We start from the raw sequence: 127045 nt of genomic DNA, 5'->3' as shown, positions 1-127045 counted from the left end.
TAACTACATAGTAATTTAGACATATGAGTAGTGAGCAAGTGACATAAATAACTATACTTATATGTATTGAAGGCAAAGCAGACATTTTGGGGGTCAGTTGGGGATAAAGTAAATGTGAACTTAGTCTGAGCAGAAATTTCAGTTGCTATTTGATTGCTAACTGAGAGTAATCCAGACAGTTAGGACTCTAAACTTTCTGGTTGGGGCATACCCCCAGGATGGACTTCAGAATTTGGCATTTAGGGCAAGACAGTTCTCTTCTCTCAGGGAAAATTGCCCCTCTCAAAGTGGAACAAAACTGAAAAGGATGGTCCAGACATAACACTGAATGCAGTAAAGGGAAATAGAGAGGTTTGAGCTTGGGAGGACCAATCATTCTTGCAGTAGAAAAGGAGGAAGGGAGGCAGAGAAAGGGAATCTTGAGGAAAGGCAAACATTTCCTTTTGTAGCTCAACCCTTCCCCTTTTCTCCCCGACTTCTGGGGCTGATCTCAAAAGGGACATAGACTGAGCAATGTAACACTAAATATGTTCTCCAAGTAGCCTGAAATTTTACTAATGAGACATTCTTAAACATTTATATTCACCTAACATTTTTTCTTCCAGCTTTATTGACCTATAATTGACATACGGCACTGTATAAGTTTATGGTGTATAGCATAATTATTTGACTTATATACCTCATGAAGTGATTATCACAGAAAGTTTACTGAATATCCATCATCTTATATAGGTACAAAATAAAAGAAAAAAATTTTTTTCCTGGTGGTGAGAACTCTTAGGACTGACTCTCTTAACAACTTTCATATATAACATACAGCAGTGTTATTATATTCATCATGTTGTACATTACATCCCTAATACTTATTTGTCTTATAACTGGAAGTTTGTATATTTTGATGATTTTCATCCAAGGTGGTCACCTAACCTTCACGTTGAGCCCACCATATACTGGGTTTGCATAATCTATCTCATTTAATCCTAAACTTCTCTACAAGATAAGCACTATTATATCAAATTTAAAGATGAGGAAAAAGACCTGGAAAGGTATGAAATGCACCCAGAGTCACACAGTTAACTTAGTACTCTCCTGTTTCCTCCTTGCCCAGTCTCCTTTTGCCACTTCCTGGGAGGGTCAGAGGACAAGAAAGGGAGGCTGTATCAGCAGGGCTGCTGGGGGTGAGGGGTTGGGGTGGAGGGCATGAGTCACACTGCAAACATCACAAATCTGTATGTTTATTGTGATGTCTTTCAGACATATGGCAGAAAAGTGTGCTGCCTCAACAAAATTGATATAGTAAGACAATTTTCTGACGGAAGCAAAACATCATGAGAAGTGCCTTTTCTAATTCCAACAAAGGCTTTATTTGCGCTATTGGCTGGTTTGACTATTTTGAAACATAAAAATTTAAAGGATGGTTTAAATAGCATGCTTTCCTTAAGATTAAACTTGAATTTACTTGGAGGAATAGATATTTTGGTCAAAGAAAGAGGAAGCGAAGCAGCAATCCCACTCCTTGACATATACCCAGAGAAAACCATAATTCAAAAAGATACAGGACCCCAGCGTTCATTGCAGCACTATTAACAACAGCCAGGACATAGAAGCAGCGTAAACGTCCATCAACAGAGGAATGGATAAAGAAGATGTGGTACACACACACACACACACACACACACACACACACACACACACACACACGGAATATTACTCAGCCATAAAAAAGAACAAAAGAGGGACTTCCCTGGTGGTGCAGTGGTTAAGAATCCACCTGCCAATGCAGGGGACATGGGTTTGATCCTTGTTCCAGGGAGATCCCACATGCTGCAGAGCAACTAAGCCCGTGCGCCACAACTACTGAAGTCTGTGCGCCTAGAGCCCGTGCTCCACAACAAAAGAAGCCACTGCAAGAGACGCTCACGCACCGCATTGAAGAGTAGACCCTGCGCGCAGCAACGAAGACCCAAAGCAGCCAAAAATAAATAAATAAATAAAATAAATTAAAGGAAAAAAAAGAACGCATTTAGTAAGAAATCTGTGATTTGGGGTAGATGCTTAAGGCCAGACAGCTTAATTACAAATCCAGCTCCATTATTTACTGTGCAAACTTGGACAAGATTCTTCATCTCTCTGTGATTCAATTCCCTCGTCTATAAAATGAGGATAGTAATAGTTATCCTTGAGTAATTAAAAGCATTCAAAACAGCATCTGGCAAATGGTAGGACTTAAAAATATTTGTGAGGTGAACTTATATCACTTACGAATAATATGTTCAATCAAAGCTTTTTGGAGGAGTGAACATTTAACTTTGACTTTGAAGGGTGGTTGGGATTTCAATGATGGGAGGGCAACACTGATGATCAATGATGGTAGGGGAACACTGATGACAAATCCAACTGCAATGTCCCTCAACAGCCAAATTAAGAAATACACACATTTTTAATAGGTGAAGCAGTCTGAAGGTTTATGAGCAGGGAAATGTCAAGATGAGAACAAGATGGATGGTTTATTTTATTTGTCTGTTTTGCATTTCCTTAGTTTAAACATTTTTTTCCCAATATAAAAACTATGCTACTCCATTAAATTGTATCATTAGTACATTTAACTTCTGAGAATTAAACTCCAGAAGCTCTGGAGAGGATGGAAAATGTGAACAGTGTGGGTGCTGGCAGGCCTTTCTTCTCCAGAAGCTGATGCAATGGATTCAATCAAACTTGAAGGAGAATGCAACTAGAGATTATCATACTAAGTGAAGTCAGTCAGAAAGAGAAAGACAAATACCATATGATATCACTTATATGTGGAAGCTAAAATATGACACAAGTGAACCTATCTATAGAAATAATGTGCCAAGGATTTTAAGGATTCTTCAACAAAGGAGACATCATTTGGGTGTCAGGTGAGTGGGTGCGTTAGTGTCTTCACCATCCTGGAGGAAGAAATTAAAGATTTAACAGAAAAACTGTAACAAAGAGAGTGATTGCTAGACTCCATCTTAAGAAGATGATGAAACTGGAAAAGCTGAAAATGTATTATCTTCATAAATTTTCTTAAGCGCTCTAAGAGGTGAAGCACATGAAACATTTACCCTATGACTACCTACAAATAGCAGATCATTAATATGTACATATTATTGTGTAGGGTTATATGCACAAAACGATGGTTACTATACCTTGGAAATTCACAAATCAAGGTTGAATTTTGCTATTTGAGATTTTTGTGCTGACTATAGTACCGAACTCCCAAATTAAGATGAGATTTGTGAATTTCCAGATTAAGATGAGGTTATTTTTATCTGTATTTAGTGGGAACCTTTTTTTTTTTTTTTTAAGAAAGGAAACATCTACAGGTTACAAAGAGTTACTTGAGTGGGCCTTTCTGTCATGCAAATGTAGGCACCAGTGAGACAATCCAGAAGGAACGTTTCTTCTGATCCCACCTGCCCATCCCTGAGGCCCAGGTACACAAAGCTGATATCTAGGGAGAAAGTTGATTATTTGCATAAAGTGGTCAGGAGCTCTGAGGAGGGAGGAGACAGAGGCTCCCTGCTGAACCTCTCCCCTCAGAGATTTGTAGTTGGGAGCTCTTTCTCGTTGACTAAGTCCTCCTCTCCCCACTCCCCACCAAGGCAGGAAAGGACACCTAGGGTCTGGAGGGAGACAGCAACTACAGCAACAAATCCCCAGTTTATCTGAGGAACAACAGGAATGTGGGTTGATGACTCAGCCTCTGTGACAAAATTCCAAGGTTCTTTTGGAGAAGTATCAGCCTCATCCCCTAAGGCTGGGGAGGGCCATTTCTGCATATTGGAACCTATCGGTGCTAAATGAGGAACAAGGGCAGTGATGAACACAAGGTAAGTCGGAGGAGTACTGTCCTTCTTTGGACTAATTTTGGGGTGTGGGGGTTAGGAAAGACCTGAGAGAGAGAGAGAGAGAGAGGGAGGGGGAGGGAGAGAGGTCTTGGATTTCACATTTGGGTGATCTCAAACAACTGTGACTGTTTGCATTCTGAGTTTATGGAGTGTTTCAAACTGTTTACAGAGAAAATTCATTTGTTCATTTTACAAATATTATATTAAGTTACTTTTGTAAGCTTACTGTCTGGATCAGGGTGAGGAGTAGGTAGAAGAGAAAGAAAACCTATAAAATAGTATCTTAGATCGTGCTAAAACTTAAGGATAAAGATAAGGATAAAAAATGGGGAGTTTATGTGTATAGATAGGTGGTTATTGCTGAGGAAGGCTGCATGGAGAAGGGAAATTTGACTAAGGACCTGGAAAGGAGGTGCGTGGATACTTAGGGAATGTTTCAGGCACCTGAGGTACCTGAATGATCCAGGTACCTGAGAAGGGAGAGTGACTGGCGTCTTTGAGGAATTGTGGGTGGAGTGAGGAGACAGAAAGTGGGAGGTGAGCTCCTTGTGGGCCTTATAGACCATTTTAGGTCCGTTGTACGTTTTTTTTAGCTTTTACTCTGAGATTGAAAGGAAAATTTGAAAAATACAGAAAAGTGGAAAGCAGTAAAAGAGATGGTGTTGACACCAAAGCCTATAGCTTCTTTGACCATGCTGTGTCTCTCCTTAAATCCTTCAATAGCTTCCTTTGCCAGTAGAATGAAGTCCTAGATCCCAATCTGGACCTTGCTTCTCCCTCTACCCTCATCTGCTTCTGATTTATCCTCTCACTCTGACTAAAAACTATCAGTTTCTCAAATTTGTACTCTTTATCACATTTTTTTTCTACATGACTTTTGCATAAATCTTATCTTCTGCCCTCAAGTGTTCTCTCTTTCTTTGGGCTAATTCCTATATCCTTTAGATCTCAACTTTAATTCAACCTGTGTACTTGCACAGAGTCCTGTGCTTAGAAAGTCCCCATGATTGGTTTCACTCCTCTGTCACCAACTTGAAATCCTTAATAATTTTGAACAAGGGGACCCACTTTTTCACTTTGTACTGGGCCCTGTACCTGTATGTATGTAACTGGTCCTGTTGATCATTTACTATGCACCACTGCCTCAGTGCTGAGGATACAATGGAGTACAAAAAAGATGTGCTCTCTACTTTTCATATTGGTGGAAGAGGTAGACATTAATCAAACAACCAGAAGATAAACATAAAATGGCAACTGAGAAAAATGCTACAGAGGAAAGATATATGGAAATTTGGCTTAGTCAGAGAAGTCAGGAGATTCTTCCCTGAGGAAGTGAGCGTTGAGTGAGTCCTGCAGGATGAGAAATGAACCAGTCTTTCCATGGCTCCCCCCGCCCACGTCTCCCCCCGCATCCCCATTTTATTAGATTCTCCTGTTCTGTCCCCTCTTTCCACCCTGTACTTTTCTTTTATAATGCCTGTTATTATTACTAATTATTTGTATGATAGCCAACTTTCTAGAGAGAATATAAGCTCACAGCGTGTCTCACTTTTCACCACTGTATTCTCAGATCATAGCACAGCACATAGTATTTAAGCAATATTTTTGAATGAAAAGATTATGAAATTTTTTGGCTATCATCTTTTTATTCATAAACTTTTTTTCATGTACAATTTAGTAATCTGCATTTTATTTTATTATTTTTTTAAACTATCATCACAACATTGTTGTTGTTTTTTAAAAAATTTTATTTTGGCTGCTTTGGGTCTTCGTTGCTGTACATGAGCTTTCTCTAGTTGCGGTGTCGTCGTGGAACACAGGCTCTAGGTGCGCGGGCTTCCGTAGTTGTGGCACACGGGCTTAGTAGTTGTGGCTCGCAGGCTCTAGAGCACAGGCTCCGTAGTTGTGGTGCACAGGCTTAATTGCTCCTCGGCATGTGGGATCTTCCTGGACCGGGGCTCGAACCTATGTCTGCTGCATTGACAGGCGGATTCTTAACCACTGCGCCACCAGGGAAGCAGTAATCTGCATTTTAAAAAAAACTTAACACTGAGAAATTTTCAATTTTTTAAAACAAATTTCATAAACTGGCTAAATCAGGGGCTTTGAAGAGTTATCTGGAGGTTGGTATTCTGAATGGATTGGAGAGGGAGAGATTGGAGGTAAAGAGATTAAGTTAGGAGACAATAGGTATAAAATGGAGGAAGACCTGAACTAATAGTGTTTATTTACTTATTCAGCTATATTTACTAAGGACTTATTATAAATCAGCTAGTGTATTAGGTATTCACAATACAATCTTTAAAAAAAAAGATGACAGGATCCCTTCCTGGAACTTACTGTGTCCTGGAACTTACTGTGTATCAATGACAAGGCTAGAAAGGAAAAAAAAAATCCTTACCCTTTTCAGCTTCCTTCATAGATGTAGCAATGCTGTAATAAGGAGAATGGAAGCCTTCCATTAGGGGTGACACAGAGAAATGTTTTGCAAAAATTCTGAAAGTTTGAAGTTCTAGTGGAATATCTTCCTTGTTTCACTGATAGATTTTTCTATTATTGTAACTTTCTCCTTTGAGTCATGTTTTTATCCTTTTTTGGTTCTTTTAACTATTACTTTTTTAAAAAAATCAAAAGTAACTAAATACTAAGTAAAAAGGAATGGCTAATATGCTGCTATCTGAGAGACAGTCAGTGTTTTGTTTTTCTATTTTGGAAAACTTTGCAACTGGTTATCCTCCCTAACTTGAAGAAAAGTGTTATTCGAAAATGTTATTTCCTACTGCCTCAGGGCATACTATCCTTTTCTCTTTTAAAGGTATTCTTCAGAATACTCTTCTCCCAGTTTGAAAAGCAGCAGGGAGTCAAAGTGTGGAATTAAATATGCAGCAATTTGCCACTCGCTTTAGGCCCTGCCTCAGTTAACGCAATAGAAAATGTCTGGGGATAAATACTTGTGCGGTAGATTCAATCCTCCTAGTGAAGATTATGAAGGGAACAAAGAGAGGGCACTTCCACTCCTCAGAGAAAGGTGTTCCCAAAAGGTTAAACACTAATTCAGGACAAAAGGAAACTAATATTTAAAAAGATTAACTCTGAATGATACTTAGGTCAGTTGTTTGATAGGGAAGAGAAGGAGGGAGGGAGTGCAGACCAGGGCTTGGCTGTATAACCTTGGGTAGGTAACCTAAACTTCTTTGAACCCCTGCCCTACTTAAAGAGTTTGGACCAAGGATCTCTAAGGTTCTTTCATCTCTAAAATTCTATGGTTCTGTGATTCCGTTGAGATGGGCCATTCTGTTGATTTCCTAGTCTCCATGAGGGAGGTAACTAGTCTCTGGGAGTGGAACTGAGTACCTTGATGGAGAATTATCAACGCAGAGGTGGGTGAACTTCATATTTACGGGGGTTTGGACCATAGAGATGCTCTTGGAAAATTTCCACGCGGGCCTTTTCCTCGTTCTTTAACCTGATTTTACAATTCCCTTGACACTTTGGGATGGGGGAGCGGGAAGGACCTATTTTAGACTGGGATTGTTCACTTTCAGCATTTCCCCTTATTATTAGACCTTAAAAAAAGAAAGAAGAAAAAAAAAGCCAAGAAACAGATCCCAAAGGGGTGGCAGGGGAAACTATGATTACGGGATCTCGAAAGGCCTGTAAAATCCGCTTCCCCATTTTCAGCCTTTCTTTGGTGTTAGGATCTTTTTACAATATATATTTTTGGCGGAGTGGGCCGAAGACTGAGGTTCGGAACAGTAAAGGGGGCGCTGGCGTGAGGGAGCTCCGGGTCAGACTCCCGCCGGCCGCAAGGCGGGCTCGAAGCTATCAACACAAGGGCGCGGCCGCGGGCGGGCGGGCCCCGGGGAGGGGCTTCACTGAGGCGCCGCGGGCCGAGCCGAGCGGGGCCGCCCGGGCTCGGCGCGCAGAGCGGCCGGGCGAGCGGTGGCGCTGCGGAGGCGGCGACCGAGGCCGGCGGGCGCGGAGGAGGGGCCCGAGAGTGGGGCGGCCGGCGGCAGCCGCCTCCGTGACGACTGCCGGCAGCGCGGCGACCTGAGGAGACCGAGCCGCGGGCCCCGCCGCCGCCGTCGCCGGTCCCTGTTGTCTTCCTTCTCCTCTCTCGGCGGGGGCGTCAGGAATGGGCCCCAACCGCCGCGGGCCCCGCACCGCGCGCCGCCCGTAGGCCCCAGCAGTGGGAGGCCGGCCGCCCGACCTCTCACCACCCCTTCGCCCTAGCCAAGCCGTCCCCACCCCAAATCCCCGGGAAGGAAGATGAGGGACACAGGTCCGGCGCTCAGCAGCCAGAGCAGCAGCAGCAGCGGTCGGGGGAGGGTGTTTCGCCGTTTCCTCTCAGCCGCCAGGACAAGATGGCAGCGGCCGCGGAGAGGGGCTGAGCCCGGGCTGGGTGGTGCCGCCTGCTGAAGCGCCTGGCTCCCTGTTCCCGACACGGCCCCGCACCCACCCCGGACATGCTCAGGGCTGCGGCCGCCCGAAGAGGGGAGAGCGCAGGCCTCTAGGAAGGTAAGTGAATAGGGCGAGGGGCGTACCCACCCCGGGGCGGGGGACCGGCCCCACCGGCCGCGCCTGCGTTCGGGGGGACCAGCGGGCCCCTCCCCTGGACCCTCGCGGGCCCGACGTCCCCCGGAGCGGTCCGCACCCGTTGCGCGTCCTGCACCCCCATCCGCATCCCCTGCGCTCATGCCCCGCGTTTCCGTCCCGGACCCGACGGGGTGGCGGGGCCAGGCGTCTCCCTTGAGGCCGGGGCGCCCCGGGCCCGAGGCCCCCGGACGCGGGGGCCGCGCGTGGTTCCTGCGCGCTGCGGCGCAGCCTCGGGGAAGCCGCGCTTGGGCTGGGCCAGGCCGGGCGGCCCCCGCCGCCTCCTGCCAGGGTTGCGCAACGGCTCTTCCCAGCAACCGAAGTTTTGTTTAGTCCCACATGGGGCCTCTTCCCTCACCGCAGCCTGGCCCGTCACTACGGAGACCTCTTGTCTTTCATTAAAGGGGAACAAACACAAACACACGCACGCACGCAATTTGAGCGCCGCGGCCGATGGCTGCGTCCCTGGCTTTGTGGCCCAGTCCCCAGCGTCGCCGAGCGGCGGGTTTGGAGGGTGTCAACTCTGGGGACGTGAGTGCGTGTGATTGTTGGGGAGGAGAAATGTGATCCGCCGCTCCGCGTCCCCCGCCGCGGCCGGAGGAAGGCGTGGCGGCCGCGCGGCGGGTCTGCTGCCGGCGTCTCTCGTTAGGGTGGCGGCCGCCCTCTCCCCTTCGCGGCGCTGGGAGAACTCGCGGAAAGACTTCGGATGAGCGAGAATGTCTGTTTTCCTGTCGGGAGGGAGACGGCTGTTTTAAAATGGTATGTGGCTCTTGGCCGAAGCCTGTTGTTTCCCAATCTTATCTCTGCTTGAGGAATTGCGCTTGAAGGGTGTGTGCGTGAATTACCTTGGACCTGTTACAGAGCAGTCATAACACGTTCAGTCCTTGAACCGTGTTTTCACAACCTCTTGCTGCCCTGTTAGAATTTATTTTTTCACCTGCCGTTCGCTGCTTCTCATTAAAGGAGCTTCTTTTAGCAACAGTGAAGTTTTTCAGATTATCGTCCCGTTTACAGGGAAAGCTCATGGTTGGTTCTGTTGTCAGCTTTGATGTCTCTCTGGTCTAGGGCCAGAAAAGTTAGCTGGTAAACCAGCCTGTGCCTGTGTTATGCATACCTTCTAGTAGTTTGGAGATGGGGGTGAATTTTTTTTTTTTTCTATTTTAGGTATTTGCTTGTTAGGTGTAGCTTCTGAAGTGGAAGGAGTTATATTTAAACCATTTCAGTTTATTTCTAAGATTTAATTGCTGGGCGCTTTAAAATTTTGAGAGGTTCTCTTGATCAAATTTTTGATGCAAACTTTTAAACAGGATCGTGTTTTGTTTGTAACCCAACCAAAGACATTTTAATCCTGCATTCTCGTTTGATTTTTCAGAAGCTAGGCATGCCTCACCATATGTTTGATAAGTCTAGATTCTGCTTATGCTTGCAAGTGCGGTGCTAATTTTATACAGTGAGCCATGATAAGATTTTGATAGGTCATGATTAAACTTAGTATTTAAGTAAACAAAATAAGACTGACCTTTTTATGAAAGATAGTTTTTATAGTTTTGTTAGTTACCTTATGTCTTTATATGCCACTTAAGAGTAATAGAAATGTAACCAACCAAATAAAGTTCCTTACTTTTAAATCAACAAGGTATTTCTTGGTATATTTATGGGTGCATTCCTAAAGTACAGGGAACTATTATTTATGAAATATAATGCTCAACCTGATTGAAGTTTATTTTTCTTTTATTTTTGAAACTTGTTTTTAATTTGTGTTAAGGTAAAGGTGGGCTGATATATTTGATACTTTGGACATTTCACTGTGCAGTTTTTTTCTTGCATTTATGGGAAAATTGAATAATTTGTCCCTTAATTTTTTATACTTTAGGGACTGTTTTTAAAATTTTTTTGTGGAGAGCCTTAGATTAAAACTATGTTTTAGAAAGATAAAATGAGCTTGAAATCTAGAACAGAACCAGCCATTAAATATTTCAGATTTATATTTGGACATTGCTGACTACAGTAGCTAAACATGCATATTAGGCAAGCAGATCATAACATGGTGAGCCAGCCTTAGTCTATTGTCATAATATCTTTTCCATTGAATTTGTCATTATATTGCTTATAAACCAGTCATTGGCTTCTGGGCATGGAGTTTTAGAGTCACATAAAAGTGGATGGTTTTTATGAGGTAATTCTTCTTGTAAACATGCTTGAAAAGAAGTTTCAGATCATACTATTTTATTTTTTTGGATCTTCTGTCATGGGGTATCATAAAATGGTGCAAATTACAGAGGTAGATTGCTGTAGCTAGTATGGCAGGGCACATAAGTATTTGTTGAATGCAGGTTATTGAAAGCCCCGCCCTCCCCTTTTTTTCTTGCAACTTAAAATAGCAACAGCTGTCAAGTGAACTTTTTGATTGAGCTTCGTTTTAAATATTTGATACATCAGCATTGAGGGCATCTATATGTAAGGGTGGAAGAGGAAAGTGTAAATTTCAGAGTGCTAAAATGCTGTTTCCCAAGCCTGTTTCACATCCATTGAATGGAATACTTGTTTGCATGTTATTTTCCATTTGAATATTAGAATGACTTATTCTGGTAACTTTTGAAGTTAACTTTCTTAATATGCTTTTCTGATTGTAGCAGTTCACCACTGAGGGTGATGATATGGTACATTAGAATTGCATTATTGGTGGTTAATTCAGAGGTTTTAAAAATAGTTTCCATTGTAACTTTACATATGTTTGAATTTGGAGATGAAAATGTCATGGCAGTATTTAGATTTAAAGGTATTCCAAGGAACTGTGAAATTTTCCACATTTAAAAATATTCCTCCAGAATTATTCTTGCCTCTAAACTATTAAAGGACATAAAGTAACTTGCTACATGATTATATTGTTGCTGCCAAAAGAAATCTTCATGTATAATTTCTGGTTTTGCAGCTGTCCTAATTTCCTAATATCTGAAGTTGAAACTCCCAGTGTGGTATGTTTAAATTGGAAGTTACTTTTGATGACGAATTCCTAGAACTTTGTTAAAATCAAGGAACCTGTCAGTGTATTTTATTACTTTTGAAAGGGTGTTCCCTCCCACCCCCCACCCCCACTTGCTGAAAGGGAAACCCTTTCTGTATGATACATATGTAAGTCTAAATAAATTATTTGAAATGTCCTTACTGGTTTGAAATGTCCTTACTGTCCTTACTGGTTCTGGATTCAACTGCTTAAAATACATTTTGTTTAGTACCTTTAAGCATTTAACATAAGTTGAATATAGGGATATAGATTTGGAGTAGAAGTTTTGAATCAGTGGAGGATTTTAGGATAGCCAAAGCACTTATGTGACCGACTTGAGGAAACACAGTGCACTTCTTTTGGTTGGATTGGTATAATTAAGAGTGATTTGGGGGCTTCCCTGGTGGTGCAGTGGTTAAGAATCCGCCTGCCAATGCAGGAGACACGGGTTCGAGCCCTAGTCCGGGAAGATCCCACATGCTGCGGAGCAACTAAGCCCATAAGCCACAACTACTGAGCCTGCGCTCTAGAGCCCACGAGCCACAACTACTGAGCCCACGTGCGGCATCTACTGAAGCCTGTGTGCTCTAGAGCCCGTGCTCCGCAACAAGGGAAGCCACCACAATGAGAAGCCCACACACCGCAACGAAGACCTAACACAGCCAATCAATCAATCAATCAATAAAATTGTTTTAAAAAAAGAGTGGTTTGGGGAAGAACAACTTAATGTTAGTGTGCTGCTTCTGTAGCTTTGTCACAGCTGTTGTTTTGGACTTAATCAGTTAGGACCAAGCTAGAACAGATATTTAGAGGATGTTTGTTATACATTTTACCTAAATGTTTGTTGAATTAGACCTTGACTGATTTAGCAGATCATGCTGTTCTCCTCAGTTGATACTTGGGCCATGTGTCACTACACAAAGGCAACGTATTGCCTAGATTCTGAAGCATACCACTGTATGCTAGGGTGTTAGAGCCTCTGCTCTTACTACTTGTGTGGAAATTAAAAGAACTGGATGAGTATTGGAAATACTATATATTTAGGGTGGCATTTGTAGTTTGGGGACAGCTAAGTCATTAAACTGATTTACTTTGTGTTTTATATTTAGTAGTTAATGCCAAGTCAATACTTTAAAAAGCTGTCTTATTCTAACAGATAAGTCTTTGAAATGAAACAAACCAAGAATAATATTTTTTACCTTAAATGTATTTTTTTTTGACCCAAATAATTTCTCTAATTTTCTGAGAAATTTTCACTGCTAAGGGAGACTGAATGGGAGGGAAGGTAGGGGGACAGATGAGGTAGAAGAAGCTGGGCTGTAGTGGGGGTGACTTAATTGGATTTGGGAGACTTAGAAATCTATTTTGATTTAAATGTTCAAGTTGCTAGAAACCAGGGTTCTCTTAGTTATAAGGTCAGTGAAATATTGTGGTAGCTATTAGCGGGGGCTAATCTTCGTTGCACTGTGTGGGCTTCTCATTGCGGTGGCTTCTCTTGTGTGGAGCATGGGCTCTGGGCGCAAGGGCTTCAGTAGTTGTGGCACGTGGGCTCAGTAGTTGTGGCTTGTGGGTTCTAGAGTGCAGGCTCCGTAGTTGTGGCACACGGGCTTAGTTGCTCTGCAGCATGTGGGATCTTCCCAGACCAGGGCTCGAACCCGTGTCCCCTGCATTGGCAGGCAGATTCTTAACCACTGTGTCACCAAGGAAGCGCCATCTCTTCTTTTGAAGATTAGATTTCCAGATACTTTTTCATGTTGCATTTTCTTTGCTGCTTTGTCTTTTTTTTGTCTCCTTAACCAAAAAGGTTACACCTAAAAGAAGTGGAGATTTAGAGAAGCATAAAGAGAAGTATAATACTTTGCTCCTTTGAGCTCTGCTTTTTTTTCCTTTAGGTAAGGATCTAAATTGTGAAAGACTGATTATTTAGTATAACTCTTGGTCACATTGAAAATAAAGGATTGCCAGAGGTGGTCAGATAAATTCTTTACTTTATATAATTATTAATGCTGGAGCACCTTTTCTAATTGGAAAAAAATTGTTTAGGCTTGATTGATATTGAAATAAATCAACAAAATATGAGTCACTGTCTCCCCACCTTTAAAATTTTGTAGTCCTTTATTATAAACTATATATATATATTTTTGTTTGTTTGTTTGCGGTACGTGGGCCTCTCACTGTTGTGGCCTCCCACTGCGGAGCACAGGCTGTGGATGCGCAGGCTCAGCGGCCATGGCTCACGGGCCCAGCTGCTCCGCGGCATGTGGGATCTTCCTGGACCGGGGCACGAACCCGTGTCCCCTGCATCTGCAGGCGGACTCTCAACCACTGTGGGAAGCCCTATTATAAACTATATTTGATTATATATGGCTTTGAAAATTGTCTTTAGAATTTGATAGAAAATATAAAACTTGGCTGCATTTGACTAGCCAGTTATTCCCTTTTAGAAATTAAAAAGTATTTGATTTACCAAAAACATTAGTTTTAAATTCAACTTCTTCCTACTTTGTTGTATATTATTCATAAATTAAACAAAATCTGTTGCAGTTTTTTAAAAACAGAATAGTAAACTTTGCAGAAAATAACTTGCTTAGAAAATGTTTTCTCCCCTATAAAGCAATTATCTTAAAGGCGTAAAAATTTCATTTGTGTCTATTTTGACTGTGTGTTATCTGTTTAATAATACAGTAAGAGTCTTGTAGGTTTGGTAAACTATACTACTTTAGATAAATAATGCTACAGTCTTAAATAGTTAATAAGTCAGATGGACTGATAACATATTGAAAATTGAACCTGAGTTTCTACAGACATTTTTTTAGAGTATAATTTAATACTTCTGAGGGCTTTAAATCTGTAATTTATTACAACTTCTATTGAGATTAAATAGGGTACAGTGACTTAAACTCACAATGAAAACTACTGGTTATATGCTAGATAGCCTATTGCTATGATGCTACGCTTCACTACATTCTCAAAACAAAAGAAAACAAACACGTTTTGAGCCAACTTGTAATCAGTTTCATCGGAGACAGTACAAGTATCTCTATAGTATATTAGTTGTAGTTTTGTATTTTAAGTTAGATAAGAATAGTATTGTGTTCAAAAGTATTAGCTTTTTTTTTTTTTTTTGCGGTATGCGGGCCTCTCACTGTTGTGGCCTCTCCCGTTGCGGAGCACAGGCTCCGGATGCACAGACTCCGGACGCGCAGGCTCAGCGGCCATGGCTCACGGGCCCAGCCGCTCCGCGGCATGTAGGATCTTCCCGGACCGGGGCACGAACCCGTGCCCCCTGCATCAGCAGGCGGACTCTCAAACACTGTGCCACCAGGGAAGCCCAAAAGTATTAGCTTTTTAATCTGGTTAGTATGCTTTAAATATTTTTTTGTAGCTGGATCACAGACTCTGACTGCAAATAAATTAATTTTATTATGGCAGGTAAAACAATGATAAAATAAGTGTTTGAAAACTATTTTATCTAGTTTGAGTGCCCATTAAGTGCAAGGTGTACTGTGCTGTGAATGAAGAGAGTAAGACATGATGATCCCTGCTTTGAGGAAGTAAATTTTATTTTTACCAGTTATTTTTACCAGTTTAGTAGTATAATTGCCTTATAGAGACGTGCTGTATGTTAATTTAAATGAAGGAGTTGGTCATTTCTCAAATATGGTTAATCTAGTTCTCTTGTTCTCTCAGGGTTTTTCCTTCTGGACATGCTTAATTCTTGCATTGCCTGAGAAAGTTGTTAAGGTTTGCCTTTTCTAACTATATTATTACCTTCTCAGTTTGGAGTACAGAGATCTCCAAACCTCTCTTATGCCACCTGTGGAAAGAAAATAGGTGAAAACAGCATATAGATAGAATTCCATTTTACTGTACTTTAAAAGCTATTGAAATTGCTAGCTTTAACTTATTTTGAAACCACTATTCAGAAGGGATATTATTTGTGTAGTTAATTTGTGTAAATCAAAAGTCTGTTTAACTTGGGCTCCTTAAAAACAGTCGTGCAAAGGGCAAGTATTGTCTTGTGTTGCTCCAATTATAGTTGTATATGATATATTCTTTTTCTTAAAATTGTTGTGGTGCGCGGGCTTCTCATTGTGGTGGCTTCTCTTGTTGCGGAGAACCGGCTCTAGGCACGTGGACTTCAGTAGTTGTGGCACTCAGGCTCAGTAGTTGTGGCTCCTGGGGTCTAGAGCTCAGGCTCAGTAGTTGTGGCTCGTGGGCTTAGTTGCTCTGTGGCATGTGGGATCTTCCTGGAGCAGGGCTTGAACCCATATCCCCTGCATTGGCAGGCGGATTCTTAACCGCTGTGCCACCAGGGAAGTCTTGTATGATGTATTCTTTACGAGCTTTGACAATTTGGTAACATTTTGATATTTTATATTTGTGTATTTAAAATTGAATTCTTTTTTGTTTGTTTGTTTGTTTGTTTTGTTTTGTTTTTGGCTGCACACCCCGCGGCTTGCGGGATCTTAGTTCCCCAACCAGGGATTGAACTGAGTCCCCAGCAGTGAAAACGCCATGCCAGGGAATTCCCGAAAATTGAATTCTGCTTGGAAACCTACTTAGGTTGTTAGGGACTATAGCATAATTGGTTCGCCAATAGCTTTTTTTTTTTTTTTTTAATTAGAGTATAGTTGCTGCCAGTAGCTTTTGCGTAGAAAATAGTTGGAATGCTTGCTTTGTGAGTTGCCCTAAGCCTAGTGTGGCTTTGCTGAAAGTATTTCTAGTGCCTACTTTGTAACTTGTAAAATCTCTTTAAAGTATCTCATATCTGAAGGTATATCTAGCTTGAAATTGTTTCATATTAATCTGACTGGAAGAAAATGAAATACCTCAATTTATAACCTATTAAAAGGTAACCTAATACCTTACCTTTTGGGGAAGGGTTACACTAAAAAGTATAAAATAGTATCTGAACTGTTCCTTGAGGTCAGAGACCATGTCTTAAAGGGTTTTTTTTATATCTCCTAAAGTGCCTAGTTGACATTGGGGAATCAAATATAATTATTATAAAAGTAATCAAATACAGGCATTCTATACTCATATCCTTTAATCAAAGGATAGCGTCTTTATTGAGTAGCTTGACAGGTACCTCACCAAGCAGTTGTGAATGTGTCATAGACACATTTAACTTCTCAGAACTCTCCTCTTCCCCTCACTCCTTAATTCTAACAGATGAGTCTGTTTCTTATGTAGAGGTTAACAGGCATGAATTACTCCAAATTTCCAGCCCTCTACCTCTGAGCATAACTTCTACCGCTACACACTTTGTGTTTTCACTACACTCAAGAAAAGAAACATCTCCTTCCCTCCAAGATTACTCCCTATTCTCTCTTATGGGTTTCATTCTGAATTGTGTTTTTCAGCATCTTGAACCTGTCTGATAACTTCCATTTCCCCCTTTTTCTTGGCCCTTTTTCTTCAGCCTTTTGAAATGGTCAGGTATCTGGCATCCTTAAGCAGCCATCTTTTAATTGTGCCTCCCCAGGTCTGTGGACCTATCTTCCCTACTCTGTTTCTTCCACACTTCGTAATGTGTACTCTAGCCTCTACTTGAATTTCTATTCACTTCTTAGCTCTTGGCAGTGTAGCTCTCTGTCCATGCCACTCTAGTGAAGTCTGATTTCAGGTAATGATAATGGCTTAGTGATAATTTTTACTGTTTGAATTTGCAAGGTTTCTATGAATAAATAATATTTTAAGTGATAACATTGTTATAAAATAACCATTTTGGCAGATTCATCATGTATAATTAATATGTAATCATTACTTTTATAGCTGAGATTTTATCTAGCCTCTTATGCGGTTGCCTGAAAAATGGCATGAGGTCAGTTTTGGCCAATAAGAAATTTTTAGTTATGAATTTCTCATCAGTAAACTAACTACTTTTTGGCCATTTTCAAGTGATTTAGCATGTTTTTGTTTATTTTATGCCATGGGATCAATAGTTAGCCTTAATTTTGAACTTCAAATGTGTTAGATATTACTTAGGCAACTTCAATCTGAACTAAGCTTTCTTTTTTAAAAAAATTATTTTATTGAAATATAGTTGATTTACAATGGGTTTATTTCTACTGTACAGCAAAGTGATTCCACTATACATATATATATAGTGTTTTTCATATTCCTTTCCATTATGGTTTATTATAGGATACTGAATATAGTTCCCTGTGCTATATAATAGGACCTTGTTGTTTATTGATTCTATATACAATAGTTTGCATCTGCTGATACCAACTCCCCAATCCATCCCCCTTCCCCCTTGGCAACCACAAGTCTGTTATATCTGTGAGTCTGTTTCTGTGAATTAAACTTTCTTTTTTTTTTTGAATTAAACTTTCTTAATCATCTTTTTATCTTTTTATATGTTTATGGCATTAAAAAACCTCTTTAGCCAGATAAATCTGAATAAGTTTTTATCATTATAATTCTGATACATAAAATTGTATAGTATCCTATATGACAGTGTGGCTTTTTACACCTGTATAAAAATTTGTTTTCAGTGTGTTTCTGTGGAGCTTGTTGTAGAAGAAATATTTATGTGACCCTTGCTAAATGCATATAAATCTGCAGTTTTAGTTCACAGCTTATTATATCCAACCCAACAATGTGTCACTTTAAGAAGTTAATGATTAGAGGTAGTCAGAGCCAAACAGAAGCAGTTCTGATAATTTCTAAGAATTCAGGGTCCTTTCTTTGAGAGTACTTTGTTTTTTTAAAGTGTATTTTTAAAATATTTATTTATTTATTTATGTTTGGATGCATCGGGTCTTTGTTGCTATGCAAGGGCTTTCTCTAGTTGCATCGAGCGGGGGGTGGGGTGGGGGGGCTACTCTTCTTTGTGGTGCGCGGGCTTCTCATTGCGGTGGCTTCTTTTGTTGTGGAGAGCAGGCTCAATAGTTGTGGCGCATTTGCTCCACAGCATTTGGGATCCTCCCGGACCAGCGCTCGAACCTGTGTCCCCTGCTTTGGCATGCGGATTCTTAACCACTGCGCCAACAGGGAAGTCCCATCTTTGGGAGTACTGTTGAGAAGCCAATGGTTTTCTTTACTCTTTAAGGCTCTATGAATTACATTGTTCTAGTTTTTTCTGGCTTTCTTAAGGATACCTTTTGTGAATCTCTGCCCTGTCCTCTTCCTCAAATTTTTGTCATGAGAATAAGAATGAGATCTTTATTTTTCTTAACATAGTCTCATTTCTGTTCCTTCTGTTGTTTCTCACTTGATACCATAGAGTTTCCTGAAGCACAGGATTTCCTGATGCCATTGTGAAAGATCATCCTCAGTTCATAAGGTATATATGACATTTAAAATTTGAAACTCGAAGGTTTCTGCATTTAGAAAGGTTTTTGAAGGTACTTCACTGAGTTCCTGAAAAAGGGCATTTATATAAAGCGGCATATCTGGCAACCAAATATGAATAGAGAAAACATAATTGAAGGGAAGAAAAAAACAGCTTTGGATTTATCAGTGTAGGTCACATCATGACCATGTAGGGTCTTAACATAATTTGGGAAGAACAAGTAGTTGAATTTTTTGTTCCAGTTTATTTTTTCAAGCCCTAAAATGTCTTTCATAAAGATTTTTTAAAACTAAAAGTACTAAAATCAAGCTTATACAGCTGTAACTTTTTGTCTTTTCAGCTCTTAGAAATGTAAAACTGTTGTTAGTGTGTGCCTGTGGGGCAGCTACTGTTACCACTTCACACTGGTTTTTAGACTTCTAATTCTTGTAGCATACATTACTCTGGAGTGATAGTACTCCTTCAGTAGTACTGAATGTAGAATGCTGTACAAAAGGAGAATGTAAAAGTTGTTTATTTAGCATAGCCCATAATTTAGAAAAGTTTTATAGAACTTGACCTTTAATTCTGTAAATGTTCATTTAGAACTTTGAACTATTATCTCTTACAAAAATCTTATTTGTCAGCGTAATCTTTTCCTTTATATTGCTTTATCAACAGTGGACATTTGATCAAATTATTAATCTACGATTCAGCTTCCTCTGAATTGTTTCAGAGGTGTTTTAGGTTAGGAGATATTCTTCTGGTAAGGATCATTTGATCTTTGCCTTCTTAGTCTTTAATAATTCAGGCTTTAAAGGATTTTTATAAGAAATAAAAGTTTTGTGGTGGTTCTTTTGGGACAGATTTCCTACAAAGTAGAAAATAATTCATTTGGCTTTCTAGTAAGGGAGTTGTTGATAACCTAAAGATGTAAAGCTGTTTAATTTTTCTAGCAATCCATTGATAGGTATTGGTATTGATATTGTGTGACAAATTTAAATAAAGTTTACTTTTGTACGTGTTTTATAAACCAGATGTGAATTATTAATCTTAAAGTTTACTACAATAAAGAGTGCTTCAGGTGAACTTTTCATTTTTATTCAACTTTTCAGTCGATATTTCCATTTCTGAGTTTTGATTTTTATATAGCTTTAAAAAAAATGTAGAGAATTATATGCTTTAGTAAGCGTAGTTCTTAAGTACTGTTTTTAATTAACTCTTTTCTAGCCTTTCTAAAGTAAAAACTTGTATTAACAGGGTGAATTCTAGCAGCTTTGAAATGTCCAACAGATCACTTTCTGTTCCAAAAGTTAGAATGTTTTGCTAAGTCAGATGAAGCTTGTTATTTAACATGCTGATTTGTGTTATAGTCAACACATTCCCTAGATGCTTTGCTCACAATACTGCTGGAAAATACCCAAGACTTTAGTGTTTTCAAATAAATGTTTTGTGAGTACCTGAGACAGCAGGTTTATTTTTTGAAGCTTTACAATTTGTGGTGGTTCATTTATATGAAAAGGTTTCTTACATGAGATGTTTTAGTGTCAGTAATTTCCTGGATATAATACTGGTAAAATGACCTGCTTAATGATATAGGTATTAAAATGTCCAATGAAGATTTAAACTTACTATTCACACTAAAAACTTATTTTCTAGTGCACCCTGTCTTTTATTTCTAAGAAGACATGCTGTTTTGTCTTTTATAAATATGCACTTTAAACAAAGTAAGTGAAAAATGGAAGTGTAACTAGATACTGCTTTTTATTGCCTGAATATTGCTAGTCATATAGTTCCATTTTCTAATTCCTATTGTAGAGCCTTGTATAGACTAGTACTAAGGTTCTCTGTCTTTCAAGAATGAGAAGACCTTTTTAGTTGAATTTATTGGACCACATAGTGAAATACTAATTTTAGTCTCTGTTGATTGAAGGAATTGCATAATGACCCAAAGCTCCAAAAACCAATGTGAATTAAGTAATACTTTTTTTTTTTTTTTTAAATTTTTGGCTGCGTTGAGTCTTCGTTGCGAGCGGGCTTTCTCTAGTTGCGGTGAGCGGGGACTACTCTTCGTTGCTGTGTGCAGACTTCTCATTGCAGTGGCTTCTCTTGTTGCGGAGCACAGGCTTTAGGTGCGCGAGCTTCAGTAGTTGTGGCTCGCGGGCTGTAGAGCTCAGGCTCAGTAGTTGTGGCTCACTGGCTTAGTTGCTCCGTGGTGTGTGGGATTTTACCGGACAAGGCTCGAACCCGTGTCCCCTGCACTGGCAGGCGGATTCTTAACCACTGCGCCACCAGGGAAGTCCCAAAGTAATACTTTTAAATGAAAAGATTTCCTCTCACTGTTTATGAAAACCTTTTTTTAAAAAATTAGTGCTGGCACGTGATCCCATGGACTTGCTCTGTGCCTGAAAATTCTGGATTTTAGGTGATCTGGGCCATGCCTAAGATATTCAGCAGTTCATTCCCAAATGAGTAACCCTTGAAGAGCAGCCTTGTGCAAGAAAAACATTATTTTATGCCTGTCACTCATATACTTTTTTTTCTGTTTAATTTGTGACTTGACAAAAATTCTAACCTACAGAAAATTTACAAGAATAGTACAAAGAATTCCTCTATATATTTTTCACCTAGATTCTTCAAATGTTAACATTTTACACCATTTGCATTTACCTTTTCTCTCTACATCTGTATTTTTTTCCTTCAACTTTTTGTAAGTTGCAGACTTGACGTCCATATACACCTGATTTTTTTCCTAAAAGCAAAGACTGTTTTGTTTTATGTCTATGTTTTCTGTAATCTGAAAAGTTTCTCAGTCTTTGTGTTGTTTCCTGATATTGACATTTTGAAGAATACTGCCAGTTATTCTGTGGAATGGCTCTCAATTTGGATGTTTGTTTTCTTGTTCTTGGACGTATCACAGTGACGTGTATTCCTCTCAGTACATCATACCAGGAGGCATATGATGTTGATATATCCCGTTACAAGTGATTTTAACATTGATCACTTGGTTAAGGTGGCATCTGCCAGTTTCTTCCTTTTGATTCGTATGTATCTTGTGGGAATGTACTTTGAAATCTATGGCCATGAAGGGTCTTGCAAGCTAACAAATTAGCCATGGCTGCTGGCAGAAGATAGACTCTGAGGTCAGAGCTAAAGGACTTTCGTACTCAGCGATAGTGGTAGTCAGTGTGTCAGTATTTCCTGTTTCCCCAGTTCAGTTCCCACAGGGTGCTGTAAACAGGGCCCGGTGACTCCTGCACAAGAGGAGTTGCGCTCCAGGAGGGGAACCCCAGGTTTAGGAAACTTTTATAAGGGGCAGTGAGCCTGCCTGACATGCGCCCAAGAAGGAGTCATTATCTTTTGTTATCCTGGACATGAAACAACCTGCCCTTTGCTCAGGAGAAAGACGCTATCTCTACCTTCAAGGCTGTTCAATATACAAATATCCTTGAAAGGAAACTGCAGAACAAAGGCATTCAGTGTCCCTGCTTGCAAGACATGGAGAAACATGAGAGATCCATGGTGAATTGTCTCCCAACAATAATATCCTGTTATTCTTGAAACTTTCACCCACTAGGTTTTGTTTGTTTTTTTTTCCTTAAATTTTACTGGAGTATAGTTGATTTACAATGTTGTGTTAGTTTCAGGTGTACAGCAGAGTGATTCGGTTATACATATACATATATTCATTCTTTTTCTCACCTGCTAGTTTTTGCATCCATTGATAATTCTTGTTTGAATCAATTATTATGATTGTTGCCAAATAGTTAATTTTTAATTCCATCATTCCTTTATGTTTATTAATTGCTTTTCCCTCTTTCCTGACTTATTCTCCATGTCCCTTACTCATGCCCTCTAGGATAACTTCCCAAGTAAACTACCTGAATGCAGGCCTTTTTATAAGAGTCTACATTTAAGGGAACTTGGGCTAAGTCACAAGGTACCTCAAACTCAGCATGTCTAAAATTGAGTTAATTTTTCCTCTCTCATTTCTCCTTAGAAAAATTTTTTTTTTTTGTTAACATTTGGCTATCAGGTTTTCAAGCCAGAAACATGTTTTAATTAATTCCTTCCTTCCTTCACTCGTCACCAAGTTCTGTGGTTCTGTCTCCTAGCTACCTATAGCTAACTATTGGTAATCAGTACTCTTATTCTATTACTACTGCTTTTGCTTGGGCTCTGATCAACTATTATCTGGATTATCACCCTAGTCTTTCAACTGTTGTTTCCATTTTTTTTGGCCATACTGAGCGACATTTGAGATCTTAGTTCCCCAACCAGGGATTGAACTCCTGTCCCCTGCAGTGGAAGCGCAGAGTCTTGACCACTGGACCACCAGGGAAGTCCTCCATTATTGTTTCTTTCCAGTTTACCTGTCACAAATTTGCCTGAGTAATCTTTCTAAAATACAAATATGATTATATTGATTTTTCTATTTAAAACCCTTCAGAGGCACCTCATAGCTCCTTACTATGGAAGACAAAGTTCTTCATGATCTTTCTTTTTAAGGTTGTCTTTCTTCTTCTCAAGGATCATCTTTTTACTCCAGCTGCCCTCTCCACTGGCTGCAAGTTACGTTCTAGAGCAGAGCTTGGCATATTTTCTTAAATGGGTAGATGGGAATTATTTTAGGCTTTGCAAGTGGCATATGATCCCTGTTGCATGCTTTTTTTTAAACCTTTAAAAATATAAAAACCATTCTTAGCTCGTGGGCCATACAAAAATAGTCTGGGTTGGAGTTGACTAACCATAATTTGTGGGCCCCTCTTCTAGCCAAATAAAGCTAATGTCATATTTTTCATTAGTCTCTGCTCTTTTATGTGCTATTGGTTTGTGCTATTGGACTATCCCTCCTAAATAGCAGGCTTCTTCTCATCATCCTTCAAAATTTAGCACAGATTAACTTCTTACTGAATACTTCAGTGCTCCTTCAGGGCATATGTTAATCATCCCCTTTACTTTGCTGCCTGTGTGCTTCACACATCCTTATGTTACTGCCGTCATTAGTGACGTAGTTATGTGTATACATGTGTTTGCCTCTTGCTAGAAGGAGCTCATTGATGAAAAACATACTTCATTGCTAAATCTTCCTGCTCCTAAATGTCTTTACTTGATTTGAATTGAAAGAAAAATTTAAAAATTGAAAGAAAAATGGGATGAAATAGTGTATGGCTGATTGAATACGCTAATAAAATATATCTAAAATGGTTATATTTTTCTAACTTTTAAAAATACAACTAATTAAAGAGGTTATTCTATTCTCTGGTAGATTTTTTCTCCTTCTTTATTTAAAAATTAATGTAAATTTAGGCTATGAAAGTACAGAGAGTAGTAGTAGAACCAACTCCTATGCAGCCGCCACCGTGGGTGCAAAATAGTTCCTGCAGTTGAAGCCCCTCCTTTTCCTTTTCTTCCTGGCATGTTTATCATTTCTATGCATGATTTTATACTTTTACCACATACTTAACTATACCTAAAACTGCAATATCGTTTTGTCTGCTGCTGACTTTAAAATAAATGATACACGCTGTTTTGCAACTTGTTTCTTGTTCTACATTGTTGTTTTGAGATTTATCCATGTTGATATATATATAATTTCAGTTAATTCATTTTGCTGCATGTCTTTTATTCTAACATGCACAATTTTTCCCATGTTTAACATCTTTGAAATTATGATACATCTTAATCAGTGTCTTACTTTTATAATTGTTATTTTTTCTTTTTTTGTGGTACATAACTGTATGGTGACTGTGCTATAAGCCACAGTCATTGTGTATGTTGTATGAAAAAGCCACGCTACTATATCCATCCCTTTTCTGACAATTAGGTTATTTCAAAATTTTATCATTGTGCTGCAGTGAACATTATTTTACCTGTTTTGTTGTACTTACGTGTGAGAGCTTCTCCAGGTAGGGTATGTACCTGGGAGAAGACTTGCTAGATTATAGACCACATCCATTTTCAGCCTTGCTTTCTAAAGTGGTTGTACTTCTTACCCTACCTAGTCTATAAGAGTCTCTGCTGCCCTGTTCCTCTTCAGCATTGGGTGTTGTCCTACCTTTTGTCAGCCTGATGGGTTTAAAATGGCATCTTCCTGTAGTTTTAATTAGTATTTTTCTTATTACTAATGAGGTTGAAAAATTTTTTTAAAAAGCCTTTTGGCTTCTATTTCCTTACCTGTGAATTGCCAGCTCATACCTTCTACCCATTTTTTACTGTGTTTTGCTAAACACACTATGACTTCTTTAGATCTTGTCAGTTATGTATGTTGCCAGTGTCTTCTCCGTATCTGTGGCTTATCTTTACTGTATCATTTGATAAATAATAGTTTTAAGTTTTAGTCAAGTCACATTTTCCAATCTCTTCCTCTTATAGTTTGTGCTTTTTGTATCTTGTTTAAAGAAAACCTTTCTTCCTTTCTATCAGAGGTTTGTGGTTTGTTAAAAATGTAACATAAATTTTAAACTGAAAGGGAAAGATTCCTCCCCTCCCCCCTTTTATATTTATCTTCTAGAAGGAAATTCTAGGACCTCAGTTGGAGAATAATTAGAGCCTGTGGGTGTGAAATTGTTTAAATGTAATGAGGGACAAATATAGCATTATAAACTTCTCATGATAAATTCACAGGTGGTCATTATAGGATAAAAATTTGGGAAATCACTAACTGGAGACAAGTTTTGTGTCTTGTGTGTGTATTTTTTTTTAATTAGTGAAGAACTCTCTGTTTGGATGGGGTAGGGTGAAGTGGGTAAACATACCAAAGTGAAGCAGATAGTTATCTGTTCAGTCCATGCAAGATGTAAAGGAGTTATAAATGGCTTTACCTTTGTAGGCTGTACATGTTAAAGAACAAATAAGGAGTGACTATATTTTGGATAAACTAACTTGATTATTTAAAAAATAGTATCCCAGAATTTGAATGTACAAGTGAAAATTTATGAAAGAGTTTTCCATTGGATTTAATTAACAATTCTTCCATTTCTTCCACAAAATATGATGTTTCTTTGATGTTGTCAGAAAAAACATTGGTAGGTTCATATGTATTTTATTATCATAAATTAAAGTTTGGGTACTAATGAAGGTATCTAGACTTTTCTTTTCCCTCAAGTAATTGAATCTTTAAACTTCAAACTTGCAACCTGAGAACGAGGCCAACCATCTGTTGTCAGGGATAAGTATGGTAAAGGTAGAATTAAAATATATGAAAACATTGTTTGATAATCACAGTGGATGTAGCTATGAGACATTAAAAAAGTGAATTTGATGTAACTTTCATAGATTATTAACTCATTTGTCATTTGAATAATATGTTGAAAATTATGTCAGTTAGTAGGAATTTAAACTTCAGCCCAAATAATACAGCTGTTGGTTAAAGGTTTTCATTTGTGCTATCACCATAATTATTTCAGGAGCTGATTTTTTTGGGAAATATATACAACAAACTAACGTTAATTTAAAGTTATATTTATGAATTAATCCAAGATAAAATGGTTAAAGGGGCATCACAGTAACAAATACTTGTGCAATTTATAGCTTTGTTCAGTCACTCTAAGTAAAAGTGTGATATTTGTGTTTAACATTCTTCTCTATATTTGATGCCTTTCAGTTTTAAAACTCTTAAGAAAAATGTCCTTTTATCCCTCAATAAAATGATGACAAATTTTCAGTTGAAACAGACATGAAATTCTGATATTGTTTGCATTGTGTCCAGTTACAAGTATCAAAAAAATGATTCTGAATGAAACTTTATTGTAATGTCTTAATATCCTTTGAAAATATTCATGTGCCTGAAAATATTTTAAAAATGGAAAAAATGAAGCTTTTTCTAAGTATATTCATGAAAGCAAAATCTTTAAGTCTATGGATAAACCAAGCTGGAACAATCTATTATTTACATGAAACTAGATTATGGACAGTATTGTTACCTTGAAGATTTCCTTCTATCTCCTTTGATCTCTTTGCTTGTCAGACCTTATGAATCCAAGACATAGTCATTTGTACAGAAATTAGAGTTGTGATAAAACTGGTGTTTTCAATATCCTATAAAAAATAAGTGAAAAGATTTGAGACTATAATAGCTTGAGGCTTTCTTTATTCATTTAACTCTGTGCTAGACTTTGTGAGGAATGCAGAAGTAGTGTAAGAACGGCATCATTTCTCTTTGGCCCACTACCTAGATGAAGTAGGTTGACCCTGCTGTTTTGCAAAAGATTTTCTGCAGTTTTTTAAAATTAATTAATTAATTAATTTTTGGCTGTGTTGGGTCTTTGTTGCTGTGCGTGGGCTTTCTGTAGTTGCAGTGAGTGGGGGCTACTCCTTGTGGTGTGCGGGCTTCTCATTGTCATGGCTTCTTGTTGTGGAGCACGGGCTCTAGGCACACAGGTTTCAGTAGTTGTGGCACGCGGGCTCAGTAGTTGTGGCTCGCAGGCTCTAGAGCTCAGGCTCAGTAGTTGTGGCACACGGGCTTAGTTGTTCCACGGCATGTGGGATCTTCCCAGACCAGGGCTCGAACCCGTGTCCCTTACATTGGCAGGCAGATTCTTAACCACTGCGCCACCAGGGAAGCCCAAGATTTTCTGCAGTTTTGAAAGTCATTCTAATGATGTGCAAACCTCCTTTCTTAGAATGACTAAATTACTTCATTTGCATGTGTTAATAAAAATGCTTTTGTGAAGACCACCTTCCCCAAAGTACTTTTACTGAAAAAGTTTTGCCCTTTAATACTACCTCCCCTAAAGTGCTTCACTTCTTCAAAGTTCATCATACCTGAAATGTTTCAGGAAAAGGATTGAGAGCTACTGTATTCAGATTTAGAATTTTGGGTTCTTTTGCTCTTAAGCATCTTTAAAAATATTTTTGTGTGTTACATAAGAGAAATGTTAATTTTGAATCTATTTTACTAGAAGGAGAGGAACTAGAATTTAGCAAGGAATATTGGGAGTTTGTGTGGTGGGAGATAATCAGAAAGAGATGGTAGATCAAAGGAAGAGATAATATTTTGAGGACAGAATGTGAAGTACTGTGTTGATATGGGCAGGTCAGATCTTGGGGTTTAATTGAGCTGAGGGAAGGAAAGAGGATTATGAGAGGTGACTGGATCCAATAAAGACCAGAATAGGATGATGAGGACTTGGTAGTAGGTCAAGAAGCCATGGCTTGTGTGTGGGGGGTGGTGGTGTTATTGTTTTATTTGTTTTTTAGCATGCTCACTGAGTTTTTACAAAGTACATTTCAGTCTTTTTGTCTTATGCTAATCATAGCATGCCGAAAGACAGTTGTAATCATTGCTGAAAGGCAATTAACGTGTATTTGTGTGATTTGACTAAAAACACATTATTCCATTAGTGAATTTAGTACTACTCTAGCTGTGTAGACATGATACCATTACTGTTTTCACACAGGATGATTCTTTAGCTCTTAGCTTTGAAGCTGGTAGATTAAAGGTGAATTTGTACATTTTACCTGATAAAGGGGTCTCAACTTTATATTTGTTTCCTGTTCCATTCTATCTCCCTTTAAAGAGTGGTAATAAGTTCACTTTTGAAAGTGAACTGTACTTGTGTCTACTTATTTTAGTATAGCCTGGAAACAGAGTTGATGGGTGTGTTCAGAAAAGAAATCTTAATGCAGGGTTTTATGTAACAGAATCAGTCGTTTACCTTGATCTAGTGTAGCTGTTTGCTGATTTCCAGTTGAATGAAAATATTCCCTAAGGTAATGTTAATTGAGCTGACTTTTTTGTTTGTTGTATTGACAAGTCTTTTTTTTTTTTTTTAATTGTGTAGTACGGGCTGTGTATTTAATGTTTTGGTCTTTTATCCCTGTTTATTATGAGATAATCTTTTAGTGCCCTGAGCCTCTCTTTAGTTAAAGGAAACCTTTTTCCTGTGTTTTTAAAAGGATTTTGTTTTGTTTTGATTTATTTCTTCTTGTAGATCTTTAGAAATCTTCAATACTGATCACATTTCCTTTTTTGTATCTTAATTAAAAAAAAAAGTTATTTATTTATTTATTTTTGGCTGCATTGGGTCTTCATTGCTGCCCGTGGGCTTTCTCTAGTTGTCGCGAGCGAGGACTACTCTTCTCATTGCGGTGGCTTCTCTTGTTGTGGAGCGTGGGCTCTAGGCACGTGGGCTTCAGTAGTTGTGGCGCGTGGGCTCAGTAGTTGTGGCGTGTGGGCTCCAGAGTACAGGCTCAGTAGTTGTGGTGCACGGACTTAGTTGCTCTGCCACATGTGGGATCCTCCGGACCAGGGCTCGAACCCATGTCTCCTGCATTGGCAGGCGGATTCTTAGCCACTGCACCACCAGGGAAGTCCCTAAAACTTGATGTTTTTAGTAATTTAATAATTTCTATACTTTTCAGTGATGGTCTGAAAGAAGGGGGTTTGTTCAGTAATCACTTGGGAATGGGTTTCTGTAGAGCTTAGTCTTAAGTGTAATGTTTAATATTCATCGATAACTCAAATGAAAAAATACAAAGTTTACGTGTTATAGCTACTGATGACATCAAGCTCTAGGTGTTAGTGCAGCCAGTATTGATGAAGAATTAGATTTAAAAAAATGGAGATTTGAAAACCACAGTAAGATACCCCTTCATACCCATTAGGATGGCTATTGTTAAAAAAGAAGAAAGAAGAAAATAACAAGCATTGGCAGGGATGTGGAGAAATTGGAACCCTTGTGCACTACTGGTTGGAGTGTAAAATGGTGTAGCTGCTATGGAAAACAGTCTAGTGATTCCTCAAATTAAAAATGGAATTACCGGGCTTCCCTGGTGGCACAGTGGTTGAGAGTCCACCTGCTGATGCAGGGGACACGGGTTCGTGCCCTGGTCTGGGAAGATCCCACATGCCGCGGAGCAGCTGGGCCCGTGAGCCATGGCCACTGAGCCTGCACGTCCGGAGCCTGTGCTCTGCAACAGGAGAGGCCACAACAGTGAGAGGCCCGTGTACTGCAAAAAAAAAAAAAAAAAAAAAAAATGGAATTACCATGGTAATTCCCTGGTGGACCAGTGGTTAGGACTCTGCACTTTCACTGCCAAGCTCACGGGTTCGATCCCTGGTTGGGGAACTAAGATCCTGTAACCCGTGTGGTGCGGCCTAAAACAAAACAAAGCAAAAAACAAAGGAATTACCGTATAATCCAGCAATTCCGCTTCTGGCTATATATACAAAAGAATTGCAAACAGGGTCTTGCAGAGATGTTTGTACATCCATGTTCACAGCTGCATTAGTCACAATAGTTGAATGGTGGAAGCAACCCAAATACCTTTTGATGACTGAATGGATAAACAAAATATGGCATAAACATGCAATGGGAAATTACTTAGCATTAAAAAGGAAGGAGATTCTGACACATGCTGCAACATGGATGAACCTTGAAGACATGCTGAGTGGAATAAGCCAGTTATAAAAGGACAAATATTGTATAATTAAACTTATAGGGGGTACCTAGAATAGTCAAATTTGTAGATACAGAGTGTAGAGAGGTGGTTGCCAGGGGCTAGTGGGAGGGGACAATGGACAGTTGTTTTAGTTTTCAGAGTGGGGGGGAAAAGTTCTGGAGGTGGAAAATGGTGATGGTTGCACAACAGTGTGAATGACCTTAATGCCACTGAGCTGTGCACTTAAAAATGATAAATTTTATGTTATGTATGTATATTCTACCACAGTGTTTTAAGGAAAAAAAAGTTTAAAAATTGAGATTTGAACAAGTAGAAGAAGAAAGTTGAGTGAGGAGAATGCAAGGCATTATTTACCTTTAATTAAATGTATTTGTGATATCACAGGATATTTTAAAGAAGAACCTGATTATATATAGGGCTATGTATAAGTTTGGCAGAAAATGATCCAGAACTTTGATATTGGCTAATAAATTGAATGTAAGATAGTCTAAGTATTTCTATCTCTGCTACCTCCCTCTGTTTTCAGAAGGCCTGATATTATGTGTAATAAGAAAAAAAAAAAAGAAGAAACCATATCTTTATGGTTAGTGGTGGTTTAGTTATCAACATTGGTTACATTGCTGTTTTGGTAATTGTAACAGGATGTGAAGAATTTGAATAGAATTCAGATGAGTCTTAAAGTTTTTTAGAGGCTTGGAAAAATAAGGCCTGTACCTGAGATTATTAAGCCTGAGGAATGGAAACTTAACGGTTGCTCTGACAGGTGTCTTTTTTTTTTTTAATAAATTTATTTATTTTATTTATTTATTTTTGGCTGCATTGGGTCTTCATTGCTGTGCATGGGCTTTCTCCAGTTGAGATGAGCGGGGGTTACTCTTCGTTGCGGTGCGCAGGCTTCTTATTGCGGTGGCTTCTTTGTTGCGGAGCGTGGGCACTGTGAGCCTGGGCTTCTGTAATTGCAGCACACGGGCTGAGTAGTTGTGGCTCATCATGGGCTTAGTTGTTCCACAGCATGTGGGATCTTCCCGGACCAGGGCTCGAACCCTTGTCCCCTGAATTGGCAGGTGGATTCTTAACCACTGTGCCACCAGGGAAGTCCCTAACAGGAGTCTTGACTGTCCTTGGAGTGATTTTATAGGCAGTTCCAGCTCACAAAAGGGTGGTATTTCAAAACTTCATTTCTTAGTCAGTTGGTAAGAACAAATGATAAAGTCATGAAATATAACTGCAGAGGTATAACAGTATATATTGCAATGAAAAATAATAGGAAATATGTAGTATTGTACTGATTCAGTGTTTTGGACTCTGGACTTAGCAGCTTCTCGGAGTACTAACTATACTCTGTAAAATCCATAAACACCAAATATAAGATACTCAGGTCATGAGTTAATCTGATGGAGGGTGGGAGAAGGGAAAGACTTAATATCTGTGGTAGGGAGTCACAGTAGTCAAGTTAATTAGTAATTTAGAGTTCTTTTCTTGTGGTCTGTTATAACAACTGTCTCCAGCATTACCCCCTCACCCACTTCTTCTTATGTGCTATGTAAATTATGTGACATTCCTACCCCGTGTTTATTTTCTGAAGTTTTCTTTGAGGTTGGTCCCACAGAGTACAGTGGTTGGTGAGGGGTAATTACTTTTTCTAAGCTTCCTTTAGTTGGCCCTGGTTGGAACCTTTGGGCTGTTTGCCTTCCAGCTTGGCATGTTGGAAAAGAAAAGGTGGGGACAGTTGGATTCAGAAATTGCAGTAGTTTTGTTTTGTTTTTTTAATGTATTTATTTATTATTTATTTATGTCTGTGTTGGGTCTTTGTTTCTGTGCATGGGCTTTCTCTAGTTGCGGCAAGCGGGGGCCACTCTTCATCGCGGCGCGCAGGCCTGTCACTATCGCAGCCTCTGTTGTTGCGGAGCACAGACTCCAGATGCGCAGGCTCAGTAATCGTGGCTCACGGGCCCAGTTGCTCTGCGGCATGTGGGATCTTCCCAGACCAGGGCTCGAACCTGTGTCCCCTGCATTGGCAGGCAGATTCTGAACCACTGCGCCACCAGGGAAGCCCCAAGAAATGCAGTAGTGTTTTTTTTTAAAAAAATCTCTAGGTCAATTACTTGGATCTCAGCTGTTGTTCACATAACACCTTTATTTAACATGGCATGGATTGGCTTAGCGTGGTATGCATTTTATTCCCTAGGACTTCATCCTGATTTTTCAGACTTGAGGGCCCTGAAGTGGTAGGACTTGAATTTGCCTAGGGTTTTGTACAGATGAGATCATTGGTTCTCAGTAGTGTGAATAGTTAGTGTGAATCTGTCAATAAATGGCCTTGAGAACTTGTATACATACAGATACCTGAACCTCACCACAGATTTACTGAATCAGAATTTTTCTGGAGTTTTAAATACATGTTTACTTAAGTTTTTGTTTTTAAACATTTTTTAAAAATTATTTATTTATTTTGTCTGTGCAGGGTCTTAGTGTGGCACACAGGATCTTTGTTGTGGCATGTTTAGTTGTGGTATGTGGGATCTTGAGTACAGCATGCATACTTCTTAGTTGCAGCATGTGGACTCTTAGTTGCAGCATGCGAACTCTTAGTTGCGCCATGTGTGTGGGATCTAGTTCCTTAACCGGGGATTGAACCCGGGCCCCTGCATTGGGAGTGTGGAGTCTTACCCACTGGACCACCAGGGAAGTCCCTTACTTAACTTTTTATTAAGGAAAAATGTATACATATTCAAAAGTAGATAGGATAGTATAATGAACCCCTTTTTATTCACTATCAAGCTCCTATGATGAATAATTTATGGCTAATTTCATTTTATCTATATCCCCATCCACTTTATCTGTTATTTTGAAGCATATCCCAGATATATTATTTCATCTTGAAATTGTTTCATCTGTATGTTTTAATAGGTTTCCCAGATGATTAAAAAACTTTTTTGAACAGGTAACACAGGTACATAGTAAAAAATAAGGTGGTAAAAAGGACATACAGTGTAAAGTCAATCTTTCTCATTGCCCCCAGTATTGTTATTCTTCTCTAAGGCGGAGAAACCTACAGCTTCTTTATGTATGTACACAAATAAATGTATGTGCAAAAATATTGATAATATAATTCCCCTTATTAATTAAACACACGTGGTAATATCTGTTGTAAAGTACACATTTTTCTGAATTTTGCCTTTTTCATGTAACAATATTATCTTGGGAATCAGGTTATAGCAGGGTAAAAAGATTGTTTTCATTGTTTTTTTTTAAGACTCTGGTTGGTCTGTGTATCAAAGTGTATCTAACTGATGCCTTTTGGATGGATGCTTAGGTTGTTTCCAGTGTTGTGTTTCTTTACAAACACTGCTGCATGACTGTCTTGTACTGTATCTGAGTTATCTGATTCTTGATCAGAGAACATATCCATTTGCAATTTTGTTAGGTATTGCCAAATTTCTTTCCCACCATCTATGAATGGTATGTAGGGTTCTCCAGGCTCACCAGTTCCATTTTAAAAATGATTTTCATGTGTCTCCTGTTTATGTTCATGTTCTTCTTTAAATCCATCAGTATATTTATAAGAGCTGTTTTAGAAACTCGTTTGTGAGTTTCATCATCTGTCATTGTGTCTGTTTCTATGGGTGTGGGTCACAGACGTGCTTTGAAATAAGGAGAATCATGATAATGTTAAGTTGTTGAAGATGAGGTTGGGGAGCTTCACAGTGTTAAGTGAGTTAGAGAGTGAGCTTGATATATGTTTAGAAGGAGTTTTTGATGTGGCTTGGCCTCATTAAAAAGATGATAATTGGTGGAGTTTTGAAACCTCCCCTGAGTAAAAGTATAGAATAGATGCCAACAAGATTTTAAGAAAATGGATGAAAAGGTTTGGAACTCCAGGATTTCAATTTACGATTTTCTCTTACACATTGAACAACAAATCTTAATTTGTGTAATAAGGTTTTGTAGCTGATTTCTTGCCAAAGCCAGGTCAACTTAGGAAAGTGGTAGGTTGTAACAAGAATTGTTTATGAAGTTGAAGGAGGCATAAATTTATGCCTTTTACCTGAAGGGGCATTGTATTTTCCTGCTCCTTTTACTACACCCTAGCTGTGTGACTTTGAACCAATTACCTAGTCCCTCTGAGCTTTAGTTTCCTTAACAGCAAATTGGTACTAAGTAAAATACTGCAAATAAAGCATTTGTTAAACTGTTGCATAGTAGGTGGTAGCTCTTATTATTTTAAATATTATATATAATTACATATAGTGATGGCAATCTGTTGTTTTTGAGTTAAAGAATTGATGTTTGATTTGTTAAAATGGTAGGAGACTGCCCAGAATATGATACAGATTTTTAAATTGTGGAGAATGGAAATATTTTGAAGTTAATTCAACCAACCAACATTTATTGAAAACCAACTCTATATTATGAGCACTTTGTTTCAGATCTAGTGTGAAAGACTGTTGTATGTGCTGACAGTTACAGTGTAATGTCAGGCATGTCATATCATGAATGCTAATTAAAGGAATATGTAAGCTTCTACGAGAGCACTGAATACCCAATTCTGCCTGGAGGGTGAGTGTGGGTGTTCCAGGCAAGGCTTCATCAAGAAGGTGTTGTACAATGGAATATTACTCAGCCATTAAAAAGAATGAAATAATGCCATTTGCAGCAACATAGATGGACCTGAAAATTGTCGTACTGAGTGAAGTAAGTCAGAAATAGAAAGAGAAATATCATAAGATATCGCTTACATGTGGAATCTTAAAAAAAAAAAAGATGAACTTATTTACAAAACAGAAACAGACTCACAGACTTAGAGAATGAACTTATGATTGCCAGGGGGGAATGGGTAGTTAGGGAGTTTGGGATTGACATGTATAAACTGCTATATTTAAAATGGATAACCAACAAGGACCTACTGTATAGCACAGGGAACACTGCTCAATATTATGTAACAGCATAAATAGGAAAAGAATTTGAAAAAGAATAGATACATATATAACTGAATCACTTTGCTGTAAACCTGAAACTAACACAACATTGTTAATCAACTATACTCCAATATAAAATAGAAAGTCTAAAAAAAAAAAAAAAGGTATTGTCTCAGGAATTCCCTGGCGGTCCAGTGGTTAGGATTCAGTGCTTTCACTGCTGAGGGCCTGGGTTCAATCCCTGGTTGGAGGACTAAGATCCCACAAGCCAGAAAAAGAAAAAAAATGTATCACTTTGATTTGAATGTAAAGGAGTTTGCTACAAGGGTGGACGTGGAAAATGACGTTAAGTAAAGAGGACATTGTGAAAACGAACTCTATCTGGCTTACATACTTATTTTTACAATTGATTTTTTTTTCTCCCTGAGGCAGTTCTGGAGCTTTAGGTTTATGGAATGTAACTACATTTATGTAATATATATTTTCGGTTTTGGTCATTGGTTCATAAATGATATATTGGTAATAGAATGTTTTACTTTTGCCAAATGTGTACAGTTTAAGGATCTGTACCTTTTCTTTTGGAGGGAAAATGGTTGGTACAGTTCTTAGGGCATATCTTGGCCATTGTAGCTTAGCAGTAAATATTTATTGATTAAATGAATGCACTCAGCTGTTTAGTCCCGACCTTTCATGCAATACACAAAATATCTGAAGTACTAAGTAACTAAAATGGAGCATTGAAAATGTTTTTCTCCTCCAAGGGGAAAAAATCTTAATGGAATTTAACTATTTTTATAAATTATGGACTTGATCCTTAAATGTTTTCTTCATGAGATTTAAAAAATTAAATTTTTGTAGCTAACATGGCCGTTTTTTTCTTTTGCAGGTATGGCCTCACAAGTCTTGGTCTACCCACCGTATATTTATCAAACTCAGTCAAGTGCCTTTTGTAGTGTGAAGAAACTCAAAGTAGAGCCAAGCAGTTGTGTATTCCAGGAAAGAAACTATCCACGGACCTATGTGAATGGTAGAAACGTTGGAAATTCTCATCCTCCCACGAAGGGTAGTGCTTTTCAGACAAAGATACCATTTAACAGACCTCGAGGACACAACCTTTCATTGCAGACAAGTGCTGTTGTTTTAAAAAGCACTGCGGGTGCTACAAAGGTTATAGCAGCTCAGGTGCAGCAAACTCAAGTGGAGGCACCTCAGATTGGGGCGTGGCGACACAGGTTGAATTTCCTAGAAGGCCCCCAGCGATGTGGATTGAAGCGCAAGAGTGAGGAGTTGGATAATCATAGCGCAATGCAGATTGTGGATGAGTTGTCCATACTTCCTGCAATGTTGCAAACCAACATGGGAAATCCAGTGACAGTTGTGACAGCTACCACAGGAACAAAACAGAATTGTACCACTGGAGAAGGTGACTATCAGTTAGTACAGCATGAAGTCTTATGCTCCATGAAAAATACTTACGAAGTCCTTGATTTTCTTGGTCGAGGCACTTTTGGCCAGGTAGTCAAATGCTGGAAAAGAGGGACAAATGAAATTGTAGCAATCAAAATTTTGAAGAACCACCCTTCTTATGCACGTCAAGGTCAGATAGAAGTGAGCATATTAGCAAGGCTCAGTACTGAAAATGCTGATGAATATAACTTTGTACGAGCTTATGAATGCTTTCAGCACCGTAACCATACTTGTTTAGTCTTTGAGATGCTGGAACAAAACTTGTATGACTTTCTGAAACAAAATAAGTTCAGTCCTCTGCCACTAAAAGTAATTCGACCCATTCTTCAGCAAGTGGCCACTGCACTGAAAAAATTGAAAAGTCTTGGTTTAATTCACGCAGACCTCAAACCAGAGAATATTATGTTGGTGGATCCTGTTCGACAGCCATATAGGGTTAAAGTAATAGACTTCGGGTCTGCCAGTCACGTATCAAAGACTGTTTGTTCAACATATCTGCAATCTCGGTACTACAGGTAGGTGACAACTATTTTTTGGTTATTTGATAAATGTTGAATTTTTGCTGAATGAAATAATTTTGTGTGTGTATGTGGTGAAAAAGACTGCTTCGGATAAATAGAGATCAAGATAAGTTCAGTTTAGGCTTGAGGTTTTAAAAATCTAGGCATACATAAAAAGGAACGAAATTGAGTTATTTGTGGTGAGGTGGATGGACCTAGAGACCATCATACAGAGTAAAGTAAGTCAGAAAGAGAAAAACAAATACCGTATGCTAACACATATATATGGAATCTAAAAAAACAGAAGGTTCTGAAGAACCTAGGGGCAGGACAGGAATAAAGACACAGACGTAGAGAATGGACACAGGTGGGGAAGGGGAAGCTGGGATGAAGTGAGAGAGTGGCATGGACATATATACACTACCAGATGTAAAATAGATTGCTAGTGGGAAGCAGCCGCATAGCACAGGGAGATCAGCTCGTGACCACCTAGAGGGGTGGGATAGGGAGGGTGGGAGGGAGATGCAAGAGGGAGGGGATATGGGGATATATGTATATGTATAGCTGATTCACTTTGTTGTACAGTAAAAACTAACACAACATTATGAAGCAATTATACTCCAAAAACGATGTAAAGAAAACCCCCCAAAACACAAGAGAAGGCAGGAAAAGAAACAAAGGACAGAGGGAACAAGTGAACTCATATTAAAAAGAAAAAAATTTAGGCATAAAATCTGCTCAAGCAGAATAGAAATTGCTACTGCAAAGTTCTGTGCTAAAGACATTGGTTATTTTTATTGTTAATAGAGGACCTGAAGGAATAATAGGTGATCAGTGATGATTAAGCAGAAGTCTAAATATTGAGAAAGGGTTTATAGTAATTTTTGTACATATCTTTGGGCACTTTTCAGCACTTAAGAGAGCTAGCTTTTTAATGACACATCTGATGTAACTGAACATTTAGAAGTTATAAAAATTCAGATTAGTGATTTTAAGATTTAAACACACTTCTGCGGCTGCCACAAATGTTCAGGCCACTTTTTCATAACAAGTTTTATTATGGTCTTTCCATATATGCTTTAGGTAAATGTTGTTTTGGTGTTGGTGCTATGGGTGGAATTTGAAGAAGAAAATAATTTCTGTGTACTACAGCCTGGAGTACAATAGATGGTTTTGAGGGTAGCTAATGATTACTATGATTCAAAATATTGTCTTTAGTTTGTAAATGTTTTTGAATTCATAGTATTTTTTTAAATTTATTTTTGGCTGCGTTGGGTCTTCGTTGCTGTGCGCGGGCTTTCTCTAGTTGCAATGAGTGGGGGCTACTCTTCATTGCAGTGCGTGAGCTTCCCATTGCGGTGGCTTCTCTCGTTGGCGGAGCACGGGCTCTAGGCGTGCGCGCTCAGCAGTTGTGGCTCACGGGCTCTAGAGTGCAGTCTCAGTAGTTGTGACGCACGGGCTTAGTTGCTCGGCGGCATGTGGGATCTTCCCTGACCAGGGCTGGAACCTGTGTCCCCTGCATTGGCAGGCGGATTCTTAACAACTGCACCACCAGGGAGGTCCCTGAATTCATAGTCTTATAATTTTGGGAAATTCTTTTCATTTCAGCCTAAATGAGTTTATGATCTTGGTGTATCCTGGAGCCCCACGAGCCCCAGCACAGTGGGTAGATATAGGATCTGCCAATATTGGCCATTATTAATAAGTTAGTAAATAGATGAACACATGCAGTTTATTGTTGGAAATTGTTAGAACATGAGGATTATATATTTAGGCCCAACACGGGGTAGTTATTTTCTGGTATTGCATCTTCCTTTGTACTATACCTGTCACCCTGATTAGCTTCTTGCAAATATATGCCTTAGTACCCAGGACAAGATAAAGCAGAAATTAGCTACTACAAAAATCAGCTCCAAACATATGTTCTACCATTAATAGTTTATCAGAAGGAAACCCACATTTATGTCACTTGGTGATAATTAAGTTTACTAAAATATATGTTAGAAATTAGGAATACAGCCTAATTTACCCTTTATATTCCTGATGTTATAATTTTTAGTATTACAGTGCTAGATACTGTTCTTAAAACCTTTTTTTTATTTAAAAAATTTTATTAAAAAATTTGTTTTTAATTTATTTTTATTTTCTGGCTGTGTTGGGTCTTTGTTGCTGTGCGCAGGCTTTTCTCTAGTTGAGGCGAGCGGGGGCTGCTCTTCGCTGCGGTGTGTGGGCTTCTCGTTGAGGTGGCTTCTCTTGTTGCGGAGCGTGGACTCTAGGCACGTGGGCTTTAGTAGTTGGCAGCACGTGGGCTCAGTAGTTGTGTATGCGTGCCCTAGAGTGCGTGGGTTTCAGTAGTTGTGCCATGCGGGCTCAGTAGTTGTGGCTCTTGGGCTCTAGAGCGCAGGCTCAGTAGTTGTGCCACATGGGCTTAGTTGCTCGCAGCATGTGGGGTCTTCCTGGACCAGGGATTGAACCCGTGTTCCCTGCATTGGCAGGCGGATTGTTAACCACTACGCCACCAGGGAAGTCCCTTAAAACCTTCTAGATGGTTTAAAAGGTATTGTAGTGTGGCACTGTAGTGAGTCTTAATTGACATCTCCTGTAATTAGATTTATTTGATCCTCTGTGCTCTTGAGAGTTTTTTTTCAATTTAATGTAACACAAGATTAGCTTTTAGTTAATATTTTTCTGGAAAAGTTATTTTAATATCTGATTTAACAGCATGAGAGGAATGGCGTTGTTTCCCTCTTGCCTTTGTATTCTGTGGATTCTGTCTTAGGAGCTTTTAGAAGTCAGCTAGCATATTATATAAACCCCCAGGCTCCAGCTGCTTGGGCTCTATTTTTAGTTCACTTGTTAGTAAATGACTTCATTATATTTGGGTCCTGCATTATTCGGCATATCAGATTTAGTTATGTGTGATACCTAGACTCCTTTTCTTTATTTGAAATCTTTTGGATGAGAGTAAAAAAGAGCTTTATTTTTTATACTTGAGATGATCTGTTTGTTAAATGTTTCAAGAGAGTAAAGGAAATCCTTTAAAAAGCAGTCTAAGACACTAAATATTTTATGATACTGGTTTTTAGCATTAGGTCTTTGCACAAATATTAGCCTCTTTTGGGAATAGAAAAATAAGCTATGAATAACTGCTAAGTACAACTAGTAGTTTCTAATTTGTTTTTATACATACATTTCAAGTAAATAATTTACCTGAATTTCAGAAGCTATACAGTTGCTAAATTACAGGTTCTGTGTTTAGATAAAAAAAAAAAAATGAGGCTCTTATTTGTAAAAACAGTAGTTGGTGTTTCTTGGATAAAAAAATTAAAAAATGGAGTTTATGTCAGTTGGATGAAGAGTTAGAAGAGTTTGTAAATATTATGGTAGATTGGTGAAAATGTAATGTAGCCCTTAATCAGCTAGTTTTTTTTTTAATTATTTTATTTCATTTATTTTTGGCTGCATTGGGTCTTTGTTGCTGTGCACAGACTTTCTCTAGTGGCGAGCGGGGGCTACTCTTCGTTGCGGTGTGTAGGCTTCTCATTGCAGTGGCTTCTCTTGTTGTGGAGCATGGGCTCTAGGCGCACGGGCTTCAGTAATTGTGGCACGTGGGCTCAGTAGTTGTGGCTCGTGGGCTCTAGAGCACAGGCTCAGTAGTTGTGGCACATGGGCTCTAGAGTGCAGGCTCAGTAGTTGTGGCACACGGGCTTAGTTGCTCCACGGCATGTGGGATCTTCCCGGACCAGGGCTTGAACCCGTGTCCCCTGCATTGGCAGGAGGATTCTTAACCACTGCGCCACCAGGGAAGTCGTCAGCTAGTGTCTTAATGTCTAGTATAATTTTGCATAAAAATAGCAGGTAATCATTATTTTTCAGTATTTGTACTTTTTATTTGGAGCTTTGTCAATTCTGCCTTAGTTTTTTTTTAATACTTATTTGTTTATCTATTTAAGGCTGCATTGGATCTTTTTTTTTGAATTTTATTTAATTTTTTTATACAGCAGGTTCTTATTAGTTATCCATTTTATACATATTAGTGTATATATGTCAATCCCAATCTCCCAATTCATCACACTGCATTGGGTCTTAGTTGCGGCATGCGGGATCTTTCATTGCAGTGCATGGGTTTCTCTCTAGTTGTGGTGTGTGGGCTCAGTAGTTGCAGCGTGCAGGCTCCAGAGTGTGCAGGCTCAGTATTTGTGGTGCATGGGCTTTCTAGTTGTGGCATGCAGGCTCCAGGGCGTGTGGGCTCTGTAGTTGTGGTGCAGGGGCTCAGTAGTTGCAGCACAGGCTTAGTTGCCCCACGTGGGCTTCGTTGCCCCATGGCATGTGGGATCTTAGTTCCGTGACCAGGGATTGAACCCAGTCCCGTGCATTGGAAAGCAGATTCTCAACCACTGGACCACCAGGGAAGTCCCTCTGCCTTAGTTTTTGTTATAAACCTGATTAGGCAATAAGCAGAGGTGTCTCATACTTGATTTTTTTTTTACTCTTTGTTTAAAATAGATTGTATTTAAAAAATGAGGGACTTCCCTGGTGGTGCAGTGGTTAAGAATCTGCCTGCCAATGCAGGGGACACGGGTTCGAGGCCTGGTCTGGGAAGATCCCACATGCCGTGGAGCAACTAAGCCCGTGCGCCACAACTACTGAGTTTGCGCTCTAGAGCCTGAGAGCCACAGCTACTGAGTCCACGTGCCACAACTACCGAAGCCTGTGTGCTCTAGGGCCTGTGCTCCGCAACAAGAGAAGCCACCTCAATGAGAAGCCCGCGTACTGCAATGAAGAGTAGCCCCCGCTCGCTGCAACTAGAGAAAGCCCGTGTGGAGCAACGAAGACCCAGCGTAGCTAAAAAAATAAATAAAAAGAGAAAAAAAAATTTTTTTTAAATTGCTAAAAAAAAAAAAGAAGAAAGCAGGAAGTGAAACTTACCAAATTAAATATTTTTGAGCCAATCACAGTGGGAATACACATAGCCCAGGTTCCAAAGTAAACGATTTGCATTTAAACACAGATTCATGTGTTATTCTATTTTTTTGAACTGTGCAACACAGAAGCATAGTAGGGATATCTTAAAATAGACAGCGGATTGTGGCCAGAAATTGTTGACTACTATAGATGGTGAGGCTGTCTAGCTCTTGTAGTGATATAAGCCAGAAGTACATGCTAAGGGCATTGATTTGCTCAAGGTCAGCATGTTCTAAATTCAGCTGCTTGAGTATGGTTTCTGTCAAGAACACGTAGGGCTCTTGAATGCATAAAAGGTTTTAGCAGCAGAAGGTGCTGTATTTATGAGGTGTGGTGGCAACATTCAGGTCATAAATATCTTTTTCTTCTTTTTTAAATATAGAATTTTAGCCTGTGGTTCTGAGTCATTTCAGAGCATAGAGACAGGAAAGTGGGCTGGAAAGTAACCTGTATAGCGGTTGTATTCTTTGCTACTTATTTTTAGCGTTAGTTGTTGTTGAAGTAAATGCTGCTCTTTTCCATGTGACAGTTGACAAAGAGATATGTAATGGTAAAAAACAATTCAAGCTTATCAGTTTTGGTTTAGGGCATTCCCAACCCCTCATGCCTTTTTAGACCCTGAAGTATCAAAGACAAAGTTCCTGTAACAAAGTTAAGGCACACAGAATGACCCATAAAAAAATAACTAGTATTTTATATAGGGTACTTTATAATAACAGAAGATTGTGTATGTGTACTGCATCCTTTTTTCAAGTGCTTCTACATATAATTCCTAGTTTGTTCCTCATGTCTCAGTCTCTGTGTTCTTAGATAGACGCTTGGTGGAATTCCTATTTAAGAAATAGAAAACTGAGGCTTATACAGTTCGCACAGGTCCAAGTTTACAATGCAAGATTAACACAATTTTTGTTGAGCCCTTTTTGTGTGCTGGCATTGTGCTAGGTGCTAGGGATACAGATAAAACATGGTTTCATCATTTAATGGAGGAGAAAAATAGTTTGTGTCAAGAAGTTCTAGGGTAGAAGTGTGTGCAGGGTGCTGTGGGAACCCAGAGGAGAGCCCTTAGCCTAATGTGAGGGTTCAGAGAGGGTGTCTGGGGGAAAGATGACCCTTGACTTGAATGAGACTTGAAAGTAGAGAAGGAGTTAGTATTGACTAGACTTTTTTTGGTTTGTTTTTGGCTTGCAGGATCTTAGTTCCCAGACCAGGGATTAAACCCAGGGCACGGCCATGAAAGCGCCAAGTCCTAACCACTGGACCTCCAGGGAATTCCCAGGATTGGCTAGTCTTAAGGAGTGTTCTCTCACAAACTCACCCTTACCTTAGAGCTCAGTATTGGCTGAAATTGCTGGCAGCTTCTTCTCTGTATCACAAAAGTTGTTTTTGCTTAGGAATCTTTATTAGACAAATAAAAAATTGTCAACTGGGTTTAGTTTTAACAGAAGTTTGTTTTTGTTTTTGTTTTTGTTTTGCGGTACACGGGCCTCTCACTGTTGTGGCCTCTCCTGTTGCGGAGCACAGGCTCCGGACGCACAGGCTCAGCGGCCATGGCTCATGGGCCCAGCCGCTCTGTGGCATGTAGGATCTTCCTGGACTGGGGCACGAACCCGTGTCCCCTGCATCGGTAGGCGGACTCTCAACCACTGCGCCACCCGGGAAGCCCTTAACAGAAGTTTTAACAGAAGATTCCAAAAGTCTATAATGAAGTGGTTTTCAGTGTCATATATTGTGGTCACAGACATAGATTACTTTACTACTATATCAGGCCTTCAAATAAAAATTTTGACAGAGCTCTTAAAGTTTTTTTTTTTTGAAAACACCTTTATTGAGCTATAAATCACATGCTATGAATTTTACCCATTTAAAGTGTACAATTCATTGTCTTTTAGTGTATTCACAGTTGTGCATCATCACCACAATTTTAGAACATTTTCCTTACCCCTCAAGAACCCCGATCCCTGCTCCCCAGCACTCTTTAGCCATCTTTCCACAATCTTCCCATCTCTAGCCCTAGGCAACAAAAAATCTACTTTCTGTCTCTACAGATTTGCATTTTCCAAACATCTCATGAATGTAATCATACAGTACATTGTCTTTTTTAACTGGCTTTTTTCCACTTAGTGTAATGTTTTCAAAGTTCATCTGTGTTGTAGCATGTATCAACACTTCACATTTTTTGTTGTTGTTGCCAAATAATTCCACTGTATAGATATACCACATTTTATCTATCCATTCATCTGTTGATGGAGACCTCAGTGAAAAGATATGTGAATAGAAAACTCTAATATAGCCCCATGATTAAGTCTTTCATTCAGAATATTTAGTGCCTATAAAGTGTAAAATATTATGCTGGGTGCTGGTTATACACTGAGGAGCAAAAATATAGACCCCACCATTATGATGTTTACAATCTAATATGTAGATAACCAAAAAGTAATGGGAAAAGAACAGGGAGAGAGACTAACAGGATACTTACTTTTTTTGTTTTATCTTGTTTTTTAACTTTTTACTTTGTAATAATTTTAGACATAAAAAAGGTACAAAAATAGTACAAAGAATTGTATGCAGATTCTCCAAATATAAGCATTTTACCACCCTAGTTTTATCACTCATTCTTCTTTTCTTTCCCTTCCTTCCCTCCCCCTTCCTTCCCTCCCTTCCTCCCCTCCCCCTCCCTTCCTCCCCTCCCGTCCCCTCCCTTCCTCCCTCTCCTCCTCCCTCCCTTCCTCCCTCTCCTCCTCCCTCCCTTCCTCCCTCTCCTCCTCCCTCCCTTCCTCCCTCCCTTCCTTCCCTCCTCCCTCCTTCCCTTCCCTCCTTCCTCCCTCCCTCCCTCCCTCCCTTCTTCATTGCTGTGCTTCCTCTAGTTGCAGCGGCAAGCGGGGGCTACTCTTCATTGTGGTGCATGGGCTTCTCATTGCAGTGGCTTCTCTTGTTGTGGAGCACGGGCTCTAGGCATGCATGCTTCAGTAGTTGTGGCACGCAGGCTCAGTAGTTGTGACTTACAGGCTCTAGAGTGCAGGCTCAGTAATGGTGGCACACAGGCTTAGTTGCTCCGCAGCATGTGGGATCTTCCCGGACCAGGGCTCAAACCCGTGTCCCCTGCATTGGCAAGTGGATTCTTAACCACTGTGCCACCAGGGAAGCCCGTATCACTCATTCTTTTTCTGTGTGTGTGCACATACAGATACACAGGTTTTTTTCTGTTGTTACAGTGTTTGAGAGCAAGTTTTAGATGTAAAGCCCCTTTACCTCTAAATAATTATATGTAAGAGAATGTCCTTATGTTTAGGAATACACAGTATTCTTAAACATAAGGACATTCTCTTGCATAACCCCAGTGTAATAATCAGAATCATCATTGGCTAACATCAGTATTATTGATTTGATGAACTGTTTGAACTGCTCAGTACTATTTGATTTGAGGAAATGAAAATCACTTTAGTACTAGTAACTTATTTATAGACTTAATTCAGATTTTGCCAGTTGTCTTACTGTTGACTTTTTTCTTGCCCAGAATTCAAGTTCACACATTGCAATATATATATACAGTGGTGTACTACTCAGCCATAAAAAAGACTGAAACGTTGCCATTGCAACAACACGGATGTACTTAGAGGGTATAATGCTAAGTGAAATAAGTCAGACAGAGAAAGACAATACTGTATGATAACACTTATTTATATGTGAAATCTAAAAAATTAAACTAGTGAATATAACAAAAAAGGAAACATATAGAGAACAAACTGGTCATTACCATTGGGGAGATGGGTTGGGGGAGGGGCAAGATAAGGGTAGGGGGTTAAGAGGAACAAACTGTTATGTATAAAATAAAGATACAGCAATATATTGTAGAACACAGGGAATATAGCCAGTAGTTTATAATAAGTATAAATTGAATGTAACCTTTAAAAATTGTGAATCACTGTGTTATACACCTGTACATACTATTGTACATCAACTATATCTCAATGTAAAAAAAATCACACATTGCGTTATTTGCCACATATATCTCTCTAGTGTCCTCTTATCTGGATTAGCTCCTTATTTTCTTTGCCTTTCATGATCCTGACACTGTTGAAGAGTACTGGCCAGTTATTTTGTAGAACTTCCTTAGTTTGGGTTTGTCTGATGTTTTCATGTTATGTGTTTTACCTTACAGAAGTGATGTTTTGTTCTCACATATCGGGAGGCACATGTTGTCAATTCGTCCCATTACTAGTAGTGTTAACTTTGATCACTTGACTGAGGTGGTGACTGCCAGATTTTTCTACTATAAGGTTTTTTTCTTTGTAATTAATAAGTATCTTGTGGAGAGGTACTTTGAGACTATTCATATATTACTGTTTCTCATCTTATTTTCATAGACCAATTTTAGCATCCATTGATGAATATGGCCTTTAACAGTTATTAAGTGTGGGGTTGTAAAATGATGATTTTCTAACTTTATCATTATCACTCCTCTGTGTAAGGAATTCTCCTGTAAGGAAGAGCTTTCCTTCACTCTGTTTGTTGTTGTATAGACTTATAGATTCATATTCAGTGGGTTATAATCTATTACTTGTCATTTGTTTTACTGCACAATTGTCCTACACTGTTGAGTAAGAAGAGCCTTTTTAAGCTTGCTCCTGTATCCCTTCAACATGGCCCTATCCTTCCTTGAGAGCTTACTTGCTGACAGCACAAGATGTTCCAGGCTTACTTTGTACTTTTCCTGCTCAGTGCTTGGTATTGGCCATTTTTCTAAGGACCATTGGTTCCTGTTATTGGAGATAATGGTATTTAGGAAACAAGATCTGGATGCTAGTCCCAGATGTGCTCATTGGTACTAGGGTGTTACTGCTTTTAGGTCCTTTGAGTGGCAAAGCTAGAAGATGTGTGTGTGTGTGTGTGTGTGTGTGTGTGTATGTAATTCTGTATCTATCTGTTTATATATTAAAACAATGATTTCATACTGATACGTTTAGTTCTGACACCTCAGAGTGCATTCTGTCCTCTTCCTTTATTTATGATCTCTTCTCTGACATGAAGAAACTTGGCTCTCATTATCCACAATGTTACTTCTTTGCTCAATTCTAGAATACACTTCAAGTAGTTTTGGAATTGCTAACCCGTACCACTGCTAATTTACTAGCCGGAGTATGTATTTATTTATAGTTGTTTTATTCTTTAGCCTTAGACTTGGAGGATGTATTAAAGTACTGGGTTCCAAAGTTACTTAGGTTAGTTCTTCAACTCCCCTTTCCCCCATCTTCAATGTGATTGTTATTTATTTGAAATATAATTAAGTTCATTTCATTGTATTCCATTTTGGGTCCTTTATATCCTTGTTTATTTATTTGACTATTTGAAACATTAACATAGTTCTGAAAATCAGAGCAGTATTAAAATGTTATCTCAGAAGTGTCATGCCCCCTCTTCCGTGACTCCCCCTCATTCTTTCTACCTCATTCCTACCCAACTCCTTTTGGTAATCATAATCATTGGTTTTTTAATTTATTCTGTGTGTGTGTGTGTGTGTGTGTGTGTGTTTGGCAGCGGGTGCAAGTAAGCAGATAAATGTCTCAGTTCCCCTTTTATAAGAAAGATAACTTACTGTAGATACCTGTTTGTGCTTGGCTATTTTCCCTTAACAGTGTTTCCTGGAAATCGCTTCATGTCAGTTCACAGAGATCTTTCTCATTGTTTTGCTGCTTAATAGCACTTTTTTGTGTGTATTACCATAGTTTATTTAGCCATTTTTCTTTTTTTCTTTTGGCTGCACCACACGACTTGTGGGATCCTAGTTCCCCAATCAGGGATTGAACCTGGGCCCTCAGCAGTGAGAGCACAGAGTCCTAACCACTGGACTTCCAGGGGATTCCTAACCATTTTTCTAACTATTGTGTATCCCAATTACAAACAATTGCAAAGAATAACTCTGTACATAATGTATTTTTGTCTTGCTGGAGTTGCATCTTCAAGGTAAATTTCCAGAAGTGGAATTAGTCAAAAGGTAAATACACGTGTAGTTTTGTTAAATATTGCCAAATTCTTTTCAGTAAGGACTGTATAAATTTGCATTCTAATCAACGATGTATGATAGTGCCTGCTTCTATATTGCCTTGCCAACAGAATATGTTGTCATTCTTTTAAAATTTTGCCAAGCGTGGTATATTTGTGATACTAATTTGCAAGTGTCTTATGAGTGAAGTTAAATATCTCATGTTTAAGGATCATTTTAAAATTATAGGGTGTGTGTGTGTGTATGTTTGTGAATTGCCTATTCATATCTTTTGCCCATTTTTCTATCAAGCATTTGGTCCTTTGTCCCTCAGATTTCTTTATATATGAGGGATATTAGCTCTTTACGTATGATATATGTTGCCCTTTTTTTAAATTTTGTTTTCATTTTTTATGTTTTTTGCCTTGTGAAAATTTTTTTTGTGTGTGTGGTCAATTTCATCAATCTTTTATTGCTTCTGGATTTTAAATCATAGTTAGAAAGCCTTTTTTGTACATCAAGTTTAAAGAGGCGTTTGCCCTCTTTTCTTCTAGTACTTATTGAGATAGTTTTTTAGCATTTAGATCTCTAATCCATTTCGAGTTTATTCTTGTAATTGGTGTGAGGTGTGGATCTAATGTTCTTTTTCCAAATAGCTAATCAGTTGTAGGGACCTACTTTAGATTGGGTGGACAGGGAAAAAGCTCTAAGGACATGATATATTAAACTAAGATCTGATGGGAGCCTGCCATCCACGGTGGTTGAGAGACCTAGACAGAGGAAAGAGCACACGTGAAGGCTCTGAGATTAGAAAGAGCTTGGTTAGGTAAAGAATCTGAAAGCCTGCCAATGAGACTTCGGCCTTTTGGAGTGGGTATAGAAGTAGAGGTGTGACTTGAGGTTGGAGGGTAGCCACAATATGGTTTATGTCTTTATCTCTCTGGCTGCTCTTTCAAGGGGGAAGGGGACAAGAATGAAAGTAGGAGTAGAAAAACCATTAGGAAGGAGGCATTAAAGTAATCAATCCACAGAGAAGAGGTGGTGCCAGTGGAAAGAAATCGATAGATTTGAGATACGTTTTAGTATTAATGTGTCTATTTTGTTTTTTACTAGAATTAATTTTTTTCCCTTGAGGAGATAGATGCTTTGTTATGGTTGATATTTGTTGACTTAAATTGTGTGTGAGTTTAGACAAACACCTGACTTCATGGCCTCAGCTTTCTCATTTGTCAAATAGGAATGTCATTATGATTCAGAGTATATTTCTATATATATACACTTAACCTGGAAAGCTCTACTAGACATGACTGCCTGAATCAGAGGAAGTGAAATAATAGCCTTTAAAAATTTTTAAGCTAAATCATGACATTTTGCTTTTAAAGTTAAGTTATTTTAGGCTGTTTTTATAATTCCCCCAAATCAGTGGTTATTGTTTATCCCCTAGAAGTGACTACTTTTTCTTATCATATATTAAGAAAAATATTTAAACAAAAACAGTGTCACAGAATACATTGTTTTGCAGTTTGCTTTTGGTTAACTGTATATCTTTGGACTTTTTTTTTCAATATAAGTTTCTGTAGAGTAATCTTACTCTATGAAACTATTTAAATAGAAATTTCATGTGTGACCTCCATTTAAATACTAATTGAACACATCAACTGTAAAGAGACAGTTATAAGGCAGTAGAGAAAAATGGGATGTCAGACGATATTAAGGAATTACTGATTTTTTTAATGTGAGAATTGTGGTTATTAAAGTACCTCGTAAAGTTTTATATGTTGAGGTATTTTTAAAAAAAATTTTCTGGGACTTCCCCCGTGGTCCAGTGATAAAGAATCCATCTTCCAATGCAGGGGACACAGGTTTGATCCCTGGTCGGGGAACTAAGATCCCACATGCTGCAGGGCGACTAAGGCTGCGTGCCACAACTACCGAGCCCTTGCGCCTCAACGAGAGAGCCCACGTGCTGCAAACTACAGAGCCCACGCGCTCTGGAGCCTGCGTGCCACAACTAGAGAGAACAAACAAACAAAAGCCCAGCACGCCACAACTAGAGAGAAGCCTGTGCAACGCAACAAAGATTCCTGCATGTTACAGCTAATACCCAACACAGCCCTCCTGCCCCCCCAAAAAAGTTAATTTTTTTTAAATTTATTTTTTCCCTGCCCCATGCAGCATGTGGGTTCCTAGTTCCCCGACCAGGGACCGAACCCGAATGGTCCCCGATTCAGGGACCTGAATTGGGAGCTCGGAGTCTTAACCACTGGACTGCCAGGGAAGTCCCCTGTTGAAGTATTTATAAATGTAATATACCTGGGATTTTTCAACTACCACCTAGTGGGTAGCCGTTATAATTTTAGAGTCTTTTTGTTGATGCACTGGTAATTTTTGAAGCTGGGTGATTGGTAGATGGTGGTTCAACTGTACGTATTTGAAATTTTCTATAATAAAAAGTAAATAAATGCAATTAGGTCTTAAACACTTTCAAATTAAATGCCAAAAATAGTTAGCATAGTTCTTAATATCCATGGAATATACTGGTAGTTTCCTAGAGAGTGGATTTTTTTTTTTTTTTTTTTTTTTTTTGCGGTACGCGGGCCTCTCACTGTTGTGGCCTCTCCCGTTGCGGAGCACAGCACAGGCTCCGGACGCACAGGCTCAGCGGCCATGGCTCATGGGCCTAGCCGCTCTGCGGCATGTGGGATCTTCCCGGACCGGGGCACGAACCCGTGTCCCCTGTATCGGCAGGCGGACTCTCAACCACTGCGCTACCAGGGAAGCCGTACAGTGTGGCTATAATCAAAAGCAGAGTTTTGGGTGTGGGGGAGGGATATAAACTTCAAAGTGTAAGATTCAAAATGTTTGATTAAATAGAATTGAAATTTGATCTTTTATGTCTTTACCTTGCTAAACTTTTTTTTTTGTGGCTGCATCAGGTCTTTGTTGCTGTACACTGGCTTTCTCTAGTTGCGGTGAGCGGGGACTACTCTTTGTTGTGGTGAGCGGGCTTCTCATTGCGGTGGCTTCTCTTGTTGCGGAGCACAGGGTCTAGGTGCACGGGCCTCAGTAGTTGTGGCTCGCGGGCTCCAGAGCGCACAGGCTCAGCAGTTGTGGCACACGGGCCCAGCTGCTCCATGGCATGGGGAATCCTCCTGGACCAGGGCTCAAACCCGTGTTCCCTGCATTAGCAGGTGGATTCCTAACCACTGCACCACTAGGGAAGCCCACCTTGCTAAACCTCCATGAAGCTTTTTGATAATAATATTTTAGTTGCAACTGTGACTAAGTTCCTTTAGTTTCACGATTGAGTGATTTAAGTCACTTTAAATACTTTCAGATCAACGTGACTAGCTAAGACACTCTGAATTTTAGTTAACTCCTCTTCTTTCTTTTTACTTAGATTTAGACAATTTTCAATTTCTAATAGGTGAAAAATAGAAATCTTGATTATTGATGGGAATTAAAAAAACCTTTTACAGTTTGTTTTAGAATTATTTACTGAATTATAATTTGAGATACATTAATATTTAGGACGGAATGTTAAACATAATTATTCTAAAAATTGCTACATAATATTAGACCACTTTTATACTTAGCTAACCCCTTTCTTTATGTATTTCACTCTGAAAAATTTTGTCCATACTGCTACCTACATATTAGAAAAACAAATTGATATCTGTGCTATATCATCTTGAGCTAACAATTTGGTGGCCAAAATTATTTTTAATATGGAAATTATTTTTCATTTTTTATTGTGAAAAAACACATAGTATTTACTATCTTGACCACTTTTAAGCATGTAGTTCAGTGGTGTTAAGTATGTTCAAGTTGGCATGAAATGGATTTCTAGAACTTTTTCATCTTGCGTATCTGAAACTCTGTACTCATTAAACAACACCACCCCTTTTCTCCCTCTCCCCAGCCCCTGGTAACTATCATTCTACTTTTTCTACTTTGTTTCTATGAGTTTGACTATTTGAAATATCTCATGTAAGCAGAATCATACAGTCCTTGTCTTTTTGTGACTGGTGTATTTCACCTAGCATAATGTCCTCAAGATTCATCCATGTTGTAGCGTGTGACAGGATTTCCTTCCTTTTTAAGGCTGAATATATTTTATTGTATGCATATACCATATTTTGTTTATCCATTTCTTCCATCCGTGGACATTTGGGTTACTTCCATTTACCCTCTTCCCCTTTTGCCTCCTTCTTTCGTTTTTGCCATCCTAATGGGTATGAGGTGATATCCCATGGTGGTTTTGATTTGCATTTCTTTAACTAGTGATGTTGAACACTTTTTCATGTGCATATTGGCCATTTGATATCATCTTTGGAGAAATGTCTGTTCTTTTGTCGATTTAAAAACTTCCTTGTTGGGCTTCCCTGGTGGCGCAGTGGTTGAGAGTCTGCCTGCCGATGCAGGGGACACGGGTTCGTGCCCCGGTCCAGGAAGATCCCACATGCCGCGGAGTGGCTGGGCCCGTGAGCCGTGGCCGCTGAGCCCGCGCATCTGGAGCCTGTGCTCCGCAACAGGAGAGGCCGTAACAGTGAGAGACCCGCGTACTGCAAAAACAAATAAACTTGTTATTTGTTGTTGAGTTGTAGGAATTCTTTATATATTCTGGTTATTAACCCTTTATCAGATATGTTATTTGCAAATATTTTCTCCCATTCTGTAGGTTGACTTTCCACTCTGTGTCCTTTGATGTACAAAATTTTTAAGTCTGATGTAGTGCTATTTGTCTGTTTTTGATTTTGTTGCTTGTGCTTTTGGTGTCATAGCAAAAAAATCATTGCTAAACCCAGTGTCCTGAAGTTTTCCTCCTTGATTTCTTCTAGGAGCTCTGTAGTTTCAGGTCTTAGGGTTTAGCTCCTTAATCCATTTTGAGTTAATTTTGGTATATAGTGAGTATAAGGATCCAATTTCATTTTTTTTTTGCATTTGGATATCAAGTTTTTCAACATCGTTTGTTGAAGAGACTGTCCTTTCCCCATTGAGTGGTCTTGGTACCCTTATAGAAGATCATTTGATCATATGCCTGAGGGTTTATTTCTGGGCTCTATATTCTATTCCATTGGCCTATTTTTCTGTGTTTATACCAATACCACGTGATCTGATTACCATAGCTTTTGTAGTAAGTTTTGAAATCAGGAAGTGTGAACCCTCCAACTTTGTTCTTTTTCAGAGATGAATATTTGGGGTCCCTTGAACTGTTTTTATTTATATCATCATTTTCCCCCAAGTTTGAGGTCACATTGAGAATTTTTTTATTGATGTATAATTGACACATATTATATTAGTTCCAGGTGTACAACATAATGGTTCAATATTTGTATATATTGTGAAATGATCACCACAATAAGTCTAGTTAACATCTGTCCCCATACATAGTTATAAAAATACATAGCGAGAATTTCAATGTTAAAACTACCTTTAATATATGTCAGAATTTAAGAATGTAGATTGACCAGTGGGTATAGTCAATACATAATGCATTTTGTCTATGTTAACATTTTGATTCATCTTTACTTTTCAGCTTTATAGTACAATTTACCCTCAGAGCATCCCTTGCCTAGTAATACTTTCTGAACATGCTGTGTACTTTTCACTCCTATTCCTTTGTCTAGGCCTGAATATCCTTCTCTGTTCTTCCTAAGAAAATTGTATTCATCCTTCAAGGCTTAACTTAGATGTTACCTCCTGGATGGTCTTTTCCTGAACTACTCTGTAGTCATTCCTTCTGAGCTATATTTAGCATAGTAGGGTATTTATATGTGGAATAGGCACTCACTGAGCCTTAATTAGGAAATACTCTTATTGTGAATTACTGGAACATAGACTCAAAATTTTAAAGTTGGAAGGGACTTTTGATATCTTCTTATACAATGCATAACTTTTAATAGTATCCTAACACATTTATTTGTCCAACCTCACCCTGAACTCTTTGCAGTAATCACAGGAGACTTCCCTTTTAAAACTGGGTCCTGCTTATACCCATGGGTACTTAAGGTGTGTGGGAGTATTTCACATAGTGGGATAAGTATAATAGATCTTTTTGTGATGTCACTTTTTTGTGGTCTTAAATTTTAAGAAATAAATACTTGTTTTGGGTAATTACAGGTATATTATAGAAACAGATACAGAAGTTCATAGACCTCTGTTAGATGTCTAGACTGTTCTGAGGCCATGAGTTTATTTTCTCTATGTAGTCTTTTCTTTAAGTTTATATCGAGGGAAATTTTTGGGGGGAATTACATGAAGTAGGCCTCTTTGTTTTCAGGCATCTTTCATTGTTAAAAAAATTTCCCCTTTGGTAACTAGAATTCTAACATAGCCTCACCCCCAGTTACATAAAGTAACTGATTCTGCTAACCATAAGAAACTTGGTTAACAAGTGGATTAGATACATGTATTTTATCTGAGGAACATAAATACATCTCAGTTTAAAATCCTGAACTAAGGCTTCCCTGGTGGTGCAGTGGTTAAGAATCCATCTGCCAATGCGTGGGACATGGGTTTGAGCCCTGGTCCGGGAAGATCCAACATGCCACAGAGCAACTAAGCCCATACGCCATGACTACTGAGCCTGTGTACCACAACTACTGAAGCCCGTGCACCTAGAGCCCGTGCTCCACAACAAGAGAAGCCACCACAGTGAGAAGCCTGTGCACTGCAGCGGAGAGTAGCCCCCACTCGCCACAACTAGAGAAAGCCTGTGTGCAGCAAGGGAGACCCAACATAGCCAGAAATAAATAAGTAAATAAATTTATTTAAAAAAAAAAAAAAGAATCCACTTGCCAGTGCAGGGGACACGGGTTCGAGCCCTGGTCCGGGAAGATCCCACACACTGCGGAGCAACTGAGACCGTGCGCCACAACTACTGAGCCTGCGCTCTACAGCCTGTGAGCCACAACTCCTGAACCCGCATGCCACAACTACTGAACTACTGAAGCCCACGCACCTAGAGCCTGTACTCTGCAACAAGAGAAGCCACCACAATGAGAAGCCCGTGCACTGCAACAAAGAGTAGCCCCTGCTCGCCACAACTAGAGAAAGCCCCTGTGCAGCAACGAAGACCCAATTTAGAACAAAGTGTATTAGTATCTTGCTTAGAGGACTGTCCTTGGGCTGTCTGTGCCAAGGGACTATAGTTTCGATAAGGTTTCTTTAAGTACCTAAGGAACTAAACTACTTCAAGAGAGAAAAGAGAATACGACTACTTTGCCTTGTACTAAATTCTGTCCATTTGGAAACAGCTTTGGAATAAGTCTAGATATTCTAAGTATTAAATCCTGTAAAGGTTATTTAAGACCCCCTTCAGTTCTATGTGCCTAGGCACTTGTAACTTCTAATTTCATTTCTTCCCAATTTTCTTCTTACTTCCCTTCATCCTTCCTGAAATGAAATGAAAAATAATATGGCATTTCCCATATAATCATTTCCTGTATTTTGAAGAGTCCATACTTTATTCTCCCTAATAAACTCTTCTAAGATAATCCCTTACTTAATTCTTTTATATAATGACAAGTCAGTGCTTATGATTTCACAAATGATTTCAGTAATAACGAAAAAGAAACAATGTGAAAAATATCATAGGATTTGGGTAGAACTAGCAGACTTGGAATTCTGAATTTTAATCCTAATTCTAGTACTGATTTACTTAGTATATGTGACTTGTGAGGAGGCTACTTAACTTTATATATTTGCACATTAATGGTTTAAAGCTGTATTATGATCCTCTTGCTGTATAGGTGTGATGTTAAGTTATAAGACAACAGTACATAAATGCTAAGTAATACTATTATGGCGTAGGACAAAATCGTTTTGTAAAATCTTGGTCACAAAGTGAGTTTGTTAATTCTGTTGATTTTAGATGTAAAATACGTAATAAATGTAATGCCATATGAATGGCTAATCAGTAATTTTATGTCAGATTGGAATGACTGTATTCTAGAATTGAATATAGTAGTTACATAGAAATAGAAATAACTAACAGTATAACAGGTTAAAAAGAAAACTTTCTTGATGGTTTTAAAATTAAGTTGAATAAAAGCCTTTAATTTCTAAGGTTATCAGTTTTTTCCCTTGTGCTATATAGCTTTGTTTCAAAGGTGTATATAGTGTCATGAATGTACTGTAATAGAATGTAATGATGTTATGGATTAGATGTCGGTCCTGACCCCACACACCTCAGAATGCATGTGCCTGTTTGTTTCTGAGTCTTCAGCATTTTCCCATGAATGGAATTCAGCACCGTGGATGTTATTAACAGAGTGCCTGCTGCCACGGAAGAGTGCCAGTTCAGTGGCCAGTGAATAATTTAGTCATCAGTTGGTGTGGCAAGATTGTATTACTTAGGAGAGAATTTAATATGTGCTAAGCTTTGACATTAAAAAGAACAAATGTGTGTGTGTGTTTTTTTTTGATAGAACAGTGAATTACAAAAAGTTTTGAATATATTTATCTAAAACCAGTATACTAATTAAAATTTATTTGATTTAATGTTTTTAGAATTATAATAGTTATGGATGCTCACTGTCAGAAAAAAATTCAATAATACAGAAGGCTAAGAAGCAAAACAGGAAGTTTTCCCCTTTATTGTGACTCTGCTTTATAATTTTTATAATATGTTTTATTCTTTAAACAGTTCTGTATGTATGTATGTATGTACATTTGTATGATGTACATTTCATTTGTTTTCTGATAATGCTGCCGGGAACCTTCTGGAAGTCCTTGGACACTTGAAGGTACATTTCCACAACATTTCTAGAAGGAGGATTGTTGGGTCAAAGGATATGTACGTTGTGCTGCTGGGCACTGCCAATTTCCTTTCAGAAATGTTGTACCATTCCAGTGCACAGCCTTACCAATAATGTGTGAACGTGTCCTTTTCCTCACATTCTTGTCATCACCAAGGGTATTTCTGTTTTTTCAAATTGGTGGCTGTAAGTAGGCAAAAAGCAAAATCATTTAAATTTTATCTTCACTCTTCACTACATTTTAAAAAGTTTTACATCTGTCTTCTCTGTCATACGTTGAACTGGTAGATACTCTTTTATGTGGGGAATGAGAATGTAAAAGTAAACAGAGTTCATATAAAAGCAGCATTTATTGACTGCTTAGTACCAGCCACTGTGCCAGAAACTTTTCATAATTACCCTTTACCCTTAGAGCAACCATGATAAGTGGTAGTACTGTCTTTATTTGACAAATGGGGAATTTGAGATTCAGCTACGTTAAGCAACTTGCCCAGTGGTACACAGCTAATTGCAGAGCTGTGATTTGAGCTCAGTTCAGTCTATCCATTTTACCATGCTCCTTCTTCAGAGATTTCCCCTCATCTTCCTGAAACTCCTCTGCTGAAGGACACCGATGACTGGTTTGTTAATCACCAAATTTGGTAGTTTTTTTTTTTTTTTTGAAGTCCACATCTGGCTGGACCTCTGTCTCTCACTGCTGTTAGTGCTTTATTTTATTGAAACGTTCTGTACTGGTTTCCTAAACACTATACCCTCAGATCCTTCTTTCACTTCTCTAACAAACTTTCTTGTTCTTTTTTTCACCTCTTAAATGAGTACATTCTTCAGGGTTCAGTTTCGGCCCCTTTCTCATTCAATGTAGTTCCCTCTTGGAGATCTTACTGTCTCCCATGACTTCAGTTTGTTTGCTTAATATGGTAAATTTTCAAATACCTTCTTGTAGCCCTGCTCTCCCTTTGAACACCTAGTTTGTTGCCAGTTATCTCCTTGGGCAGTCTCTGGATGTTACTAACTCATGTTCAAATGATTCATCTTTTCTCCCAAAGTTTTCTCATCTTCCCATATTACATATCAAAATTATTAAAGGAATCATTTCCTTTGTTATTTAGTGTTGGCTGTTTCTGTGCTATGTATCTAATCATTGTATGACCAGATCCTATTGATTTTACCTCTGAAATATCCTCATATGTAAATTTTGCCATGCTCTTCTCACCGCCTTGTTCTGGTCTGGCCTTCTGTACTAGATTAGTAATTGATTTTTTAACCTATAGTGTCTGCCTCTTAACTCTTCTTATCCTGCATTGTTAGAGGTGTGTTATGGATTGGTTTGAGAGATCACAGATGTGTGCACACACAGATATATTAGAAGACTTTTTTTTTTTTAACTACTTTGCTCTTTTTTACCCCTTCAGTTCTGATCAGCAAATGTCACAAACTAATGACCTTTTGGAAACCTAATTGTGGTGGCATCAAGATTATAGCATGCCTTTGTCCTTGAAATAGTTGTATACAATTGGAAAAGGCTGATAAAGTAATCAAAAAAAGGGATTAGAATACTTAAAAATGTGTGGGTAAAATGTTGTACTTAGGAAGCATTTGGTAACTTTCAATAGTTTTTATCATACACCACCTGATAACACGAACCCTGTGTATCTGTTATGTCAGGAGTCTCTCTGTGGTAAGGAGCTGGTTTCATATTGTAGCAAAATGCTCCCTGGCATTATAAAATAAACGTGGATTTTTCCCTTTCCTTCCTGTAAGGCTAAGTTAATCATCAACAGTTCCTAAAGATAAAAATATTTGTATTAAGGATGTTGGATGTACAAGGAAATAGAGGTGGAAACAGCTACATAGACATTTAGTCCAACTTACTTTATAGAAGAGACTAGTGAAATGCAATATACCTAAGTGAGATTTGGCATATCAACATTTATAAATAACTCTTTTACATGTATGTAATAGGGGTATATTTATAGATTTTGAGTAGTAACAAAGTAATAATAAATTATTCTTTGAATCTAAGGATATAGCTTCTCTGTAAATGGGAAAACATAATGGAAGAAGTTGACAATCAGTGACTGCAAAAGTCATCTGGAAACAGGATATCATTTTCAAACAAAATACTTTTAGAAGTATTTAGAAGGAATAAACTCATTGAATAAACTCATTTGAGTAATATGATGGTAAAGCTATGTAACATGACAGAAATGTATTTGAATCTTCTAAAGATTTTATTTACTCTGAATTGCTTTTCATTACTATATAAGTCCTTCAGAGAGACGAATATGTCATTGAATTAGTAACAAGATTCTAAACACGACACAGTATTTTGGATATGATGATATTCCTTTTTTTAGGACTTATAAGAAAACTTTATCCTTTTTAGTGGTTCATATGAGACATTAAATACAAAGTGTTCAAAGAAGGATAGAATTTAAGTAAAAAAACAAATGAAACATACTTATGTCTGGTGCTAAATAATGCCACATTATTTATTCACAGGTTCATAATTTCAGCTCTGCCACTTATTGTGTCCCTTAAAGCAAGTTGTTTAACCTTTCTGAACCACAGTTTACTCATATGTAAAATAATATTTGCTACTTCAAAGGTTCTTATGAAGGTTAAACTCCATAATGCATGTAAAACAATACAGTCTTGGGACATTTTATAAGTAGAAGCTACTGTAAAAAAAAGAAGTGGTATGGTTTAAAGGAAATTAATAATGGTAGCAAGATGATAAGGAGTCTCCCATAATTATTATCTGGTGGCCTACATTAGGTATATATGCTGCTTTATTCTTTGGAGTAGAAACTGTGAAATCTTAGAAAAAGTAGTTGAATTTGTGTTAATATTGGTTAATACAGACATTTCGGGAGGAGGGGTGAACTTACGTTGACGTATAAGATACAGTACAGAAATTTTAAGTTTACAGCTTAATAAATTACCAGTGTGAACTGACCCATATAGCCACTACCCAAGTCAAGTTTATTGACTGTTTGGCTGTTCTAGTTTGTGAAGTTTCTTTTGCCTAATTTTCTTTTTTTTATAAATTTATTTGTTTATTTACTTTTGGCTGTGTTGGGTCTTCGTTGCTGCGCACGGGCTTTTCTCTAGTTGTGGCGAGCGGGGGCTACTCTTCGTTGCGGTGCGCGGGCTTCTCATTGAGGTGGCTTCTCTTGTTGCAGAGCACATGCTCTAGGTGTGTGGGCTTCAGTAGTTGTGGCACGTGGGCTCAGTAGTTGTGGCTTGCGGGTTCTAGAGCGCAGGCTTAGTAGTTGTAGCGCACGGGCTTAGTTGCTCCGCAGCATGTGGGATCTTCCTGGACCAGGGCTGGAACCCGTGTCTCCTGCATTGGCAGGTGGATTCTTAACCACTGTGCCACCAGGGAAGCCCTTGCCTAATTTTCTATTTGCTTGGCTTTCTTATTGTTCATTTGTGGTTTGTAAAGTATATATTCTCTATATGAAACTTTTAGGAGAAAAATAACTTCTTCCATTCTGTGGTTTGCTTTTCACTCTCTTAAGGCTGCCTTGGGTGAGTATGTGGACTCTTTTAATACATAATAATCTTATTTTAAAATAGTTTTATTTCTCAAAAATTTTCTTTATAATTAACACCGTTTGTGTCCTATTTAAGGGATCTTCATGTATTCTAAGTTCACTAAGATTTTTTTCTGCTTGTTTTCTTTTAAAACTTTTATTGTTTTACTTTTCACATTTAGCTCTGCCGTTTTTGGGGGATTGATTTTTGTGTATAGTATGAGCTAGGGATTAATGTACATTTTTCTCCACATGGATATCCCTTAACTGAGCACCGCTTATTATTCCACTACATGGAAGGGACAATTTTGTCACAAACCAGGTGACCTTATATGTGTGGATCTGTTTTTGGATTCTTTGTTCTGTTCTATTCATTTGTCTATTCTTATACCAGTATCACAGTGTCATTACCATGATCCATAGTATGAGTCCTTTTGCTTATTCTTCAAAGGATTGTTTCTGGTCCTTTGGATTTCTAGATGAATTCTAGAATGTGTCAGTTCTACAAAAAATACTTTTATTTTTGAAGTATATATATATATATATATTTACCCCTGGGAATGCTTGGGGAGTTATTTTCCTTCAGCACTTTAAAAGATGTTATAGTCTGGTGTCCATTATTTCTATAGAAAATTGGCTCCTTTGATGATGGTATGTTCTTCTTTCCCTTCTGGGTACATTTAAGGTTTTTTCTTTGGTTTAAGCAGTTGACTATGGTGTGTGTGTATGTGTTTGTGTGTGTGTGAGTGAAATTCTGCTTGGCCTTATTTAAATCCCCTCCCTCCCCCGTATTTTACTGTGAAACTTTTCAAACTTAGAAATAATTTGAAAGGATATACAGTGAACATGCATATACTCACCACCTGGCTTCTACAATTAAGATTTTGCTATATTGGCTTTATCACAGATATCCCTCTATCCATTTGTCATTCCATCTTTATTTCATGAGGCAATTCAAAGTAAGTTACAGACATCAGCACACTGTACCATTAAGCACTTAGGCATGCCTCTCATAAAATAGCTCAGTATTTATGATTCTTTGTTTGGAAGTACATGTTATATACAGTGAAATGCACAAATCTTAAGCACTATCCCAGTGAGTTTTCACAAATGCATACACCTGTGTAACCCAAATTCCTATCGAGATATAGAACATTACCATCACCCTAGAAAGTTCCCTCATATCTGTCCCTCCATCTCAGCCCTTTCATTCGTATCTACTGATCTGAGTTTTTTCATGACAAATTAGTTTTTCTGTTCTAGAACTTCATGTCAGTGGAACGTACCTTTTGTCTAAGGTTTATATCTCTCAACATGAGGATTTTGTGATTTATTGGTATTCTTGCTTGTTTCAGTAGATCATTTCTTCTTATTGATGAGTAATTTTTCTGGCACAAGATTTCCAGGCCTACCTTATACTTTTCCCCACTCAGTTCTGGAATCAGCCATTTCTCCAAGGGGCCTTAGTTCCTTTTAGTATGGGAATGGTATTTAAGAAATCAAGAATTTGTTTTTTTAACAAGTAGATTCCAGGTTTTTTTGCCGAAACTTTCTATCATTTCATTCATTCTCTTGAACTTTTTTTTATCATTATTTTAAAGTCCCTGTTATTATTTCAATAACTAGGTAACTGTGAGGCTGCCTCTATTGATTTTTCCTCCTTTTGTTTCTTTGCATTTGATTATAGTTCCTGTTAGCCTGGTATCTTTTTGTTTGTTTGCTTGTTTGTTTCTTTAGCACTGGACCTTGGGTATTAAGTGTTAGATAGCGTCACTCCTGTGGTATTCCTGCTGAATAGATAACCTGAACCTTCTCGTGAGGAAACATTAACTAAACACAAATTAAGGGAAATTCTACAAAATAACTGGTTTGTATTCTTCAAAAATGACAGTATCATGAGAACCATCAAAATGCTGAGGAGCGCATTCAATATTTTCTCCTTATATTGTTGTCTACTCTGAGAAATAAGTATGAGGAAGTTTCACTGTGAGTAAAATTTGCTTTTGGCATTTATTTTGATGATTAAGTTAGGATTCTATGGATGCTGAATTGATATAAAAGGAGAGGATAAGTATCATATCCGAGAGTATCTTTCACCTTTAAGGCATTGCATTCTTGTCTAAAATGGAAAATTGGCTGATTTGAGAATAAAATGTAATTGAGTATGCAACCATGTGAAGAATAAATTTTATTTTTGGGGAAAAAAGTGTTGTGGAGCTCTTCCAGATAAGGGAAACTAAAGAGACATGGGTCTGAGAGTTATTTATTTTTAAGAATTGTTTATTGTAAAAGAAGGCAGTATTGAGGCAATTGGCAAAATCTTAATAGTAGTATCACATTAATATTGATTTCCTGGTTTTGACAAATACGCTGTAGCTACGAAAGAGGCTTCCCTTGTTTTTAGGAAGTAAACACTGAATGAAGTATTTCAGGGTAAAGGGATACAGCGTCTGCATCTTAACTGTCAGATGATTCATAAAAATCATATTTGTGTGTGTATATAAAAGAGGATAATACAAATGTGGTAAAATGTTAACATTTGGGAAATCTGGTTAAGGGTGTATAAGAATTCTTAGTTTAGTTTTGTAACTTTTCTATAAATCTAAAAGTATGTCAACATAAAATGTTATAAGGAGGGGCTTCCCTGGTGGCACAGTGGTTAAGAGTCCGCCTGCCGATGCAGGGGACACGGGTTCGTGCCCCGGTCCAGGAAGATCCCACATGCCGCGGAGCGGCTGGGCCCGTGATTCATGGCCGCTGAGCCTGCGCGTTCGGAGCCTGTGCTCCGCAACGGGAGAGGCCACAGCAGTGAGAGGCCCGCGTACCACCAAAAAAAAAAAAAAAAAAAAAAAAAAAAGTGTTATAAGGAAAAAAGTATGAGAAAAATAGTTATATATTTGCTGAGTTAAGTGAAATTTAAGAATTTCACCTTTAAGAAATGGCATGCTCTAGAATGCCACCAGGTTGTGTAAGAGATCACTCACTTGGTGAGTGATATAATCTTCTACCTGTTTGTTAATGCATAGGTATGTGGTCTTATGATTAAATAACGCATTTGCAATAGTTCATAAAATAAAATTATCTATCTAAATGGTGTTGAGGAGCTTGGATTTTCACTGAGACTGTGTAGGTTTGTTTATAAGCCCTCCCACTTGCTGAGAGAACTTGGAAAGTTACTTCTGTGCTTTAGTTTCCTCATGGCTACAGTGGGATAATACAGTACCCACCTCAGAGGATTTTGTTAGAATTTAATGAGATAATGAATATAAAACACTTAGCACAGAATCTGATTCCTTATTAGAACTCAATAAACATTTTTGTTATTTTCAATAATTTTGCAGAATTGAATCATTTATTGCAATTAAATAATTTTTTGTCTGATTTAGTTTAAACACACTGTATAGATTATGAACTTCTGTTGGCATCTACTGATGATACATTATGATTTTAAATATATCTCATAGTCAAATAAATTTGAGAAATCCTGTATTTTTTTTTTTTTTTGGTGGTATGCGGGCCTCTCACTGTTGTGGCCTCTCCCGTTGCGGAGCACAGGCTCTGGACGCGCAGGCTCAGCGGCCATGGCTCACGGGCCCAGCTGCTCCGCAGCATGTGGGATCTTCCCGGACCGGGGCACGAACCTGCATCCCCTGCATCGGCAGGCAGACTCTCAACCACTGCGCCACCAGGGAAGCCCCCTGTATTGTTTTGTACTTCCCTCCTAATCACCTGTAGAATAAAGATTACAGCATTTATCTTATTACCTCATAGAACAAAATATTTGAAAGGGTTGTAAAATACAAACGCAATGTAAAATATTAAAAATATAGTCCATTTATATGATCTGTGATAGACATTGACTTTTCTACATCCAGTAGCATATAAACCAATATATAAAAAACAGACACTTTCAACCTCAGTTGCTGACATGTTTTTCCTTTATTGTCCACAGATACTTTTCATATTCCCCTACCAAGCTTCTCTCTCTTGATATGTTAATAACAATTTCCTCAGTTTTCTCTTCCATAAGATGGAATTTTGAGATCTTGCAACTGTTCTTGGTAGATAAAACATAAAATAAACAGGGCTGTCTGTAAATAAAATAAATTTCTGACTCCTACCTTTACAAAATATTAGCTATTGATCACTCATAGATGTGCAAATTATTGATGTATACATCTTTTTGGACGTTGGGCTCTAAGCGATACATTTAGCATACTGGTAATGACCATTAAATCTTTGCTATCACCTATCCTCTACCTCTCAGGTTTTACATTTAATAGATTTTGAAGGTATTTATTATTACTGCAGTTCTTTGTACTTGGCGCTTTGATCTGGAGGCGCTTTGATCTGGATCATTGTGCAGCATACTTAAAAGATTAAGTGGCCTTGCAATTATGATATTTTTAATTGTGGTATTTTTAGCCTATGGCTCAAGCTACATTTGAATGAGTGTCTATTCTAAGAGCCTGTACTTTGATTACATTTGAACACGTTATTGAATAGTTGCAGTTACAGTCATAAAAACAATCTGTGCGAATATCCAGTATTCTCTAGTGTTGTTATTGCCTACAGCAACAAGTTTCTTATCATGGTAAACACTTGTGACTTCAAAAAGAAAATATTTCTAGAAGTGATTGATTGGCTCTTTTGAAATTTATTCGCCTGAGAGTGTTGAATTGCTTTTAAAAAAGCACCATTCTGCAGGATATTTAAACAAGTGCTGATTAAGCTGGAAGTAAACTCCCTAGTATATTTTAACAGTCATCCTTCTTTAAAGTTCCAGTTGTACAAATGTTCTTTCCTATTTTCATAGATTTTAGTTGCATTATGATTTGGAAGATTCTTGGAGGTATTCCAGTTCCCCTGTTGTAGTTAGAGGAGTCTCCTTCGTGATAGCCCCTGCAGACAGTGTAGAGCCTCTCAGGGATACTTCCAGTATTCCTTCCCTCCCAGTGTCAGAGATTCTCAGTAGGCAATTGTTCCTGGTAATAAAAGGAAATTAAAAAATTGAGTTAACACTGATTATGTAGTTTGATGGTAATAGTATTAGAAGAAAACACGAAATTCCTATAAAATTTAGGTGACTGAAAAATTTTAAACATTGGTCTTTTATTGTATTGTATAAGATGCTTGTTTTAGTAACAAGTATTATGGAAATGTATACTTCTCTCTCCTTTCCAGGTTGATTCCTCAGAGATAATTGCTGATAAAACTTGGGTGTGTATCCTTTGCTAGATTTGCTGTGCTTGTATAAACACGTGTTTATTAGTGCCTGCATTTTATAACCACTTTAGGTCTTTGCTGTCTTTTGCTAAGTAAAGGGCTTTGCCTTGTAAGAATTTATTGAGTGCCTGACGTTATATTTATTAGTAATCACACCTACTGGATGGTCACATCCACTATTGAACTTATTTCCTAATTGCTTTTGTAAAAGGTTGTTGTAGTCATCTTTTGGAACACGGTATCTGCCAAAATAAGAGCCGTATTTTAACTGAGAAGTATCCAGCAGATGTCTGTGTATTTAACATGGAAGATTATTTATGGTTAAGATGAGTAAATGCTTAAAGATCAGGAAAAGGACTTAGTAAAATGTCAACTATAGTTCTTTTAACATAAGTGTATATCTCACATTTCCCGGTTAGTCTAAAAATCAAAGGTGATATGTTGAAAGAGAAAAGAACACATTAATGATAAGTATAGCATCTCAGTGGGAGGACTTCTAGTAAGATAAAAGTCTGATAGTTTTAGTAATCCTAGGAATTATTTATTTTAACACGTAGTAGTTAAAGCATTGATCCTGAAGCCATAAAACCTGGCTTTAAATCCCAGCTGCTCATCACACTAGCTGTATGACCCTTAGGCAAGTTGCTTATCCTTGTGTCTGTTTCTTTATCTATTAAAATGATTGGTATGAATATCAAATGGGTTAATATTTATAAAGTGCTTAGAGCATTGCCTGGTTCATAGTGCTGGGTAACTGCTTGTTGTTACTGCTGTTATTATATTTATTTTAAAGGATTTATACAGAATGAAAAGTAGATTTAAAAAATGGCAGTGAAATATTTTTTTCATTTGATTGTCCTAGAGATCTAAAGACCAGTTGACCTCAAAAAAGGCATAGAACTATTAGGTCAGTTAGTATTTTCTTATTCTGTGGAAAATAAAACTAGAACATAACTTTAATTGAATTGTTAAAAAATACCTTCGGTTTCAGTTTCTAGGTTTTCTGTTAGTTTGACTTTCTGTGTTTCTTTCAGTTACACGATTTTATAATTGAGATGGTATGGTGTAGAGAAAGGCTTTTGGAATAAGGCATTTGAAATCTCATTTCCATCCGTCTCTGGCTAACTTTGGGTAGTGTATCAGTTATCTGTTGCTGTGTGACAACTCCAAAACTTAGTTGCTTCAAAAACGATTTATTATTTCTCATGATTTTGTGGACTGACTGTACTCAATTGAGGGGTTCTTCTGTTTTACGTGGAACATTTTGTTTACCAGCATTTTTGATCTCGGAACAGAACAACAATGCTGAAATCTGTTTTTAGAACATTTTATTTAAATGAGCTAATGTGTTAAAAGTTATTTCTGTGATGCCTGGCCATTGTTAAAACTCAGGAAATGGTGTTGATTTTTATTTAATAGTCAAGACAATTCAACTGTCCCAAATGTAAAGTGGCTAGCATGTAAAAAAGGTCTTGGTTGATACTTGTTTGGCTCATGTGTTTGAGTTAACAAAGCTATTCACAGCAGAACCCTAACAGCTTCCACTGGTTGATCAATTCAGTGAACAAATAAATGAGTGAATGCCTACTATATGCCAGACAGTGTTCTCAGTGCTGGGAATATAGCATTGAAAGAATTAAAGCTCTTTCCCTCACGGGTTTTATATTTAGTGGGGGAGGGGAAAACAGATAATAAGCAAACATATATATCAGTTGGTGGCAAGTGCTATAGAGAACACTAAAGCAGGATAAAGGAGGAGAGGTAAGTATATGTGCTGGTGGGGGTTTACCCTTCTGTTTAAGGTGGTCAGGGAATGCCTTTCTAATAAGATCTTTGGGCAGAAACACAAAGTAAGAGTGAGGGGATCAAGTCCTGCTGTTCCCACTGCCTGGAACCTTCTTCTAGATAAATGTAAAGGTTTTGAGGCAGCAACTATGGTTAGAGACAGTAAGGAGGCCAGTGTAGGTGGATGAGAGCAAACAAATGGGATGATGGTGGGAAATACTAGATACGGCTGCGGGCTGAATCACGTATGACCTTGGAGGCCATTGTGAGGAATCTGACTTTACTGTGAGATGGGAAGAAGCTCTTGGGAGGTTTTGAGCAGAAGAGTGATGCGGTCTGACTTGTGTACTAAACGGATCACTCTGGTTGCTAAGTTGAGAGTAGATGGTAGAGGACGGGGCAGAAGCAAGAACAGTTGGGGAGCGTGCAACGAGAGATGCTGGTGGCTTGGACTGGGGTTGTAGCAGTAAAGGTAAAGCAAAATGGTCAAATTCTGGATCTGTTTTGCAGATAAAGTCAATGGGATTTGCCGATAAATGTGTGGGAAGTGAGAGAAAGAGGAGAGTCAAATTTGATTCTCACACAAATTATGGGCCTAAGAAACTAGGAGGATAGAGTTGTCATTCCTGAGATGGGGAAGGCTGGAGGAGGAGTGTGTTGGAGGGAATTATGAAGATGTTTTGAACATGTTTGGTTTGAGATATCTAGTTGACACTCAGTAAGAGATGTTGAGTAGACAGTTGGATACGTAAGTCTGGAGTTGGGGAGAGAGGTCTGGGTTGGAGATACACATTTGGGTTTTAAGAATAGAGGTGGTATTTAAAACTGTGTGATTGGATGAGATCACCTAAGGGAAGTGAATGTAGTTAGAGAAGATAGGCATCCAAAGACTGAGCCTTGGGGCACCCCAGAATTTAAAGGTTGTGGAAATGCGATGGAACTGGAAAGGAATCTGAGAAGGAACTGCAGGTGAGGTAAAGAGGAGAGCAGAGTGGTGCCCTGGCAGTCAGTTGCATACTGTTTAAAGCAGGAGAACACAACTGTGTCAAATGCTGCAAGTCAAATAAATCAAGGATGTGGCAATGCAGTGGCTGATGGTGACTTTGACAAGAGCTATTTTGGTGGAATGATGGGGTAATGAAAGCCTGATTAGAGTGAGTTCAAGAAAGGGGCAGAATTGGAGGCAGCTTTTCTTAACAGTGCTTTCAAGAAGGACTGGTGTAAGAGGGAATAGAGAAATATGGGTGATGGCTGAAGGAGAGTATATAAACAAGAAAGTGTTTTCTTTTTTTTTTTCAAAATGGGAGATATGGGATAGTTATATATATATGTAGAGAGAAGGAGGGAGAGGGAGAGAGAGGTTGGTGATGAGAAAGAGTGGGAAATTGGTGGAGTGATGTACTTCAGTAAGTGAGCATGGGTGCCTTAGATAGAAGCACTGACAGATGCAAGTGGGCTAGTAGATGTGGTGGCGAGAATGTGGAAGTTTCTTTCAAATCCCCCCCTGCCCCCAGTAAAGTTGGATGCAAGGACAAGAGTCAGGAGTGAGGATGAGGGAGGAGGTGATGGTTTGAGAAGAGAGGAGGTGTGAATTAGGACAGTGGGAGTATGAATAAATTAAGAGAATGTATATACTGTTTTAGATTTTACATAGAATCTTTTACTTAGTCCTTTGGATAATTTTCAGAGCATGCTACATCAGTAAAACCGCATTTTAAAAATGAAAATACTAAGGCTCAGGTAAATTACTTGCTATTAGAGCGATTGCTAGGTGTCTGTTGAGTGTTTAAAATCTAGCTCTATTTAGATGATTTGCATTATTTGAAGTCAGTGCTTCCTTACCAGACTCCCAAGATTTGTCTTCCCAGAACATTCTGCAGAGATTTTTAAGTACCACTATAGCAAAACATTCTTATGAATGTTTTTACCCCAGAATTTACCCATGACCTGTGGTTGACCCCCAAATGAGAGATCACATGTTGTGCCATTCCATCTGTATGACATGTCCAGAACAGGCAGATCTAAAGAGACAAAAAAAAAAACAAAAAAAAAAAACGAAAAAGAGACAAAAAAAAGAGAGACAGAACTAAAGCGACAAAGTAGATTTGTGGTGGCCTAGGGATGGAGGAGTTTGGGAGAAATGGGGAGTGACTGGTAATGGATATAGGGTTCCTTTTGATGGTGATGAAAATGTTCTAAAATGGATTGCGTTAATGGTTGCATAATTCTGTGAATATACTAAAAACTATTGATTGTACCATTTGAATGGGTGAATTGTATGGTATGTGAATTATGTCTTAATAAAACTGTTATTATAAGAAATGCCTTCTGCATCACCTACCTCAAGAGAAGACTGTTCTGATTTTATTATTTTTATCTTTATTGAGTTTACCATTTATTTACCTTTTCCAAGTTTGTGCTGCATTTCTCTGGTATCTTCTTTTTTTTTTTTTTTAACATCTTTATTGGAGTATAATTGCTTTACAGTGGTGTGTTAGTTTCTGCTTTATAACAAAGTGAATCAGTTATACATATACATATGTTCCCATATCTCTTCCCTCTTGCATCTCCCTCCCTGCCACCCTCCCTATCCCACCCCTCTAGGTGGTCACAAAGCACCGAGCTGATCTCCCTGTGCTATGCGGCTGCTTCCCACTAGCTATCTATTTTACGTTTGGTAGTGTATATATGTCCATGCCACTCTCTCACTTTGTCACAGCTTACTCTTCCCCCTCTCCATATCCTCAAGTCCATTCTCTAGTAGGTCTGTGTCTTTTTTTTTTTTTAACATCTTTATTGGGGTATAATTGCTTTACAATGGTGTGTTAGTTTCTGCTTTATAACAAAGTGAATCAGTCATACATAAACATATGTTCCCATATGTCTTCCCTCTTGCGTCTCCCTCCCTCCTACCCTCCGTATCCCACCCCTCCAGGCTGTCACAAAGCACTGAGCCAATATCCCTGTGCCATGCAGCTGCTTCCCACTAGCTATCTACCTTACTACGTTTGTTAGTGTGTATATGTCCATGACTCTCTCTCGCCCTGTCACAGCTCACCCTTCCCCCTCCCCATAACCTCAAGTCTGTTCTCTAGGAGGTCTGCGTCTTTATTCCTGCCTTACCCCTAGGTTCTTCATGACATTTTTTTTTCTTAAATTCCATATATATGTGTTAGCATACGGTATTTGTCTTTTTCTTTCTGCCTTACTTCACTGTGTATGACAGACTCTAGGTCTATCCACCTCATTACAAATAGCTCAATTTCGTTTCTTTTTATGGCTGAGTAATATTCCATTGTATATATGTGCCACATCTTCTTTATCCATTCATCCGATGATGGGCACTTAGGTTGTTTCCATCTCCGGGCTATTGTAAATAGAGCTGCAATGAACATTTTGGTACATGACTCGTTTTGAATTTTGGTTTTCTCAGGGTATATGCCCAGCAGTGGGATTGCTGGGTCATATGGTAGTTCTATTTGTAGTTTTTTAAGGAACCTCCATTCTGTTCTCCATAGTGGCTGAACCAATTCACATTCCTACCAGCAGTGCAAGAGTGTTCCTTTTTCTCCACACCCTCTCCAGCATTTATTGTTTCTAGATTTTTTGATGATGGCCATTCTGACTGGTGTGAGATGATATCTCATTGTAGTTTTGATTTGCATTTCTCTAATGATTAATGATGTTGACCATTCTTTCATGTGTTTGTTGGCAGTCTGTATATCTTCTTTGGAGAAATGTCTATTTAGATCTTCTGCCCATTATTGGATTGGGTTGTTTGTTTTTTTGTTATTGAGCTGCATGAGCTGCTTGTAAATTTTGGAGATTAATCTTTTGTCGGTTGCTTCATTTGCAAATATTTTCTCCCATTCTGAGGGTTATCTTTTGGTCTTGTTTATGGTTTCCTTTGTTGTGCAAAAGCTTTGAAGTTTCATTAGGTCCCATTTGTTTGTTTTTATTTCCATTACTCTAGGAGGTGGGTCAGAAAGGATCTTGCTGTGATTTATGTCATAGAGTGTTCTGCCTATGTTTTCCTCTAAGAGTTTGATAGTTTCTGGCCTTATATTTAGGTCTTTAATTCATTTTGAGCTTATTTTTGTGTATTGTGTTAGGGAGTGATCTAATCTCATACTTTTAAAAGTACCTGTCCAGTTTTCCCAGCACCACTTATTGAAGAGGCTGTCTTTTCTCCACTGTATATTCTTGCCTCCTTTATCAAAGATAAGGTGACCATATGTGCATGGGTTTATCTCTGGGCTTTCTATCCTGTTCCATTGATCTATATCTCTGTTTTTGGGCCAGTACCATACTGTCTTGGTTACTGTAGCTTTGTAGTATAGTCTGAAGTCAGGGACCCTGATTCCTCCAGCTCCATTTTTTGTTCTCAAGATTGCTTTGGCTATTCGGAGTCTTTTGTGTTTCCATACAAATTGTGAAATTTTTTGTTCTAGTTCTGTGAAAAATGCCAGTGGTAGTTTGATAGGGATTGCATTGAATCTGTAGATTGCTTTGGGTAGTAGAGTCATTTTCACAGTATTGATTCTTCCAATCCAAGAACATGGTATATCTCTCCATCTATTTGTATCATCTTTAATTTCTTTCATCAATGTCTTATAATTTTCTGCATACAGGTCTTTTGTCTCCTTAGGTAGGTTTATTCCTAGATATTTTATTCTTTTTGTTGCAGTGGTAAGTGGGAGTGTTTTCTTAATTTCACTTTCAGATTTTTCATCATTAGTGTACAGGAATGCCAGAGATTTCTGTGCATTAATTTTGTATCCTGCTACTTTACCAAATTCATTGATTAGCTCTAGTAGTTTTCTGGTAGCATCTTTGGGATTCTCTATGTATAGTATCATGTTATCTGCAAACAGTGACCCCATGCACTGTGAAAATCCATGGATAACTTCACAGTTAGGACCCTATATCTGCGCTTCCACCTCTAGGGACTCAGTAACCACAGATCCTGCAGTGCCATAGTGCACATCTATGGAAAACATTCACCTATGAGTAACACACACACACACACACACACACACGCGCACAGGTTTCAACTTTGTTGTGTTTATTCTCGTGGCCACTCATCCTTGACTTGTGCGTGCATAACTATTTGAACAGTAATGTAACAGGTAACTCCCATCACTTGTGTTCTACTTTTCTACTGACCATTCAGACTTAGTTCCTGATTGACCCTAGGGTTTGTAATTATGTTTACAACTTCATAAAAATAGAAAGTCCCTCACTGATCAACAGGGAGTGTATGAAAGGAAAATTGACCCATTCTGACTCAGGGCAACATTTCCTGGTTTTGAAAGACACACACCCACTCGGTAGTGCTTACATATGTCCAAGTACTGATCCACTGAAGTTGGGGTTGCTTTCTTTCTTGGTACCAAACTTTGCATTCTTAAAATACTTCGCCATCTACCTATTTATGCTATAGATTTGTAGTAATAGACAATTTCCAAACGTTTGAACCTTATCTCAATCGTGGGGCTCACACATTCTTTCTGGTATCTTCTTGTCAAAAGTAGAGAGAAGCATGTAGCTATACACTTGTATGTAGAGGAGTATCATCAAGAGAAGCCTGGATAGCTGTACCTTTTATTTTTACTGAGTGACATTTCTGACAGAATCATCAGAATCTGGCCCTTAGTTTTGTCATTTCAGAAATTATTTGATCAGTGTCCTAGACTTGACCAGACCTGGGTTCTGTCACTAGATTCTCAAGAAACTGAAATGTATCAGCATTATGCTAGTTTTTTAACTTTAATGAGAAACGTTAGGCAGACTAAATAATCAAGTTGGCCTAAGCATTCTCTGTATTTGAAAAAATAAGTTAGGAGTCATATTATGATCACTGTTTTCTTGATGGCCATGAAATCATCACATGAGTTCATAGTTTAATGGCATTTGCAGGGATAACCCAGGGCATCTTTCTCTTATAAGAATATAATTGTTCCTAGAATTTGACATATTGAGTTCCTGAACTGAGACATCCCTTTTCCTAACACGGCTAGGTTTCTCTGACAGTGATTGAATTTTCAGCTTAAAAAAGTAAATAAAAATGAAATAAAGTAACTCCACTAATAGTTATCTTCTTCTCTGAGTGATGGTATTTCACTGTTCTTAATTGAACCATCTCCTGCTAACATTCTTTTTGAGTTCTCTAGCAAAAGACTCACAAACCATTCAGAGTTCAGTTTACCCACTTAAAAAAAAATTTTTTTTAGCTTCTCCACTTTACCTGTATGTTATATCAGTGTTTCAAGGTTTTAGAAAAGTAAAAAAAGATTTGGTCTTAATGAATATTGATAAATTTTATTAAAGGCATATGGCAAAAAAAGGAAACATGGCATTTTATATATAGATTGCCTTTGTTACCATATAACCTAAATTTTTGAGTTGGTTTGTGGATTTGACACTTGCCTTCTAATTGTGAGTTATTATTTATAGAGTGGTGAACAACAGGTTTAGTTATACTCTCTGTCCAATGGCCATGTTTAATGTGTGCCTTGCCTGTCTACAAAAGTACAAATGATATCTGTTCCCTGTTATATCCTTAGCACCACCACGTTATAGCTGCTCAGAGGGGAGTTAAGTTAGATGAGAAAAGATGTAGAAGAATTTCCTTTAGGTGTAGAACAAAAGATTTATTTTAAGAGTGGTCCATAAATTAGAATTTCTGCTGTGGTCATTTATATACAAAAGTATATTTAGCCCAGAGGAATAATTTGAGAGCCAATTAAGATACAACCAGAAAACTAAGCTTTATTCATTACTGACAGATGGATATATTATTCTTTAGTGCATAATTTGATTTTAAAAGTTTATTTTATTGTAAGACTGGCCAGCAGAGCTCTGACAGCTCTGGCAGTTTCATCTAGATTGTAAATGCTTAACGGTATTGCTTTCCCACCTTTTTACATGTGATGATACATACAGAAAATATAATGTTTTATGGCATGCCACGGTAAGCTGGAGAGAATTTAGGCACGTTTGACTCAGACTTGGTGAAGAAATTTATTACATTTTCTTTATGATATGTAGTATTATAAAATAAAATACAAAAGCTTTTGGGAAGATAGTTGTGGCAGCCTTGGAATTGTGCCATTCGGATCCACTTCAAGAGAATCTCCTGTGAAGAGCAGTTAACTGACAGCCTCCAGCTGTTGTGCCTTTAGGTAATGCATCAGTGCTCAGCAGAGGCCCCTTTGCTGCTGGGCTGCTCTCAGCCAGTGACCAAACACAGTGGGGGTCCTAGAGCTGCGCTGTTCTAGTTTGATGGGGAACTAGCCTAGCAGATAATTTTTGCCTTGGGGACACCCCATTGACCCTGCCAAGATTTTCTCTTAACAGCACTGCTGTTGGAGGTTCTTTCCACCCAATTCTTCCTTTGCACCTCTTTCACAGGTGTCAGAACTGCTCAAGGTCTGAAGCTCTCTTCACCTATTCCTTCTTCCTGTCCCTGTGTATCCTTCAGAGACATTTTTCTGAAGAAATTTCTTGCACGTCTTGTCTGCTTCTCAGAGGACTTAAACTGATGCAATAATACATAATGAATTTGTATAAAACTTGCAGTTAAAATTCTTTCATTTTTTAAAATGAGAAAGTTGAGTTTGCGTACATAAATACAACTTTTGAATCTTAGATTTGTATTTGAAGTGGTTTTATACAATTCCTAGTCAAGAGTTTGAAAAAATAACTCTATATTCTTGTCACTGTCACCTAGAAACTTGGCTCATTCATTAAATGGTAACAAATGGCAGAAGGAATTCATCACTCTTTGTCTAGTTGACAGAAACTCTTCTTAATTGTTAACCAGATTTCAAATAATTTTGGTCTCTTTAAGTTGAGTATCCTAGATACTATCATTTTGTTAATTTTCTTTCATTACCAAATGCAATGTTGAAGTTTTCTACAGTAGCCAATTTCAAGACCCATGAATTTTTTATATTAATTATTTCAAAATAATCATAAAGCTCTTATACACAGCTATAGCTCAGTCTTATTAATAAGTCTTCAGGATTCAAAGTAGTACATGATTAAGTATCACTAGTGAATCTCATTTACTCCGTATTTTTGAAACAGGCTGCCTTTTGCTTTGAACCTTTTAAAGTACAGATTAGTATATACCCTTTATAAACTCTTGTGTCCATTTCTCTTTCTTTCTGTCTAGACTTCTGTTCTTTGAGGCCTAGTTCAAACCCACATTTCACACTGACGCTTTCTTTCCTTTGTGTGAATCAACCTGTGTTGGCATGACTTATCTGAGAAATGTTTACTGAGTGCATATTCTCTGCTACGTTCTGCGTATAAAATAGTGAACAAAAAAGGATATCTCTCTATATTGTGAATATATAAGATTGATAATTTAGTGTAACCTATTTTTTTCTCTTTTTACAATATAGTTTAGCATTTGCTTATAGCTGAATATAACTCGTGTGTACATCTACACACTTGCTGAGTATTTTGTCAAAAGAATGAAGAACTTTTATAACTATGTTTTAAGGTTCTTTTATGCCTCATAATATCTCCCCATGACACTTAACTTGTTTTTCACAAGTACTTGTGCATTAAGAGCCTACTGAATCTTAAGTATTAATTATAGCAGAGGTGTTTAGGAGTAGAGAGTCACTGGACGGATCCCAAATCTATGGTAGAAAACAATTTGTTTATTATCCTTTGAACTTATTCTGATCAGAAGAGCTGTAGGGAGGAGATGGAATAGTTTTCCCATTGAGTCTAGTGCTTTGGTTCTTCAGTTTGGCCATGTATTGGAATCACCTGGGGAGCTTTAAAAACTACTGATGCCTACCTCCCATCCCCAGAGTTTCTGATTTAATTGGTATGGGGTGTGGCCAGGACAAAGGGATTGTAATGTGCAGCCAAGATTGAGAACCACCGCCTTAGGAGATAGTGACAATCAGCACTCTCAGTTAAAAAAAGTTAGCAGAAGGCTTATTTTCTTAAACTGTATAAAATATACACTGAGAGAGCCTGGGAACAGTGCCATCCCAATAGTAACGAGGACCCATAGCTCATTGAGGGAGTTCCGACTGGTCAAGTCTCGGAAAATTAGAGCATCAAAATAAGTAATTATAGTAATGGATTATAACCCATTGAATAAAATAGGAATCCATTATACTTACATAGGTAAATACATGAATAAATTGAAATTGGATTATTTGTACAGTCTCAAATTGAAACTCCACAAAATGCTTCATTACAGAGGGGAAAGGAGAAACTTGATAGTGGAGAAATCTAGCAGATACCATGTTAAATAGTCAGAGTGAATATTATCAGTAGTGGAGCAAATCAAAATTTTGTACCACCTGATAGCATATAATGAGAAAAAAACGCCATCACTTTTTAAACAGTTCTCCCAAAGATCTATAACCTTCATCTAATTACAAGAAAACATCAGACAGACCCATACTGAGGGACATTCAACAAATAACTGACCTGTAATATCTTATGCCAGGGTCATAGCAATCAAGGAAAGACTTGAGGGACTATTCGATATTGGAAAAGACTGAAAGGGATATGACAGCTAAATGCAGTGCATGATTCGGAATTGGATTCTTTTTCATAAAGGACGTTATCAGTGTAATTGGCCAAACTTGCAGTCCGAGGCTTAGATGGTGGAGATGTATCAGTATTTGTTTCCTGATTTTGATGATTGTATTGTGATTATGTAGGAGAATATTCTTGTTTGTAGGAAATACGAAGCATGCCATTATTTGGCAAATTACTCTCAAGTGGGTTAGGAAAAAGTATTTATTGTACTGTTCTTATAACTTCTCTGTAAGTTTGAGACTGTGCAGGATAACTATGATTGTATGACTTTGTATATAGAGAACTCTTAGAATGTTAATTTTCTTATGGAAAAGTCATGTGAAGTAGCAACACAATTTATCGGGGAATTGTATCTTTCATGAAATAATTTTCCAAATAATCAAAGCTCTTCAAGTGGTAAAATGCTTTTTTAACTGTTTTGATGTATCCTGTACTTTCTGCCTTTTAAGGCTGAATATATTGAACTTGGTCTTATCTGTTTTGGATAACAAATAGCCCAGTTTTTATTATTATCTTCTGAAGTAATACCCACGTCTAGATCCATGGTTAGCCTTTGGGGTTTTGTTTTGTTTTGTTTTGTTTGGGTCTTATCTTCTGGTGTCTGGCTTTAAGTTCTGTTGGTGTCATGGTGCATGTATTTTTAATTTGTCAGTTCTCTTTCTAGTGTGTTATTTCTAATCTCCTGTAGTCTCAAAAACAAGATCTATGCTTTTCCTTTTTTTACTGTCATGTTAGTAAAACTCGGATTAAGTATAGATATTTTATCATAGCAATGTTGTACTCATAGCACCCCTTGAAGTTTAATTCAGGATTATGGCTAGGTTTCAACAAGTTCTGGAAAATGAAGAATTACTGTAAATAGTAGATGATTTCGCTCTCATTTTACAAACTTCTTTGAGAATATCAGATGAATTGGATAATTTTAAAAGAAAACCGCTGATTGATTGATTGATTATTATTATTTTTTTTTAAATTTCAGAGCTCCAGAGATTATATTGGGGTTGCCCTTTTGTGAAGCCATAGACATGTGGTCACTGGGATGCGTGATTGCAGAATTATTCCTTGGATGGCCTCTCTACCCAGGAGCCTTGGAGTATGACCAGGTAATAGAACTGTTGTGATAACCCAGTAGAATTGGTAGAATGTAAAGAAAAATAATAGACTTACAGGAATGCATTTTCCCAGGTATACAATACATGTGAGACTCCTTTTAGAATAAATTGGCAAAACCTTGGATCTAACGGAATTTAAATTCAGGACTCAAAACAAAACTTGATTTTTAAAGTGTTTTCATAAACAAGGGTATAATCCACAGGCCTGAAAACCTTTTGGGAGAATTTTTTTGGTACCATTTTTATATTATAGATATATAAAGGGCTGGACTGTGTCCATTTAAATAATAGTGCTTTGCTTGGGTGACAGACATCACTTGGGTGATGACAGCTGAAATGTCAGCCTCTCCCAAGGAATAAAAGTCATCATAGCTACTGGTCTTGAACCAACAGCCTTTACTGGTCTTAAGTACCTCAGTCACCCTAACCCTCTTTAGTATTTTTAGCTGTTTTTGGTGGTGCTAAAAGTCTAGCTTAACATTGAAATGACTCTCAATAAAATCCAGCAAATCACCTCCCTACACACTTTTCATGGTAGTTTTCAGGTGTGTTCATTAGTCTCTCTAAGCTACTAGACAGTGTTGTTTGCTATTTACTTGGTTTTTAATATCAAGATTCTTTTTTGGGTAATTGTTATCTTCTTCACTATTATTTGAAAGTTTCATAGCATCTCCCGTATTAGAGAGAGAGATATATATATACTCAACTCATATTTTAGTAGAAAATGTTAGTCAGAATTAACAGTGGTTACATATATTTTGTCTGGCTTATATTTTTATTTAAATGTTATACTATTTAACTTTCAAACATGAAAAAAAATAGAACATTTTACAGCACACATAACTTGTAGCAAAATGCCTGATTTCTAAGATTTAGCTTTCTGTATAAAAGGGGATACGAGAGGTAGTTAATTTAGTGACTTAAATGTTGCTGAGACGACCCTAAAAGTCATTTAATATTAATTATTAAATTAGATGTTATCATTAACTTTAATCTTATCCTCTTCCAATGACTTTCTACCCATAAAATTTCTCTGTTAGGCCAGGTGTTTTTTTAATATTCTCTACTTTCCCCCTCCATGTTGAGCATACCTCTTAAAATACCATTTCTATAAAAATTTCCATACATTCTAGTTTCCTTCATCTTTTTACCCAATCATTAACTTTGATGCAGGTGCCAAACTGTTACTAGTTTTGAAAGAGTTAGTGATCTAGTTGGAGAGTCCCATAATCCCTTAGCTGCTGAAGTACTGAGGTACCTGTCAAATTGTAGAAATATACCTTTGGCTTTGTGGACCACAATTTATGACATGCATAGTACTCTGGAGCAGGACACCATCTAGTGGCAATATAAAGGTCAGTTTGCTGTTGTACTCTGGATTTGGACTTTACAGTTCTAGTGTTGGACAACTAACGTTGATACTGAAAAGGACCCTACAGATTATCTAGTTACTACCCCTTCACATTTTATAAAGGAGAAAACTGAGGCCCGGAAAAATGAAATGACTTGTCAAAAGTTACAATGGTAATTTAACACAAAGTCCTGACCAAAGCTCAGTTTTTCTAAAATCTGTAATAGATTTCTTTTTTTTTCCTAAACTGGGAGGTGTTATCTGATCCAGATTCACAATATTTTCGGAATGTATATTACTTTAATTCCAAATGGGTACAGTAATTGAAAAAAGTTAATAGCATACAGCATCAATAGCCACACGGTTATCAATTCAGTGTTTTAAAAGGTATTTTCCAAAATATATGAATACAAACAAATAAGAGTGATGTGTTTTTTGGTTCCAATCTTGGACTTCATACTCATTTTCAAATATGATGCTTGCTGTAGAGGTTTTGATAAATGTCTGTTTTCAAGATAAGGGCTATCCCTTTATTCCTAATTTTAAGTTTTTTTTTTTTAAGGAATTTTGCCTTTTTAAAAAAATTTATTTATTTATTCATTCATTCATTCATTTATGGCTGTGTTGGCTCTTTGTTTCTGTGCGAGGGCTTTCTCTAGTCGCGGCAAGCGGGGGCCACTCTTCATCGCGGTGCGTGGGCCTCTCACTATCGCGGCCTCTCTCGCTGCGGAGCATAGGCTCCAGACGCGCAGGCTCAGTAATTGTGGCTCACGGGCCTAGTTGCTCCGCGGCATGTGGGATGCCCCCAGACCAGGGCTTGAACCCATGTCCCCTGCATTGGCAGGCAGACCCCCAACCACTGCGCCACCAGGGAAGCCCTAAGTTGTTTTTTTTTAAATCCTAAATTGGTTTGGACTCTGAAATGCTTTTGTGCATCTATTAAAATATTCACAAGTGGGGTTTTTTGGGGTTGTTTTTTACTTTAGTCTATTTATGTGGTTGAATTTCATAAAATTTCCTCAACTCCCTGGATTATGATCATCTAATTAGGATGTAAAAGGGCACGCCTCTGTCTGTTATCTGTTTCCTATTCTGGGCATCAGCTGCCATGATATACTTGGATACCCAATTGGGGTGTTGTTGCTATTTTATTTTTTTAACTTATTTTTTGCCTTACAATGACAGTACAGTGGGCAATAGTAGTAACATTACTAATTAATACTTATCGAGTTCTTTTGGGTGCCAGGAACTGTCAACACTTTAACTCATTTAATGTTCACAACAACCCTATGAAGTTTTATAGATGAGAAAATTGAGGTGTGGGGAAGTTTAATAAGCTTGCCCAATAGTCTAACACGGGCAGTCTGAATCTAGAAGCTATGCTATTAGCAGTAGACCACCTCTACAGTACTTCATGGATAATGATACTTTCAAGACACTAAGAGTCCAGCTGAACCCTGCTCTAGTCTGCCCTAGCTCCCTGGCACTGACCCTCTTCCAGACTCCACCTCTACCCTACCACTGTCAATCTGCTATTGCTCGAAGAGGGTTTTCACAGTCTGTATATTAGTTATTCAGATTCATCAACCTCCATTTGTATTCTGTCTCCAGATTTGAGTTCTAGGGAAGGAACCAGCAGCCTATGCTAGTTTATTGTTTTGTCCCGTGATAACTTTTTTTAAAAATAAATTTTTTAATTTTTATTTATTTTTGGCTGCGTTGGGTCTTTGTTGCTGAGTGCGGGTTTTCTCTAGTTGCAGTGAGCGGGGGCTACCCTTTGTTGCGGTGCGCAGGCCTCTCATTGCAGTGGCTTTTCTTGTTGCAGAGCACAGGCTCTAGGCGCGCGGGCTTCAGTAGTTGTGGCTCACGGGCTCTAGAGCACAGGCTCAGTAGTTGTGGCAAATGGGCTTAGTTTTTCCACGGCATGTGGGATCTTCCCGGACTGGGGCTCGAACTGTGCCACCAGGGAAGCCCCCGTGATAACATTTTGTACAAATATTTATCTCTCAGAATATATGTTGTACAAGATATTCTTCTTCTGTTTTGCTTTTGTTAATAACATTGCTTTTAACAACAGGAGTGTTTGTATATTACAAATATATCAGCATTATTTATAAAGAGTGGAAGCCCAGCCAATTAATTTGGAAATTCAATTCAACAGAAGCACAGAAATTCTATATTTTATATCTCTAGCAACAGCTGCAAAATATTATAAATCTAAAATTGATAGAACCAAAAAAAGAGACGAATCATAATTAGAGATTTAAAGGACATTTCTTTCAGTAATTGATAGAGAAAGTAGATAGAAAAATATCAGTAAGAATATAGAGGATTTGAACACATGATTAACCAAGTTGACCTAGTGATACAGGCATAGAGCACTACACCCAATACTACACGCAAAACTGCAGGATACATACTTTTTTTTTTTTTTTTTGGTACGCGGGCCTCTCACTGCTGTGGCCTCTCCCGCTGCGGAGCACAGGTTCCGGGCACGCAGGCTCAGCGGCCATGGCTCACGGGCCCAGCCACTCCGTGGCACGTGGGATCCTCCTGGACCAGGGCACGAACCCGTGTCCCCTGCATAGGCAGGCGGACTCTCAACCACTGTGCCACCAGGGAAGCCCAGGATACATACATTTTAAGTGCACATGGAACATTTACAAAAATAAAGACTTTCTGTGAAATATATTGTAACATCTCTTTCTTAACCCTTGTTGTTATGTCTTTTGTGTAACCTATATTTAACCTTGTAATATTGTTTTTTTCAAAGGAGGTGAAAAAGACTTAACAGTATATGTGTAGTATACTTCAAGGCCAATTTTGAGTCACCAGGAAAAACTTTTCAGACTATTTAAATTCTTTATTATGGGCTTTGTGTTCTAGCCCTTTAATCATCTGTGTCATCTCTTAAAGTCTTTCCAAGGCAATTTCTTCTTTGAATTTTGGATTCTACAACTAGGCACTGACCATGTTGAGAATATATTTTGTCATATGTGCATTTTATTTCCTTTTGTATACAAATGTACTTACTGTGTATGTGTAGAGAAGGCTGCCCTGTGAATTGGTACTGTGCTTGGATCCCTTCCTGTCTTAATTGTAGGTATAGTGTCTCATTAGTGCTATATGTACTCAATTTGACTTATATTTACTGGGGAAATATCAGTAACATTCTAGGAAATTAAATAATATTTTTATGGATGAATGGACAGTATTTAATTGGTTGATTGTTCTTGAAAAATGTTCGTTAGAGTTTAGGTAGAATCTTATCCAGAGCAGCCGAAAGCCTGAATTTATATTCAAATTTTATTATGCTTGGTAATATCAAATTATATCTTATGTAAGAAGAATAGAGCTCACTCCAGGGGTGGGGGTGGGAATCTTTAAAGAATTCTATTTTGTCAAGCTATTCAGGTTTCAAAGAGACCTTCTCAAGTTGGCTCAAGGAAAAGTTCATTTATTTTTGTGTGGACTGTCCAAAAATCCAAGAATGAGCTTTAATATGACTGGATTTTGTGAAGTCTGGAGTTGAAGGTGCTTTTAGGTTCAAGGCAACACTTAGAGAAATTAATAGGCTTTGGTAGAATTTCACTCTGGTGCTCGATCTTAAGTATAACTTAGCTGCTCTTTAAGTGCTTTTATCTGTTCTAACTTGCTACTCAGAATTCCTGCTCACTCTTAACTCTGGTTATGTTAACGTGGTCATCAAACTCTAGCTCTGCCTTATAACCCTTCAGCTCATCCTCCAACAGTATCTGGAATTTCTTAGTTTGCGTTTCTGACACTGTAAATCTGATTTGCTTAGCTTAATTCTAGTTGAGTTCACAAGGCAAATTTATGAAGTAATTGCTTCTAGGTCAGGTCCCCACCCTTCATCCACTGGAGACAGGAGGGGCATACAGATGGAACAAGTTCTTTTCAAATGACTGGCAGGCATTACGACCAAAAATAAACTTGGCAGGTTCATTTGCCGTTTTGTTTTTTCAGTGCCATCGCAACTTCTTAGGTATATTAATTGCTCTATGGTATTCTCTTAGCACTTTGTTTTTTTCTTTATAATGGCATTTCCTAGTTTAATTGCAGATTATGTGCTTAAATATTTATTCTACTGAATTTTTTGAATAAATTTTAAAGATTGGCAACATATTTTATTGTTCTGCATAGCTTTAGCATCTGACCCATAATAAATGCCCTGTGTAAGTTTGTTGAAATTGAATTGTTGAGCACCTTTCTTACCATCTGTGATACTCTGACGCTGAACATCAAGGTACTAAGCTCTTAGTACTTTTCATTTTCTGTTTCCGTAAAACAAGGAACTCAGGCACTTGTGGGATGTGGGGTGAGGGGGAGGTACTGCACTTTAATGTAACGAAACTAATTTGTAAGGTGGAGATTTTAGTTATTTCATGTAAAATTCGGGATACAAATATGCATGAACATAGACTCTTGTTAGGAGGCACGTAGTCTAGCAGGGAAGACTGACATGTAAAAATAATTGTAATGTAGTGTTATAAATGCATTAAAATAGTTACGTTCTAGGTGTGATGGTAGCACAGAGGAAGGTGATTGCCTCTGTTTTGGATGGTTAGGCATAGCTTTACAGAGGAGAATTTCTTGAATTGAGTCTTGAAGAAGGAACAGTAAAAGTTTGCCACGTGGATTTGGTGAAGTGGCAGGGAGGGGAGTAAGGAGGGAGAGGAACAGGGATGTTGATAAGTAGGGGTTAGAGAGCAATCTAGGAAAGAGAAACTAACCCATGCAAGGTTTAGCAGGTGCTAGACGGGGCTGGAGTACAGGAGCATGTAAAGAGCCCGGAAGAGATAAAGCTGGAGGGCCTGTGTGCCATGTTTAGAGATTTGGAATCCATCCTGTAGGCAGTAAAGTAATTTTATACAGGGGAGTAATAATCAGATTTTCATTTTATCAAAATGGCTGTTAGCAATTTCTTGTTCTTAGCAGTGTGAATAATGAATTGGGAGTGAGTGGATGGGGTCATTAGGGAGGCAGGTAGACTAATTAGGAGGCTTGTGAGATTGTATAACTCAGAATTGAAGAAGACCTGAAAGAGGAATGGAGAGGAGAGACAGTTATGAAAAATACTAATGAGGTAAAATTGTTACGGTTTTGGACGTTGGGTGATGAGGGCGAGGTACTTGTTGGGCATAAATTTCAGGTTTCTGATTCGGGTGGTTGGTGGTAGTCTCCAAAGGGGGAAATACATGAGGATTAACAGGTTTAAGGAAAATCAGTTTAGAATATGTTCACTTTGAGGTACCTAAAGGCCTGCCAGATACAGAGTGTCAGTAAGCAGTTGGATCTACAGCTCCAGAGCTAGAGATAAATATTTAGACATAGAATTAGAGATAAAACTATGGCACGTGGGGCTTGTAGAGGGAAAGAAGACAGATAAAACTCTAGAATGCAATGCCATGTAACAAATGGAGGAAGGCAGTTAAAGAGTGCCAAGAAGTAGGAAGAGAAATAGAAAAGAATGATGTGGAAATGAAAGGAACAGAGTTTTCAAGTTATTCACTTGAAAATAGCCAGTGGTGTTGAAGTAAGATAAGGATTAATATGTGACTATTAAATGTGTCAGTTAATAACAGGACATTATCATTTCGTGAGAGTAATAGTAAAATTCCAATTGTTGTGTGTTGAGGTTAGAATGGAAAGTAAAATATAGACCACTATTTTAATGCTTTTAACTGAATGAGAAAAGTGTTTTAAATAGTTAAGAGAGTTTTTGGGGTTTTTTTTTTTGTTTTTAGGCTGGAAGATATTAAACATTTTTGTAGATCGAGGGCAAAAATCTCATACAGAGGAAGAAATAGAAGATGCAGGAGAGGATGGACTAGTTGTATTTGAGGTTTAAAAAAAGAATCCTGTGTTCTCAAACACAGTTTCAAGGGGTTAAGCCTCTGTTTATTCCCTGTGCTGCCCAGTTGTTGATCTGGGGAACAGATATTTGAGGGCCACCTATGTACCAGACACTGTCATGGGTGTACGTGTAAGAAAACAAAACAAAGTTCTTCCCTCATGAAATGTACATTCTACTGCAGAATGGGGTAAGAAAATACAAAGTAAATGTACCAGAATATTGGATGATAAAAAAGCACAGTAGAGAAAAATACAACAGAATAAGTAGAGATAGGGGTACTAAGAGGGGAGAGCTTGTTCTTATTTATTAGTGGGGCATGAAAGGCCTCATGAATAAGGTAACATTTGAGGGGAGAGCTTTTTCTTATTTATTAGTGGGGCATGAAAGGCCTCATGAATAAGGTAACATTTGAGGTGAGAGCTGAAGGAAGTGAAACACTAGCCATACAGATGTCTGGGGGAACAGCGTTCAAACAGAAGGATGTTAAGTTCAGAGGCCCTGAGGCTGGAGCTTTTCAGTGTCCTCCTGAGAGAGCTCATCTACACTGTGTCCTCCTCTACTGACTCAAGCACACATATGCCAGTGACATAGATGCGTCCCCTCCAGTGCTCCCATAGCCCTAATTCACCACGTCAACTTGTCACTAAGTCAAGTAACTTGTCAGTTGCCTGTGTAGATTTCTCCAGTTTCTCCAGTGGTTTCCCAGTATTGCCTCTCAGAGTAAAATCCAAACTTCTTAACCTACTGATAAAGCCCTTTGCCTGCTAGATCAATTTCGTCTCTTGCCATTTCTCCCTTAGTGAACTTTAGTCTCTGAATGTGTGGATGTATTCCTTTTATTTTCCATATTTACTCATATTATAACCTTAGCATAAATCATAATAATTCAGATTTTTTTCCATTCCTTCAGGGCTGACAAACTGTTTGTTCTTTTTGACCCAACTTGAGCATCACCTCATCTGGAACTTTATATGACTACAATTATTTTATGTGTCTCTTCTTTGTTTTTCCATAAGGCATGTATTTATTATACCTGTATTATATCAATATATATTACACTGTATTATAATTGCTTACTTGTATGTTCCCTACTGGACTGATTTCTTAGGGCACACACTGTACATCATTTAATTCTTGACCTAACATCTACCTTAGTGTCTGATATAGTTGTTCAATAAATATCTAATGCAATAAAAGAATAACTCTTCTGTTTTGTAAATTATTTTTCAGATTCGATACATTTCTCAGACTCAAGGTTTACCAGGAGAACAGTTGTTAAATGTGGGTACAAAATCCACAAGATTTTTTTGCAGAGAAACAGATATCTCTCATTCTGGTTGGAGATTAAAGGTAATTCATTAAAAAAAATATTTAGAAAAACATATTCTAAGATGCTTCATGTTCACAGATAATACCCTCTGTGCCTATTTTTCTTTCATTGCATTTTTTTTTTTTTTTTTTTTTTTTTTTTCCGGTACACGGGCCTCTCACTGTTGTGGCCTCTCCCGTTGTGGAGCAGAGGCTCCGGACACGCAGGCTCAGCGGCCATGGCTCACGGGCCCAGCCGCTCCGCGGCATGTGGGATCTTCCCAGACCGGGGCACGAACCTGCGTCCCCTGCATCGGCAGGCGGGCTCTCAACCACTGCGCCACCAGGGAAGCCCTCTTTCATTGCATTTTTTTCTTCTTTTGAATTTTCATTTTTGACAATCCCCACCCCCCACTTTTAACGAGGAGAGTCCTTTCTGAATACCTTAGCTCATTCTCTAACCTGGCAGCACAATTATTAACTCACTTTAAATAGTTTAAAAAAATTTTATGTGTATCATTTTGTGTTGTTTATCTTCCCTACCCAGTTCTACATTTATTAAGCTTTATAGGACAGGGATTGAATCTAACCACTTACTACATAACCCAAGTACCTAATTTATTCCTGGGATTAGTAAATCTTTAATGATTGACTTTAGTTATTTTGTTAAGGATTTTATCTATATGTGTAATATTTTTTGATCTGAACCTGAACTTCTCATTTTTTGTATACTTCTAAAAACTTACATTTAAAAAAATTATTTTATTTATTTATTTTTGGCGGAATTGGGTCCACTCTTTGTTGCGGTGCGTGGGCTTCTCATTGCAGTGGCTTCTCGTTGCGGAGCACAGGCTCTAGGCGCATCGACTTCAGTAGTTGTGGCTCGCAGGCTCTAGAGCGCAGGCTCAGTAGTTGTGGCACACAGGCTTAGTTCCTCCACAGCGTGTGGGATCCTCCCGGACCAGGGCTCAAACCCGTGTCCCCTGCCTTGGCAGGTGGATTCTTAACCACTGTGCCACCAGGGAAGTCCCAAAATTACATTTTTGATAGTTATTCTTTTGAAACTACTACTTGCCTTAGAATATTCAATATATTAGGCTAAATGTGCCAGAATTGAAGAAATAAAGGATTTACAAATGGTGGGTAATAAGATATTTTCCTTCTCTGATATATTCGATAAGACACTGGAAGAACATGAGGCTGAGACAGGAATGAAGTCTAAAGAAGCCAGAAAGTACATATTCAACAGTCTGGATGATATAGTGCATGTGAGTACCACAGACACATTTGTCAATCTTATGCTTAAGTTGGTGGAGTTGAATGCCAAGAATGCCAAAACACGTTAATCATTTTCTATATGACATAGAATGCTTGCTGTTTTTAAGCTTTTCAAACAAAATTGATTCTGAGGTTTCAGGGACTAAATTGCATTTGTCTTTATCACATATTTAATTTGTATTATTCAAGTATTTTCTTTAAAAAGGAAAACTCTAACAGACATATTTCTTTTCCTTACATCTCTCTAGAAGTGGATATTTGTTAGTTAAAAAAAAATTTTTTTTCCTGCTTTGAATGCTCTTTGGTACCTCAAAATATTTTTGAGGATTTGTTAAACTCAATTGTTCTTTCTTATTTCAAAATAATTGTAGTTCTTTGTTCTTTCCTGTGTTGTGGGCTTTTTTTGTAAACTGTGAGACTTTAACATATACTACCTTGTATGGCTTATTTTTATTCGATGACTTGAAATTTTGATTTTGCAGGTGAACACAGTGATGGATTTGGAAGGAAGTGACCTTTTGGCTGAGAAAGCTGATAGAAGAGAATTTGTTAGTCTGTTGAAAAAAATGTTGCTGATTGATGCAGATTTAAGAATTACTCCAGCAGAGACTTTGAACCATGCTTTTGTTAATATGAAACATCTTCTAGATTTCCCGCATAGCAACCAGTATGTTACTCTAAAATCTTTTAAAATGATTCTGGAGAAATGATAATGCTGTTTGTGGTAAACCAGTGTGTTAGAAAAATGATTCAATTTCTTCATTAAATATAAGTAAACTGAGTAAAAAGAGGTTAAGCTAACTTGGCCAAGTTCACATAGACAGTAAATTGCAGAGTAGAAATAGAATGCAAATCTAAATCACATTCCAATGTTCTTTTTCCAAAATAGCATACTGAGGATGACTGAGTGATGTCGTTTTACATGACATTCTTACCTTAATAACCAGGCATATTTATAGTTAAAGGAAGTGTTAAGTTGTTCCTCCCTCAATTTTGAGTCCTGCAAACTCCATTTTCAATTTCCTTTCGCAGCATTTGCTTTTCTTGTCCCCCTTCTTTCCCCTCTGTGTTGTGGAAGGAAAGGAGGTTTTTTTTATGGGTTAGTAGAGAAGAGTATATGCCCAAATTGAGAAGGACTTAGAAGAGTTACCTTAGGCAAAGCTTGTGAATTCTTTGAACCCCAGTCCTCTTTTTTATAGGCTGAAGAGAGTAAAGTAAGTGACTTAAAATAACTTCTTTTAATATTTTTAAAATATTGAATGAAGGAGGTAAAGGAACAAACTGATATTCGTTATTGTGAATTACAATTAAAATCGATGTTTTTATAAAGCCCAACTAGTCTCTACACCCCCAGTACTTAAAAATGTGTAATGGTTTCTGTATATAAGTACTTTGAAAATAACATAATAACCACATACATGGTGCCATTAATCTAGGGATGTGGAGATCTAGTAGTTTAGAAAAAAACTATTTAGAGTAGGGGTCATAAAAGTATAACCAAAAAGTGCTCACTATTGCTTTGCTGTCTCAAGAAAATATTCCAGATATAAGTATATTCTTCTGCTTGCTTTGAAATTTGATCTTACAGGATTTCCTGGTAGAAATACTGTTGGAAATATGCAGATTAAGTGCAAGCCATAGACTTTTTTTTCCTTTTGGAAATAATTTTTAATCTTAAACTACTCTAAACATTAAAAAAATAATATTACAATTACCTTTCGATTTTTCTTTTGCAGTGTAAAGTCCTGTTTTCATATTATGGATATTTGTAAGTCCCATCCGAATTCATGTGACACAAATAATCACAATAAAACTTCACTCTTGAGACCAGTTGCTCCAAGCAGTACTGCTAATCTGACAGCAAATTTTACTAAAATTGGCACATTAAGAAGTCAGGTAAGAACTTATAGTATTTGATAATTTATGCTCCTCTTTTTTTTTTTTTAAATGATTGCTGATTTGCTTTTGAAATATGCAGAAGTTTCCATGTCAGCAGTTAGAAGTTTCAGTGCTGATGAAGTCTTACTATGGCTGTTCTGTTAAATCTCTAATATTTCAGGGTAACAATTGGAGCATATCTACTCAAATCCATTTTTTTCCTTCACCTTTTATTCTTTCAATATGATCTACCTGCCCTTCTATTTCTCAACTCTACAAAAAGTAGACTTCAGTAAGATCAATTTCTGGGTCCATTTTTATCATAGAATTACGATTTATTGAAATGCATTTGATTTCTACTTATAAAGTATGTGTACAGCAATTAGAAGCCTGCTCTGTATAATGAATGCCATGTACGTCTATCGTTTCAGGCATTAACCACATCTGCTCATTCAGTTGTGCACCATGGGATTCCTCTGCAGGCTGGAACTGCTCATTTTGGTTGTGGTGATGCTTTTCAGCAGACACTGATTATCTGTCCACCAGCTATTCAAGGTATTCTTTTATTTAAATTACACTTTGAATTTAGGCATGCATTCCTTTAAAATAAGTTTAGGCATCTATTCATTAAATATACTGCATGGGTTTTGGTACGTTTACTGCTACATTTGAATTTAATTTAAGCAGGTCAGTAGCCTTTAGACCAGTGATACTTCTTGACTGCAGCTCCACTGTAGTCATCATTAACAAAATGGACCATATGACAGTTGTATTTCCTGTAGAGTCTAGCATGATAACATACCTTAGTGGAAATTAATGAACTTGGAAAGGTATGGATTGTCCTATACTGGGTATAACTGCTCCAGATGTTCAAGTAAGTACTTATCTGCATGTCATCACTGGACATTACAGTGATTGAGAGCTCAGTTCTTTAAGTTTTGGTCAGAGGATTTCTTTCCTAAAATATTGTAGTCTTGTTCTTTCCCCATAGCTTAGTTTGTTCGTTTGTTTGAAGATTGATTTTGATCAAATTGCCCTTATTTAGATAAAAATATAGAATCAAATCCTCAAGTGAGATGGTGACAGAATACCTTTGAAGATGCCATAAATTTTCACACTGAGGAACTTCTTAGTGGTAAAAGGGTGATAGCAGTGAACTTTTTGACTGGAATAGCTAGCATAAAGCCCTCTTTCCTAGGTCCTTCGGTAGCGTTTTGTCCTTGCTAGGCCGTGACATCTAGTTATATCTTAAAATCAAGAGATTGATTCCAAATGGGCCAGAAATGACTCTTTGAAGCATGGTGGTAATGCTGTATAGTGTAAGTGAGAGCTCTTGGTGCTAAGTCGGCCTGGGATCTAGTTCTCTTTCTGCTGTTTGCTCTGCCATCCCAGACAAGTCTGTTAACTTGCTTCAGCCTTTGTCAAAGAAAACAGACTGAATAGATACTATCTTGATCGTTTCCAGCTGTAATATTTCTGGATTCTGAAGGTTATATTTGAAATTTTTATTTCATTTAAGGATGTGAGCAACTTTTTAAAGTTTTTATTTTAATCTTCCCCACAGTGCCTAACAAAGCACCAAAAATATGTTTGTTGACTTGCTTGGCTGGTAATGAGAGATGTGAAAACATGGCAGCTCTTTAGCCACTTTGGTTCTACCAGGGTAGCTTTGGTCTGTTATCTGTGACAGTGACCCATGGCTGGTTTGGTAATAAAAATACCTATATCATATTGTCAGCACTCTTAAAGATGCTGTTGTGTTTCTTTGTTTTTCTTCAACTGTTTATTGTAGAGAAGTTCAAAGAATAATAATGTCCTTTCTCCTAGATTCAACAAGTATTAACATGGTGTATTTGTTCTATCTGTCTGTTACACATACACATACTGTTAATAGTAAGTCATAGACATTTTACTTCTAAATACTTGAGCATGCAAGACTGATGCTTTTTTGTTTTTCAATTAGTTACTACGTAAGTGGTATCTTGACAAATACATTTTCACTTAGATGAGTTTTTAATCTGTACTAATAGATTCTTAGGTTCTAATGATCTCTTCCGTGTACCAAAATCAGTTTGGGAGTCACCTACCTACAGTGTGGTATATTTCATCAAGATTTGGAATAGCAGGGAATTCCCTGGCATTCCAGTGGTTAGGATTCTGGGCTTTCACTGCAGGGGGCCCCGGTTTGATCCTTGTTAGGGGAACTAAGATCCTGCAAGCTGTGCGGCACAGCCAAAAAAAAAAGATTTGGAATAACAATTTTTTTTTTCAGAGCTACCTTCTGTTTGTACCAAAAGGCTTTGTGGACACATTTCTAAATACAGTTGGGCATCATTCTTAAAACATTCAATGAGGTTAGGCAAATCTTTTATCTTTTTATGTAGCTTATAATTAATAAAAGGTTAGTAACCTTTCTGTACATATGTTAGCAACTGCAAGTGGTTCCTAACAAGGATAACAGAAAGAAAAGGAGATACTTTCAGGTTCATTAACTCATCAAATGTGAAGAACAATAGTTTTAGAATTAATAGTGAGAGAAAGCAAAATATTTGTTCGCTTAAAAAACTAACAGGTGCAGTTGCAGCAGCATAACAGGCAGGCTCTGTAATATGTTGTCTCACTGTTTCTTAGTATAGTGTCTGCTTAGAAATGAAAGCTTTCCCTCTAATCCATTTTGGCATCTGTAGAAAATCCCAGTATTGACCTTCTTACCCCTTTACCTCATAATGTGCTAATCCATTTCAAAGAAACATATTTAAATGATTATTGGGTAGCAGTTATGGTACCATTATACTTCGGATTTTAAAATAAAATTTATGTCTCTTGTCCTTCACTTTAAATTTTTTACCTTGGGTCTACACTGTTTAAGTTCATCATGCATTTCATATATTTTAGATACTATAGATACAACATGTAGGTATAGCTATATGGATGCCACATTCCTAATATTGTGCCATGTTTAAAGTACAGAAGACTTAGACAAGCTTTTACTTAACAAATTTGAGTGTAGGTTGTTGTATTTACTAAACAAGCATTTAACATTATTTGGCAATAGCTACTTATTCATCCCCTCTGGATGAAAACTGCTATTTTAGAGTCAAATGCATTCCAGCAAAATTCTCCTCTGTTGTACTAGAACAGTCTTTAAACTTTTTGTGTCATGCTTTCCAGGTATCAAGCAAATGTAATCGAAGATAAAAATTTTAGCCAACCTAATAAGCATATAGAAAATTAGGATCTGAACCCACTTTTTTTTTTCTTTTTTCTTTTTTCTTTTTTTTGCTGTACGCAGGCCTCTCACTGTTGTGGCCTCTCCCATTGTGGAGCACAGGCTCCGGACGCGCAGGCTCAGCGGCCATGGCTCACGGGCCCAGCCGCTCCGCGGCATGTGGGATCCTCCCTGACTGGGGCACGAACCCGTGTCCCCTGCATCGGCAGGCGGACTCTCAACCACTGCGCCACCAGGGAAGCCCTGAACCCACTTTTGAATTTGATTTAAAAAAAAAGATTATAGGAGAATTCTTCTTGTCTTAAGGCATTGATTACGAGGAGAATTTAAGGGCAATCTTTTTTTGGGGGGATTTAAGAATTTGCTCTGTGATTTCATCCTTATCAAAGTGAGGATGCTTTTTTCTCTGATGAGCTTCTCTATTGCTGCAATATATCTACACAGCCTGGGTGTGCTCATATTCCATTCCTTGGAGAATTTGCTGATCAAGACATGCTTTTTGGAAAGAGTAAGAAGGTCATTTTAAAAAAATAACTCATAGATCTTTGTAGATCTAATTCACATGTAGCTCTTTTTTTTCTTTGTCTTTTTTTAACTTTTTTTGGCCATGCGCTGCAGCACGTGGGATCTTAGTTCCCTGACCAGGGATTGATCCCTCACCCCTGCATTGGAAGCACAGAGTCTTAACCACTGGACTGCCAGGGAAGTCCCTCACATGTAGCTCTTTAGGTGGAGTTCAGAGGGTAGAACACCCTGTCAGTAGGATAAGCATCTCTGTGAAGAAAATAAACACAATAAAATTCTCCTTAGAATTATCACTTACAAATATTCGTGCAATAAAAAGTATAAGGTTATTTTTCAGTAGGAAAAAAAAAAGAATTGTTTTTAAAAAATTTTTTTTAAATGGCTGATCACACAAGGTCACTTTTATCCAAAAACTGATTATGTTTAAATGATCTGCCAGCCCATATTGAAAGTAAGTACAATACAATAGACTGGAATTATGAAGTAGTGAATTTATTCTAGTAACTCAGCTTTCTAATCTTAGGAGATATCCCTAAAATCTTGTTAGTCAAAGTTCTTAGTTGGTGTAAAATACTACTTTACTCTCTTAAAGTTTAGTACCATAAGACTTAATATTTGCAAGGTGCTCTTGCAATGTATGACACAGGCATATTAATATTAACAGGATTAACGTGGGTAGTAATCCTGCTTTCTAATTTTCCTAGGGGGTAAGCAAAATGGAACATGTTTGTCCTGGAGTTCCAGTAGCTCTCCACTAGAAATACTAGTAGATTAAACCACAATGATAAATGCTTAGTTGTATCATATAAGGCAGAAAAGTTTGTTTTTTGCTTTTCCTTTAGAGGTTGAAATGAGTGTGCCATCCTGAATTTTATTGAATCATGTAAACCATCATGGCCATTGAAGTTGAAGTTGTGATACATTCCTCCTTTGGTGACGTGTATAAGATCCTATCATAGTTTTAAAGAAGAGAATACCAAGCATAGCTAAAAGTTTGTATGAAAAGATGAACATTTACCTGCTAGAGGATAAGGATGTTGAGCCAGATTCACCTTTCCGTGTCTTACCAGTGGCAGAACTTTCTAAAAGGAAAGGAAAGCTATAATAGCAAACTTTAAAAGGAATGGGAAGTTTCAAAAACAAATCATTCAACTTTGAAAGAGTAGCTTTATAACAATTTTTGGAATGAGGTACCACAAGGTAGATAGACAGTATCTCACTTTCCAAATAGATTGCTTTCTAATATTATGAAAATTTTATGCGGGGAATTTTTTCATAATCCTAATAAGAATTTTAGCAATTCATAAATTTAAGAGTTTTATAAGGTAACTCAGAAAAGTTTTTTCGTTTATTTGAGAACTGTTCTTTTCTATTTCACAGGTATTCCTGCAACACATGGTAAACCCACTAGTTATTCAATAAGGGTAGATAATACAGTACCCCTTGTAACGCAGGCCCCAGCCATGCAGCCACTACAGATCCGACCAGGAGTTCTTTCTCAGGTTGGTAATAATTCATTATTTTTACATATGTGCTGTCCTCCTTTTACTCAGGTAGAGGCACTAATCCATTTGTGCTGTTGGAAACAATGAAAATGACCTAGATGGGAATTCGATCCTTGTAGATTATTGACTTTAACTTTTATAATTATTAGAAGATTGTTACTTTTTTTTTTAATTATTGAATTTTTTTATTTTTAAAAATTTAAAAAGTTTTTTTAACATCTTTATTGGAGTATAATTGCTTTACAATGGTGTGTTAGTTTCTGCTTTATAACAAAGTGAATCAGTTATACATATACATATGTCCCCATATCTCTTCCTTCTTGCGTCTCCCTCCCTCCCTCTCACCCTCCCTATCCCACCCCTCTAGGTGGTCACAAAGCACGGAGCTGATCTCCCTGTGCTATGCGGCTGCTTCCACTAGCTGTCTATTTTACGTTTGGTAGTGTATGTATATCCATGCCACTCTCTCACTTTGTCCCAGTTTACCCTTCCCCGTCCCCAGATCGTCAAGTCGATTCTCTAGTAGGTCTGTGTCTTTATTCCCGTCTAGAAGATTGTTACTTTGAGTTAACTTGTATCATACTAGTTTTTCTTTTGTTTTTGGTTTTGTTTTTTGCTGCAACAGACATGGTCTGGTAGAACACAGCAGATGCTGGTACCTGCCTGGCAACAGATAACACCCATGGCTCCTGCTACTACATTAGCTTCTGAGGGTATGGCTGGTTCACAAAGGCTCGGAGACTGGGGGTAAGTTAAAAACAAGGGTACTTCTTTGTGAATAGTTTGCAAACTAGATATGGTAAAGTAGAGATTCAATTTTTCTAAATTTTCTCCCTAGGAAAATGATTTCACACAGCAATCATTACAGCTCAGTGATGCCACAACCTCTTCTAACCAATCAGATCACCTTATCAGCCCCTCAGCCAATCAGTGTGGGCATCGCACATGTTGTGTGGCCTCAGCCTGCCACCACCAAGAAAAATAAACTGTGCCAGAACAGGTTGGTATTGATATTTTAACTTTCCTCTGCATTTTGAAAATTAGTCATTAAAATAAATTTTGCATGTACACCAAAGGGTCACTCTGTTGTATTCAAAATGACCTCTTTGATAGCTTTGTTACAAACACTAAGCCAGCTCCCTTCTCAATTTCTCAGAGGTATTTTGGTAAAACTAATGGAATGGGAGCCAGGAAGAGAGGAAATAAATGCTTTCAGTTGGTAAGATTGTCTTTATTGCCCTTTTGATTTATTATCTACCTATAATTTTAGACCATTTTAGATACTCAGATATCACATTTACCAAAAAAAAAAAAGACCATTTGAATATATGTAAATGCAGTCTACACTCATATTTCTAGAGGTATTTTATATATCACAGACTCATCTGTATGTTAGTGTGTTATAATCTTAACAAGTGAAGGTTTGCATTGTTAATTATAACAAGCTGTCTTAGAAAAATGTCATGTATATATTTTGATTATAGGAATAACACATTGTTCCTTTGATTGCAGGAGTAATTCATTGCAGAATACCAATATCCCACAATCAGCATTTATTTCTCCAAAGATAGTAAATGGGAAAGATGTTGAGGAAGCAAGTTGCATAGAAACACAGGACAATCATAACTCAGAAAGAGAGGCAAGAAATTGTTGTGAAACTTCTATCAGGCAGGACCCTGATTCATCAGTTTCAGATAAACAGCGGCAAACCATCATCATCGCTGACTCCCCGAGTCCTGCGGTGAGTGTGATCACCATTAGCAGTGACACTGATGAAGAAGAGGCGTCGCAGAGACATTCGCTCAGAGAGTAAGTGCCAAAAGCAGTTTCCCGCGATTTTCCTGCCTCCTTCAATAATGATGGCACCCTCTGCTGCAGTGGGAAGAAAAACTTTGTGATTTATTACTTGTCTGTTCATGTCCTTCAGAGTAAACTTCCTGAATAGCATTTAGCGTGATTACTATAGCATTTTTCCTGTATTATGAGCTTTAGATTTTTGTCTTAACTGTTTCATATCCTTAATTAAATAATGTAAATTTTGGCTACTTGGGAAGTATGTTCTCATTTTTGACCCAGTTGTCCCTTCCCTCTTTACTTAGATGTAAAGGTAATCTGGATTGTGAAGCTTGCCAGAGCACCTTGAATATTGATCGGATTTGTTCATTAAGTAGTCCTGAGAGTACTCTGAGCACCAGCTCCTCAGGGCAGTCCAGCCCATCCCCTTGCAAGAGACCGAACAGGTAAAGGAATTTCAATAGCAGTACATTATAAATATTAAGTCTACTAAAAAGCCTATGATTTCTTTTGTTGTTGTTTAAATTAGTAAGTACCTGCCAGTTCACCACAGTGACCTCTCTTGATCATAATTTTTGAACTAGATCACCTTTTTATAAACTCAGGTTTTAAGTAGTAATTTTCTTTACTATTACAGAACAGATCTAAATGAAAAATTGAGGTTCTAATAAATGATTTTTAAAGAATCATTTGTTTTGAAAGGGTGAAAAAGCCACATTCTCAACTCCAGCTCCACAGACTACTATTGTAATTTAAATTTGGAATAAGAACATATACTTCAGCAAAATAAAAAGGAATGTTTTGCATAATAAAGTAATGACCCACTGTCAGTAGAGTATTTGCTGATTTTTTTCTCTCATAGTGATTGATTTGCACGGTTTCATGCATATTTCCTTCCTACCCTTCCTTTTGGCCAGGGACGTGCCTTGCCACTAAAGTAGTGAGCTTCTCCTAACCTGCATGAGGTACTAACGCATTAAGAGATTAGCCATAAAAATTTCAGTGAAATACATTTGATTTTAGCTTTTAGAAATTCTTTTTTTTAGTGGAAACAAAATTTGAAAAAGTTCAGCTTTAATTTTATTCGTCTTCTCTTTTTTCCATAATCAGGAAATATGGTTTTGAATAGTTTGGTTATAACTAAGCTCTGTGGAAGCATAAAGAAGTATTAACACATCTTCTTATAACTTGTTTATAATGTGGTTTGGAAGTTGATATTATACATACGTATATGTAAATACACACATACATGTAAGATGTGTATATATATATAAATAAAATACAAAGATAAAAATATATAATTAAAATATACATATAAAAAGAGGTGCTTCAAATTGTTAAGTATGAAGTGAGTAGTAAAACAATATAAATGCTGTAGAAATCCCAAGGAGTTGGGGGGTGGTGGGCAGGGCCCAAGGGTCAGGGCGAGAAGAGAAATGGGACACTGGCTAGACCTTCAGAGAGGTGGGAAAGACCTTTCAGATAACTGGTTAGTTAAAAGGACCCAAATTATCACTAAAGGCACATATATAACATTAGAATTTAATCTGAAATATGCAAGTTGCATGCCTATGTGTTTGTACATTTCGTTTCAGTTATCCAGAACAGCACTTCTTTTGTAGTGTCTTGATGAAATCTTCTGTAATTTATAAATGGGATTTTATGAACTGCGACTAAGGATCAAGTGGGAAGGGAAAGGAGGGAAAAATAAGTGCCAAGAGTGTGTTCCTAGATAGACAGAATTAGGGTTAGCAGTCTGAAAAGAGAATTAATGTGGGAGTCTAGGAAATCTATGAAAAATGTTTTTTTGATAAGGAAGAAGTTGTAATTAGGTATGAAATAATTGAATAAGATTCTTATCAATTTGCTGGGAGTCTGGAAATTATTTAACTTTAGATTTAACATTGAAAAACATTGTTCATAAAAATACTTCCTTGTTGTAGTATGTCAGATGAAGAACAGGAAAGTAGTTGTGATACTGTGGATGGCTCTCCAACATCAGACTCTTCAGGACATGACAGCCCGTTTGCACAGAGCAGTTTTGTGGCGGATACGCATCAAAACACAGAACTGGTAACCTCTGCTGACACAGAAACCAAACCAGCTGTTTGTACTGTTGTGGTGCCACCAATGGGACTAGAAAATGGATTAAATGCCGATGAGCATATGGCAAACACAGGTAAACTGAGTCCTCTCTATTTCCCTGATTGTCCCTTAAAAGGTCTTAATTTAGGAACATTAGAGCCAAAAGTCATCTCTGAATTTCCAGCCTGACCCTGCCAAATCTATTGTACAAAGGAGATATCTTCTAATATCACCCAGTCCTTGGAAACCATGAGATCTTTTCTTTTTATTTAATTTTAAGGTTCTCAAATCACTACTGTGTAAAATATCTAAAGACTTTTCTAATTTTTATATAAGAAGGAAAAAGTAGCTACTTTCTGGTATTTTGTTGTTGCCAGATTCTGTATGCCAGCCATTAATAAAAGGACGATCTGCTCCTGGAAGATTAAACCAGCCTTCCGTAGTAGGTAATCGTCAGCAGAAATTGACATCAGCATTCCAGCAGCAGCATTTGAATTTCAGTCAGGTATGTTTGTGAATTTATGAGTCTTTGGGATTCAAATTTAGCAGTTTTCTAACTGGGGGGAAAAAGATTCTCACACTGTATAAAATCTTAATAAATTTTTCCCTTTTCATTGTCCCAAGTGACTTAAAAAGTAATTGGCTTAATAATAGGATAATTATCCGATTATCCATGGAACTTGAATTTTTCAGAAAGATTAGGTTCTTAGGTTCTCTTAAAGTTTTTTAGTCTGTTTGTTGTTTTAGGCCCTTTAAATCAGAATGCACACCAATGCATTGATGGTTACATTTCTTGTGTGTTAGTTGTGATGGTGAGAGATGCCTTATTGAGTACTTGCCATCTGGTCAGCACTGTGCTTGGCAGTTGTGTTTGACTTGAGGGAAAGAAAAGGTCATAGGTATTGGAGCCAGACCTGCGTTCACATCCTGGTTTTGCCAAATGCTATGTACAGTACCTTGGCCAGGTCTCTTCAACAAGTCTGGACCACAGTTAATGGAAATGATAGCTATATAACTATAATTAGAATTAAATACAGTCTCGTACGTAAAGTGTTAGTCTTACATATAATAGGTGCTCTGCAAATGGTAGCTATCAGTAGTGGTAGGAATAGTGACACTACTAGCAGGGGTAGTGGCAATGTTAATATTATAATAATATGCAGTAATACATATTAAAATGCTAATACTAATATATATATAAAATTGATCGATATTTTTCTCCACTCTGTTTATACTTAGTATAAGCTAAGATCTGAGAGATCCTCTGTGGGTTATCAGTCACAGAGTATCTTGTAATTTCCCTTTTTTCCCTTTCTTTTTGACTTATAAAATATGTAATTAATCTTTTTGTTTTGTTTTTGGATAGGTTCAGCACTTTGGATCTGGGCATCAAGAGTGGAATGGAAACTTTGGACATCGAAGACAGCAAGCTTATATCCCTACTAGTGTTACTAGTAATCCATTCACTCTTTCTCATGGAAGTCCTAATCACACAGCTGTGCACGCCCATCTGGCTGGAAATACGCACCTCGGAGGACAGCCTACTCTACTTCCATACCCATCATCAGCTACCCTCAGCAGTGCTGCACCAGTGGCCCACCTCTTAGCCTCTCCATGTACCTCAAGACCTATGTTACAGCATCCAACTTATAATATCTCCCATCCCAGTGGCTTAGTTCACCAAGTCCCAGTGGGCATAAATCCCCGTCTGTTACCATCCCCAACCATTCATCAGACTCAGTACAAACCAATCTTCCCACCACATTCTTACATTGCAGCATCACCTGCATATACTGGATTTCCACTGAGTCCAACCAAACTCAGCCAGTATCCATACATGTGAAAATTCAAAAGAGTATATTGAGGAAGCTCAATGATATAAACATTTGATTAAAAATAAAACATGGTATTTAATAAATATTAGCCATGGCACAAGAAAATTATTTTTGAATCATGTAGACTTGGGTGCAATTTAAACAACTTTGAGCTTTAAAAAAAAACTCACTTTTAATGTGTTTTGCACATTTGGTATAACTTGTCTTTGGTCATGTTATCTTCTTATGTAGTAACTCTAGGCAGGTGACTTATGGGAGCAGAAGTCCAGTTTTGCTCCCACTATTTTTTATAAAATTGCCTTCTAACTAGTGCAAGACACGTCTATATTTGGGAAGCCATTCTGTGTACAGACTTAGAGCAACAGATGCACATATGTCAGAATTACAGCATACAAGTGAATTGTATTATCTGTGTCTTAGTGTATAAATGTTGGGTCACTTACCTAAGAAATTGAGCTATTGTTCTTTACATTTGCATGTGTCTTTTGCATGGGCAAAATGTTGCCTAGACTTTGCTCTTAAATGTTGTTCTAATAATCTCAGCTGCATTGTAAACCGTTCCCACACATAGTGCCTTAAATATTTGAGGTTGTTAATGTTATTACTATATATAAATGTTGAGGACTGCAGCACTTAAAGTTCAGACTTACTCTTTAGTTTCCTTTGATGGAGTAATGTTCATTTTTGGTTTTGTGTGGTATGATTTCAGGTTGTAGCTGTGTTTTCCTTACTAAGAGGGCAGCATGTTTGCTATAGCTGAATTCTGCTGTCTTGATTTTTCAGAATGATCTAGCTTCAAGAGAAGCAAGCAGGTAGTAGTGCTTAAGAAAAAGTGATTCAGTATCTAATGGATAGTTGATACCTGTCACAACACAGCATTTTATATACTGTTAAGTGAAACTGCAATACAATCTAAGTTTATTTTGGGAGTGTTTGCTGTATAATTGGATTTAATAAAATGTTTAGAGATGCAGTACAGTAGGCATGACTTTGAGTAGATAAAGAAAATGCTCATTGATTCATGATGTGGTTTCATCCTAGCTTGGGCAAACCATGCAGTATTTAATAAATAGTAGCAGAATATTTACCATTGAAGCTTGAAAAGATGTGAGTTCTTTGTGTGCAATTTTTCATTTATGCATGTGAGAGGGTTTGTTTTGTTTTGTTTTTAAGTATTTTTACATTGTAGTACTTGTTTTGCTTGTTGGTGGTGTTTGCTTATTTAATACATTCCGTCAGGGACAGAAATTACATGCTTGTTTTCCTAGGAAGTGCGTCTTGGGTTTTTCCCTCCTTTTTTTTTTTTTTTTTTTTTTTGGTGGTGGTGGTGGTGATGTTTAAATGAAGTTGCTTTTACAGCACCAAAGACTTAATCATCCATTTCCTATATAAAAGGTAGCTACTTTTTGCATAGACCTCAAGTATATTGTAGTGTAGAGGTGGAATTTAAAGGAAGGTATTAAGCAGGCTGTGTTTTAGCTTATGGGCAAATAATAAATTGTATCATTTATCTTGAATGTATCATAGATAAGCTGCTATATAACGATTGCCACTTCAGATAGCTGTGAAATTAGGTGATTAACTAGTTGTTATTTAGCCTTCTAATTTCTGTATAAGTCTAATTACATGAAATAGAAGTTGGGGTTTTGATTTTTTACTTTGCTTTTCTGTTTGGAGTGTCATTGTAACTACTGTATTGTAAATGATGGAAAAAAATTGCATATGTTATTTTGGGGTGTGTTATTTGCATCAGTATTTTATCTCTATTAATGTTTGTGCTCATCACTGCATATAAAAAAAACTGGGATGTATCAATGTAACTTAATTTTTAATTTTCATACTGGCATTGTAGACACTTGAGAAAGCTGTATCTTGCAGGCTTGACTTAACTTTTTTTCCTTAAAAATCTGGAATATAATCTTACAGCATTTACTGGAATAAACAGTACAAAGCATTTGAGTGTAAAACTCCAACTGTTTTGGATTTACAGCATTTCTTTGATAAATGAATTGCATACCACTAGTACAGCGTTGACAATAAGCTAATAATGGATAAACTTTTCTTTACTCCATGAATACAAGCAGTGTTTTATTTAATAATCATCAATGAAATAAATGTGCCTGAAATTAATTTTAAAAATTACAGTATTAGATCATAAGATTAAAACCAGCAGTACATTTTTAGTCACACTGAAAATGAAGGACTTAATTTTCCCCACAAGTTTCAGTGTTTTTAGTAATCAATTCTATGCATTTTATATAAATAGAAATATATATATATATTACACATAAAAAGGAATAGCCTAAGATTAATTTAAAAGATTATTTACAGATGGCAAATTTATGGAGTCACTATTTAAGTAAACTTGCTGCCCTCCACAGCCTTCTAATTTAATTTATCTGGTCCAGCAGTTTACTGGTATCTGCTCACTTGTTGGAGAAGAATCAGTGCTGGCAATGGATGTTTCAGAAATACCAAGTGCAAAGGATTGATCGATGTTTGTACCAGGTACAAAACTGGCGCAGTTTTCTTCCTGTTCAGGGCCGTGTTCACTACCCTGAAACATCGTATTTTCTGTATTTCTGTTCCAAGACTGAGATGTCTTGTTAAATTGATGGTGAATGATAAACTTCAATGTTTTCATAATATAATAGTCCTGTTTGATAAAGGCGTACCCAAGTTAAGTACACTGCTCTTAACTGATTCTAATCACGTGCTTTTTATGTGTTTAAGAAGATTAAAAAAAGATCCAAGATCCTGCTAAAATCTAAATTTAGCATACTGAGAAAAGAATTTGTACTCTCTTTAAAACCATTTTTACCAGTTTTCTTTGGTTTTACTGCTTTCTTAAATAAAACACTGCATGACTTCCAAGTTGCGTATTTGCATACTACTTTAATTTACAAAATTTTTTTAATCAAATATCTTGATATTTCGTTTCTTTTCCTTCAGGGTGTTTAAATATGTTACTGTAGTAGCAAAACTTTTTCATTTTAAAAATCTCTACTACTAATTTTAAAGTTGATTTGTGTTAAGTAAAAGTTAAATCATACACTGCAAGGTGTAGGAAGATTTGTTTTAAAGAACCCAATGATATAGATTTGATTACTGAGTTTGAACTGTTAACTGTTTAACAGTTTTAGACTTGTGGCTTTCTTTCTTTGGTTTGTTTTTGCTTTTACTTCTATGCTACACTAGTTTGCCATGTAGCAATTGCACTGTGCAATATTACAATAAGGACTGGGAAAATTTTTATGGATGTAATGTCTATTACGGTTTGCGATAGTATTTCTCTCTAGTTCTCAGTGATTTAAATGTGACCAAGCCTTCTGTACTTTGTCACAAAAAGCGGGTTTTCCAGGTGACTATTTTGGTGAGTGTCAAAATAAGAATTTATGGTGTATTACTGTCGATTCACTTTGAATTAAAATATATATATTGCAGCAAACTGCTTGTTGACTTTTTTTCCACCCCAGTACTACTTACAGGGTAGGGAAGGAAAAGGTTAGGAGCATTGAGTTACCTAACTTAACATCATCGCATTTAATTCTCAAAACCACCTGTGAGATATAATGTTATCTTCATTATGTAAATGAAGAAATGGGCTCAAAATATCTAGGTAAGTTGCCCAAACTCCCAGCACTAATGAGTCGTGAATCTGAGACGTGAACCAGGCTGTCTAACCAAACCAGTCTACTTTCCAGCAGTTCTTTTTCAAACTGAAGTCTGAGGTAGTGTGCCACAGTACTGTAACCACAGGATAACCAGGGCCTGCTTCCCTTGAATATTGTTTTCTTGAATATTTTTTGAGGTAAATATTTCTGTTCAATGTGCATGGATGAAGAATAGGGAATTCACATGTATTTTTAAGATATAAAACATAAGGCTTCAAAAGCATGTGGTTTCCAGTAGGCCAGTTTAGGCTGTGCCTTCAGACACCACCTTATACTTCCAGGATTTAACTTCAGAGAAACATCAGGAGGAAAGTTTCTCAGCGCCCCGCCAGAACATACCAGTGAGAATACGTATTCTCAGTCTCTCTCAGTAAACTTTTACTCGATTACATGCACTTGGTGTCTGGCTTCTTTTCGTTCAACATTTATTTCTAAGATACATCCACGTTGTATGTAGTTGTTGATCATTTACCCCATTACTGTATAGTATTCATCTGTGTGCATATGTAATCATTTATCTGTTCTGTTGATAGACATTTGAGTTGTTTTTACTTTTTGGCTATTAGGAATCGTGCTACTACAAACATTTTTTGTTCATATCTTTTGGTGAACACGTATGCATTTCCGTTGGGCATATATGTAGGCATGGAATTCCTGGGTCATAGGGTATACAGATGTTTCACATTATTAGGTACTGCAAACAGTATTCCAAAGTGGTTAAATTAATTTACACTCAACGCAATGTATGAGAGTTCTAGTTACTTTACATCCTCACATGTATTTTTTGTTTCTTTCCATTTAGTCATGGGTGTGAGTTGTTCAAAATTATGTGAACATTCTAGCCCAAAGTACTGATCCCACATATAGGTGAAATCCAAATTTTGCAATTCACTTGAAGGTAAATTGGCTTCTCGAGAGTACTAGGAAGTATTTAGCTATTTAAATGGATCTAGGAATTTAAAATATTTTTTTCTAAAGAGATTAAAAAGTCATTGACCAACACACGTAAACCATTCAGCCAGTACCTATCAGAGTGCCTGTCACAGCAGGTATGTCAGGAGTCATTCAGTAATATTTATGAAGCATCTACCATGTTCCAGGCATTCCATGCTAGGCATGTGTCAGTGGACAAAGCCAGAATATTCTTTTGCTCCTACAGATGTTTTTGTGGGAGGGAAAGATTGAAAGTAAATAAGTTCAGTTAGGGTAAGCAGAATGAAGAAAATGGCCTGATTAAGTGACCAAGAAGGAGCGTGTCAGGATCTGCCTCAATGAGAAGGTGACATTTGAGTTGTGACAAGAAGAATGCTAGTCAGCCATGTAGGGGAAGAGTATTTCTGGTAGAGGGAGCAGCAAGTACAAAGGCCCTAAGTCAGGGATGAGATTTAATATGGACAGACCAGGAAAGTGGCTTGTGAGGTCAGAGAGGAAGTGTGTGAGTGGGCAGCAGGAGCTAGAAGACAGAACCAGAGGGGTGGGAATGCAGGCCTTTTGCCAAACAAAGGAGTCAAGATTTTACTGTGTTATGTTCATGGGAAGCAAACACCATGAATTGGCTATTGTGGAGAATGGTGGCAGGGCCACAGGAGCAGCTGGAAGACCAGAGAGGAGGTTGTTGAAGTAGTCCAGAAGAGATGGTGGATACTAGTCTTTTGTCAAGACGTTTGTATTACAAATACTTTGTCCCAGTTTGTGGCTTTTCTTCTCATTTTCTTTACAGGGTGTTTGGAAGAGCAAAAGTTTTGAATTTGGATTAAGTCCAAGTTATTTATTTTCTTACAGTTTATGCTTTTTTTTATTATTTATTTTATTTATTTATTTATTTTTACAGTTTATGCTTTTTGTGTCCTAAGAAGGTTTTGCCAGTCCCAAAGTTGCAAAGGTTTTCTCCTTTGTTTTCTGCCAGGAGTTTTAGGTGTTGGCTTTTATTAGCTCTGTGGTCCATTTCATGTTAATTTTTGTGTCAACTTTTTGTTCTAATGGCATTATTTTATCTTATCGAGAATCTGTACTTTTCCCTAAATGGAAGTATGGTTATTTGAAGTGGGAAAATAAGATGTTAATAATTAGTATTTTTCAATCATAAAAATAATACCTGATTACATTGTACTTGGAAAATGCAGAAAAACAGATTTTTTAAAACTCAAAAATGTAAGTGTTGAGGTGGTTAAAATAATGTAAGCAATTTTAGATCCTGATATTTTCTACTTCAATTTATAACATGAGTATTTTGCATGTTTTACAAACTTCAGAAATATTTTGAATGCCCAAATGTGGAATTTAGAGAGGTGATCAGCTTTGTTCTACATTGCTTATTTCCTTGGAGAATCCAAAGAATTCACTTTTTCTTATCACATCGAATGTTTATACTTACTATAAACCAATTTTTAATTAGAAAAACAAAAAGAATAGTATAACAAACACACACATCCTACACCTAGATTCACCAGTTAACATTTGCCACATTTTCATCTCTCTATATGTAATTTTTAAGTTGAACCTTCTGTGGATAATCATGATACTTGGCCCCTAAGTACTTAAGCAAGCATGCATCTGTTTGTAAGAATAACATTCTTCAGCTGATCACAAAACTGTGTAACACCTAGCAAAATTAACAATTTTATAACATCTAATATCCAGTCCATATTCAAAATTTCCCAGATGTTTCAAGAGTGTCTTTTATGGCCATCTCCCCATTCCCCCTGTCTAGGAGCCAATCAAGATTCACCCATTGCCTTTAGAGAAATGCAAATCAAAACCACAATGAGGTATCACCTCACACCGGTCAGAATGGCCATCATCAAAAAATCTAGAAACAATAAATGCTGGAGAGGCTGTGGAGAAAAGGGAACCCTCTTGCACTGCTGGTGGGAATGTAAATTGATACAGCCACTATGGAGAACAGTATGGAGGTTCCTTAAAACACTAGAAAGAATTACCATATGATCCAGCAATGCCACTACTGGGCATATACCCTGAGAAAACCATAATTCAAAAAGAGACATGTACCGCAACGTTCATTGCAGCACTGTTTACAATAGCTAGGACATGGAAGCAACCTAAATGTCCAGCGACAGATGAATGGATAAAGATGCGGCACTTGTATACAATGGAATATTAGCCATAGAAAGAAACGAAGTTGAGTTATTTGTAGTGAGGTGGATGGACCTAGAGTCTGTCATACAGAGTGAAGTAAGTCAGAAAAACAAATACCATATGCTAACACATGTACATGGAATCTGAAAAACTGGTACTGATGAACCTAGTGGCAAGGCAGGAATAAAGATGCAGATGTAGAGAACGGACCTGAGGGCACGGGGGAAGGGTAAGCTGGGACGAAGTGAGAGAGTAGCACTGACATATATACACTACCAAATGCAAAATGGATGGCTAGTGGGAAGCTACTGCATAGCACAGGGAGATCAGCTCGGTGCTTTGCGACCACCTAGAGGGGTGGGATAGGGAGGGTGGGAGGGAGACGCAAGAGGGAGGGGATATGGTGATATATGTATATGTATAGCAGATTCACTTTGTTGTACAGCAGAAACTAACACAACAGTGTTAAGCAATTATACTCCAATAAAGATGTGAGAAAAAAAAAGATGTGAATAAGTGTTTTCCTTTTTTTTTGAATTTTATTTAATTTTTTTATACAGCAGATTATTAGTTATCCATTTAATACATATTAGTGTATATATGTATATAAAAAAAGGATTTACCCACTGCCTTTGGTTATGACATGTCTCTGACCAAATTCAGAACAGTCTTTTTTTTTAATGACATTTTTTTTGAAGAGTTCAGGCTAGAATAGTCTAAAATCTGTGTGTGTTTCTTCGTGCTAATTGTAGCATGAATTTCTGTGAAGTACAAGCTGGGTCTAGTGGTTTGATCAGATTTAGTGTTTGCTCATTTGCAAGAATTGTAGGAGTAGTTGTGCCTTATTGCTTCACATTAAGGGGCGCATAATGTCAGGTTGTCCATTATCGGCTGTGACACTAACATAAAGAGGTTACTAGCAAATCTCTCCATTGTCGTCTGTGGGGTTGGTACTGTGGCAGTATCAATAGCATTTTGCTCATTGGCTTTAGCGTCCATTGATGATTATTGTCTGAATCAATTATTACATTGGGGGTTGCAAAATGGTGATTTTTCAATTATATCGTTCCTTCTACATTCTTTACCTGGCATCATTCTTCTAATAAAGGCTTTCTGCCTTTCTCCCTGTGCTCCCTTCAGTTTTTCTCTGTCTCTCTCACCACTATGGATTCATGGATTTTGCTTTATTCAATAAGGTAAAATTATTAATTATCTTCAGGTCTGTCGAATCCTTTTGACATTATTGCATTAGTCTCTGAATGTTTCCTCATTTTCTGGCCTAATAAGGTGTCTTATGCTCACCTTGTATTTTTCCTGCCTTGGATCTGGAAGTAGCCATTTCTCCAAAGAGCCAAGGGTTCAAAGGACCCAGTTGAGTAACGTTTATGATACAGAGGTAGTTCGTTTGTCTTTTGTAGTACTGTCCAATTATGGTGTCATAGGTATTGCTGACCAAGAGAAAAGACTGATCTTTTCTCTTAGTTTAGCTTTAATCCTGTATCCCCATTACTCAAGCTCATATCTGACTCCGTTTTTGCAGAGAGACGTTGTTTGTCCAGCAACTACAGCCTACCTTCCCTAACCATCTTGTGACTCTCAGGCTTACACACTGATTGCAGTTGACCAGGGAGAAAGATGAGTTTTCCCATGCATGGGAAAATTCATCTAATAAATGCCATGTTTACTGCTGTTTCCCCATTGTTTAGCCCTTGTGCCCAGTGGATTTTGAATAAATGTGGACCCTAGGATTTGAGGACCTTATTTAGTAAATCATGAAAATGGTTGTGTTATATTCATGATGATGATGATTAACTTGAAGGAGGTGATGAAGTGAGAACAGGAGCTGTGCTGCTGCTTCATCATAGTCTCCATATTCTTTCATCACGTTCATCATATTTCTTATAATTATCTTGACTGCTTTTCTCACTAACTAAAACTCTGAATGCAAAGGCTGTTTGTATCTTGTATGTGCCATATCTTTGACTCTATGTACCTGGCCATAGCAGGCACTAAAACATTTGTTAAATAAATGAATGAAATCAACAAAAATCTGTTGAATGGAATTTAGGAGGCCCAGTTTTATTACCTGCTTGGCTACTCATTTAGGTGGTCCGGTTTTGAGCAAGTTTGGGCTTCCCTGGTAAATTGAGAGAGAGAGATTGGGATTTCAAACTCAAAAGCAGCAAGGGCTGGGCAGACTACACAAGTAAGTGAAGCAGACTGAGTGGGGACTGTGGCCAAGCAGGGCGGTAAGTCCGAAGGGAGCAGGACACGCATGTGGCATGGCACACCCAATGTCTACCAACTTCTAGTTTTCTGAGAAAACAAATATGGATGTCAGTGAAATATTGGCAACTAATGAAACTGAAAAAAAAGTTATGTTTGTTTTAAATATGGCGTAGGCCAGACACAAGTCATCTGCAGGCCAGAGTTGGTTTGTGGGTAGCCGGTTTGCTGGAATAGTTATTCTTAAGAGTTTCCTTTCAGGTTTGACATTTGATCATTCCGTTCATTTCATTATTGCTATATCGTAGTATGGCCAGTAGGGGGAGAAAGAGTACTCTAATAATTTTTCTTTCCAGTTTGGTGGGATAACAACATTAAAGAAAATAACAAAGTAGAGATGGGGCGAATTGTAGGCTATGTCCCATGAACACTGAATAATACAAAGTGAGAAATTTCTGACTTTTGTAAATAGAATTTGAAAAAGTGAGAAAGGATTCCAAGCCTCAGTGAATCCTTGAATTAATAGACTAGTTGGTTTATCATGGAATCAACGTGAGATATCCATTCATCCCTCCATTCCTCTGCTGCCATGTATACCTGCCATGTAGTCCAAAAATGTGTGGATTATTTCATCTCCAGCAAAGGAAATCAACCTTAGAGGGTTTGCAACTGGAAGGGGAAGGAAATGGTAACAGGAAAAAGTGACTCAGTACCTAGTTTTTACCAGAGCCTTTTATGTACATTATCTTCCTCATGATAACCCTTTTCCTGTGCCCAAATCCCTCTTTATTTTTTATTTTTTTATTCTGCAGAAGAAGGAAAAGGCTTAGAGAGGCTCAGTAATTTACTAATAAAACAACACAGAAACAAACAATGCTGAAAACAAGCCCCTGTTTGACTCTGAAGCTTTTGGATGTTTCGCCTCACTATATTGTCTAAAGCCAGCGTGGTAACTACTTAATAACTGCCTGGGGGTTGTATGCGTATGTATGTACATAAGTGTGTTATAACCTTTATTAATATAAATAATGTATGGCACACAATTGACAAATGATGATAAAATATACAACACTTTTTATTATAGATGTCATATAGTCAATTGATTCTCACAGAAGGCTTTCACTGAGTTTTGCTAAACTCTTATATGGTTATAATTCAGCCACAACTTGACAAAATCAGGCTATGAATAAATGCTTTATTACTATCTGATTTAGCAAAAAATTGCTTATGTTATTGATGAACAAGGGCGGTTCTGACCTGAATGTTCACTGTTATTTTCTTTTACATTTAAGACCAAAGTGAAACAACAAAGATATACCTTGGTCATATATCATCATATATACACTGTTGGTCAATGACATGAGTGAACTTTTTGCTCAGTCTGATGATAGTTTTCAAACACTGGGAGAATATTGCTTTCCCTCAATTTTTTGGTGCTATTTATAACGTACAGCTACACACACGATATACTTTTAACTGCATTAACATTTTCTTCATCACTTAAGTCTAGAAAATCAACAAAACAATAAACTAAACTCTAATTTGTAGTTGAGTTTGTAGTGTTTGCCAATTTCCATGCTATAAATATTCCCGCCATAGCATTTCAAGCTACCTACATGATGTCACTGAACATAAAGTTGGGAAGAGATGTGCACCATTAGATAGTACTTCCATTAAATAGTTACAATAGACATAAATAACATCAAGAGCACAGATAATAGCAAAATGTAGTGAAATAATTAGAGGTAAGTTTTGAAAACAAGCAGTTCTCCCTTTGCACAGTAGTGTGGGAACATAAAAATGACCATGCAAGCTGAAACCATGCAAAGTGATCTTAATAATCAATGGGAATAATTACAATTGTTCCCTCACCTTGAATATTTTTTGTTAAAGCATTACAAGCTCTCTGCTGCTGGTTATAAATGTATGTAGGAAAATGTAAAAATAGTACGGCTAATAGTATATAATTTAAGACATTAGAAACATTGAGAATTAGAGTTTTAAAGTTTTATTTCTTTGTAAAATACTTATCAAGAGTTTAAACAGTGCTTGCATTCTTCTCATTGTATAACTTATGATGCATATTTTCTATATCTTGGTGAATTGTACTTTTTGATCATCTTCCAACATTTTATCCTTTGCGTTTTGAATGTCATGAGATATCTCTGGTAACTCCTCTAATGTGAATTCTGTTGCTGGCATCACTTCCTCTCTGGGACATCATCATCCTCTTTGTCACAACACTTTGCTAGTTTATGTTGATGAGTTTGCCTTCACTAAATTCCTCTGGCTGTATACGTACAGTCTCCCAAACAGCAGCGTGTCAGCCTTCTCACAATCAGCTTTGTCTTCTTTGGGTCCATTTACATTTGATTCACATTTGACTTCCAGCATTATCATTTTCCATTTCTCTGCTGCACTTTCATCTTTTTTTGGCCAATTCCCTCTTTCCATTATCCATTTTTGTAAAATGTCACGTGGGTTTATCACGGGAAGACAAGAAGGTAACAAAACTACATACTCTGCTGTCTGCATGAACTGATGAACAGATGCGCAGGGATCAATCACCAACAGTCTTTGGAAGAGGCGATGTGACTGGTCACTGATCATGAAGTGCGTTCATTATTAACCGAGTGATTTATGGACTGAAGAGCCAACAGCGAAGTTTGTAATTTATGCCTTCACTCATAGTAAATATACTGTGGTGACTAAAATTTGGACCACATTGTTGATGGACTGGTGTTATTTAACTAAACTGTGGTAACTGAAATTTGTGCATATCGGAACCATATAAAGTGAGAGCTGCTTATATTTATTACTTTTGTTTTTAATATCATTTAATTGTAAGTTTATGAAATTCAATTTTTAACAATGAGTGTGTTTAACAACTGGTTCACAAAATAGCTGAACATTTCTCAGCTGACTTTGGTACAAGCCAGATCCAGCACATCACTATGTAACCCCATAAAGCATTTAGTACTTCCACTTTCCTCATTTGTTTGAACAGCAGAGGGGCTGTTATTTGTTCAAGTTTATAGGCAGAATGACATATCCAAGGCTGCTGTTCTTTAAACTCTCCTGATAACTTGGGTTCAAATGATCTCAAGGTTTACTATAAGCCTCCAACCTCATGCTGTGTCTTCTTGGTATCCGTAAAGAGGATATGTAAGAAAAGTTAATAACTTTAAAAAACGAAACATTTATTTTAGTTCTTCTATTTCATTCCTAGCCTTGTCTCTTTCATTAATAGCAGAGAGACTATTATTAGTCAACTTTCACTAGGTTATACTGCAGTAACAAATGACCCTCAACATCTCAGTAGCTAAAAGCAACACAGCCTTATCTCTTGCTCTTGTTGTATATAGGTCCCAGGTTGGTGGCAGCTCTGCTCCTAGCTACAGCCTATGTATAGTCCATGGATTTTCTTCATGTTTGTATCTGGACTAAAGGAGTAATAGATATTGGACATGCTCTCCTGATGGAAGAGGGAAAAGACGCAGAATTGGACCTTGCAGTGTTTCCTAAAGCTTATGAATGGAACTGGCATGCGCTCACTACTGTCACATGCCATTGTCCAAAAGAGTCATATGGCCAAGCCTCATATCAATAGGGAGGGAAAAACCAGGACAGCAAGACTACAAGTCACACGGTAATGTGTGAGGAAGTATAATCTTCTTACATGGAAGTAAAGAACAGAAGCAAATCTGTTTTTTTTTTATTTCAACTCGTGAGAAGACAGGAATAGTTTCTCAAAAATTACCAAAGGTCAAGAATTTGATTTTTAAAAATTCATTTGTTGAGATAGGATTAAGCCCTGTGTTCAATGACCTAATGTCTTGTTACTCCAAGTGTGATCTATCAATCAGGATTAGCATCACCTCGGAATGTGTTAGAAATGCAGACTCTTGGGTGACCTCAGATCTACTTAATCAGAATCTTCTTTTTAACAAGATCTACAAATTTATGTACACATGAAAATGTATGAAACTTGGGCCTAATGGGCATCTCTACCTGGATGCCCTTTCTAGCTCTTGTTTTCTTCCCCCCCAAACCTCCCTTTCCTATATTCCCAGATCTTGGTTAATGACATCCTCAATCACCCCAGTCCAAAGGCTGAATGTTTTCCTCAATTTCCTGCCCCGTCCTCCTCCTATCATTAGTTACCCCTGTCAGATCCACTTCATCCTTGGCTCAGGCCTAGGAACTTGTCTAAACTAATGCTCTTATCTGACTTCCTTGCCTCCAGCCCACCATCCTCTCCCAGCTCCAACCAACCTCCTTATTACTTGCTGTGCGGTCTTATTAAAATTCAGTTCTGATTAAGATAGTAGCAGTGGAGATGACAAAAAAATGCTTAGGCAAGGGAGGCAGTGCAAGTAAATATCCAGTCTAACAGCATACTATTCATCAATAAAAAGGAACAAAGTTCTGAGAGCAGAGTTCTGCCTATCAAATTCAGTTTCAAGGCAAGTCCTTGACTATTTTCCCCCCAAGCTCCTCATGTGGAAATCCTGGAGTGGCCATTGTATGCTAGCCTGCTTTAAAATTGTGACTATCACTTTTAGGGTAATGTCCAAATCTCTTAGGGGGAGATTCTCTGTGATATGTCCTTGGTCTGCCTCACCAAGAGAATCCCTCGGGCTTCCCTGGTGGCGCAGTGGTTGAGAGTCCGTCTGCCGACACAGGGGACACGGGTTCGTGCCGATCAGGGAGGATCCCACATGCCACGGAGTGGCTGGGCCGGTGAGCCATGGCCGCTGAGCCTGCACGTCCGGAGCCTGTGCTCCGCAACGGGAGAGGCCACAACAGTGAGAGGCCCGCGTACCGCAAAAAAAAAAAAAAAAAAAAAAAGAATCCCTCATTGCTTTCCTCCCCATACTAAGTAGCCATACCAGCATCCTGGTCTTGTGTGAAGGTACCTGTTGATTTATAATTCCATACTTTGGCATGGCTCAGAGGCCCTCTTTCTTGCCTCCATTTTGTCTGCCTGACATGTCCCAGCTCAAGTGTCATCTCCTCTGGCATCCTTCCTTGAGTCAGGAAGAGATTTCATATCTCCTTCCTTATGTCATTTTTCACCTATGACATAAATAATTGTTTTATGATTTAATTTATCCATTGCTATATCCTGAGACCCCTGAGGGCGATGGATTTTGTCTTGCTCGTCTTCATAGTCCCAGTGAGCACAATGTTGGGCACATATTAATAGTAGAGATCAGTAAAGGTTTATTGAACGAATGGAGGAGCGAAGAAAAAACGATGGTTTAAATCAGACATTGTGAAGAATGATAGGATTGTGTTAACATATAGAAAGTCTCCACTCTCAGGCACTTAACAGGTACTCAAGAATGGAAGACATTATTACTGTGCATGTTGCCTTTATTATTATTTTATTATTATTTGGACGTGCTGTGTGGCCTTCGGGATCTTAGTTCCCTGACCAGGGATTGAGCCCATGCCCCCTGCAGTGGAAGCAGGGAGTCCTAACCACTGGACCGCCAGGGAATTCCCACAAGTTGCCTCTAAAGGGGTGATGGTTTCATCTGGTCTGAAGATGCACTTGATTAGATTTTCTATAAAATAGAAGTGTTTTTGGCAAACAAAAAGGGGCTTTGGTTGGTTGGAGGAGCTGGCATTTATCGCTAGTGGGCTAATATCCTTGTTAGGATACGTATTGTTTGTATTACGCTTCTTATATACCTTTAAAAAATGATAGAACTTTAAAATGAAATTTTAAATGTAAATATTCTCTCCTTTGTGTGCATTGAGAAAGGCTTTATATAAAAATAACATCAAAGATTTATTGAGCACTCTGTGCCAAGCTTAGTTTTTTTTGGACAGCTTTATTGAGCTATGACTTACATAACATAAAATTCACTAGTTTTAAGTGTACAATTCAATGAATTTTGGTATATTTACAGAGTTAATCGTCATCACCACGACCTAATTTCAGAACATTTCTGTCACCCTAAAAAGAGAGCTTGTGCCCTTTGCAGTCAGTCACTCCCCATTTTTCTTCCTTCGGCCCCCGGTCACCACTGTGCTACTTTCTGTCTCTTTGAGTTTGCCTTTTCTGGACATTACATACGTGGAATCATGTAATGTGTGGCCTTTTGTGACTGACTTCTTTGATTTATCATAATATTTTCAAGGTTCATCCACGTTGTAGCATGTTTCAGAACTTCATTCCTTTTTATTGATGCTGCTGGAGCACATTTTATCTGTTCACCAATTCATAGAGATTTCGGTTATTTCCACTTCTTGGCTGTTGTGAATAATGTGCTGCTACAAGTATTTGTATTTGTGTGCACATTTGTTTTTATTTATGTTGGGTAGATACCTTGATATCTTGGGTTGACATGTCCAATTTTCTTAAAGAGGAATACTGAGGCACAGAGAGTTTACAAAATTTCCCCAAGGTCACCAGTTATTAGGTGATAGAGTTAGGACTGGAACCCAGGTTGTGAATCAGTGAGATTTTCAATGGCCAATGGTAGTTGCCATCCCACAGGGCCTGAGGAAAGGGCTTAACGTAGCTAAGCTGGAACATGAAGGCAAAGTGTGCAGTGGAAATGAGCTAGCCTCAGAGTGCCAACGCCTGGACCATATCCCCACTCTGCGATTGGACGAGCCCCAAAAGCAACAAATATTAACAAGACAAATTAGCCCTTGACGGTTAAAAAACTAATTTTCTCCTCCCACTGGAGGATTTGGAGAGCAATTAGCCAGAAGCCGGGGAGTTGAAATGTCATTAATGGAAAACCAGTTCAAATCAACAAACACTGAATCTCTAGGCTGCCGTAGGGGCCAAGGCCAGGACTGAGGTCAGCATCACCCACCTGGCACTCGGGCTTGGCCCTCGTGGGTGCTGGCATCACCTTGTTGGGCCTGTTGTGCTGGGCCTTAGAGTGAGCTTTGGAAACTTAAAAACATAGGTTGAGAGATGAGCGAAAAGGGAAACCAAGATGATCCACTCTTCTGCAATAGCCTCATTTCAGGTGGCCCCTTCTCCCTAGTCTCATGCCTCTTCTAGTCCATTCTACCGGGTAGCTCCTCTCTCAGGTCCCCTCTGTGTGTGCCCACAGCACTTGCCAGGCGAGGCAGACATGTGTGTTTACTTGTCTCCTTCACTCCAGGGTGGAGGCAGTGCCTTGCACACCGCAGGGCCTCCAGGACCTACCAAAGTTTTGGGCACAGGAAAGAAGGGCTTCACAGTGTAGACCTGGGCTTTGTACCAGCAGGGAGTGTGAGTAACAGAGATTAGAACTAGAGGAGAAATATCTGCTTATTGCAAAAAGAATGAAACAGGCCCAGGCATTCCCCTCCACGGCAATGGTGGGAATGTCAAGTTGAGGGCCTAAAACCACTGCCCAGGGATTGATCTCCCCACCCCCCGACCCCAATCCCGCCTCATAAATGCTTTGCACGAAAGACACTGACTTTATAAAGCTACATAGCAAAAAATTCACACATAGGTTAAGTCCAAAAGCCCTGTTTAAATAGACTAAAATTAACAAGAGGGTTTATGGTTTAAGAGGGCTGCAATTGTCATATTATATATAAGAGATAAGATTGATTGCTTATCGTGCGTCAAGAATACTTCTAAATGCTTGAAATGTATCAATTCAATCCTTAACACAACTCAAAGAGGTAGGTGCTCTTACTATTTCCAATGTTATAGATGAGATCTATAGAGATTATGGGATTTGCCCAAAGTTATACAGCTAGTAAATGGTAGAGGCAGAATTTAAATCTAAGTAGTCAAGCAACAGAGTCTGTACCCTCACCCATCACTCAAGGACTGGGATCTCATCAAGCTTCCTGAGCCTGCAGAAAACCTCTCCGGAGCTGTTCCTACTGGATGAGGATAAGGTACAAACTCAGCCTCTCTACATCTGCCTCCAGCTTAGGTCTCCGGCCTTGAAGCAGGATCTCCTCAGGTCCCCTCTGTGCTGCCCTCACCAGACACTTTACTTTTCCTTGAAAAATGCTGCAAACTCTCACGCCTTTCTACCTTAACTTTTGCGGTGCCAGCAAACTCCAAGTTTAAATGTTACCTCCTTTCACCTCTCCTCTCCTTCCAGGCAGAAACAGCCAGCCCTCACCCACATTCTCGCGATGATGGGCGATGTGCATATATGCCTCTAGCGCATACTCACTGCATCTCTCGGAGGCTAATGCCGTATGTGCCTGCCCCCTAACTAGATTTGAGACTGGGGCTTCTTGAGGCTAAGCATTGTGTCTGCTCTTGAGGCCAGCTCATCAGAGAGAAAGATTCAACGAAACATCAGTCTAACCACCAAAAACACTGACAAGTAATTTATACCTTATCTAACTCTGGCAACTAATGTCGAAGGGAAAATCCCATTTACAATGCAGAGGATATACTTTGCTATATCTCAGCCCCAAATCTCTGTCCCCCAAATCTCTCTCCACTTTCTCTACATGCTCACAGAGAACCCAGCTTTGGTTGGGTTTTGCCTCTCTTGCCTCATAGCCTCTCCCCTTCTGGATCTTTTCTATCTCTTAGGCCAGCAACGTTCTGTCCCTTTCCATGTGAATTCAGTCAGCCCCTCTGGCTTCCTCAGTCCTAGCCTCCCTCTCTATTCTCTCCCCACTGCAATGTGCAGAAAAGGACTGGGTTTGGTGGGGTGGGGTGGGGGAGGCTGTGACTAGTCAAGGGTTTATATTTCTCTCCATCGCACCTGCCTGTGTGTCCTCAGCTGCTAACTCAGAGCCCGCACATCACTGGTGCTCCTGAGACTGACTTTTCTTCCCCTTTTCCTCTCCCTCCCTTTGGGAAAAAGCCCAAATGTGTCCAAAGACTTCCACAAGTTGGTCCCAATATTCCTTCCCCTCTCCACCTCCCACTTCTTCCTAACAGAGTTCTCAGCTTCAAACAAGGGGCCCCAGGGCTCCACACATGCCTTTTTCTACCTCTCTGCCCACTTTTGCTCTCTTTTCTCTTTGCCCTCTTTTCCCTCCATGCTCCCTGCTCCTCAACACCTCCGCTGCTCCAAACCTTGGCATCTTTCAGTCCAACTTTGCCTGGACTGTTGGCACCATCATGCTCCACCCCGCTGTCCCTGGGATCACCCCTTGTGGCCAGCACCATGCCTCCTATCTTATGGTGTTGTCTGAATCATGGCTTTCTCATTAGTGGCTCAAAATGATTCTTTTGAGCTGTTTTATTGCCGCAGTTAGACTGCAATTTTTTAAAAAAACAGCAGAAGTGATTTAATTGAACAGCAAACTTAAATAATAAGAACCCCAAGAAGGTATTACTATATGTCAACAAATTTTAGGTGCATGGTAAGACACATCTGACTTCTGAGAAGTTAATATGTGAAAAAGTGTGTGTCTTAGATGAAATATGGTGTTATTTCCATCCTACAGATGCACAGTAAGTGAGATTTAACACTTTTCCAGGCCCACTGGCTGGCTTGCTGTGCCCTGAATGCCCCAGCCAGCTGTGCTCCCGAGTTTTCACCCTTGCTGCCCCTTTTTCCTGGCATGTTCTTTCTGCCACGCTTATTCCCTCACCTCCTTCAGGTCTTTGCTTAAATGTCACCTTCTTGGTGACACCTTCCTTCCCTCTATTTAACATTGCAACACTCCGTCCCCGATTTTTTCTTTCACACTGATTTTTCTCCATAGCTTTTATCACTGGCTGACATTTTATCTCTTACTTATTTGTTTATTGCCAGTGTACTTCCACTAGAATGTCAGCTCTAAGAGGGCAGGGATTTCGTTGGTGGCTGTTGTCTTCAGTGTCCAGAACAGTGCCTGACACATAACAGGCCGTCAGGAAGTATTGTTGAACGAATAGAGCTGGAGCTTCATCACATCAGGGACTGTATTTTTGCTCGTCACTTAGATCCCTGATGCCTCGCATAGTAGCTGGCAAGCAGTGGGCCCTCAATAAATATTAGTCAATAAATAGGGGATGTGTGAAGCTCCAATGAACTAGGTAACTTGCTTCAGGACATCCAGCTTCGCAAGGGGAAAAGCAAGGAGGCCAGTTCTGCTGATATCGGGCCCTTGTGTCCCACCGGATAGCGACTAAATGTCCTATTTTCAGGAAGGGACTTCTATGAAGAGACTTTCCCCTGGTCTTTCCAATGTGCACGGCTTTGCACATTGTGTGGCTGCAATAAATATTTATAATGCGTTTTAACCCAGAGTGTTATTGCAACTAGGCCACAGGCGCTTCGGTTCCTCAGGGGTAAAACGGGCATTCGGGTGTCCGAGAGCCCCTCAGAGAAGTAGTGAACAAACAGCACAAAGCGCTTCCCCCATCTAAAGGGCTTTCCAAAACCCAGGCCAAAGGGCTTTCTGACCTTTTCAGCACGTTGACCATGACTCTTTACCCCGCTTTTCCGGGCCGGAGGACCTTTCCTGTCCATCTCCCCTCCTCTAGCCGACGGACTGGTGGGGAATGCGAGGAAGGGAAGCCCACCCCTCCACCGCCCTGTACGGATGTCCGCGGCGCGCGAACAGCCGCGAGGGGTCCCCCTCCCCAGCCCAGAGCCCGGCGGGGCGCGCGGGTACGGGGGGCGCGCGGCGGCTCCACGCGAGGATGCGCGCGCGCGCCTGCCTCGCCTCCCTCGCCCGCTCGGGTGGCTACGTGCTTTCTTTGTCAATGAGGCGCCGCTCTGAGCTGCAGTAACACTCTCGGCTAGGGAGCCGAAGCCGGAGCTGGAACCCGAGCCCGAGCAAGCGAGCGAGGAGAGCGCGGCGGAGAGGCTGCAGCCGGCGGCGGGAGGGAGGGCCCTGAGCGCGCCCAGCGGCTACCTGTCCCCGCGGCTCGCAGCCTCGCCCCCTCAGCCTGCGGGAGCCCGCCCGGGGGTGGGGGCTCCGGGCGGCGCCCGTCCCACCCTTGCTGCCCCGGGCGCGCCGGCGCGCGGCGACGTGCGCCGTGGGAACCCCGGCCCGCTCCCGCCGCGGCTCCATGCGGCCCCGGCCCCTGCGCGAGTGAAGCCGCGGCTCCGCGGAGCTCGCTCCTGGCGCGGCAGCACGAGCCAGCGAGTCGCGCCGCCCGGCGCCCCCGCCCTCCGGCGCCCGGGCCGTGGTCGGAGATGCCCGGTGAGGACCGGGGCGCCGAAGGCTGGGCTCCCCGGAGCGGTGCGGAGCGAGGCAGTGGCCTGGATGAGTGAAGCGTCCCCATGGCTCGGCAGGAGGCGAAACCCCAGGGCCCGAGGGAAGATGGGCCGGAGGTGCGGGCGCGCAGGGGCCGGATCCGGGCGTGCGGGCTCGGCCGGGCTGGCGGGGGAGCCGCGCGCTGCCCGGGCGTGAGGGGCCCCCGGGCTGCCGGGTCCCAGGATGCGCCGCCGCTGCCGCCGCCACTGCTGCTGCTGGGACTTCTGCTGCTGGCGGCCCTTCCGGAGCACTGCCTGGCGGACCCGGGTAAGCACTTGGCGGCTGCTTTGTGCCCGCGGAGGTTTCTGGAGGAGCGGGGCTGCCCGTCGGGGCCGGCACCTGACCGGGTGGCGGTGGATGGAGAGATCTTTGCGGCACCGGCGCTAGGAGTTTCCCCTCCCTTTGCTGCTGCAACAGCAGGCGAACTGTCAGCCTTCCCGGGAAGGCACCGTTGGGCGGGGAAGTAAAAAGAGGTGCATTCGCATCTTCCTTCTGGACAAGTGGCAGGTCCTTCCTGGTGGTCCCCAAGGCACGCTTCATTTAGATAAAGATATGCTGTGTTTAGGACACCTGAAAAGGGATGTGTTTTAGTAGGACGCACAAAGTGGGGACGTCTACTATGTTTTGGGCTCCCTGACGGTTGTCCACTTTGTTTTAACTGCACGAGGTGGCCCAGAGAGTTTTAGGCAATTCCCGTGTCGGCGTTTTCCTCACTGTCTTGACAGGAGACTCCTTTTTCTTTTGGGATAGAGGTACCTAAAATAATTGCTTGCGTCTTGCAAAGGGATCGAGTGTATAATCCACTGTTTGCAGGAGGTTAGTTAAAAATAACCACGCTGAGCTCTTTTGACTCCCAAGAATCCTCAGGAAATAGATTTCTTTAATTTCTTGGACGGTTTTTAAAAATCTGTTGTAACTATTTAGGGGGGATTATTCGGCTAATGTTCTTCAAAACTTTCTGTGTGGTCAGCAATTGCCTTTGAAATAAGAATGATTATTTACACTTGTAAAGGGCAGGCTTTTATTTGTGAAATTCTGGGCTCTTGGTACATTTCAGTTATCAAGGAATATAGCCCTTGCTTCAGCCAGTATGCTTCTGTACTTCTGTGGTTTTTAGCAAGGGTTAAAGAGGACTGTTTTTTTCCCAGTGTGCCTCGCCCCCCAATTAGATTCAATCTCCTAATTATGAAGGAGTTCACACTGTTTTAGATAAGAGGGTTTCAGGTTAAAAACATTTCCTGTCTTCAACAGCTTAATTCAAAGCCCATTTTCCTTTGATTCACTCAAAAGGTTACTGACATGAGGTGTCTATGTGTGCAAGTTGCTCTCCAGGAATTGTCTATTGTGATCATAGTGGTGAGAAAGTTCAGTAATCTTTGGATGTGTGCCCGAAACCGGAGAAAACCTCCGAAGAACTTTAGCCCCCAGTTTTTATGCCTCTAGCAGTTTTCAGTGATGTGTATTTGATGGTTAAAAGGTAAGTTCTGAGTCAGACACATGTAATTACCTTAGTATTCACTGGATCAGAAACACACTTGGAGTTTTTATTTAAAATGCATCAGATCCTTAATAGTTTTGTAAACAATTTATGAGATACCAACTTACGGAAGGTCTTCATTTGAGTGCAGATACCAAAATCTGTTCAACCGTTTGTAATATGTGAAATTTAGATTTTAGGTATTTATCCTGTTTGGCCTGATATGTCAGATGATTTCCTCTGATCGGCTTTGATTTCTGATCTCTCTTCTGACCTTTGTACTTTGCCCCTTTGGAACCTCTGTGACTTTTCTTGGCTCTTCTTTCAGGCTGCCAGAGCCTGACTTAGGGGACTTCTGTTCTGTATCTTTTGTTTTTAGCCCTGATGTCCTTTTCCTTTATTCTCTTAGTGTGGGGATCCTGGGGATTGCTAGGAAAGATGCTTTGATTTAAATGATGGTAACAATCAGTAGTCCTCTGTCTTCTTCCTTCTCGTTGCATCCTCTGTGCTTTTTGGGTGTCCTTTCTGCTGTCACTCTTGATGACCAGTTTCCCGTGGTCCAGCTCACCTGTGGATCCAGAGCCTACTGCCGGGCTCCACGGTTTCCCGTGTGTTTGCCTCTGATTCAACTTCACGACTTGTTGCTCTCTCAATGGAAGAGTTAAACGTTGGGCTCACTATCTTGCCTCCTGCCTGCTTTCTTTTGTTCTCTGATTTCTACCTGAGGCAGCTTTACTGCGGGTGAGTGCCTCCTGGACCTGATGCAGGGAGTCCCAAGGGGTTTGTGGAGGAAGCAGTGTCAGGAGGGAGGCAGGAGAACAGATGACATTTTCCTGAGACCTTTGGCTTCCAACAGACTCCCTGGTTTTGAACTTTTTCTGAGGCACAGCTGCTGCTTGGTGCTGCCACTCGCTGTAGAGTGAGTCTGAGGCCGGGTTGCCTGCGAAGCCAAACGCTGATTCTACGATCCCCCTGAACGTGCTGGCTTGCTACAGTCATGTCATGTGCGTGGTTGCCGCATCTTGTTTTCTAAGCAAGGCTAAGCAGACATTTGCCTTGGCTGACAAATAGGTAAAAATAGGTTGGTTTCTGGACAGTGCTATAGGACCTTTGTGTCCTGGAGCCTCTGCAGTGTGTTCCCAGCCCACCTCCACCCACTCCACCCCAAATTCTTTTTATTTAATATTCCTGACGAATTGGAGTTCCTTCTCAAGGCTGCTGTGTTGAATGTCCTCTCTCGGACTTCCTCTCCTAACTTCCATCTCCAGGAAACCCTTGCTCCCTGACTTTTATTTTGCATGTGGGAGACTGGTGTGGAAAAGAAGGTTCTTTACAGAGGCAAGCTCTGACATCTCCCCATTCTGTTTTGCCCTCTGAGGCTCTGGGCAGATTGGTAAAGTTCAAATTTGACTACCCGATCTTCTTAACTACTGATCTTCCATTCAGTTCATGTCAGTAAACATTTCCTGTGTGTCTTTTAGGTGCAGGTGCAGTGCTCATTCCTTTATGTGACCTGGCCTCTCTGGACCTCAGTTCTCTTGTCTGTAAAATGGGGATAATAATAGCTCCAATCTGTTGTGAAGATTCAATAAATTAATATATCCGAAGTGTTTAAAACAGTGCTTGGTACATAGTAAATGCTCAGTGAATGCTAGCTGTTCTTATAAAATTGACTGAACATTTACTCTGTCCAGGTGCTGTGCTGGGGCAGGGGATACAGACATGCATAAGCATCAGGCAGTTTGTAGAAACCCCTCATGAATAGGGTGGTACACGTCCTTGAACTCTGATACTGTGTGGTCAGAGCAAATAAAACGAAGGCACAGTTAATTCTGGAAGACCGGGAGCTTTGGAAGATGAGTAGGTTGGCAGGGTTGATGGTGGCATTTCAGGGAGAGGAGAAGTAAAGGTTCTTTACTTCTGTGGCCAGAAGCACAGGATGCTATAGCAAGGAGTACCCTGGACTCTCTCACTGCCCTTGGGCTTTCTCAAGCCCTCCTCACAGGCACTCCACCCACAGCCCTCCTCTGCTTCTCTCACCAACTTGTAAGTTCCTGATTTATCTTTGTTTCCCTCTTGCCTGTTACAATGCCTAGCACAGAGTAGGTACTCATTAAAGTTTCAGCCTTCTTTCACTCCTATTCCCTTAGCTTGGATGCTTCTGTTAGATGTTAGAATGATTATCTCATCTAAGTAACCCACAGCAAGTTGTTAATGACTGCTTTATTCAGGGAATGTATTTGCATTTTGAAAGAATCTCTAATTGAGCACAATATATGGGGGATAATTTTGACCTAGGATGTCGTTTTTTACCCCTCTCCAACATTTTATACATCATCAGATTGGAGTCCCATTCGAAACAGGTGCAACAGTTCATTTGTTCATTCATTCATTCATCCATCCATCCTTCCATCCATCCATTCATTCAGTGTATCTTGAGTACCTCAGCTTTTTGAGGTTACAATAATGAAAGAAAACAAGCTCCCATTCTCATGGCAGTTAGGAACTAGCCCAGTGCTTTCCAGACTTTACTGTGCGTGTGAATCACTTGAAGATCCTGTTGCAGATTCTGATTCAGTAGGTCTGGGATAAGGCCTGCGGTTCTGCATTTCTAACAAGCATCAGGGTGATGCTGACGCTGACCCCACTTTAAGTAGCAAATGAAAATAAACGAATAAATGTAGGTTGGATGGTGGTAAGAAAAATGAATCAGGGTAGGAGGATAGCAAGAGGCTGATGTCTATGTGCATGTGTACCCTCATGCATGTGCCTCGTTATCTAGAGTGATGGGGGATGTCCCCCATGTCGAGGTGACATTTCAGTAGATAATTAAAAGTGGATATCTGGGAAAAGGTATTCAGGCAGAGGGGAAAGCGACTGCAAAGGCCTTGAGGAGAGACTGTGTTTGGGATGGTTGGGGAACAGCAGGGAGGCCATGTGGAATTGAGTGAATAGGGGGAAGGTGGTAAGAAATGACATTGAAGTGGGAGCTGGGCCCAGATCATATAGGACTTTTTGACAAAGTGAAAACTTGGTATTTTACTTTGAATGAGATTAAGCAAGAGGTGATGTGATCTGACTTGAGTTTTAGAAAAATGCCCATGGCTATCATGGGGACAAAAGACTGTAAGGTTGGGACTTCCCTGGTGGCACAGTGATTAAGAATCTGCCTGCCAGATGGCCCTGGTCTGGGAAGAACCCACATGCCATGGAGCGACTAAGCCCATGCGCCACAACTACTGAGCCTGTGCCCTACAGCCCAAGAGCCACAACTACTGAGCCCATGATCCACAACTACTGAAGCCCACATGCCTAGAGCCCGTGCTCCACAAGAGCACGTGGTGGCAAGAGAAGCCACCACAATGAGAAGCCTGTGCACTGCAACGAAGAGTAGCCCCCCATTGCCGCAACTAGAGAAAAGTCCGTGCGCAGCAATGAAGACCCAATGCAGCCAAAAATAAATAAAAATTAAAAAAAAAAAAAAGACTGTAAGGTCAAGGGTGGAAATGGGGAGACCAGGTAGGATGGCTTAGACAATGGGGAGAAGTGGTTAGATTTTGGACATCTTTTGAAGATGGAGCTAATAGAATTTTCTCATGGATTAGAGGTGGGGTGGGAAAGAAAGAGAGGAACCAATATGGCTCCAAGGGTTTTGGCTCAAGCACCTGGAGGTTGAAGTTGCCATGGAGATGGGGAAGGTTGCAGGAAGCTCAGGATTTGGGTAGGAAATAAAGAGTTGGTTTTGGGTTTGTTAAGGTTGAAATGTTTGTTAAACATCCAAGTGGAGATGTCAGATGGCCAGTTGAACAAAGTAGTCTGGAATCCCAGGCTGATACTGGGTCCAGAGATGTAAATTTGGGAGCCATCAGCACTCAACTAAGCAAGAAAGTATAGAGAAGGGGGAGATCTCAGCAATGAGACCTGGGATATTTCAGCATTTAGGGATTCAGGAGACGGGGGACCAGCAAAAGAGACTGAAGAAGGCTAGATAGGGACTAGCAATGTATGTTGTATTTAGAGATGTGGAGATGTTTGGTGGCCCTAAGAGTGGAGAGGACAAAAGTCTTGCTGCAATGGGTTCAAGAAAGAAAGGAAGAAGAGAAATCGGAGACAGTAAAAAAGACAACTCTTTTAGTCTTTTTTATAAAGGAAAGCAGAGACATAGGGGAGGTAGGTCAAAAGAGGGTTCAGATGGGTTATAATTACATTATATTTGTACTTTCTCATTATTTTTTTTCAAAAGGATTTTATTTATTTTTTGAATTTTATTTTATTTATTTTTTTATACAGCAGGTTTTTATTACTCATCCATTTTATCCACATCAGTGTATACATGTCAATCACAATCTCCCAATTCATCACACCCCCACCCCCACCCCCACCCCCCGCTGCTTTCCCCCCTTGGTGTCCATATGTTTGTTCTCTACGTCTGTGTCTCAATTTTTGCCCTGCAAACCAGTTCATCTGTACCATTTTTCTAGGTTCCACATACATGCATTAATATACGATACTTGTTTTTCTCTTTCTGACTTACTTCACTCTATATGACAGTCTCTAGATCCATCCATGTCTCTACAAATGACCCAATTTCATTCCTTTTTATGGCTAATATTCCATTGTATATATGTACCACATCTTGTTTATCCATTCGTCTGTCGATGGGCATTTAGGTTGCTTCCATGACCTGGCTATTGTAAATAGTGCTGCAGTGAACATTGGGGTGCATGTGTCTTTTTGAATTATGGTTTTCTCAGGGTATATGCCCAGTAGTGG

At 38.7% G+C, this 127045-nt stretch overlaps 1 protein-coding gene and 1 long non-coding RNA gene across 3 annotated transcripts; one reads left to right on the top strand and one right to left on the bottom strand.

Annotated features, from left to right (window-relative positions):
* Positions 1-5501: 5501 nt before the first annotated feature.
* LOC132525877 (uncharacterized) lies at positions 5502-8878 on the bottom strand. Its single transcript, XR_009542392.1, has 2 exons — positions 8424-8878; positions 5502-5900 (listed from the first exon to the last, which is right to left on the bottom strand). It is a non-coding gene; the product is annotated as an uncharacterized LOC132525877 (long non-coding RNA).
* On the top strand, positions 7890-104108 carry HIPK3 (homeodomain interacting protein kinase 3). 2 transcript variants are annotated; one of them, XM_060159445.1, is made up of 17 exons: positions 7890-8393; positions 35966-37061; positions 77862-77985; positions 86454-86573; positions 87713-87799; positions 88292-88476; positions 89546-89705; positions 90119-90242; positions 94822-94943; positions 95572-95693; positions 95785-95946; positions 96103-96165; positions 96459-96755; positions 97046-97186; positions 98684-98919; positions 99203-99330; positions 100192-104108. In XM_060159445.1, exons 2-17 carry the CDS (start codon positions 35968-35970, stop codon positions 100666-100668), a joined length of 3642 nt encoding a protein of 1213 aa, XP_060015428.1. In that variant the 5' UTR covers positions 7890-8393; positions 35966-35967; the 3' UTR covers positions 100669-104108. The 2 variants fall into 2 exon arrangements, with proteins under 2 accessions (XP_060015428.1, XP_060015429.1); XM_060159446.1 differs by lacking the exon at positions 96103-96165 and having other exon boundaries at positions 7891-8393.
* The last annotated feature ends 22937 nt before the right edge of the window (positions 104109-127045 follow it).

The sequence above is a fragment of the Lagenorhynchus albirostris genome, chromosome 9 (genome assembly GCF_949774975.1).
Source record: "Lagenorhynchus albirostris chromosome 9, mLagAlb1.1, whole genome shotgun sequence".
NCBI classification, from domain to species: Eukaryota; Metazoa; Chordata; class Mammalia; order Artiodactyla; family Delphinidae; genus Lagenorhynchus; species Lagenorhynchus albirostris.
The sequence above is the reverse complement of the archived record's forward strand: the minus strand, read 5'-3'. Positions and strand labels throughout refer to the sequence as shown.

Excerpts from the sequence above, each read along its gene's own strand:
- HIPK3 (XM_060159445.1), top strand. The coding sequence starts at position 35,968 with ATGGCCTCACAAGTCTTGGTCTACCCACCGTATATTTATCAAACTCAG. Across the intron at positions 87,800-88,291 it reads GTCTGGATGATATAGTGCAT|GTGAACACAGTGATGGATTT; the intron begins GTGAGTACCACA and ends TTGATTTTGCAG. Across the intron at positions 90,243-94,821 it reads CTGTCCACCAGCTATTCAAG|GTATTCCTGCAACACATGGT; the intron begins GTATTCTTTTAT and ends TCTATTTCACAG.